Raw genomic sequence first — 103,262 nt, forward strand, 5'->3', positions numbered from 1 at the left:
CTCAGCCTCGTGTGGGGAGTTAAGAAATTTAACCATTACCTGCAAGGCCAAAGGTTTACGCTGCTGACAGATCACCAGCCGTTGGTTTCCATCTTTAACCCTAAGAAGGGTGTTCCGGTTATGACGGCGCAGAGGCTTCAGAGATGGTCCCTTTTCCTAGGGGCACATCAATATGATATCGAATTCAAAGGTACAAAGCAACATGGTAATGCTGATGGGCTGTCGCGCCTGCCACTACCTACAGCGGAAGAGGCACCGGCAGTTGACCCTGTCAAGATATTTCACTCGACCATCATCGAATGCTTACCAGTCACCAATGCGAGTATTGAGAGAGAGACCAGAAACGACCCGACACTGTCTCGGGTCTACGATTTGACAGTGAAGGGATGGCCAACACATGGCGAACCACTGTTACCGGCATTCTCAGCCAGACGAGAGCAGCTGTCCGTCTGTCAAGGAACATTGATGTATGGAACAAGGGTGATTATTCCTCCTAAATTAAGGGAGAGAGTTCTGAAGGAACTGCATGAAGGTCATCTGGGGGGAGTCAAGATGAAAGGCCTTGCTAGGGCTTATGTGTGGTGGCCAGGTATCGACAAATAGAGGATCTGACTAAAAGCTGCTCAGGGTGCCAAAAAGTTCAAAATGCACCTCCAATTGCACCGCTGCATCCGTGGGAATGGCCTTCAACCCCATGGCAACGTGTGCATATCGACTTTGCAGGTCCATTCATGGATTCCATGTTTTTGATAGCGGTAGACGCACATTCTAAATGGCCAGAAGTGATTAAGATGTCGACCACTACCTCTGAAAAGACGATCGCAGTTCTAAGAACCATATTTGCAAGGAATGGGCTGCCGGAACAAATATGTTCAGACAACGGACCACAGTTCGTGTCAGAAGAATTCCAGAAATTCATGAAGAAGAATGGGGTGAAACACTATACATCTGCCCCATATCATCCGGCTACAAATGGGTTGGCCGAGAGATTTGTACAAACGTTCAAAAAGGCGACAAAGGCCATGAGCGAAGACCATATTCCACTACAACACACGGTGGACAATTTCCTGATGGCATATCGAAACGCCACGCATGCAGTGACAAATCAAAGCCCTGCCATAATGTTCTATAACAGGAGGTTGCGGTCCCGATTGGATTTGTTAAAACCCAATGTGTGTAGGGAAGTCGAAAACAAACAATTCCAGCACGTAAATAACAAGGGCACTCGGAGTTTCGAAATAGGACAACCAGTGTTGGCCAGGGACTATAGGAATGATAAATGGCAATCCGGAACAATTCGTGCCCGACAAGGACCCTTGATGTACACGGTAGACGTTGGTGAGAACATAATACGACGTCATGCTGACCAACTTGTGGAATCGAGAACAAGGGTCGACCCCATGTCTACGGCAGAGACACCAGTTGAAGAAGTTATTGAGCCTGTAGCATCTACCTCAGACTCGAACGTACATGATGATGTTCAATCCATAAGAGATCAAATGGATGAGTCACCCCAGCAACGAGAACCAGAGACCCCTGAAAGGCGTTATCCGGCCCGGATCAGGAGGCCTCCTCAGAGACTGAATCTTTGAACAGTTTTGTATGAAAGTATATATGTTATCCATGTTATGTTTAAATTGGGGTGTACACTGTTAAGCTAAAAGGGGAGGAATTGTAGTGTATGTAACCTGTACCACCTTAAGAGACTACCTTAAGGTGATGAACTACTTTCTGATGGCTCCTGTATATTGTAGTACCGGTGGTGACCACACCGGTATATAAACCCTGTGGAGCAGTTTGTATTTCAGTTCAGCCCTGACCCTCAATTACTAAAGACCTGTTTAAGTATTCTGTTGTCTGTGTCCAGTTATTCAGCATAACTACATTTGGAAAACACAGACTCAACAGCCTCCACTCCTGCCTTAGCACCATCTGCAGCTGAAACCTTCCTTCATGCCTTTGTCACCTCCAGACTCAACTATTCCAATGATCGCTTGACTGGTCTCTTGTCTTCCACCGCAACTCATTCGAAACTCTGCTGTCCATATCATATACTGCACCAAGTCTCACTCATCCATCACCCATCTTCACTGACCTACTTTAGCACCAATTTTAAATTTTAAAACTTGTGCTACATCCCTTCATGTCCTCGCCCCTCCCTATCTCTGTAAACACCCCTCACCCCACCTCCAAAACTCTCTGTTCCTCTGATTCTGGCTTCTTGTGCACCCCCCACAAATGGGCAGGCTGGTGATGCAGAAGCAGACAACCCAGGCCTACAATTACATTTTATATTGAGTAATAATCATTGCAATGATCCATCTTTTCTTCCTTCCAACAGACTGCTCCATTATTATCTCTTTTCAAACATTATAAATAGTTTAATCCAAACATACATTTACTCAATTCATCATTATATTTTTCTTATCCATAATGTTCACTGTATGCTGGCGATCATTCTCAGTCCTTTTGCACAGCCATGAAATGGGACATTTAATTGGAGTAGAGCCTGCTAAATATATTCTTGTATCTAAATATATAGTAGCATAGTTCAATTTATTTTTGGACCAAAACTAACGCTGTAAACATCAGAAGCAATTCCTGCTAAATATAACTTAAACTAACATTCCAAATTGCAACCTTATGAACAAAATGAAAATCTATCTCTCTAATGCTAAAACGGTGCTTGTGATCAATTAGGAGCACCCAGTCCAATTGACAGAAGACACTCTCGATGAGTGGGTAGGTGACATTGTTTATCCCTGTATTCCCAGGAAGTAGGAGGGCTGTTTCCCTCAACTTCTTTCATGCTCAGGGATTTGCTAGTAGACCTGTAAACTAAACCAGCTACTTCCTTCGCAAGAGTATTCCTCAGCAGATAACCCCCTGTTGTGTATTCAAGAATACTGTCTCAAGTGGATAGCCTACTGCGAGATGATGAGTTATTGATTATACTTGGTCATTGTGCAAAACAGTAAGGATAATTAGCTTATTAACACATCAGTCCACTCTCTCTTTTAGCACAATCCCCACTTTCTTTTAGCAGCTATAAGAAAGGAGGGGGGGTTCGCAATATTGATTAAAGAAACAATTACAGCTGTGAGGAGGGATGATCCTTCGAACGATATGTTAGAAGGATCATCCAATGAGTCCATATGGGTTGAACTGAAAAACAAAAAAGGGGCAATCACATTGCTGAGAGTGTACTATAGACCCCCAAACAGTCCGAGGGAGGTAGAAGAGCAAATTTGTAGGCACATTTCTGACAAGTGCAAAAACAATAGGGCAGTAATAGTGGGGATTTCAATTACCCCAATATTAACTGGGATATTACCAGTGTAAAAGGTATAGAGGGAGCAGAATTCTTAAAATGCATTCAGGAGAATTTTTCTAGCCAGTACGTAGCAAGCCCAACAAGAGAGAGGGCGGTTCTGGACCTAGTTTTAGGGAATGAAGCTGGGCAGGTGAAAAGGGTATCAGTGGGAGAGCATATTGGTGGTAGTGATCATAATTCAGTTAGATTTAGGGTAGTTATGGAAAAGGACAAGGATCGACCAGGAATAAAAGTTCTCACTTGGGGGAAAAGCTAATTTTACTAAGCTGAGATCTGATTTAGCCAAAGTGGATTGGAGACAGAAACTTGAAGGTAAATCAGTGGGAGGCATTCAAGGAGGAGATAGTGAGGGTTCAGAGCAAGTATGTTCCCTTAAAGGAAAAGGGTGGGACCAACAAATCTAGAGCTCCGTGGATATCAAGGGGCATACAGGGTAGGATAAAGAAAAAAAGGGAAGCTTATAACAGATCCCGAGGGCTCAATACAGCAGAAACCCTAGAAGAGTATAGGAAGTGCAGGGGTGAAATTAAAAAGGAAATTAGGAAAACAAAGAGAGGGCATGAAAAAATATTGGCAAGTAAAATCAAGGAAAACCCAAAGATGTTTTATAAATACATTAAGAGCAAGAGGATAGCTAAAGTAAGAATAGGGCCTATTAGGGTCCATAAAGGTAACCTATGTGTGGAGGTGGAAGACATGGGTATGGTTCTTAATGAATACTTTGGTCTGTTTTCACAAAAGAGAGGGACAATGCAGACATTGCAATCAGAGAGGAGGTGTGTGAAATATTAGATGAAATAAACATAGTGAAAGAGGAAATATAAAAAGGTTTAGCATCTTTGAAAGTGGATAAATCCCCAGGCCTGGATGAAATGTATCCCAGACAGTTAAGAGAAGTAAGAGAGGAAATAGCAGAGGCTCTGACCATCATTTTCCAATCCTCTCTGGCTACAGGTGTGGTGCCAGAGGACTGGAGGACTGCTAACGTGGTACCGTTGTTTAAAAAGGGAGAAAGGGATAGACCGAGTAATTACAGGCCAGTCAGCCTAACCTCGGTGGTGGGAAAATTATTGGAAAAAATTCTGAGGGACAGGATAAATCTTCATTTAGAAAGACACGGATTAATCAGGGACAGAGAGCATGGATTTGTTAAGGGAAGGTCGTGTCTGACTAACTTGATTGAATTTTTTGAGGAGGTTCGATGAGGGTAGTGCATTTGATGTAGTCTATATGGATTTTAGCAAGGCTTTTCATAAGGTTCCACATGGCAGACTGGTCAGGGATCCAAGGCAAAGTGGCAAGTTGGATCCAAAATTAGCTCACTGGCAGGAAACAAAGGGTAATGGTTAAAGGGTGTTTTTGTGACTGGAAGGCTGTTTCCAGTGGGGTTCCGCAGGGCTCAGTACTGGGTCCTTTGCTTTTTGTGGTATATATCAATGATTTGGACTTGAATGTAGGAAGTACGATTAAGAAGTTTGCAGATGATACAAAAATTGTCCGTGTGGTTGATAATGAAGAAGGAAGCTGTAGACTGCAGGAAGATATCAATGGACTGCTCAGGTGGGCAGAGCAGTGGCAAATGGAATGCAATCCAGAGAAGTGTGAGGTAATGCATTTGGGGAGGGCTAACAAGGCAAGGGAATACACAACAAATGGTAAGACACTGAGAAGTGCAGAGGATCAGATTGATCTTGGAGTGCATGTCCACAGATCCCTGAAGGTAGCAGGACAGGTAGATAAGGTGGTTAAGGTGGCATACAGGATACATGACTTTATTAGCCAAGGCATAGAATATAAGAGCAGGAAGGTTATGCTTGAACTGTATAAAACACTAGTTAGGCCGCAGCTAGAGTACTGCATGCAGTTTTGGTCACCACATTACAGGAAGGATGTGATTGCACTAGAGAGGGTGCAGAGGAGATTTACGAGGATGTTGCCTGCGCTGGGGAATTTTAGCTATGAGGAAAGATTGGATAAGCTGGGGTTGTTTTCTTTGGAACAGAGGAGGCTGAGGGGAGACCTAATTGAGGTGTATAAAATTATGAGGGGCTTAGATAGAGTGGAAAGGAAGGACCTATTTCTCTTAGCAGACGGGTCAATAACCAGGGGGCATAGATTTAAAGTAATTGGTAGGAGGTTTAGAGGGGAGTTGAGGAGGCATTTTTTCACCCAGAGGGTGGTGGGGGTCTGGAACTCACTGCCTGAAAGGGTGGTCCAGGCAGAGATTCTCATCACATTTAAAAAGTACTTGGATAGGCACTTGAAGTGCCGTAACCTACAAGGCTACAGACCAAGTGCTGGAAAGTGGGATTAGGCTAGATAGCTCTTTGTCGGCCGGCACGGACAAGATGGGCCGAATGGCCTCCTTCTGTGCTGTAAATTTCTATGATTCTATGATTTTAAACCTGTGTAAATTTACTTAATTTTAAAACACATTTAAATATCACATTCCCAGATCATTTCTGTCAAATAATGATCAAAAATTCCTGAAACTTGACTGTAGCATAGCATAAGGCCATGGTCAAGGCAAGCTTCAAGGATGACACCAGGCAGCTTGCAGAGGTCCATGTCACTGGTTGCTACTGCTGCATTTTCAGGGCAAAGGGCCCTCAGTGTAGATATCTTCAAACAGAGAATGCTGAAACATTCCATAGGCACAAAAAAAAATCACAGAAATTCGGCGGAATTTGTTATGCAGGAGTGTATGACCAAGATAGGGATCAATAAAGGACAACTGAAGTAAGCGGTTCCAGGTGAAGCAGGGTGATGAGATGTAGGGCCTTAGATAGAATGTGCACTTAAGAATCATAATAAATTAGATTTTGTCATTTGCACTGGATCTGTTGATCAATGAGTTTATTAGGTTTTGAGAGGTCTGGTTGGGGTGAAATGGCATGGTTGTTTTGAGAGACCCAAACACAGATTTTACACATGGAAATATTAACAACAACAACTTGTATTTATATTAATGTAGCTATGAAGGCTGGGTGCTGGATGTGCAGTCAGTAGGGTGCTGTTAATCCAGAAAATGTTTTACAAATAATCTGCCTAGATATTTCTCTGGCAGCCAGGACAGGAACGTCCTCTGATTCAAGATCACTCTAATGTTGGATTTTGGGTGGCTCCACCTCCACAGCAGCTGGTCTTTCCTCCTCCAAAGATTAAAGTTCCAATCCTTTTAACATTACGAAGTAGTGTTAAGCATGGCAAGCAATCACGATGCAAGACACATGCTTGGGAGCATTCTGCCACTCCCTCCTGATCTATCAAGACACTGGAACCTTCCCTTTAGTATCCCAATAGTTCTTTCAGTGGCTGCTATAGTTGGTGAATGTGCCTTAATGTATCAATGTACAGTTGGTGAGTTTAGCACTCGAAGTGGTGTCGTGAGTCATTGAAGCAAGGGGTGCGTCTTGTTGCCTAGGATCTTAACACTCTTCTCTCAGTAGAACTAGGATGCTGGACTGCCTCATAACAAAAGTATCGTGACACTCCCTGCCAATTTGATAATGACATGGAGAACTTGATGCTGGTCACAAACAATTTGAGCATTCAGAAAGTGTAATCCCTTTCTATTCAGGAAATTCAATGGGTTCACAGTAGATATCTAAAATACAATGCAATTCCTATCTATTGCCTTTGAACTTTGGGAAATCCAGCAACATTATAGAACTGAATGGCTCTTTCAAGCAACTGTCTGTGTGTCATTCCAAAATGATTTATACTCCAGCTTTCTGAAAAATGGCATTGATGACCTGGTAAATTCAGGACCAGTCAACAGCTTGTGTCATGTTACAGAGATCCCCCATTGCAGCCGCGAATGAGCCAGAGGCATAAAAGTTAAGATCTGTACTCAATTTGACTACCATTGGCAGAGCTGTTTAGGCAGTTGATCTGGAATTCAGTTCTGGATGTAGAAACTGGTACAGGTCATTAAGGGATTCTATAGTGAATCCAAGTCTGCAAGGACACAATTCTTCAGTTAGGCCCTCGTAGGAGGTCCTGGGCCTATAAACATGTACAGGGGGAAGTTTAGTGGTGGATTGACCTTCTCCAATTCTTCTCCAATGCTGTCACACTCAGTCTTCTCCTCTTTCATCAATACTGCATACAGAAGAATTTCCAAAGGGAAACCTACGCTGTTCAGTATTATCCTTTACTGTGGCTAGAAGCCAAAAAGTTGAAAGTGACCAGAGTCCCTCACTCTGGCAGTTTGAGATCCACATCAGGAACTCGTTAAGGAAAATAAAATCAAAAAATATGTAGGCAAATCAAAGATACGGGCAAAAGTTTTCCAACCTGTGAGAACACATTTGCACACATTAGGAAAGGACTTGCATTTATAGATGTCCCAAAGTGCTTTAAAGCCAATCAAGTACTTTTGAAGTGTAGTCACTGATGTAATGTAGGGAAATGCAGCCGCCAATTTGTGCACAGCAAGGTCCCACAAACAGCAATGAGATAAATGATTTGATAACGTGTTTTTTTTTAGTGATGTTGCATGAGGGATAAACATTGGCCAGGACACCTGAGGGGGCAGATGGGGCCTCGGTTTAACATCTCATTCAAAAGACGTCACCTCTGATAATGCAGCATTCCCTCAGTCGGTTCATTACATTGATTTTCTTTACATTGATTTTGAAGGGATTTGCAAAATTTCATATGTTCCCCCCCTGAAGATTAATTGGAGTTATTAAAGAAACCTTGGAGTGACTGTGTTTTAAAAATCCAGGGCCTCTCAAAATGGCTGCGGTCAGACACATGGCCAAAGGGCCTGCGGCATCCACATGGATTTTCTGATAGCTTCACAGACTGCATGTTTAATTTGAACAATGCAGTGAGGCAAGCTCAGTTGTATTCACGCCCTGAGGCAGGTTATCAATTGTTTGCCTACACAATCTAAGTTCAGGCGGAGATAGTCCCAGTTGCTTGAGGAACATTCAGAACAATTGAGGAACATTCAGAACAATTAAGGACATTCAGAAAACAATGGAAAGGCAGTTGCAGTGCTGATCGGTGCCATCAACGTAAATGGGCCAAAATCAAGGTCCTCTTGTCTTACATTTTTGAGTCCAAATCGGACAATGGAACGGACTGATGAGGCGCGATAATGACCCATTGCCGAGAGGATATAACTGGGGCGGCCCAGCACCTCTCTCTCTCTCTTCGCCTCGGCCCAGTGTCCTGTTTGTCTGCTAGCAACCAAGAAGGAAAACCATCTAGAAAGTATCGCAAGCACATTTTGACGGCAGCAGCGGGGCACAAGGGCCAGGCCTTTTCATCTGTTTCACCGGTGAGCATTATCTTTCTGGCCGTCACAAGACAACCTAGCTAGGTGTAAGGGTGGGAGTTAAAGGGGTATTACAAAATTGTGATTTTAGAATTTTTCCCTCGTTGTGTCCGTTTCTTCTCCCGTTAAGTGTAAAACTGTATTGCATCCATAGCGATTTCTTTTATCTTCTGTATAATACTGTTTTTCTTGTAGTGTTAGCTTTTCTAATTAATAAACATTGGTTTTCCTTGCACCAATCCACTGGTCTGTTCGTTTGTCCTTGTTACCACTCGATAAGTCCTGAGCTCAGAATCAGGAAGGGGAAAGCGATTCGCAACCGCACAGCGGGCAGGGCAGCTCAGGAAAACATAACTGGCTGACCTACAATAAGCCCCTGGAACAAAACCCCCTACAATTTCAATGCAATGAGAATTGAATGGGTTCTATAATGATGGGCAATCCACTCCGCCAGATTATTGTCCATGTGAAGACAACAAAATTTTACCCCTTTACATTATATCCTCAAAATTAAAAAAAATAATTTATCTGTTCCGTGAGTCATTGCATATCAGGAGTAATGAGCTTGTAAAGCTCAAGAGTCCAAAATGAAATAGTCTACCAACAAAGAACCATAGGTTTCAATATAGCAGCAGATTTTATGAAATGCCACTTGTGTAAATGGAATGCTTATCAGAATTCAGATATGGAGGTCAGCATGCCCTGCACAATTTTCAATGTATTTCTCTTTCCCCACCTCTCTTAGTCTTCTCTTTTTCCATACCTCTTTGTCTTTTTCATTTATTCTTCTCTTCTATCTCCCATTTCATGTCTATCAGTTTCTACTCAGTACATGATACTCACTTCAAGTTTGGAAGATATGACTAACTTGTTTTTTTGAATCATCACTCTTCAGAATGGGGGTTGGGTTCCAGCCTGAGCTGGTTAAGAAGAAGCTTACTACCCATGTGTCTTCCATTCCTCAGTACTGTCATTTATTATCAATCAAGGTCTGTGCTTTGTGCACCCAGCTACATACGATTGTGAGGACCTGTTAAGGAAGCTCCCCTGGTTCATTGAACAACTTAATGTCACAGATGTCAAAGTGAACCAGGCTCTCCAACTCCCCCTGGCTTGTGTTCTTCTACAGAGTCCAGTAGATGCTGAAGAGTTGTGCTTGTGGCAGTGTCGCTTTCTATTTGGTCCTTTGCTGGGTTCTGGATGGGATTGAGTGCATTGGCAGGTACAGAGAAACAAAGAGAAATTATTCAGCATGAAACACAAAAGAGAATGAGAAAAACATGAGATAGGAGTATATTTGATAAATATTTTGATGGTGATAAGCCACAAGAAAACAACAGCATGCAGTATGCTCACAGATAACTATTTCAACACAAGCTTCTATTTTTAAAAGCAAAAAGTAGAATGGTTTTATTGCTGACGTGAGCTAATACAATGCTTCTGTCTACATTGGATTTCCAATGAGCACTTCTCAAGAGAATTAGACAACTTTTATGAGATTGAGCACATTAAGTGCATTATTAGCAGCCTAATAAGTGGCTTTGCTTCATTACTGTAGGTGCATTGGCTCCTCAATTGTCCATTAGTTGTAGCACATCCATCCTCAGAGAAAGTGCACTGATTAAAGTTGCATGGACCTGCCAGTGCATTAAAAAAGGGAATAAAAATTAATTTACACTTAATGGACTATTAGGCCTGGATTTTCCTTATTAGCAGGATTCCTGCCAGAAATGGAACAGGGAAGGAGCGGACCTGAGCGGGAAGCGGAGCAAGAGCTGAGCGGGGATAAAGGGTGCAGCGAGAGCAGAGCAACTCAACACAGGCAGAATTTGAAAGAGTGACGTCAGAGTAAAAAACCTAAAGTGACATCAGCACAAGGGAAGGAGCTGATTGGTGAGTAGCTGATGAGTGTTTTTTTTAAGTTTTAAGTTTATTTCTGCTAAGTTCTGTTAAAGAGCGTGGTCAGAGAGGGGCTCTTCAAGTTAGAGCCCGGGGTTAAATAGCTGGTTGGGGATAAAGCAGGAGCTTGGAGATTAGTACCTGTTAATCTATATCTATATATATATAAATCGGTACTTCTGTCCTTCTGTCCGTCATCGCGTGTGCGTCTGGCGGGCTATGCGCTTGTAAGTTACAGGGCGTACCTACGCGCGCGTTACCTCCAAAGAAAGCTTACGCTTCCGAGACGGTTTTAAGCGTATTTACGTTTCGGCCGGGCTAAAATCGCGCCCGCGGTATCCCAAAAACCTTCAACATTCCGCTCATTAGCATCTCATTATCCGCTCATTAGCGACAGAGTGACCTCGAGCTCGACCAATCGTACGCCGGGTTGCTGGCGTGTGCCGCCGGGCCAATCGGTGCGTGTGTGGGTGGGCCTTATCGTTCTGAGCCGAGGTGAGTAGCCGCCATCTTGCTTCCATTCTTTTTCCTGCTTTCTGCGTCTTTCTTTTCAAATATACATTTCCAGCAAAAAAAAAGTTGCTTTTAAAACACAAATTGTTTTTAAATAAAGTTAATTAATTTGTAAATCTTTTGTCTAACCTCTATAATTCTCCTACCTTTCACCGTTTTTCCAGGCCCGGGGCCTAGGTTTCTCCAACTGCCAGCAGTGCAACTCTAGACCCAGGCTCCCGGCCTACACAGAGACAAACAATGGCAGAGGGCAGAGGGTGTGCTGCCTTAGCTCCATTCCCGGGGTCAGTAGGTGGGGAGGCTTCATAAGCAACTGGGGTAAGGTTGCAAGCCCCAAATAATAATCTGAAGATCCTGTGTTTGCAGCTGAGGAAATTTCTTCTGCAGACAGCCCCCGGTTAACGGCAGCCATGTTTGTCAAGGAGGGCAAAAAGTTTCAGTGCGACGCCATTTTGATTCAGTGTGTAACAGAGTGCATGCGTGGCCATCTTAGTACAGGAACATAGAGTGGGTGGGGCTTCTGTGCTCCAAATCTGTGTCTGTGACAGACAATCGACTGTGTAGCTGTGCAAGGTCTGTAGCTACAGCAACAGCTTTAGCTACAGAGCTGCAGGGCCACACCTGAGTGTTTAGAAGCTGTTGCTAAGCAACAGTGTTTGTTGTTAAATACAGAGATAAGAATCTCTGTATCTCTCAACATTAACTCTGAAGAGTGGGTGTCGGATAGCACAAAGTTTCCTGTACTTTAAGTTTATCTCCCCCCTCCCTTTCCACCCCCACGCCCCCTCACACCCCCTTCCCCCCAACACCCCTTCCCCCCCCACACCCACTTCCACCCCCACACCCCCTTCCCCCCCACACCCCCTTCCCACACCCACTTCCCTCCAGCCCCCACCCCCCTACCCCCTCCACACCCCCCAGCCACCTCCCCCCCACACCCACTTCCTCCCCAGCCCCCACCCTCCTCCCACACCCCCTTCCCCCCACACCCCCCCTTCCACCCCCCCTCCCCTCCCCCCCGCCCCTTCCCCCCTCCCCCCCGCTCCCCTCCCCCCCGCACCCCCTTCCCCTTCCCCCCCGCCCTCCCTTCCCCCCCCGCCCTCCCTTCCCCTCCCCCCCCGCCCTCCCTTCCCTTCTCCCCCCGCCTTCCCCTCCCCCCGCCCTCCCTTCCCCTCCCCCCCCGCCCTCCCTTCCCCCCAGTCGCTCTCTCTCTTCCCCCCGTCGCTCTCTCTCTTCCCCCCCAGTCGCGCTCTCTCTCTCTCTCTCTTCCCCCCCCACCCCCCCAGTCGCTCTCTCTGTCTCTCTTCCAACAACAACATGCCGTCGAAAAAGCCTCGGCACCGCCGGGCACTTCAGCTAGTCTATATATATAAATCAGTACATCTGTCTGTCTGTCTGTCATTCTGTCTGTCTGTCATCGCGTGTGCGTCTGTCGGGTATGCGCTTGAAAGTTACAGGGCGTACCTACGCGCGCGTTACCTCCAAAGAAAGCTTACGCTTCCGAGACGGTTTTAAGCATATTTACGTTTTGGCCGGGCTAAAATCGCGCCCGCGGTATCCCAAAAACCTTAACATTCCGCTCATTAGCATCTCATTATCCGCTCATTAGCGACAGAGTGACCTCGAGCTCGACCAATCGTACGCCGGGTTGCTGGCGTGTGCCGCCGGGCCAATCGGTGTGTGTGTGGCCGGGCCTTATCCTTCTGAACCGAGGTGAGTCGCCGCCATCTTGATTCCAAACTTTTCCTTTCTTTTTCCCGCTTTCTGCGTCTTAAAAAAAAACGTTGTTTTTAAAACACATATTGTTTTAAAAAAAAAATGATTTAGAAAGTAATTAACTTATCTAATCTCATTAATTTTCCTATCTTTCCCCGTTTTTCCAGGTAGGCCTAGAAGCCTCGGCGTCTCCTCTGCACCCACGCCCGAGCTAGGCACCTCCCAGCCCCACTCGAAGGCTGGAGGGCCGAGCCTCAGCCCAGCGCCGCTAGGGTGCGCGCGCAGCAGGAGCTGAGATGCGGCGTCTCTCTCTGGCTCGGCCGGGGGGCGGGGCTTGCTGGGCGTCCAGCGTTACCCTGGCAACCCCGGCCGGCCGTCTCGCACAGCCGCAATCAGCGGTCTTCACCTCGGGGGGGGCCGCAACACTCGGGGGGGGGGGGGCCGCAACCCTCGGGGGGGGGGCCGCGACCCTCGGGGGGGGGGCCGCGACCCTCGGGGGGGGGCCGCGACCCTCGGGGGGGGGGCCGCGACACTCGGGGGGGGGCCGCGACACTCGGGGGGGGCCGCGCGCGCAGCAGGAGCAGCTGAGACGCGGCGTCTCTCTCTCTGGCTCGGGCGGGGCTTGGTCAGCGTCACGGTTACCGTGGCAAACCGGGCCCGCCGGCCGAGCCAGAGCGAGACGCCGCGTCTCAGCTCCTGCTGCGCGCGCAATCGGCGGTCTTCACCTCGGGGGGGGGGCGCGACCCTCGGGGGGGGCCCCCCGCCCTCCCTTCCCCCCCCGCCCCCCCCGCCACCCCTCCCCCCGCCCCCCCCCGCCACCCCTCCCCCCGCCCTCCCTTCCCCCCCTTTTTCCCCCCCTCCCCTCCGCCCTCCCTTCCCCGCCCTCCCCTCCCCCCTCGCCCTCCCTTCCCCTCGCCCTCCCTTCCCCCCCCGCCCTCCCCCCTCCCCTCTTCCCCCCCTCCCCTCGCCCTCCCTTCCCCCCCCCGCCCTCCCCTCCCTCTCTTCCCCCCAGTCGCTCTCTCTCTTCCCCCCCCAGTCGCTCTCTCTCTTCCCCCCCAGTCGCTCTCTCTCTTCCCCCCAGTCGCTCTCTCTCTCTTCCAACAACAACATTCCCTCGAAAAAGCCTCGGCACCGCCGGGCACTTCAGCAAGTACTATATTAAATTAGTAACTGTTAATACTATATTAAATTAGTAACTGTTAATACTATATTAAATTAGTAACTGTTAATCTTATCTATATAAAGCGATGCTTCTGTCTGTCTGTCCTTCTGTCTGTCTGTCATCACGTGTGTGTCTGTCTGGTATGCGCTCGAAAGTTATAGAGCGTACCTACGCGTGCGTTACGTCGAAAGAAAGCTTACCTTTCCAAAACGGTCTTAAGCGTATTTACGTTTCGGCCGGGCAAAAATCGCGCCCGCGGTATCCGAAAAACCTTCAACATTCCGCTCATTAGCATCTCATTATCCGCTCATTAGCGACAGAGTGACCTCGAGGTCTTATCGTTCTGAACCGAGGTGAGTAGCCGCCATCTTGCTTCCATTCTTTTTCCTGCTTTCTGCGTCTTTCTTTTCAAATATACATTTCCAGCAAAATAAAATTGAATTTATTAAATTGTTTTAAAAAAAACTTCATTCATTTGTAAATATTTTCTCTAACCTGAAGATTCTTTTTCCTACCTTTCCCCGTTTTTGTTAGGCCTGAAAGCCTGGGTGTTTCTTGCCCAGCCAGGCCCGACCTAGGTAATTCTCCCACGGCTTCTGCTAAGCTCCTCACCCCGCCGCCCGCCCCCCCCGTGTCACGTTACCCGGGGCAACGGCGTCAGCCACGAGGGTCAGGGTGCGCGCGCAGCAGGAGCAGCTGAGACGCGGCGTCCCTCTCTGTTCTGCGCTCGGCTCGGGCGGGGGGGGGCGGGGCTCTCGGGAGTGCGGATCTCGGCCGGGGCTTGGTGAGCGGGAAGGGTTACCCCAGCAACCGGGCCCGCCGGCCGTCTCTCACAGACGCAATCGGCGGACTTCAAGCCGGCTCGGCCGGGGGGGCGGGGCTCGGAGAGCGGGGCTCTCGGGAGTGCAGGGCGGGGTGGGCGGGGCTCTCGGGAGTATGGGGCGGGGTGGGGCTCGGAGAGCGGGGCTCTCGGGAGTGGAGTGCGGGGCGGGGCGGCGCGGCCGGTGCTCGGGAGGACGGGGGCTTGGAAGGGGGGGAAGGGTTACCCCGGCAACCGGGCGTGGCCGTCTCTCAGCCTCAAGCCGGCTCACGCCTGTTCTCGGGGCTTGGCTCCATTTGCGGCCGCGGGCCACTCGCCCTCTCTCTCTCCTTCCCTCTGTCTCTCTCCCCCCCCTCCTCACCCCCCCTCCTCTCCCCCCTCCTCACCCCCCTCCTCTCCTCCCTGCCCCCCCTCCCTCCCCCCCGGCCCTCCCCCCCTCCCTCCCCTCCCCCTCCCCTCCTGCCCCCCTCCCCCCTCTCCCTCCCCCCTCCCCACCCTCTCCCTCCCCCCCTCCCCGCCCTCTCCGCCCTCTCTTCCCCCCAGTCGCTCTCTCTCTTCCCCCCAGTCGCTCGCTCTCTTCCCCCCAGTCGCTCTCTCTCTCCCCAGTCTCTCTCTCTCTTCCAACAACAACATGCCCTCAAAAAAGCCTCGGCACCGCCGGGCACTCCAGCTAGTACTATATTAAATTAGTAACAGTCAATACTATATTAAATTAATAACTGTTAATATATTATATTAACAACAACAACAACTTGTATTTATATAGCACCTTTAATGTAGTAAAACATCCCAAGGCACTTCACAGGAGTGTTATAAGACAAAAATTGACACCAAGCCACATAAGAAATTATGGCAGATGACCAAAAGCTTGTTCAAACAGTGGTTTTAAGGAGCATCTTAAACATTTGGCAGAAGGAGTATAATGTGGGAAAGTGCGAGGTTATCCACTTTGGCAGGAAAAATAAAAAAGCAAATTATTATTTAAATGGAGGGAGATTACAAAATGCTACAGTTCAGAGGGACCTGGGGGTCCTTGTGCATGAAACACAAAAAGTTAGCATGCAGGTACAGCAAGTAATCAAAAAGGCAAATGGAATGTTGGCCTTTATTTCAAGGGGGTTGGAGTATAAAAGCAGGGCAGTCCTGCTACAACTGTACAGGGTATTGGTGAGACCACACCTTGAGTACTGTGTACAGTTTTGGTCTCCTTACTTAAGGATATACTTGCATTGGAGGCAGTTCAGAGACGATTCACTAGGTTAATTCCAGAGATGAGGGGGTTGACTTATGAGGAAAGGTTGAGCAGGTTGGGCCCATACTCATTGGAATTTAGAAGAATGAGAGGTGATCTTACTGAAACATATAAGATACTTAGGGGGCTCGACAAGGTAGATGCAGAGAGGATGTTTCCCCTTGTAGGAAAACTAGAACTCGGGGGCATAGTTTCAGAATAAAGGATCGCCCATTTAGAATTGAGATGAGGAGGAATTTCTTCTCTCGGAGGGTTGTAAATCTGTGGCATTCTCTGCCCCAGAGAGCCGTGGAGGCTGGGTCATTAAATACATTTATGGTGGAGATAGACAGATTTTTGCAAAAGAGGGGAGTGAAAGGTTATGGGGAGCGGGGAAAGAAGTGGCTTTGAGCCTAAGATCAGCCATGATCTTATTGAATGGCGGAGCAGGCTCAAGGGGCCAAGTGGCCTGTTCCTGCTCCTATTTCTTATGTTATGTTCTTAAAGGAGGATAGGGAGGCGGAGAAGTTTAGAGAGGGAGTTACAGAGCATAGGGCCTAGGCAGCTGAGCAGCAGCTGGCGTCACTGCGGTGCATCCGCGAGGCTGAGAGCTACGTGGATAGCAGGTTTAAAGAGGTGGTCACCCCACAGCTAAGGAGTGTGCAGGCAGAGAGGGAATGGGTGACCGCCAGACAGAAGAGCAGGACCAGGCAGGTAGTGCAGGAGTTTCCTGAGTGCATCTCGCTCTCCAACCAGTATACTATTAGGAGTACTGGCGAGGGAAATGGTTCCTCTGGGGAGTACAGACAAAGCCAAGTCCACGGCACCACAGGTGGCTCAGCTGTACAGTTGGGGAGGGAGGAGGAAGATAGGGAAAGCAACAGTGGTAGGGGATTCGATAGTTAGGGGAGCAGACAGGTTTTTCTGCAGCCACAAATGTGACTCCAGGATGGTATGTTGCCTTCCTGGTGCCAGGGTTAAGGATGTCACCGAGCAGCTGCAGAACATTCTGACGGGGGAGGGTGAACAGCCAGAGGTCGTGGTCCAAATCGGTACAAACAACATAGGTTGATGGTACCGATAGCCCGCTTGATTGGCACCCCATCCACCACCTTAAACATTCACTCCCTCCACCACGTGGCTGCAGTGTGTACCATCTACAAGATGCACTGCAGCAACTCGCCAAGGCTTCTTCGGCAGCACCTACAAACCCGCGACCTCTTTCACCTAGAAGGACAAGGGCAGCAGGCGCATGGGAACACCACCACCTCCAAGATCCCCTTCAAATCATACACCATCCTGACTTAGAAATATATCGCCGATCCTTCATCGTCGCTGGGTCAAAATCCTGAAATTCCCTACCTAACAGCACTGTGGGAGTATCTTCACCACATGGACTGCAGCAGTTCAAGGCGGTAGCTCACCACCACCTTCTCAAGGGCAATTAGGGATGGGCAATTAATGCTGGCCTTGCCAGCGACTTCCACATCCCATAAAACAAATTAAAAGAAATAAAAAGTCATTGCCTGGCATTTGGGTGGCGCAAATGGTACCTGCCACTTATCAGCCCGAGCCTGAACGGCATCCAGGTCTTGTTGCATGCGGGCATGGACTGCTTCAATACCTGAGGAGTTGTGAATGGCACTGAACACTGTGCAGTCATCAGCGAACATCCCTATTTCTCACCTTATGTTGGAGGGAAGATCATTGATGAAGCAGCTGAAGACGGTCGGGCCTAGGACACTGCCCTGAGGAGCTCCTGCAGGGATGTCCTGGGGCTGCGATGATTGACCTCCAACCACCACAACCATCTTCCTTTGTGCTAGGTATAACTCCAGCCACTGGAGAGTTTTCCCCCCCGATTCTCATTGACTTCAGTTTTACTAAGTCTCCTTGATGCCACACTCGGTCAAATCTTCTTCTTCTTAGGCAGTCCCTCGGAACCGAGGATGAATTGCTTCTGTAGCAGTCGGCGCAGATTTTCACACTTATTAAAAACTGGACAGGTTGTTTGGGGGGGGGAAACAGTGAAAAACCACTCAAGCTGGAGATGACTCATTCGTATGGAAATTGTAGTGTATGTGCCTTTAAGAGCCCCCTGTGTACTGTAATGCCGGTAATGGCCACTCGGGCTATATAAGCCTGTATATTGTGTTGTATCAGTTAGTTCCCCTCCAGACTTTGTTCAGTAAACACCTGTGAAACCAACTCCTGTCTTCAGTGTCTCTATTAACACACGGATACAACAGTGGCGACGAGGATGGGAACGGACTTACCTGCAATTCGGCAGCACCTCAAGGACATCGATTCCTCTGGCGTCCAAAGTCGAAGAAAATCAAGAAAAAGAAAAAGCTGTGGTTTCACCAGCTAGCCGAGCTGGTGGCAGGTACTGCAATAATCCTTCCTGGGCGTCGGGCTGGGGCTCCAGCGGCTGGCTCTGCAGCTAGGCCAAGCAGCGAAGGCGGAGGCAAGCAGTAACAGACGGGGAGGGAGCACTCGGGAGATGGCCGGCGCTGCAAGCAGGTCGGCGTTCAGACCTAGCAGAGAGAGTCCGGCGGGAACGAGTCTCCACCTGTAAATAAATAAATAAAAAGGGAAACCCGCGGGAAACAGCGTTGTCATCGGCAGCAGCGGCGGGGAAGCGCCATATCTTTTCTGCAGAAAAGAAAGAAAAGCGCGGGAAGCGCCATTTTTTTTCTAGGATGCCTAAGTCTGGCAATATTGATGCTTTTGATAACGAGATAGAGGATTGGACCACATATGTGGAAAGAGTGGAGGTATATTGCACCGCAAATGGAATAGAAAATGAAAAAAAGCGTCAGTACTTCTAAATCTAATGGGCGCAAAGACATACGGGCTGTTACAAAACTTAATCACTCCAGCCAAACCAAAGGAGAAGAATTTTAAAGAAATTGTTGATACCCTACAGGAGCACTTAAACCCAACACCGCTGCTGATAGCGGAACGATTCAAATTCTTCAAGAGGAATCAACACAAGAATGAAAGTAACGCTGATTACCTCACCGAATTAAGAAAGCTATCAAAGCACTGCCAATTCGGGGCAGGACTAGCAGATTATCTTCGAGACAAATTCGTCTGCGGTCTCCTAAGTGAAGGAACACAGAAAAGGCTGCTTTCTGAGAAAGATTTAACACTGGACAAGGCTTTCAGTATGACTGTATCATACGAAGCAGCCGCAAGAGGAGCTGCAGAGATACAAAAAAAGACACAGGACTTCGGCACCCATGAAATGACACAGGGTTTTGAGAGATGTTATCGCTGCGGCAGATCCACCCATTACCAGAGGGACTGCTGGTTCAAGGACAAAGCATGCAGGCAATGCGGAAAGATTGGACACATTGCACGGGTATGCCGATCTGGAAAAAAAAATCCTCGGACAGGAAAAAAAAAATCAATAAAGAAAAGTACAAAAAGGTACAAATAATGATGGACAGTAGCTCCGAAGACCAGAAGAGCGATAGCGACTCCGAAAACAAGAGACTAAGCTGTCTCAAATTACATAATGTAATTGCCAAAGAAGATTACCAGACCATTTGGGTTACCCTCACAATAGCAGGGTCCCCAGTTAAAATGGAGCTAGATACAGGATCAGCTCTGACCGTCATAAATCGACGGGATTACGAGCGGCTATTTCCGCATATACCTTTAAAAGACACATCCATTATCTTGAAAACATATACGGGGCAGAAAGTATACCCCAATGGAAAAATAAGGGTGCCTGTTGTATACAATGGCAAGGAAATACAAAAGTTGTATTTATACGTTCTACAAGATGGTGGTCCACCGCTGTTGGGACGTGAATGGATCAGGAAAATACGTTTAGACTGCCACTCCATTCAGGCACTGACGGTAACCAGTAAGGAAAAAAACGATGATGATGTCATACCTGGACGATTAAAAGACATCTTGGCCAACGCCAAGGAAGTGTTTCAAGAGAAACTAGGGACCTTGAAAGGCATTACCGCCTCAATAAAAGTGGAAGATGCGGCAATTCCCAAGTTTTTTAAGGCAAGACCGGTGCCATACGCAATTCGTCCAGCAGTCGAGGCAGAGCTGGAGAATTTGGAAAAGGCAGGCGTATTATCCAAAATAGATTGGAGCGAGTGGGCAACACCCATCGTCCCAGTCATGAAGAAAGCGTTGAATAATGATAAATCTGAAGAACAGTGAAAAATTCGCATCTGTGCAGACTTCAAGGTGACTGTAAACCCGGTCCTTCACTCGGTACAGTATCCTCTTCCGAGGATAGAAGATATTTTCGCCTCACTATCCGGAGGGAAACGTTTCACCAAAATTGACTTGGCACAGGCATATCTACAGATGGAGGTTGAAGAGGCCTCTAAAAAATCTCTCACGATAAATACACACAAAGGTCTGTACCAGTACAATCGACTGGTTTTCGGAGTAGCATCTGCTCCAGCTATCTGGCAAAGAGCTATGGAGCAAGTCCTCCAAGGGATTCCGGGGACTCAATGCTACCTAGACGACATCCTTGTAACAGGAGAAAACGACAACGAGCACCGTGCCAATTTGGAGCAGGTGCTCACTAGGCTGAGAGAACGGGGCCTACGAGCAAATCGCCCCAAGTGCGAATTTTTCCAGAATCAAATATCATATTGTGGCCACATAATTAATAAGGAAGGGTTGCATAAGTCACCTGAAAAAATTGAAGCGGTCATAAAAGCCCCAGCACCTGAAAATGTTTCACAATTAAGGTCGTTCCTGGGATTAATAAATTACTATCATAAATTTTTACTGAACTTATCAACTCTTCTGCACCCTCTTAATGAACTGCTACAAACAGGAGTAATTTGGAAATGGAGCGAAGACTGTAAACGTGCCTTCCATAAATGCAAAGACTTAATCACGTCCAAAGAAGTTTTGGCTCATTACAATCCATCACTGCCAATCAGACTGGCGTGCGATGCATCCCCTTACGGCGTAGGAGCAGTATTATCGCATAAATTCCCTGATGGCTCGGAACGGCCGATAGCTTTTGCGTCACGCTCATTGAACTCAGCTGAGCGTAACTATGCCCAAATCGACAGGGAAGCACTCAGCCTGGTATGGGGAGTGAAGAAATTCAACCGTTACCTACAGACAAAAATTTACCTTGTTGACTGACCATCAACCCCTCATCTCCATATTCAACCCTAAAAAGGGTGTTCCCATTATGACAGCGCAAAGGCTACAGAGGTGGTCACTTTTTCTAGGGGCACACCAATATAACATAGAATACAAAGGATCAAAACAGCATGGGAATGCTGACGGTTTATCGCGCCTACCGTTGCCAACGGTAGAAGAAGCACCTACCGTAGACCCAGTGGAGATTTTCCACTCTACCATAGTCGAATGTCTACCAGTAACAAATTCTGCCATTGAAAGGGAAACTAGAAATGACCCGACTCTCTCACGAGTCTACGATTTAACAGTGAAGGGATGGCCAGCACATGGCGAACCACTGTTGCCAGCATTCTCGCAAAGAACAGAACAGCTGTCAGTGTGCCGAGGAACCTTGATGTGTGGATCCAGAGTGGTGATTCCACCCAAACTCCAGGATAAAGTGCGAAAGGAGCTTCACGAGGGGCATCTGGGTGGAGTGAAAATGAAGAACCTAGCCAGGGCATTTGTATGGTGGCCAGGTATCGATGGAGACATCGAAGAAATGACCAAGAGCTGCCTAGGATGCCAGAAGGTCCAAAACGCTCCACCACAAGCCCCTCTACATCCATGGGAGTGGCCCTCATCTCCCTGGCAAAGGGTACACATCGACTTTGCTGGTCCATTTATGGACTCAATGTTCTTAATCACGGTTGATGCACACTCCAAGTGGCCGGAGGTAATAAAGATGTCCTCCACCACCACGGAAAAAACCATCACAGTATTAAGGACCATATTTGCCAGGAATGGGCTGCCTGAACAGATCTGTTCTGGTAATGGACCGCAATTTGTGTCCGAAGAATTCAGGAAGTTCTTAAAAAACAATGGGGTTAAGCACTACACGTCCGCCCCATACCATCCCGCCACCAATGGATTGGCTGAAAGGTTTGTCCAGACCTTCAAGAAGGCCATAAAGGCCATGGGTAATGAAGACATAAAACTTCAGCACAAGGTGGATAACTTCTTGTTTGCATACAGGAATGCAACACATATGGTTACAAACCAAACTCCCGCCATGATGTTCTTCAATAGAAGCCTAAGATGCCGGCTGGATTTGATCAAGCCAAACATCAGAAGGGATGTGGAGAACCGGCAATTTCAAGGCATGAATGAAAGGCCAACTAGAACCTTCCAGATAGGTCAACAAGTTTTGGCCCGGGACTACCGTACCGAGAAATGGCAGCCTGGAACTATCTGCACACGACTAGGACCGCTGATGTATACCGTGGACATCGGAGAAAGCATAATAAGGCGCCATGCTGACCAAATCATAGAGTCATCCGAAAAGGGACAACCTACACCACAACTCTATATGCCTAATGATTAAGTAGAGATACCCATAGCTACCTCCGATCCGGTGATACTGGAACCCGATGAACCCGACACTGGCATTCAAGCCGAATCAGCCTTGCCAAAAGAACCTACTACACCACCAGAAACTACTACACCACCGAGGCGTTATCCGGACCGAGTCAGGAAGCCTCCAGAGAGACTGACTTATAATTAATTAACTGCAGCAATGTGTAGATTATTTTTCTTGTAACATGTAATTAATGATTACTTAAAATATTATGTACTGGTTGGCTAAAAGGGGAGGAATTGTAGTGTATGTGCCTTTAAGAGCCCCCTGTGTACTGTAATGCCGGTAATGGCCACTCGGGCTATATAAGCCTGTATATTGTGTTGTATCAGTTAGTTCCCCTCCAGACTTTGTTCAGTAAACACCTGTGAAACCAACTCCTGTCTTCAGTGTCTCCATTAACACACGGATACAACAGAAATGAACTGTACTTGGGAACAATGGCCCGAGAGGCCAACTCCCAAGTCTTGATTAACAAGGCTGATGACTCATTGTTCTAGTCAAGATGAACTTGTTAAGTTAATCGGCAGGCAAACCATTCAAGCCATCGAAAACCATCCCCGCAGGCCATGTGTCCATTAATACCACAGGCTGCGGTCTGTGTTTTGCAGGGGTATAAAAGAGAGCAGTTGGATAGCTCTCTCTCTCTCTCCTGCCCTCCACATAATGGAACATCAAGGGGAGCAGAGCCTTGCTCTTCCAACCGAGACGGACTTCGACTAAGGCTGGATCTCGCATGCCGCAAGGCCGGTACGGAACCAGGTAGCCGAGTTGTATGGGAGAAAGCTGCAAGCAAGATCAAAAGGGCAATCTCGGTGAGCATTGCCAAGCCTACACACCCACAAGATCACTTAGCTGTGTGAGGGGCTGCTTGTATGTTCCTACCAAACCAGAAGGGGTTTAGCGTTGGAAGGGTCCTGTGATAGTTTAGTTCACGGGAGGGTGTTTTTAGGCCGTGGTAAGTCGGCACGGCAGGGGCTTGTTGGACAAGTCTGGGTTGTACTGTTTTAAACTGTACTGTTGTGTTCACACTGCTCGTTATGTATGCGAGTGGAGTGGTTTTTGTTAACCTTAATAAACACTGTACGGGTGAGCCCGAAAACGCTATCCGTGTTCAAATCTGTCCTCAGTAATCCCGATCGTCCAGAACTTGTAGTAAAGGGGTTTGTGTGTTCGCTACGGGCAGGGGCGAAACCACTTACAATAATTGGCGATTGCGGCAGGGGCCATAGGAAATTGGCCACCGCAAAAACCGGTTACACTTCCACGCTAAAAATGAATTCACAGGTGACTGATGAGTCCAATGCGGGACCTACAGTCTCTGTCACAGGTAGGGCAGACGGTGGTTGAAGGGGCGGGTGGGTGGGGTGCTTGGGTTGACATGCGCTCCTTGCGCTTGCTCCCGGCGAAGAGACTCGAGGTGTTCGGCACCTTCCACTTTGTGCGGTTTTGGGCCAGGGATTCCCAGGTGTCGGTGGGGATGTTACACGTTTTGAAGGAGGCTTTGAGGGTGTCCTTGAAGCGTTTCCTCTGCCCAACTGGGGCTCTCTTGCCGTGTCGGAGCTCCGAGTAGAGCGCTTGCTTTGGGAGTCTCGTATTGGACATGCGGACGATGTGGCTCGTCCATCAGAGCTGATCGAGCGTGGTCAAAGCTTCCATGCTTGGGATGTTGGCCTGAGCGAGAACACTGACATTGGTGCGCCTATCCTGCCAATGGATTTGCAGGATCTTGCAGAGGCAGCGTTGGTGGTACCTCTCCAGTGTTTTGAGGTGCCTGCTGTACATGGTCCATGTCTCGGAAGCATACAGGAGGGCGGGTATCACTACTGCTCTGTAAACCATGAGCTTGGTGCTGGTTTTGAGCTCCTGGTCTTCAAACACTCTCTTCCTCAGGCGACCGAAGGCTGCACTGGCACACTGAAGGTGGTGTTGGGCTTAGTCATCGACGTCTGCCCTTGTTGACGGTAGGCACCCGAGGTATGGAAAGTGGTCCACGTTGTCCAAGGCCTCGTCATGGATTTTGATAATCGGGGAGCAGCACTGTGTGGCAGGGGCAGGTTGGTAGAGGACCTTTGTCTTACGGATGTTTAGTGTAAGGCCCATGCTCTCGTACGCTTCAGTGAAGGCGTTGACGATGGTTTGGACTTCGACCTCCGAATGACTGCAGACGCAAGCGTCGTCTGCATACTGTAATTTGATGACAGAGGATGGGATGATCTTGGATCTGGACTGGAGGCGACGGAGGTTGAACAGTTTCCCGTTTGTTCTGTAGATTAGCTCCACTCCAGCGGGGAGCTTACTGAGGGTGAGATGGAGCATTGCAGCCAGGAAGATCAAGAAGAGCGTTGGTACGATGACACAGCCTTGCTTGACCCCGGTCCGTATGTGAATTGGGTCTGTGGTGGATCTGTTGGTCAGGATCATGGCTTGCATGTCATCGTGAAGCAGGCAGAGGATGGTGACAAACCTTTGAGGGCTTCCGAATTTGAGGAGGACACTCCATAATCCCTCACGGTTGACGGTGTCGAAGGCCTTTGTGAGGTCAAAGAAGGCCATGTACAGCGGTTGGTACTGTTCTCTGCATTTTTCTTGCAGCTGACGTGTGGTGAAGATCATGTCCATTGTGCCCCTTAGTGGGCGGAATCCACATTGTGACTCTGGGAGGAGCTCTTCAGCCACTGGGAGAAGGCAACTGAGGAGGATTCTTGCGATGACTTTCCCTGTGGCACACAGCAGGGAGACTCCTCTGTAATTACCACAATCGGACTTGTCACCTTTCTTGAAGAAAATACTACCTTGATGTCAAAGGCAGACACTCTCATCTCACCTCTGGAATTCAGCTCCTTTGTCCATGTTTGGGCAGGAGCCGAGTGGTCTTGGCAGAACCCAAACTGGGCATCAGTGAGCAAGTTATTGATGAGTAAGTGCCGCTTGATAGCACTGTCGACGACACCTTCCATCACTTCGCTGATGATTGAGAGTAGACTGATGGGGCGGTAATTGGCCGGATTGGATTGGTCTTGTTTTTTGTGGACAGGACATACCTGGGCAGTTTTCCACATTGTTGGATAGATGCCAGTGTTGTAGCTGTACTGGAACAGCTTGGCTAGAGGCGCAGCTAGCTCTGGAGCACAAGTCTTCAGCACGACAGCTGGGACCCATAGCCTTTGCTGTATCCAGTGCACTCAGCCGTTTCATGATATCACTTGGAGTGAATTGAATTGGCTGAAGACTGGCTTCTGTGATGGTGGGGACCTCAGGAGGAGGCCGATATGGATCATCCACTCGGTACTTCTGGCTGAAGATGGTTGCAAATGCGTCAGCTTTCTCTTCTGCACACACGTGTTGGGCTCCACCATCATTGAGGATGGTGATATCCTTGGAGCCTCCTCCTCCCACAAGTTGTTTAATGGTCCACCACCATTCATGACTGGATGTGGCAGGACTGCAGAGCTTTGATCTGAGCCATTGATTGTGGGATCTCTTAGCCCTGTCTATAGCATGCTGCTTCTGCTTTTTAGCATGCATGTAGTCCTGTGTTGCAGCTTCCCCAGGTTGGCACCTCATTATACGCCTGGTGCTGCTCGTGGCATGCTCTTCTACACTCTTTATTGAGCCAGGGTTGGTCCCCTGGCTTGATGGTAATGGTAGAGTGAGGGATATGCCGGGCCATGAGGTTACAGATTATGGAAATTAGGAGAGTGAAGAGGGGGCATGAAAAAACACTGGTGGGCAAAATAAGGGAAAATCCCAAGGTGTTTTATAAGTATACTAGCTGGAGGAGCCCGGCGTTGCAAGGGCTGTTTTGGGCCGGGCGGTTTAAATCGAGTCCCAGGCTTTTGGGCCTGTCTGTCTGTCCCTCTGTGAATGTGCTGCCGGGCAACATTTCTACCTTTTAATACCTTGAAAGATGAAAGTGAAAGTACTTATAAAACGGTTTTGGTAAATCTTATGTTATTTTTAAAAGAGATACTAACTTTTTAGAAGCTGGATTAGCAGATTTTGAGCTGGAAGTAGTTGAAGCAATGGCTGCCAGATCCCTGAGATGAAAACGATTAGTCCCGCCCACACACACACCGATTGGCCAACCATCAGGTGACTGAACTGTAGGATTGGTCAATCATGACGGCATAGGATTGGGCGACCTTGACGTCAGTCAATCAATGGTAATTAGCAGATAATTAGTTTAATTTTGAAGGTTTTTTGTATAACGCGCGAACAATTTTTGTCCGACCGAAAAGTAAACACGCTTACGACCGTCCTGGAATGGTAAGCTTTCTTTGGACGGAACGCACGTGTAGGTACGCTCTATAACTTTCGAGTGTATAGCCGGACAGACACACCGAAGGACAGACAGACAGACAGATAGACAGACAGACAGATCAATCCTTTTATATATATATACCAGCTGGAGTGCCCGGCGGTGCCGAGGCTTTTTCGAGGGCATGTGATTGTTGGAAGAGAGAGAGCGACTGGGGGGGGAAGAGAGAGAGCAACTGGGGGGGGGGGAAAGAGAGAGAGCGACTGGGGGGGAAGAGAGAGAGCGACTGGGGGGGAAGAGAGAGAGCGCGACTGGGGGGGAAGAGAGAGAGCGACTGGGGGGGGAAGAGAGAGAGCGACTGGGGGGGAAGAGAGAGAGCGACTGGGGGGGAAGAGAGAGAGCGACTGGGGGGGAAGAGAGAGAGCGACTGGGGGGGGAAGAGAGAGAGCGACTGGGGGGGAAGAGAGAGAGCGACTGGGGGGGGAAGAGAGAGAGCGACTGGGGGGGAAGAGAGAGAGCGACTGGGGGGGAAGAGAGAGAGCGACTGGGGGGGAAGAGAGAGAGCGACTGGGGGGGAAGAGAGAGAGCGACTGGGGGGGAAGAGAGAGAGCGACTGGGGGGGGAAGAGAGAGAGCGACTGGGGGGGAAGAGAGAGAGCGACTGGGGGGGAAGAGAGAGAGCGACTGGGGGGGAAGAGAGAGAGCGACTGGGGGGGAAGAGAGAGAGCGACTGGGGGGGAAGAGAGAGAGCGACTGGGGGGGAAGAGAGAGAGCGACTGGGGGGGAAGAGAGAGAGCGACTGGGGGGAAGAGAGAGAGCGACTGGGGGGGAAGAGAGAGAGCGACTGGGGGGGAGAGAGAGAGCGACTGGGGGGGAGAGAGAGAGCGACTGGGGGGGAGAGAGAGAGCGACTGGGGGGGGAGAGAGAGAGCGACTGGGGGGGAAGAGAGAGAGCGACTGGGGGGGAAGAGAGAGAGCGACTGGGGGGGAAGAGAGAGAGCGACTGGGGGGGAAGAGAGAGAGCGACTGGGGGGGAAGAGAGAGAGCGACTGGGGGGGAAGAGAGAGAGCGACTGGGGGGGAAGAGAAGAGAGCGACTGGGGGGGAAGAGAGAGAGCGACTGGGGGGGAAGAGAGAGAGCGACTGGGGGGGAAGAGAGAGAGCGACTGGGGGGGAAGAGAGAGAGCGACTGGGGGGGAAGAGAGAGAGCGACTGGGGGGGAAGAGAGAGAGCGACTGGGGGGAAGAGAGAGAGCGACTGGGGGGGAAGAGAGAGAGCGACTGGGGGGGGAAGAGAGAGTGCGACTGGGGGGGAAGAGAGAGAGCGACTGGGGGGGAAGAGAGAGAGCGACTGGGGGGAAGAGAGAGAGCGACTGGGGGGGAAGAGAGAGAGCGACTGGGGGGGAAGAGAGAGAGCGACTGGGGGGGAAGAGAGAGAGCGACTGGGGGGGAAGAGAGAGAGCGACTGGGGGGGAAGAGAGAGAGCGACTGGGGGGAAGAGAGAGAGCGACTGGGGGGGAAGAGAGAGAGCGACTGGGGGGGAAGAGAGAGAGCGACTGGGGGGGAAGAGAGAGAGCGACTGGGGGGGAAGAGAGAGAGCGACTGGGGGGGAAGAGAGAGAGCGACTGGGGGGAAGAGAGAGAGCGACTGGGGGGGAAGAGAGAGAGCGACTGGGGGGGAAGAGAGAGAGCGACTGGGGGGAAGAGAGAGAGCGACTGGGGGGAAGAGAGAGAGCGACTGGGGGGGAAGAGAGAGAGCGACTGGGGGGAAGAGAGAGAGCGACTGGGGGGCAAGAGAGAGAGCGACTGGGGGGAAGAGAGAGAGCGACTGGGGGGGAAGAGAGAGAGCGACTGGGGGGAAGAGAGAGAGCGACTGGGGGGGAAGAGAGAGAGCGACTGGGGGGAAGAGAGAGAGCGACTGGGGGGGGAAGAGAGAGAGCGACTGGGGGGGAAGAGAGAGAGCGACTGGGGGGGAAAGAGAGAGAGCGACTGGGGGGAAGAGAGAGAGCGACTGGGGGGAAGAGAGAGAGCGACTGGGGGGGAAGAGAGAGAGCGACTGGGGGGGAAGAGAGAGAGCGACTGGGGGGGAAGAGAGAGAGCGACTGGGGGGGAAGAGAGAGAGCGACTGGGGGGGGAAGAGAGAGAGCGACTGGGGGGGGAAGAGAGAGAGCGACTGGGGGGGGAAGAGAGAGAGCGACTGGGGGTGGGAAGAGAGAGCGCGACTGGGGGGGAAGAGAGAGCGCGACTGGGGGGAAGGGGGGGAGGGGGGAAAGGGGGGAGAGAGAGCGCGACGGGGGGGAGTGGGGAGGGGGGGAGGAGGGGGATGGGGAGGAAGGGGAGGGGGAGGAAGGGGAGGGGGGGAGGAAGGGGAAGGGGGAGGAAGGGGAGGGGAGGAGAGGGGAGGGGGGGAGAAAGGGGAGGGGTGGGGAGAAAGGGAGGGGGGAGCCAGCAGACCCTCTCCCCTCTGCCGGCGATGGCTCCGCTGAGCTCCGTGCCGCCCCACGCACCGACATGCCGAGCGCAGCGCCCCGGTGAGCCCGAGCCCCGCCCTCCCGAGGCCGGGCCTGAGACAGCCGATTGCGGCTGGCCGGGCCCGGTTGCCTTGGTAACCCTCCTCCCCTCTCCGCCTCCCGATCTCCGGGACCGGGCCTGGGCCTGAGCGGCTTGAGACGGCCGATTGCGGCTGGCGAGCCCGGTTGCCGGGGTAACCCTCTCCGCTCCCCCTCCCCTCCCGAGCCCCGCCCCCCCGAATGAAGCGCGAGGAGTTTGCAGTGAGCCCAGCCAGCCTTTACCAAGATAGCTGGCCGCTGGTTCGGAATCGGGCCCAGCGGGGTGGGGGGGCGGTTGTGGGGGGTGAGGGGTGGGAGGAGCTTGCCACAAAACAATTGCCTAGGGTCCAGCATGGCTGGCAACAGACACCCAGGCTTCGAGGCCTACCTGTAAAAACGGGGAAAGGTAGGAAAATTAATGAGATTAGATAAAAGATTTAGAAAGTAATTAACTTTTTAAAAAAACAATATGGCCTATAAATTCAGTTGCTTGCACCAGCCGGTAGCGCCTTAGGAGGAGGAGATGTTGGGCGCTAGGCGGCTAGCGGCCGGGCGCAGCGCAATCTGCGCCTCTCCCCAACTTCACTAGAGATTTAGCGTCGGCGCAAAGTCTTTGCGCGCGCTCAGCTGCGCGCGCAGATCCTGACGTCATTTCATCGTGCAACGCCCTTTGTGCGCCCCAAACCGGAACTTCAGTGGCGCCGCCCTTCTTTGCGCCTGGCGCCCCCAGCGACTGGTAGAGGGGAACGGTTCCCAGTCGCTGCGGGGTGCGGGGGGCGCTATTTAAAGGGGGCTCCTCCTGCATTATAAGTGACAGCCATTTTGTGCCAATCCTTCTGTGTGAGAGACAAAGGCAGAGAGCTTCTGCTTTGACTCAGCGCTCGCACAGGTACTTCTGGCTTCAGGCCAGAGCTTTGCACTGGATTTCACTTTCAGTGCCATAGCCTTGAGTCGCCACATATACTGTAATGGGGGCTACAATGGGTGGAAACGTTGGCTTTCTGCATTGCATTCAAAGGGATCAGAGACGCCGTGAGAGAGTGCCAGTCATGGCCAGACGGAGAAGGGCCAACAGGTGTCGGCACAGGAGGCCTTATCCACCCAGGGTATACCGCCAGCAGTTCTCATATCTGAACATGTCTGAGGAGCAGTGTGTTCGGAGGCTGCGATTCAGAAGGGAGGTGGTCACTGAGATCTGCCACCTGCTTCGCAGAGATCTGCAGCCACAGCTGAGGAGCAGGACGTCTCTGTCGGTGGCAGTGAAGGTGACGGTGGCTCTCAACTTCTATGCCACCGGCTCCTTCCAATCCGCTACTGGGGACATTGCCAACATCTCCCAGTTCGCGGTACATTGCTGCATCCGACAGGTGAACAATGCCCTTTTCAGAAGGAGACGTCAGTACATCTCCTTCCCCATGACCCTGGACAAGCAGCAAGAGCGTACAATGGGATTTGGAAAAATAGCGGGCTTCACCATGGTCCAGGGCGTAGAACTGATGAACCAGCATTGGTCAGGCCTTGCTTCAGGGCTGCAGTGCGCAGGGCATGGCAGCCAGACAAGTCCACCCTCCCCCTTTAAGAGCCGACCGGCGCCAGAGTGTCTGCCGTCAATCAGCAACTCGCCGCACCTGCGCTGCGCCCGCCCTCGGGGGTATCGCCCCAGACCGCCGGCTTAGCGCCTAATGATAGTCGTGCATCGCCTGTTTTAGCGCAGCAGCAACCTCTTGGGGCGATGCGACTGAATATCGGCGAAGGTGGCGCGAACTTGCGCCGGGCGCAAACTTTAGCGGCCGCCCGACTGTAGCGCCCCGAACGTGGCTATACTGAATTTCTAGGCCTATGTGTTTTAAAAGCAACTTTTTTTTTTTTAAAGACGCAGAAAGCGGGAAAAAGAAATGAAAAGTTTGGAATCAAGATGGCGGCGACTCACCTCGGTTCAGAACGATAAGGCCCGCCCACACACGCACCAATTGGTCAATCGTCCTGTCAACGAAGCGTAGGATTGGTCAATCGTCCTGTCACTCGATTCTAGGAGGGCCCGCCCCCGCCACGCAGCGATTGGTCGACCGTCGGGTCGCTCGACCGTACGGTTGGTCGACCTCGACGTCACTTGATGCTAATAAGCGGAATTTTGAACGTTTTTTGGATACAGTGGGCGCAATTTTTGTCTCGCCGAAACGTACATACGCTTACGACCGTTGTAAGCTTTCTTTTGATGTAACGCACGTGTAGGTACGCTCTATAACCTTAGAGTGTATAGCCGGAAAGACACACTGAAGGAAGGAAGGACGGACGGATCCTTTTATATATATATATATAAAATAAATAATATAGATAGAGCGACTGGGGGGGAAGAGAGAGAGCGACTGGGGGGGAAGAGAGAGAGCAACTGGGGGGGAGAGCGCGACTGGGGGGGGAAGAGAGAGCGCGACTAGGGGGAAGAGAGAGCACGACTGGGGGGGAAGAGAGAGTGCGACTGGGGGGAAGGGGGCGGAAGAAGGTGGGGGGAAAGGGGAAGGGGAAGGGGGGGAGAGTGCGACTGGGGGAAGGGAGGGGGCGGAGAGGGAGGGGGAGGAGGAGGAGGGGGGAGGGAGGGGGGAGGAAGGGGAGGGGGGAGGTTGGAAGGGGAGGGGGAAGGGGAGGGGGGAAGGGAGTGGGAGGGGGAGAGGGGAGTGGGAGAGGGGAGTGGGAGAGGAGGGGAGGGGGAGTGGAGGGGAGGTGTGGAGGAGGGAGGGGGGGAGAAAGGGAGTGGGGGAGCCAGCAGACCCTCTCCCCTCTGCCGGCGATGGCTCCGCTGAGCTCCGTGCCGCCCCACGCACTGACATGCCGAGCGCAGCGCCCCAGTGAGCCTGAGCCCCGCCCTCCCGAGGCTGGGCCTGAGACGGCCGATTGCGGCTGGCCGGGCCCTGTTGCCTTGGTAACCCTCCTCCCCTCTCCGCCTCCCGATCTCCGGGACCGGGCCTGAGCGGCTTGAGACGGCCGATTGCGGCTGGCGAGCCCGGTTGCCGGGGTAACCCTCTCCGCTCCCACTCCCCTCCCGAGCCCCCCCCCAACGTGCTCGCTTCCCTCTGGCCGCGCTCTGTGTGGAGGTGCGCGTGCGCCATGCAGCGCGAGCGCGAGGAGCTTGCAGTGAGCCCAGCCAGCCTTTACCAAGATGGCTGGCCGCTGGTTCGGAATCGGGCCCAGCGGGATGGCCGGTGCGTAGCTCGGGCGTGGCTGGGCAACAGACGCCCAGGCTTCGAGGCCTGCCTGGAAAAACGGTGAAAGGTAGGGAAATTATAGAGGTTAGAAAAAAGATTTACAAATGAATTAACTTTTTAAAAAACAATTTGTGTTTTAAAAGCAACTTTATTTTTGGTGGAAATGTAGATTTGAAAAGAAACACGCAGAAAGCGGGAAAAAGAAATGAAAAGTTTGGAATCAAGATGGCGGCGACTCACCTCGGTTCAGAACGATAAGGCCCGCCCACACACGCACCGATTGGTCGACCGTCAGGTCACCGACGCGTAGGATTGGTCAATCGTCCCGTCACTCGACTCTAGGAGGGCCCGCCTGAACGCGCCAGGAACCCGCCCCCGCCACGCAGCGATTGGTCGACCGTCGGGTCGCTCGACCGTACGATTGGTCGACCTCGACGTCACTCGATGCTAATGAGCAGATAATAAGCGGAATTTTGAAGGTTTTTTGGATACCGCGGGCACAATATTTGTCCGGCCGAAACGTAAATACGCTTATGACCGTTCTGGAATCGTAAGCTTTCTTTTGATGTAACGCACGTGTAGGTACGCTTTATAACTTTAGAGTGAAAAGCCGGACAGACACACTGAAGGACAGACAGACAGACAGATCTATCCTTTTTTTTATATATATATAAAATACTAGCTGAAGTGCCCGGCGGTGCCGAGGGTCTTTTGAGTGCATGTTGTTGTTGGAAGAGAGAGAGAGAGCGACTGGGGGGGGGGGGGAAAGAGAGAGTGCGACTAGGGGGGGGGGAGAAGAGAGAGAGCGACTGGGGGGGAAGAGAGAGAGCGACTGGGGGGAAGAGAGAGCGCGACTGGGGGGGAAGAGAGAGAGCGACTGGGGGGGAAGAGAGAGAGCGACTGGGGGGAAGAGAGAGAGCGACTGGGGGGAAGAGAGAGAGCGACTGGGGGGGAAGAGAGAGAGCGACTGGGGGGGAAGAGAGAGAGCGACTGGGGGGGAAGAGAGAGAGCGACTGGGGGGGAAGAGAGAGAGCGACTGGGGGAAGAGAGAGAGCGACTGGGGGGGAAGAGAGAGCGCGACTGGGGGGGAGGGGGGCTGAGTGGAGGGGGGAGGGGGAGGGGGGAGGAGTGGGGGGAGTGGGGAAAGGGGAAGTGGGGGAAGGGGAAGGGGGAGGAGTGGGGGAAGAGGGAGGAGTGGGGGAAGGGGGATGGAGGGGGAGGGAGGAGGGGGAGGGTGGGGGGGAAGGAGAGGGAGGAGGGGAGGGGGAGGGGAGTGGAGGGGGGAGGGGAGGGGAAGGGAGAGGAGGGGGAAGGGGGAGGGAAGGGGAGGGGAGGGAGGGGGAAGAGGAGGGGGGAAGGAGGAGGGGGAAGGGGGAGGGGAGGGGGGAAGGGGGTTTGGGGAGGGGAGGGGGAGGGGAGGGGGGGAGGGGTGGGGGGAAGGGGGGTGTGGGGGGAGGGGAAGGGGGGTAGGGGTGGGTGGAGAGGGGAAGGGGGTGGGAGGGGGAGGAGGGGGGGAAGGGGGTGACCAGGAGGGGTGGAAGGGGGGGTGGGGGGGGGGGAAGTGGGTGTGGGGGGAAGTGGGTGTGGGGGGAGGGGGTGGGGGCTGGGGAAGGGGGGTTGGGGCTGGGGAAGGGGGGTTGGGGGGAAGGGGGGGTGGGGGGGAGATAAACTTAAAGTACAGGAAACTTTGTGCTATCCGGCACCCACTTTTCAGAGTTAATGTTGAGAGATACGGAGATTCTTATCTCTGTATTTAACAAAAAACACTGTTGCTTAGCAACAGCTTCTAAACACTCAGGTGTGGCCCTGAAGCTCTGTAGCTAAAGCTGTTGCTATAGCGACAGACCTTGCACAGCTACACAGTCGACTGTCTGTCACAGACACAGATTTGGAGCACAGAAGCCCCACCCACTCTATGTTCCTGTACTAAGATGGCCGCGCATGCACTCTGTTACACACTGAATCAAAATGGCGTCGCACTGAAACTTTTCGCCCTCCTTGACAAAGATGGCTGCCGTTAACCTGGGCTGTCTGCAGAAGAAATTTCCTCAGCTGCAAACACAGGATCTTCAGATTAATATTCGGGGCTTGCAACCTACCCCAGTTGCTTATGAAGCCTCCCCACCTACTGACCCCGGGAATGGAGCTGAGGCAGCACACCCTCTGCCCTCTGCCAGTGTTTGTCTCTATCTAGGCCGGGAGCCTGGGTCTAGAGTTGCACTGCTGGCAGTTGGAGAAGCCTAGGCCCCGGGCCTGGAAAAACGGTGAAAGGTAGGAGAATTATAGAGGTTAGAGAAAAGATTTACAAATTAATTAACTTTTTTTAAAAACAATTTGTGTTTTAAAAGCAACTTTTCTTTTGCTGGAAATGTAGATTTGAAAAGAAACACACAGAAAGCGGGAAAAAGAAATGAAAAGTTTAGAATCAAGATGGCGGTGACTCACCTCGGTTCAGAACGATAAGGCCCGCCCACACACGCACCGATTGGTCGACCGTCAGGTGACCGAAGCGTAGGATTGGTCAATCGTCCCGTCACTCGACCGTAGGAGGGCCCAGCCGCACGCGCCAGCAACCCGGCGTATGATTGGTCGACCTCGAGGTCACTATCGCTAATGAGCGGATAATGAGATGCTAATGAGCGGAATGTTGAAGGTTTTTCGGATACCGCGGGCGCAATTTTTGTCCGGCCGAAACGTAAATACGCTTACCATCGTTTTGGAACGGTGAGCTTTCTTTCGACGTAACGCACGCGTAGGTGCGCTCTGTAACTTTCGAGCGCATAGCCAGACAGACGCACACCCGAGGACAGACAGAAGGACAGACAGAAGGAGACAGATAGACAGACAGAATGATCTGTTTATATATATAGATACAGACGCACACCCGAGGACAGACAGAAGGACAGACAGATAGACAGACAGATAGACAGACAGATAGACAGACAGACAGAACGATCCGTTTATATATATAGATATAAGAGAAGATTAAGGGCAAGAGGATAACCAGGGAAAGAGTAGGGCCCATTAGGGACCAGTGGCAATCTGTGTGTAGAGCCGGAAGATGTAGGTGAGGTTTTAAATGAATATTTTGCATCTGTGTTCACTATGGAGAAGGGTGATGTAGGCATAGAAATCAGGCAGGGGCGTTGTGATATACTTGAACAAATTAGTATTAAGAGGGAGGAGGTACTAGCGGTTTTAGCAGGCTTAAAAGTGGATAAATTCCCAGGCCCTGACGGGATGTATCCCAGGTTGCTGTGTGAGGCAAGGGAGGAGATTGCAGGGGCTCTGACACAAATTTTCAGAACCTCTCTGGCCACAGGGTAAGTGCCAGAGGACTGGAGGACAGCTAACGTAGTACCATTGTTCAAGAAGGGTAGTAGGGATAAACCAGGGAATTACAGGCCAATGAGCCTGTGGTAAACCACTGTTGTTAGTATTGTTGTACTTGTCTGTGCATGCCTCAGCTGACTCCGCCCCTGGCTCCACCCTCATGGCTGGGTATAAAGGTCGCTGCTCAGAAGCCTCCGGCCCTTTTGGATACCAGGCAACCCCAAGAGGCATGCTCTGTTCTTTGGTAATAAAAGCCTGTTTATTACTTACTCAATCTCCAGTCTTTTGTAGCAATTGATAGTGCATCAATTTTATTACCAAAGTTAAATGTTGGCTGCGGATGCTGATCAACCGATGGCGCAAAACGCTGAGCAGCAGGCGCTGCTGCGAGCCCTCAGACCAACATGCCTGGACCTAGACCCCCAAGAAGCGGGTTCGTCGACTAAATTCGCACAATGGCTGCGTTGCTTTGAGGCGTATCTGGAAGCCTCGACCGTGACTCTTGATGAAAATAAACTGAAAATCCTGGCCTCGAAGGTGAGCCACCAAGTCTATACTTTAATCCAAGATGCGACGACCTACGCGGCGGCTATCGACCTACTGAAAGGGCAGTATGCACGCCCGGTTAACACGGTCTATGCCAGGCACCTTTTAAGATCTCGCAGACAGCAGCCCGGGGAATCGGTGGAAGCCTTCCTACGGGCACTGCGGGTACTCGGACGCGGCTGCGACTGCAAGGAAGTATCGGCCGCGGCACATGCGGAGGGACTGATACGAGACGCTTTCGTTGCGGGTCTAAGGTCCGACTACTCCCGGCAGAGGCTGCTGGAGAAGGGTGAAATAGACCTGACAAAGGCAGTGTCCCTCGCGCTCTCGCTCGACGCGGCCCACAGAAATATGGACGCTTTCTCCCCTCATCACCCCGCGCCGTGGACGCCGCAATCTTGGGCCATGGGACCGCCACCTCCAACTGCTGCAGCGATGTCCAAGGCACAAAAATGCTATTTTTGTGGCCAAGCTAAACACCCTAGAGCACGCTGCCCCGCGAAGAATGCTACCTGCTCCGGCTGCGGGAAGAAAGGTCACTACGTTAGCGCCTGCAAAGGGAAGACCGCTAACGCCAGCAGCGCTGCGTGCGAACCGTGGGCGCAGCCATCTTGTCCGCCATCTTGGGCTCCCCCAGCCGCGTGGGGACCGTGGGCGCCGCCATTTTGTCCGCCATCTTGGACGCCTCCGACTTTGGTTACGGGGGACCCGGACTCCACCACCGCCTCATCGGACGACCGCATCGACACGCTTGAACATACGCTGGCTTCCGTGACGCTGGATCAATCTCTCCCGCATCAACTGTCCAGGTCCATGATGGACATTACGGTAAACGGCTGCGCCACTACCTGCCTTTTTGACAGCGGGAGCACGGAGAGTTTTATACACCCCGACACGGTGCGCAGTTACTCTCTCCCGGTCCTGCCGACGCGTCATCGCATCTCTATGGCTTCCAAAGCCCAGTCAGCGGACGTCGGTGGCTACTGTATGGTGACTCTTTCAGTGCGGGGTACTGAATACAAAAATTTTAAACTTCTGGTCCTGCCCCATCTCTGCGCTGCCGTCCTACTGGGGTTGGATTTTCAGTGCCACCTTAAGAGTGTCACTTTAGCGTATGGTGGACCCCTCCCCCCTCTCACAGTCTGCAGCCAGCAGTTTTTAAATCGCCCGCCGCGCGCCATTTGCAGCCTCTCCACCCTTAAAGTCTCCCCCCCCTCCTTGTTCGCTAACCTCACCCGCGACTGTAAGCCCATCGCTACCAAAAGTAGGCGTTACAGTGCCGGGGATAGGGGTTTCATTAAATCCGAGGTAGCGAGACTCCTGAAGGAAGGGATTATCGAGAGCAGCAATAGCCCATGGCAAGCACAAGTGGTGGTGGTGAAGGCTGGCGGCAAACAGCGCCTAGTTATTGACTACAGCCAGACGATCAACCGCTACACCCAGCTGGATGCATATCCACTCCCCCGCATATCTGACATGGTCAATCAGATAGCACAATACCGGGTGTTCTCGACGATTGATCTGAAGTCGGCATACCACCAGCTCCCCATCAGGGCTGAGGACCGCCAGTACACAGCTTTTGAAGCTGACGGTCGGCTCTATCACTTTCTCAGAGTTTCCCTTCGGCGTCACCAACGGAGTTTCTGTCTTCCAACGGGAGATGGACCGGATGGTTGACCAGAACGCGCTCCAGGCCACTTTCCATATCTAGACAACGTCACCATCTGCGGCCACGACCAGCAGGACCACGACGTTAATCTAGAGAAATTCCTCCGGACGGCCCAGCGGCTGAATCTCACATACAACAAAGACAAATGTATGTTTCGTACTACGCGCCTTGCTATTCTTGGCTGCGTAGTGGAGAACGGAGTCATCGGCCCAGACCCCGATAGAATGCGCCCCCTTATGGAGCTCCCCCTCCCCCACTGCCAGAAAGCACTGAAGAGATGCCTGGGGTTTTTCTCTTACTATGCGCAGTGGGTGCCCAACTATGCGGATAAAGCCCGACCCCTCATCAAGTCCGCCTCCTTCCCCCTGACAGCAGAGGCCTGTGCAGCCTTCACTCTCATAAAAGGAGACATTGCGAAGGCCACAATGCACGCTGTGGATGAGTCCCTTCCTTTTCAAGTGGAGAGCGACGCATCCGACTTTGCCCTAGCTGCAACCCTTAACCAGGCGGGGAGACCCGTGGCCTTTTCTCAAGGACCCTCCAGGGCCCCGAGATTCGACACTCCTCTGTCGAAAAGGAGGCCCAGGCCATTGTGGAAGCCGTGCGACATTGGCGGCATTACCTGGCCGGAAAACGATTTACCCTGCTCACTGACCAGCGTTCAGTGGCTTTTATGTTTCATAATAAGCAGCGGGGCAAAATCAAGAATGACAAGATCTTAAGGTGGAGAATCGAACTCTCCACCTACAATTACGATATCTTGTACCGGCCCGGGAAACTCAATGAGCCCCCAGATGCCCTATCACGTGGTACGTGCGCCAACGCGCAGGTTGATAGGCTACAGACCCTCCACAATGACCTCTGCCACCCGGGGTCACCAGGTTCTTCCATTTTATCAAATCCCGTAACCTGCCCTACTCCATCGAGGAGGTCAGGACCATGACCAGAACTGCCAGATCTGTGCCGAGTGCAAGCCGCATTTTTATAGGCCAGACAGAGCGAGCCTGATCAAAGCCACGCGCCCCTTCGAGCGGCTGAGCATCGATTTTAAAGGGCCCCTCCCCTCCTCTGACCGCAATGTGTACTTCCTCAATATAATTGATGAGTACTCCCGTTTCCCGTTTGCCATCCCTTGCTCGGACATGACCAGTACCACGGTCATTAAATGTCTGAATGACCTCTTCGCCTTGTTCGGTTTCCCTAGCTATATCCATAGCGACAGGGGCTCATCTTTTATGAGCGACGAACTTCGGCAGTACCTGCTCGCGAGAGGCATTGCTACAAGCAGGACCACCAGCTACAACCCCCGGGGTAACGGCCAGGTGGAAAGGGAGAATGCGACAGTCTGGAAGGCAGTCCTTTTAAACTTAAAATCTAAGGGCCTTCCGACCTCCCGCTGGCAGGAGGTCCTCCCTGCGGCGCTCCATTCCATTCGGTCGCTGCTCTGTACACCCACCAATGCCACTCCTCACGAGAGAATGTTCTCCTTCCCCAGGAAGTCCACGTCGGGGATTTCGCTACCAACATGGCTGACTTCTCCAGGTCCCGTCCTACTGCGGAAGCACGTGAGGACCCATAAGGCGGACCCCCTGGTCGAGAGGGTGAGCCTCCTCCACGCTAACCCGCAGTATGCTTACGTGGTGTACCCGGACGGGCGGGAGGACACAGTCTCCATTCGAGACCTCGCACCTGCAGGTGCTCCTGAAACACCCTCTTCGCCACCCACCGCTACTCCTGCCTACCCCCAGGACACAGTCCCCGCACGAGACCTCGCACCTTCGGGTGCCTCTGAGAGACCACCATCGCTACCTCCCATTACCCATGCTCTGACCCCTGTAGACGGCATGCAGCAGCCCCAGGGTCCGCCACCTGCTACACCTCCTCTGAACGAGACACCGGGTTCACCGTTGGATGCTGCACCATCACCGCCGCTGCTGCGACGCTCAGGACGGCTTACAAGGCCTCCTGATAGACTTCAGTACACAAATTTTTAGTGCACTTCACCCCGCCGGACTCAATTCTAAACAAGGGGTGAATGTGGTAAACCACTGTTGTTAGTATTGTTGTACTTGTCTGTGCATGCCTCAGCTGACTCCGCCCCTGGCTCCACCCTCATGGCTGGGTATAAAGGTCGCTGCTCAGAAGCCTCCGGCCCTTTTGGATACCAGGCAACCCCAAGAGGCATGCTCTGTTCTTTGGTAATAAAAGCCTGTTTATTACTTACTCAATCTCCAGTCTTTTGTAGCAATTGATAGTGCATCAGAGCCTAACATCAGTGGTAGGGAAATTATTGGAAAAAATTCTGAGCGACAGAATTAGTCTCCACTTGGAGAGGCAGGGATTAATCAGGGTTAGTCAGCATGGCTTTGTCAGGGGGAGATCATGTCTGACCAATTTGATTGAATTTTGAGAGGGGGTGACTAGGTGTGTGGATGAGGGTAGTGCAGTTGATGTAGTCTATATGGACTTCAGTAAGGTTTTTGACAAAGTCCCACATGGGAGACTGGTCAAGAAGGCAAGAGCCCATGGGATCCAGGGCAATTTGGCACACTCGATCCAAAATTGGCTTAGTGGCAGGAGGCAGAGGGTGATGGTCGAAGGTTGTTTTTGTGACTGGAAGCCTGTGTCCAGTGGTGTACCGCAGGGATCGGTGCTGGGTCCTTTGCTGTTTGTAGTGTACATTAATGATTTAGATATGAATGGAGGAGGTATGATCAGTAAGTTTGCAGATGACACGAAAATTGTTGGAGTGGTAAATAGTGAGGAGGGAAGCCTCAGGCTACAGGACGATGTAGACGGGATGGTTAGATGCGCAGAACAGTGGCAAATGGAATTTAACCCTGAAAAGTGTGAGGTGATGCATTTTGGGAGGACAAACAAGGCAAGGGAATACAAAATGAATGGTAGGATCCTAGGAAGGTCAGAGGATCAGAGGGACCTTGGTGAGCATGTACCAGACTGATACCTGAGATGGCAGGAATGATGTATGAGGAGAGAGTGGGTCGATTGGGCTTATACTCGCTGGAGTTTAGAAGAATGAGAGGGGATCCCTGAAGGCAGCAGGACAGGTAGATAAGGTGGTTAAAAAGGCATATGGGATACTTGCCTTCATTAGCCGAGGCATAGAATATAAGAGCAGGGAGGTTATGATGGAGCTGTACAAAGCACTAGTTAGGCCACAGCTGGAATACTGTGTGCAGTTCTGGTCGCCGCACGATAGGAAGGCTGTGATTGCATTGGAGAGGGTGCAGAGGAGATTCACCAGGATGTTACCTGGGCTGCAGCGCTTCAGCTATGAAGAGAGACTGGACAGGCTGGGGTTGTTTTCCTCAAGAGCAGAGAAGGCTGAGGGGGGACCTGATTGAGGTGTACAAAATAATATGGGGCATAGATAGGGTAGATAGACAGGAAACATAGAAACATAGAAGATAGGAGCAGGAGTAGGCCATTTGGTCCCTCGAGGCTGCTCCGCCATTCAATGAAATCATGGCTGATCGTCCAAATTCAGTACCCTGTCCCTGCCTTCTCCCCATACCCCTTGATCCCTTTAGCCTTAAGAAATATATCTAACTCCTTCTTGAATATATTTAATGAATTGGCCTCAACTGCCTTCTGTGGTAGAGAATTCCACAGGTTCACCACTCTTTGGGTGAAGAAATTCCTCCTCATCTCTGTCCTAAATGGCTTACCCCTTATCCTTAGACTGTGACCCCTGGTTCTGGACTCCCCGGCCATCGGGAACATCCTTCCTGCATCAAGTCTGTCTAGTCCTGTTAGAATTTTATAAGTTTCAATGAGATCCCCTCTCATTCATCTAAACTCCAGCGAGTATAAGCCCAATTGACACAATCTCTCCTTATACATCATTCCTGCTATCCCAGGTATCAGCCTGGTGAATCTTGCTGCACTCCCTCCATGGGAAGAACATCCTTCCTCAGATAAGGCGACCAAAACTGCACACAATACTAAAGATGTGGTCTCACCAAGGCCCTGTACAACTGCAGCAAGACATCCTTGTTCCTGTACTCGAACCCTCTCGCTACGAAGGCCAACATACCATTTGCCTCCTTAACCGCCTGCTACACCTGCATGCTTACCTTCAGCGACTGGTGCACCGAGGTCTCGTTGCACTTCCCCTTCTCCCAATCTATTGCCGTTCAGATAATAATCTGCCTTCCTGTTTTTGCCACCAAAGTGGATAACCTCGCATTTATCCACATTATACTGCATCTGCCATGCATCTGCCCAATCACCCAACCTGTCCAAATCATCCTGGAGTTTCTCGGCATCCTCCTCACAGCACACACACCCACCCAGCTTTGTGTTGTCTGCAAACTTGGAGACATTACATCTAGTTCCCTCGTCTAGATCATTAATATATATTGTGAATAGCTGGGGTCCTAGGACCGATCCCTGCGGTACCCCACTAGTCACTGCCCGCCACTCGGAAAAAGACCCATTTATTCCAACTCTTTGCTTCCTGTCTGCCAACCAGTTCTCTATCCAAGTCAGTACCTTGCCCCCAATCCCATGTGCCTTAACTTTACATGCTAATCTCTTATGCAGGAACTTATCAAAAGCCTTCTGAAAGTCCAAATACACCACATCCACTGGTTCTCCATTATCTATTTTACCAGTTACATCCTCAAAAAATTCCAGTAGATTAGTCAAGCACGATTTACCTTTTGTAAATCCATGTTGACTTTGTCCGATCCTGTCACTGCTTTCCAAGTGCTCTGCTATTACATCTTTTATAATGGACTCTAGCATTTTCCCCACTACTGATGTCAGGCTTACTGGTCTATAATTCCCCGTTTTCTCTCTACCACCTTTATTGAATAGTGGGGTAACATTAGCTACCCTCCAATCCATGGGAACTGTTCCAGAGCCTATAGAATTTTGGATGATCAGCAATGCATCTACTATTTCTGGGGCCACTTCCTTAAGTACCCTAGGATGTAGATTATCAGGCCCTGGGGATTTATCGGCCTTCAATCCCGTCAATTTCCCTAACACCATTTCCCTACAAATACTGATTTCTTTCAGTTCCTTCCTCTCATTAGACCCTATGTTCCCCGACATCTCTGGGAGGTTATTTGTGTCCTCCTTTGTGAAGACAGAACCAAAGTATGTATTTAATTGGTTTGCCATTTCTTTGTTCCCCATTATAAATTCCCCTGATTCTGACTGCAAGGGACCTACGCTTGACTTCACCAATCTTTTTCTCTTCACATATCTATAGAAGGTTTTACAGTCAGTTTTTATGTTCCCTACAAGCTTACTCTCATACTCTATTTTCCCCCTCTTAATTAATCCCTTTGTCCGCCTTTGTTGAATCCTAAACTGCTCCCAATCCTCAGGTTTGCTGCTTTTTCTGGCCAATTTATATGTCCTCTCCTTGGATCTTATGCTATCCCTAATTTCCCTTGTTAGCCACGGTTGATTCACCTTTTTTGTTTTATTTTTATGCCAAACAGGGATGAACAAATTCTGTAGTTCATCCATGCGATCTTTAAATGTTTGCCATTGCCTATCCACCGTCAACCCTTTGAGTAACATTCCCCAATCAATCCTTCCCAACTCGCGCCTCATACCATTGTAGTTTCCTTTATTTAAATTCAGGACCCTAGTCTCAGAGTCAAATACTTCACTCTCCATCTTAATGAAGAATTCTATCATATTATGATCGTTCCGCCCCAAGGGGCCTCGCACAAGATTGCTAATTATTCCTTTCTCATTACATAATATCCAGTCTAAGATGGCCTGATCTCTAGTTGGTTCCTCGACATATTGGTCCAGGAAACCATCCCGTATACACTCCAGGAATTCCTCCTCCACAGTATTGTTACTAATTTGGTTAGCGCAATCTATATGTAGATTAAAGTCACCCATGATAACTGCTATGCCCTTATTGCACGCGTCTCTAATTTCCCATTTAATGCCATCCCCAACCTCCGCATTACTGTTTGGGGGTCTGTATACAACTCCCACTAACGTTTTCTGTCCCTTGGTATTTCTCAGCTCTACCCATACAGATTCTACATCATCAGAGCTAATAACCTTCCTTACAATTGTGTTAATCTCCTCTTTAACCAGCAATGCTACCCCACCTCCTTTTCCTTTTTGCCTGTCTTTCCCCTTAGTAGAGGGGTCAATAACCAAGGGCCATAGTTTCAAGGTAAGGGGCAGGAGGTTTAGAGGGGATTTGAGGAAAAACTTTTTCACCCAGAGGGTGGTTGGAATCTGGAACTCACTGCCTGAAAGGGTGGTGGAGGCAGGAACCCTCAACATTCAAGAAGCATTTCGATGAGCACTTGAAACGCCATAGCATACAAGGCTACGGACCAAGTGCTGGAAAAAATGGGATTAGAATAGACAGGGATTGATGGCCGGCGCAGACACAATGGGCCTCTTTCTGTGCTGTATAACTATGACTCTATAATTCTGCTGCTGCTGATGGCCCACAGCGCCTCATGGATGCCCAGGTTTGAGCTGCTAGATCTGTCCCATTTAGCATGGTGATTGTGCCACACAACACGATGGAGGGTGTCCTCAGTGTGAAGACGGGACTTAGTCTCCACAATGACTTTGCTGTGGTCACTGCTACCAATACTGTCATGGACAGATGCATCTGCGACAGGTAGATTGGTGAGGACGAGGTCAAGTAGGTTTTCCCACTTGTGTTGGTTCTCTCACCACCTGTCGCAGGCCCAGACTGGCAGCTATGTCCTTCAGGACTCGGCCAGCTCGGTCAGTAGTGGTGCTACCGAGCCACTCTTGGTGATGGACATTGAAGTCCCCCACCCAGAGTACATTCTGTGCCCTTGCTACTCTCAGTGCTTCTTCCAAGTGGTGTTCAACATGGAGGAGTACTGATTCATCAGCTGAGGGAGGGCGGTAGGTGGTAATCAGCAGGAGGTTTCCTTGTCCTTGACCTGAAGCCATGAGACTTCATGGGGTCCGGAGTCAATGTTGAGGACTCCCAGGGCCACTCCTTCCCAACTGTATACTACTGTGCCGCCACCCCTGGTGGGTCTGTCCTGCCGATGGGACAGGACATACCCAGGGATGGTGATGGAGGAGTTTGGGACATTAGCTGAAAGGTATGATTCTGTGAGTATGACTATGTCAGGCTGTTGCTTGACTAGCCTGTGGGACAGCTCTCCCAATGTTGGCGAGGAGGACTTTGCAGGGTCGACTGGGTTGGGTGTGCCGTTGTCTTGTCCAGAGCCGGTGTCGAGTGGTCCGGTTTTATTCTTATTATTGTGTTTTGTAGCGGTTTGTTACAACTGAGTGGCTTGCTAGGCCATTTCAGAGGGCAGTTAAGAGTCAACCACATTGCTGTGGGTCTGGACAGCAGATTTCATTCCCTAAAGGACATTAGTGAACCGGATGGGTTTTTATGACAATCCGATAATGTCGTAGTCACCATTACTGATACTAGCTTTTTATTCCAGATTTATTTAAATAACTGAATTTAAATTCCACAGCTGCCGTGGTGGGATTTGAACTCACGTCTCTGGATCATTAGTCCAGGCCTCTGGATTACTAGTCCAGTAATATAACCACTATGCTACCGTTCCCATTATTACTCCCGCGCGAGTGAGTATAGAAATAGGAGGATAGAGCAGATGAATGCGTGGCTGGAGAGATGGTATAGGAGGGAGGGCTTCAGATACCTGGGGCATTGGAGCCGGTTCTGGGGGAGGTGGGACCTGTACAGGCCGGATGGGTTGCACCTCAACAGAGCCGGTACCAATATCCTCGCGGGGAGGTTTGCTAGTGCTGTTGGGGAGGGTTTAATCCAAGTTGGCAGGGGGATGGGCACCAGGATGTCGCATTAGAAAGGGGAAATAAAGTGCTCAAAGGATTGGGAGAGATGGATAGCACTAAAGTAAGAAATAGTAAGGTATTAGGTGGGGTCAGACTAAGAGAGAACACAGAATGGTCTAAGATAGATTTACAGTGTATGTATGTGAACGCACAAAGCATAGTAAACAAGGTTGGTGATCTGTAGGCGCAAATAGCCACATGGGAATATGATGTCGTGGCAATAACAGAGACCTGGCTCAAAAAAGGGCAGGATTGGGTATTAAATATTCCTGGATATAAGGTGTTCAGGAAAGAATGGGAAAAAAAGATAGGAGGTGGTGTGGCAGTATTGGTTAAGGAGAATGTTACAGTGCTGGAGAGAGAGGATGTCCTGGAGGGGTCAAGGACAGAATCTATATGGTTAGAGTTAAGAAATAATAGAGGTGCCATTACACTACTGGGTGTATTCTATAGGCCACTAACTAGTGGGAAAAATATGGAGGTGCAAATTTGCAGAGAGATTACAGAGAGATGCAAGAACTATAGAGTAGCGATAATGGGGGACTTGAACTATCCTAATATAGACTGGGATAGTAATAGTGTAAAGGGCAGAGAAGGGGAAGAATTTGTGAAGTGTGTTCAGGAGAACTTTCTTGATCAGTATGTTTCCAGCCCAACGAGGAAGGAGGCATTGCTGGATCTGGTTCTGGGGAATGAGGTATGTCAAGTGAAGCAAGTGTCAGTAGGTAAACATTTAGGGAACAGTGATCATAGTATCATAAGGTTTAGATTAGCTATGGAAAAGGACAGGGAGCAATCTAAAGTAAAAATACCAAAAATTGGAGGAAGGCCAATTTCAGTGGGATGAGAACGGATCTGGCCCAGGTAAATAGGAATCAAAGATTGGCAGGCAAAACTGTAATAGAGCAATGGGTTGCCTTTAAAGAGGAAATAGTTCGGGTACAGTTGAGGTACATTCCCACTAGGGGGAAAGGTAGGGCAACTAATGTCAGAGCTCCCTAGATGACGAAAGAGATAGCGAGAGTAAGATGAAGCAGAAAAAGAGCGCATATGACAGATGTCAGGTCAAGAATACATCTGAGAATCAGGCTAAATATAGAAAGTTCAGAGGGGAAGTGAAAAAGAAAATAAGAGGGGCAAAGCGAGGGTATGAGAATAGAATGGCAGCTAACATAAAAGGTAATCCAAAAGTCTTCTATAGGCATATAAATAGTAAAAAGGTAGTAAGAGGAGGGGTGAGGCCATTTAGGGGCCAAAATGGAGACCTACATATGGAGGTAGAGGGTATGGCTGAGGTGCTAAATTAGTAGTTTGCATTTGTCTTCACCGAGGAAGAAAATGCTGCCATAGACATAGTGAAGGAGGAGGTAAAGGAGATACTGGGTGGGATAGAAATTGATAAAGAGGAGGTACTAGATAGGATGGCTGTACTTAAAGTAGATAAGTTACCAGGACCAGATGGGGTGCATCCTAGGACATTGAGGGAAGTGAAGGAAGAAATCGCGGAGGTACTGGCCATAATCTTCCAATCCTTCTTAGAAATGGGGGTGGTGCCAGAGGACTGGAGAATTGCAAATGTTACACCCTTGTTCAAAAAAGGGTGTAAAGATAAACCCAGAAACTACAGGCCAGTCAGTTTAACCTCGGTTAGTGGAAGCTTTTAGAAACAATAATCAGGGATAAAATTAACAGTCACTTGGGCAAGTGTGGATTAATTAAGGAAAGTCAGCAAGGATTTGTTAAAGGCAAATCGTGTTTAACCAACTTGATTGAGTTTTTTGATGAGGTAGCAGAGAAGGTTGATGAGGGCAATGCGGTTGATGTGGTGTACATGGATTTCCAAAAGGCGTTCGACAAAGTGCCACATAATAGGCTTGCCAGCAAAGTTGAAGCCCATGGAATAAAAGGGACAGTGGCAGCATGGAAACAAAATTGGCTAAGTGACAGGAAACAGAGTAGTGGTGAACGGTTGTTTTTCAGACTGGAGGAAGGTATACAGTGGTGTTCTCCACAACTCGAGGGAAAGAAGGCAGATTTACAGACAGCTGAAGGCCGAGGTCCAACAAAAAACGCGTGACCTAAAGAACAGATGGTAGTTGGAAAGAGCGCAGGAGATCCAGCAACTAGCCGACAACCATGACATGCGTGGATTCTTTAGCGCAGTCAAGACCATCTACGGCCCAAGGACCTATCCCGCTGAGAGCTAAGAATGGTGAGGTGCTCATCAAGGACAGAGACGCAGTCAGTGCCCGCTGGAAGGAGCACTTCGAAGATCTCCTCATCCAAGACTCCGTCTTCGATGTGAGTGTCCTTGACTACATCCCACAGCATGCTATCCGCCACTACCTCAGCATAATCCCAACCTGGCATGAGGTTGAAAAGGCCATCTGACAGCTGAAAAACAACAAGGCTTCCGTAGCAGATGAAATCCCCACCGAAGTACTAAAGCATGGTGGAGAAGTAGTCTTGGCGCGAATCCATGACCTTATCTCCCTTATCTGAAAGGAGGAGAGCATGCCAGGGGATTTCAGAGATGCCGTAATTACGTTCATCTTCAAGAAAGGAGACAAGTCTGATTGCGGTAATTACAGAGGAGTTTCCCTGTTGTCTGCCACAGGGAAAGTCATTGCAAGAATCCTCCCAGTGGCTGAAGAGCTCCTCCCAGAGTCACAATGCGGATTCCACCCACTAAGAGGCACAATGGACATGATTTTCACTGTGCGACAAATCCAAGAAAAATGTATGGAGCAGCATCAACCACTGTACATGGCCTTTTTTGATCTCACAAAGGCCTTTGACTGTCAACCGAGAAGGATTATGGAGTGTCCTTCTCAAGTTTGGCTATCCTCAAAAATTCGTTACTATCCTCCGTTTGCTCCACGATGACATGCAAGCCGTGATCCTTACTAACGGATCCATCACAGACCCAATACAAGTGAAGACCGGGGTCAAGCAAGGCTGTGTCATTGCACCAATGCTCTTCTCAATCTTTCTCACTGCAATACTTCATCTCACCTCTAACAAGCTTCACGCCGGAGTTGAGCTAATTTACAGGACGAACGGGAAATTGTTCAATCTCCGTCACCTTCAGTCCAGAACCAAGATTGTCCCAACCCCTGTTACTGAATTACAGTATGCAGACGGCGTTTGCGTTTGTGCACACTCAGAGGCTGAACTCCAAACCACCATTAACTCCTTCACTGAAGCGTACGAGAGACTGGGCCTTACAATAAACAAAGGTTCTTTACCAACCTGCCCCCGCTGCACAACACTGCCCTCCGACTATCAAAATCCACGACGAGATCTTGGACAGTGTGAACCACTTTCCATACCTTGGGAGCCTTCTGTCAGTGAGGGCGGACATCGATGACGAAATTCATCACCGCCTTCAGTGTGCCAGTGCAGCCTTCGTCCGCCTGAGGAAAAGAGTGTTTGAAGATCAAGACCTCAAACCTGGCACCAGGCTCATGGCCTACAGAGCAGCAGTGATACCCGCCCTCCTGTATGCTTCAGAGACATGGACAAAGTACAGTAAGCACCTCAAAGCACTAGAGAAGTATCACCAATGCTGCCTCCACAAAATCCTGCAAATCCATTGACAGGATAGGTGTACAAATGTCAGTGTTCTCTCTCAGGCCAACATCCCCAGCATTGAGGCATGGATCATGCTCAATCAGCATTGTCTGCATGCCTGTTACAAGACTCCCGAAACAAGCACTCCAATCCGAGCTCCGTCACAGCAAGCGATTTCCAGGAGGGCAGAGAAAACGCTTCAAGGACGTCCTCAAAGCCTCCTTGAAAAAATGCAACATCCTCATCAACTCTTGGGAATCTCTGGCCCAAGACTGCTCAAATTGGAGGAGAAGCATTCAAGAAGGCGGAGAACACTTTGGCCTGTATTTTCCGATCGGAGGCTTCCTGAGTGCGGAGGCCTTCGATCTGTAAAAAATCTACGCCCTTACCTGAGGTCTGGACATTTCCGCTCCTGGGCCCCTCCACGACAATATGCGCAGGGCTCACGTATCCCAGGGGCGCATGCAGTTCGCAAGTGTCCCTGGGATCACGTGGGCCATGGGGAACCACTGAAAGAAAGGAATCCCCCTTCATACTTTTGACAGCTTAGACCTGTCAAAAGTATAGCTGTCAAAAGTATGAATGGGGATCACTCAAAAAACACTTCAAAACATTAAATACATTTTTTTTTAAATCAAGTTTTTAAAATGAGTTAAAATTACATTAAATTAAATATTTTAAACAAAAATTTAATTTTTTGAAAAAAAAATTCAAGTTTTTTATGGGGCTAAAAGTAAACTCAACTTTTTTTTTTAAAAAGTATTTTAAAATTATAAATGAGTGAATTTAAAAAAAAACTTTTTAAAAACTCTTATGCTGGTAAAAGCAGGCCTGATGCCTGAGGATTCTTGACAGATCGGAAATGCCGGTTTTCAGCGCATGCGCTTCGTATGCCTGAAACCGGCATTTCCGATGTCCCTACGGGTGTGAACACAGCTTGTACACACCCGTAGACATCGGAAAATATGGGCCTTTGAATTTCTTCATCGGGAGCACGCGGAGGCCAAGTACAAACAATGGAAGGAGTGAATGACAAACCAAGCACTCCACCCACTTGTCCCTTCAACCACTACCTGCCCCACCTGTGGCAGAGTCTGTAGATCCCGTATAGGACTCATTAGTTATCTTAGAACCCACAATATTGGGGGGAAAAATTTGGTTGATTTGCGCCTCCCGTTAGCGCCCCGGCTACGATCATCGGTAGCGCCCCCTGACTTACTGCCAGATGCTATGTCCGATGGGGTCAGGGGGGCCTACCTGCAGCTGGGGTGGCATAAATTCAAGGAAAGGTGCCGGGCGGCCATTCTTGTTGCTGGCCGCCTGCCAGCACTTCTGAGCAGTCCCCCCCCCCCGCCCCCGGTGGAGTGCCGGCTGTGCTCCGTGAGCCTGCTCTTTGCCGGCACTCCGATCCCTGGTGGCCAAGCTGGGCCCCGGGTTGCACTGCGCAAGGCCCCTCCCCTTTAATAAGGGGAGGAAAGCCTGCAGTACAGCGGCGCCGTGATATTCACTCGCAGCGCTCCAAGAGGGAGGCAGGGCACTTCCAGTAGCGCCCCGCCTCCCTCTTGGGGCGCTACCGGTGAATTTTGGGTGTGGGGGCGCTAACTTTTTCGGGGCGCTACTGCGAAGTCAGCGCCCCAAAGGGGGCGTGACCCAATTTTTCCCCAGTGGAGTGGAAGCAAGTCATCCTCGACTCCGGGGGACTGCGTAAGAAGAAGGCAGGGCACAATTCAACATTTGCAGCTCACACAGAAGTATAGTGAATAGTGAGGAGGATAGTGATAGACGTCAAGAGGACATAGACAGGTTGGTGGAATGGGCGGACACGTGGCAGATAAAATTTAACGCAGTAAAGTGCGAAGTGATACATTTTGGTAGAGAAGAAATATAAACTAAAGGGTACAATCCTAAAGAGTGTGCATGAACAGAGAGACCCAGGGGTATATGTGCACAAATTGTTGAAGGTGGCAGGGCAGGTTGAGAAAGCAGTTAAAAAAGCTTACGGGATCCTGGGGATCATGAATAGAGGTATAGAGTACAAAAGCCTGGAAATTATGAAGAATCTTTATAAAACACTGGTTCGGCCTCAACTGGAGTAGTGTGTCCAATTCTGGGCACCGCACTTTAGGAAGGATCTGAAGACCTCAGAGAGGGTGCAGAAAAGATTTACGAGAATGATTCCAGGAATGAGGGACTTCAGTTACATGGATAGACTGGAGAAGCTGGGGTTGTTCTCCTTAGAGCAGAGAAGATTGATAGGAGATTTGATAGAGATGTTCAAAATCATGAGGGGTCTGGACAGAGTAGATAGAGGGAAACTGTTCCCATTGGCAGAAGGGTCGAGAACCAGAGGACACAATTTAAGGTGATTGGCAAAAGAAAAAACTTGTTTATGCAGCGAGTGTTTAAGATCTTGAATGTACTGCCTGAAAGCGTGGTGGGGGCAGACTCAATCACAGCTTTCAAAAGGGAGTTGGAGAAGTACCTGAAGGAAAAAAAATTGCAGGGCTACGGGGAGAGGGCGGGGGAGTGGGACTAGTTGAAGTGCTCTTGCAGAGAGCAGATATGGGCTCGACGGGCCAAATGGCTTTCTTCCTTGCTGTAACCATTCTATGGGCAGGACTTCCAGCCACCAGACGACCTCACTGTGACCCAATCCCATTTTCCTGGGTGGGGTCCAATTATATATGCAGGGTGGGCTCCCAGCATTATCTATGCTCTCCATTGGGAGTCCGCCACTGTGGGGAGGAAAATAAAATGTTGCTGCAGCATTTCACTCACCTCAGCAACCGAAAGATGCAGGTCAATGACTTCATCAAACAGAGAAGCCTCAAAATCAAAATAACACTGCTTCCAATAATTATTCTGGCGAGGGGAGGGAAGAAACAGAACTGAATAGCCAATAAAGGATATTTTAGAAAGAAACCTGGTGGCCTTCACTATACATACCACCTGGCTTGCACCAACAAACAACTCCGAACACCTCTTCAAGATTGTTTCTAGCAGGTGAAGCTGCGGCAAACATAGAGGAAAATTAGATGTAGAGCCAAGCCCTGCCCACTCACCATCATTTACAGGTGGTGAGACGGACAATTAGTGTGTGGTGAGATATGCCCCTAAGGGGTTGCAGAGATAAATTCCAACAGCTACTTCTAGGGGCAGGATTCAGCGGAGACCCTGCTTGCCCGTTTTCATCCATTATCTGTGCTGGAATATCCCCAAAACAGGCAGTAATCAAGAGGTAAATCCAGGACTCGGTGTTCTAGGAGGAAATTTACCCCCGGGATGAGTATTCAGTAGCCTGAAATGTAAATTGAAATCTTAAACAATCTAAATCAGTAATAGTCTATTCTAATGTCAGATGGTAAGTTAAACCTTCCTCCTCCACCATTGTCCAGCTGGCTGGGACTGCACGGCTGGTTTCCACTCTTAGTTGTCCAGTCGTAGCCAGAGAATCACCTGCAATGGCTTCTCTTCCCGCTCCTGCACTGTTATCTCTGGTGTTCCCCAAGGATCTATCCTTGGCCCCCTCCTATTTCTCAACTACATGCTGCCCCTCGGCGACAACATCCGAAAACACAGCATCAGTTTCCACATGTACACCGACAACTCTACCTCACCACCACCTCTCTCAACCCCTCCACTGTCTTTAAATTATCAGACTGTTTATCTGACATTCCCATACTGGATGAGCAGAAATTTCCACCAACTAAATATTGGGAAGACGGAAGCCATTGTCTTCGGTCCCCGCCACAACCTCCGTTCCCTAACCACCAACTCTATTCCTTTCCCTGGCAACTGACTGAGGCTGAACCAGACTGTTTGCAACTTTGGTGTCGTATTTGCCCCGAGATGAGCTTCCGAACACATACGCACGCCATCACTAAGACCGCCTATTTCCACCTCTAACATCGCCCGACTCCGCCCCTGCCTCAGCTCATCTGTTGCTGAAACCCTCATCGATGCCTGTGCTACCTCTAGACTTGACTATTCCAACACACTGCTGGCCGGCCTCCCATCTTCCACCCTCCATAAATCTATGCTCATCCAAAACTCTGCTGCTCAAGTCCAATAGTCTTTCGTACAGAATCCAACAACACTTAACACGGGTGTACTGGGACATATAGAACATAAGGAATAATACAGGAGTAGGCCATATGGCCCCGCAAACCTGCTCCGTCATTCAATAAGATCCTGGCTGAACTTCTACATCAACTCCACTTTCCTGCCCTATCCCCATAGCCCTTGATGCCCAAAAATCTTTCTATCTCCGTCTTGAATATACTCATCGACTGAGCTCACTCACAGCTCTCAGGGTAGCAAATTCCAAAGAGAATTTCTGAGTGAAGAAATTTCTCCTCATCTCATGCCTAAATGGCCGACCCCTTATCCTGACTCTATAACTCCTAGTTCTAGCCAGGGGAAACAGCCTCTCAGCATCTACCCTGTCAAACCCTCTAAGAATTTTATATGCTTCAATGAGATCACCTCTCATTCTTCTAAACTCCAGAGAATATAGGCCCATCCTACTCAATCTCTCCTCATAGGACAACCGTCTCATCCTAGGAATCAATCTAGTGAACCTTCATTGCACCCCCTCTAAGGCAAGTATATCCTTCCTTAGGTAAGGAGACCAAAACTGTACACAGTACTCCAGGTGTGGTCTCACCAAAACCCTATATAAATTCAGCAAGGCTTCCTGGGGGAGAAATTCATGTTTGCCAGTAAAGTTGCCATTGTCACTGGCAACTGGAGTTAACAGCCGCTGAAAATTACCATAACGCTAACGGGGCAAAATTCATCTGGGGGGCTAGGGATTGGTGGCGCAGTGCTTACCTTCCATGCAACGCCGTCCTGGAGGTGTTGGTGGAGGCATCCAAGATGAAGTTTGTGTCCAGGTGCGGCATTCGTGCTTCGCACAGCCTCTGGATGCAAGGCTGTGGAACTTGCAAGGAATTGTGGGCAATGAAAAGGCCTGTGAATTAAAGGGGCCATGCACTCAGAAGTAATAAAAATTAAAATCCGGTGAAACAATGCAGTTTTAAGCCCTTTCCGCCTTTTCAAAAAAAAACATTAACATTAAAAAGAAGTCCCAAATGTGAATATTCAGCTCTTCAATTTGAATTCCCTTCCTAACCTCAAAAAATGGGAAAACTGCTTCAGCACCAACATAAATGGCTCAGCAAGCCAGGGAAGGGGCACCCAGGGTCTCACATGCAGCACTCCAGTTTTGTACAGGGGGTCAACACTGTAAGAGAGGTCCTCTACCCACAGGGGCCAGGAGTCCCTCCAGAAAGAACAACGTGGGAGTACATCACCGAGGCCGTCACTGCCAGCAGTGTCACCCCACCACCTGGCTCCAGTGCCCAAAGAAGCTTCATGACTTCAGACCACTGGTTAAAGTCAGTGAATGCATCTTCAAAAGTCGTCTCCTACCAACTGCACCACTAGCCTCACAAACTGCTCAATGTACGACCCCCAATCACTCACCTACCAACAATCTGCACCAATCACGAGGCACATCTCCCATTCATAAGAAACATAAGACGTAGGAGCAGGAGTAGGTCATTTGGTCCCTCGAGCCTGCTCCGCCATTCAATAAGATCATAGCTGATCTGATCTTGGCCTCAACTGCACTTCCCTGCCCGCTCACCATGACCCTTGACTCCCTTACCTTTCAAAAATCTGTCTATCTCCGCCTTAAATATATTCAATGACCCAGTCTCCACAGCTCTCTGGGGAAGAGAATTCCAAAGATTCACGACCCTCAGAAGAAATTCCTCCTCATTTCCAATTTAAAAGGGTGCCCCCTTATTCTGAAATGATGCCCCCTAGTTCTAGATTCCCCCACGAGGGGAAACATCCTCTCTGCATTTACCCTGTCAAGCCCCTTCAGAATTGTATATGTTTCAATAAGATCCCCTCTCATTCTTCTAAACTCCAATGAGTATAGGCCCAACCTGTTCAATCTTTCTTCATAAGACAACCCCTTCATCTCCGGAATCAACCTTGTGAACCTTCTCTGAACTGCCTCCAATGCAAGTATATCCTTCCTTAAATAAGGAGACCAAAACTGTACGCAGTACTGCAGGTCTGGTCTCACCAACGCCCTGTACAGTTGTAACAGGACTTCCCTACTTTTATACTCCATTCCCTTTGCAAAAAAGGCCAACATTCCATTTGCCTTCCTAATTACTTGCTGTACCTGCATGCTAACTTTTTGTGATTCATGTACAAGGACCCCCAGATCCCTCTGTACCTCAGCATTTTGTAATCTCTCCCCATTTAAATAATAATTTGCTTTTTTATTTTTCCTACCAAAGTGGATAACCTCACATTTTCCCACATTAAACTCCATCTGCCAGATTTTTGCCCACTCACTGAGCCTATCTATATCCCTTTGGAGATTCTTTGCATCCTCCACACAATTTGCTTTCCCACCTATCTTTGTATCATTAGCTACATTACACTCAGTCCCTTCATCCTAGCCTCAGCTCACCCCCTTGGAGGAGACGGTGCATGCCATTCTTGGCAGGGACATGGCTGAGCCCTTGGCCAGCGGCTGGGCTGAAAGGATACAAGATGCTGGTCGTCCCATATGTTAGCCTCCTTCTGGCATGTACCTCATGCTTTCCCGCCCTCCCATCACCACAACTCTACCCTTGTGCCTTCCTCATTTCACACACCCAAGAAATGCAGCCTGCCCAGACACTGGTGACCAAGAAGAGGGAGAGGAGAATGAAGAAGAACAAGAAGGTTGATTTGACACTCCCAAGCTCCTCAAGGTCAACCAACAAGGCCATTTGCAGTGTCCCCCACTGAAAGTCAGCAGCCTTTCACCAGCCATGCTGCAGCCACTGGGATGACACAGTGACATCAGTAGGATAGGCAAAGGCACGCACAAGACAGTCACTAAGAGAATGCATACAGGTGATGAGTTGATTTCTTGATGTCACATTGGATGGATAGATGTATATACAGTAAACTTTCGTATCCGGCACCTACGGGACCAGGATGGTGCCAGTTGATGAAAAATTCTGGCTAACAGAGCGGTATACCTACCGAGGCAATTTTTAACACAAACAAAAATAAAAAATCAAGAAATGTACTGTATACAGTAATTGGGTACTCACCTACAGAATGTTCCGTTAAATGGATGGTAGAAGATGCTTGATGAAGTACAGTACTGCCAGTTGAGGGTAATCCATTACTCTTAAATTACTTAACACTAAAACTAAACTTATAAACTACTGTATACTGTAGTTCACTGTACACTTATTCCAAGTCAGCTGGTTCATTAGGAATATCCATGCCAGCTGGGTCATCAGGATCATGCACTTGCACCTCAACAGATTCATCAGGCACTTCCACGGCTTCAACTCTTTTGGAAGCTTTCTTAAACATGTCCCGGATGTCTGCTTGCTTAGTGGACTCTTGCCTTTTTTGTAGAAAGGTGGAATGCAAAATATGGAGTTGCATAACTTCTTGGGCAGAGTAGCAAGGCTGCCTTTCAGCAAATTGGAGGATTAAAGCAAATCCATCTGCAGCTTTAGCTCAAGAAATCTTCTTCTCTTCATAAATCTCATTTTCCTTTTCTTTCTTTGGATGCAAAACAGTCTCAATTATTTCATCATCACTTAGCATATGCACAACAGCAACTTCTCTATCTGCATCAACCCACTGCTCAATATCATTTTCACTGAGGTTACGTAGAGGGTTTGCTGGGCCTACATTTTTCACCATGCCAACCATTTCCATTATTGTACTCTTCTTGGGACGAACATTAAATCCATGAAATTCCTCCTCTGAAGAAGAACCTTCGGCAAACATTACAGAAGGCCACAATTTGCACCAGCCTTGCCTCAAAGTGTGACCTTTCACCAAGTTCCAGGAACATGCAACATTAAAGATGGCATCTTTAAGATAGTATTCCTTCTGAAATGCTTGAATTTTGTCATCTTGGTTTATCAGTTTACGTAGGAAGTCTTTCTTGTAATGACACTTGAGATTTTGGAGAATGCCCTGGTCCATGGGTTGTATGATAGAAGTTACGTTTGCTGGCAAATAAATGGTGAAAATATTTCCTGAAACCAACTCGGATTCATGCGGATGGGCTCTACAATTATCAAGCAATAAAATGTATTTGCTAGCTTCAGGTTTCCTTATTTTACAGAAATGTTCCCTCACAGATGGAACAAAAATATAATGGAACCAATACAAAAATATTTCCTTATCAATCCAAGCATTTCTTTGAGCTTTATACTCAACAGGTAAGTGCCTCACATTTTTAAATGCACGGGGATTTTTATACTTCCCAATAACAAGAAGTTTAACCCGGTGTGATCCAGCAGCATTCGCACATGTTAGCACAGTTACACGATCTTTATTTTTCTTGTAACCTGAAGCACTAGCCTCACTGGCCCCAGCAAGTGTTGATTCTGGCAAAAACCTCCAAAATAAGCCAGTTTCATTGGCATTGTATATCTGTTCTGGCGACAAATCATGTTGCTGCACAATCCGATTGAAATAATCACAGTATTCTTCTGCGGCGTCGTGATCAGCTGATTTCTTCTCCCCGGAAACATCAAGTCGTCGTATCCCGTGCTGTAACTTGAAGCACGTTAGCCATCCCTCAGAGAAAGCACACTTGTCAGTGAGCTCCATCTTTGCGTAGAAATCCTTTGCTTTCTCAATTAGCATGGGTCCGGAAAGCGGAACACCCTCTGAACGCTTAAGAGAAAACCACTCATAAAGCACGGTATCCAGCTCTTCAAGCTTAGGCTTACGAAGCATACGCCGTTTCTCTACACTCTTAGATGTCTCCGAGCTTGAATAAAACGTGAGCTGCTTATCCTTCTGCGATTTGATGTCATAGATTGTTGACGAACCGATTTTGAATTCATTCATAATGTTCATACGCTTCTCTCCCTTTTCTAGTCTTTGGCATATCTCGATTTTCTGTTTTAAAGTTAACACCACGCTCTTCCTTTTGCTTTGACCAACTTTTTGGAATTCATAATGCAAGATGGGGGAGATAATCTACGAGAAAGATGGAGAGACACAATGTAAACACACAGAAAAATGGCGGATCGGAAGAGACTACCGGCAGCGCCAAGATGCCGAGTACTGGCGAGTTGGAAAACTACCCCCACGGTGCTGCTTTTCCACTTACCATCACCACTGACTAACTCAGCCACCGCGGGAGACTCAGACTTGGTTACTGAAGTGTTGTTTTCTGTATATCTATTTTGCTGGTTGTTAAAGTATTCCAGATGATTAAGTGCCGTTTAAACAAGAGTTTACTGTAGTTGGATTGGAAAGTTTGCTTTGTGGTGGCTTTTTTTTCAGCATCGTGGTCAAGAGGACGTTGTGATGGTCAGGTGGAGGACAAATGTTGAAAGAGGAATTGGGGTTGTGGTCACTGGGATCGCAGGCGGATGATTCCATCCCAGATATCCCTGCCACAAAGGGGCTGTCTGGGATGCATCCTTCCATCTGCTTCCTCCTCTTCGGCTTCCTCCTCTTCTGTGTCTTCCTCTTCCCTCTGCGAGCGCATGCTGTAAATGTGAAATGACAGCATAAAATGCTGGAAATACTCAGCAGTCAGGCAGCATCTCGACCTGAGACATGAACTCTGATTTTCTCTCCACGGATGTTGCCTGTCCTGCTGAGTATTTGCAGCATTTTCTCTCTTCTCAAAGGCTTTCATTTACCATCTGAGCCCTTGCAAGCATCCAGCAGCACTCCCTACACACTTAAAAAACTTTTCACATCTATTGTAGCAAACCACTACTTCAATAAAAAAAAAAGTCCAAAACTTAAATACAAATTTAGCTGAAAGATGTGCATGTCCCTTTAAGAGGAGCTGACCTTGCTGCTGTCAGCCTGCTTGCACGGCAGGTTAACCTGGCGTGCTTAGGACCCAGCGCTGAATTCAGCGCTAGGGTCGAAGTTCATGTTTGTGATGCTAAGTCGGCGTTGCACGCCGATTAATGTCACAATGCTGCCATTTTGTTCCAGATGGTGCTACCAGTTACGGGCAGTGCAAATGTAAGGACCAAAATGGCAGCCACCGCAGGACCCACCAGCAGCTGGCGAAAGAGCGGCAGCCGGTGTTTTAGTGACATTTAATGAGGCGGGATAGGCCCTTAAGGCCCTTAACAAGCACTAAATTGCCTCTATTATTCCATTTTGAAAGGCCTTGGTGATTTTAACCCTTTTCCGACGTGAAGCACACCTGCTCTGAAACACGACGGTGAAACCTGGCGGGAGCACAATTGTATTGCTGACTATTAGCTGCAGCTCCAGCATTAAATAGAAGATTTGATCAGCCATCATTTGCAGGTGGCAGGACTTTGTTTTCTCAGGTCTGGGGAAACTTTTAGAAGGCATAACCACAGCTGTGGAAGTTTGGAGCCTGACACCCATCTCCAGTGTGACCTCCTGGGAAACCCCTCTCGCCACCTTCACTGAGTGCTTCCTCAACTGAGGCATATACCAAGTAATCCTAAGCCCTCAATGTGGAAGTCCCATTAGCGAAATGACACACGCCACAACTGCAGCAGTAGCCATCAGATTTTTTATTTACAGTAACCATCTGATGGCTTTTTAATATTAAACATCAAATTTCACCCAAGTGACTACCCTTGTGACTATTTGTGCAGTATCTTTCTCTTACGTGTGCTCCTACGTGGTGCTTCCCCTGTGGCTTCAGCAGATGTGGAGGCCCCTTGCTCAGTTTCTTGCTGCTCCTGTCTCAACACCTTTGGCGGTAGCCCTCTGGGGTTGCGAACCTGTGAGGGCTTGCCAACAGTCTGCTGCTCCTGCGGCTGTGCAGGGGTTGAGACGCCGATCTCAGTTGGGTATGGGCTCTGGTGGGGCTCTGACCGAGGGCTCTGCAGTGGCACGGAAGTGTGAGTGCTTGAAGAAGAGCCCCCACTTCCTTGATGTCTGCCACCAACTTCCCTCTCATGGGTCAGGACCCCTCAGTGCTTACAAGTGGCTTGAGAGCACCTTGCTGCACATCAGGGGGGCCATGGGGACCCATATCTGCACTGGCAGTCCTACTCAGAAAGACATCCATGAAGGTCTGGTTTCTCTGTTCAATAGATGACCATCGCTCCTCCAGAGATGTCATTCTATTCAGAACACTCACCATGTTTTCTGCACTCTGGCGACTTATCACCTCCATGGAGGTTGCCATCCTTTCCATGGTGATGCGTTCATGCACCAATGACTCCACAAATGCTCTGCTCATGTTCGCAATGGACTCCTCCATTCGCTCCACACTCGCAGCGACCCTGGAGACAAAACCTGCCAGAGACTCCTGCATCTGTTCCTAGAGTTCCAGCACTGCTGATCTTGTGAATGCACCCAGAGGCAGAGGGTCGACATGCAGCTGAGCCGAGCTGGCAGAGTCCTGTGCCCTCCAACGAGGACTCTCCACTGCTGTCCCTGTCTCCACCATCTGCTGATGCTCATTTATGAGCTGTGATACACCAGGTGACAACACTACTCTATCTTGCAAAGGTCCCACCGAGGTGTGAGTGTCTGCGCTGGTGCTGGGTGCGCTGAATTCTGCTGACGCTGCTCACTCAGAGGTTGCAGCTTCCTCTGAGGAGTCTGGATGCTCAGGCTCTTCCTCCTGGCTAGTGGGGACGGGTGGGGGAGTAAAGGAAAGAGTCAGAGATGTGATGCCAAGGTTACATGCACATTGCATATTGCAGATGATCATAAGTCCATCTGTTAGAGCTTCAGAATCATTATCAGCGACTCATGCAATGTCAATGAGAGAGATGAAAAACTATTCTGTCACCAGCTTGCTGTGATGCACCTGTCTGTCCGTTCCCCACTTGCGCATCGTACTCCACTCCCACGATCTCCAGGACCGCCTCCTCGCAGGTGGTGAGCTGGGTTACTGAGGGTGGCCCTCCTCCTGTCCTCGCTCTTTCCCTCTTATTGTGAGCTCTCTTTTCCTGCAATGAGGGAGACAAGTGGAGTTTGAGTGAGAATGAAGGAGTGACCAATCCTCAATCCATGCTAATATATTACCCCAATCCCATGAGCCCTATCTGATGCCTCAACAGATGTTGAAATTCTGCTACAAACAGGATGGACTGTATCTATTGGTTGGTCATTTAAAAGTCATCACAAGGCTGGAGTGGTTGAAGGTAGTTAGGATTGTATTTTTATAGTTTGCTTAAAAATTCAAAATAAAATTAAAGTTTTCTAACATTTCTGCAAATGGGGCCAAGTTAAGACCTGCTTTAATGCTTATAACTGGTTTCCACAGCCTTATCAAGAGACCTCTACAAACACTTGCAGACCCACAATCAAAATAATGTGCAATGGACCATTTTTAGGTGAAGTAAATTGCCCTTTCATGTGCACAGAATATTCAGAAGTGACAGTTGCCCAGCGATGTTATCAAATAGACATTTCATTTTCAAATACATCTGTGCACACAGAGTTGGGAGGATAAGAACATAAGAAATAGGAGCGGGGTAGGCCATTCGGTCCTTCAAGCCTGCTCTGCCATTCAATGAGATCATGGCTGATCTTTTGCCTCAACTCCATTCACTGGCCCCATCGCCATATCCCTTGATGCCTATACTAGTCAGAAATCTATCGACTTCTGTTTTAAATATACCCAATGGCTGAGCCTCCACAGCCCTCGGGGTAGAGAATTCCAAAGATTCACCACCCGCTGTGTGAAGAAGTTTCTTCTCATCTCAGTCCTGAATGGCCTACCCTTTATCTTGAGGCTGTGGCCCCCGGTTCAAGACTCCCCAGCCAAGGGAAACATTCTCCCAGCATCCACCCTATCAAGCCCTGTAATAACTTTGTATGCTTCAATGAGATCCCCTCTCATTCTTCTGAATTCAAGAGAATACAGGCCTAGTTTACTTGATCTCTTCTCATACGACAGTCCCACCATCCCAGGAATCAATCTCGTGAACCTTCGTTGCACTCCCTCTATGGCAAGTATATCCTTCCTTAGGTAAGGAGACCAAAATTGTACACAGTACTCCAGGTGTGGTCTCACCAAGGCCCTATATAATTGGAGTAAGACTTCTTTACTCCTGTACTCAAATCTTCTTGTAATGAATGCCAGCATACCATTTGCCTTCCTAATGGCTTGCTGCACCTGTACATTCACTTTCAGTGACTCATGTACAAGGACACCCAGGTCCCTTTGAGTATCTGCATTCCCCAATCTTTCACCATTTAGGAAATATTCAGCCTTTCTGTTTTTTCTACCAAAGTGGATAACTTCACATTTATCCACATTATTATATTCCATCTGCCATGTTCTCGCCCACTCACTGAGCCTGTCGAGATCCCCTTGAAGCCTCTTCACATCCTCTTCACAACTGCCACTGCCACCTAGCTTTGTATCATCAGCAAGAAAACTACTAGGCACTTGGTCTGAGTATTAAACAAGGCTTTAATCAACTTTTTCAACATGGAGATCTAGTTGTGTCCTTCACTAGTTCCTGTTAAAGAATGTCCGGAGCAAGCTGGGCCCATGCCCGAGTATTTATACTCTCCCTGGACAGCGCCACCAGCAGGCCACCCAGTATTATTTCATAAGTCATTTCCACACGAATGACAAGATTCATGTCAGCCACCTCTTTCAAAACCCTAGGATGTAGGTCATCCAGTCCTTGGGATTTATCGACTTTAGTCCCATTAATTTTGCTAGTACTATTTTTTTTACTGATAATAATTTCTTTAAGTTCCTCATTCTCGCCACACCCTTGGTTTTCTCGTATTTCTGGGAGGTTTTTGTGTCTTCCTCCGCGAAGACAGAAACAAAGCATTTATTTAATTTCCACGCTCATTTCTTCATTCCCCATTATAAATTCTCCCATCTCTGACTGTAAAGGACCTACATTTACCTTTGCCAGTCTTTTCCTTTTCACATACCTATAGAAGCTTTTACAATCCGTTTTTATATTTTTTGCTAGTTTGTGCTCATATTCCATTTTCCCTTTCTTTATCAATTTCTTGGTCCCCCTTTGCTGATTTCTAAAACGATCCCAATCCTCAGGCTGACCGCTTTTTCTGGCAACTTTATAAGCTTCCTCCTTTGACTTAATACTAGCTTTAATTTCTTTTGTTAGCCATGGTTGGATCACTTTTCCTTTTGGGTTTTTATGCCTTAGAGGAATATATGTCTGCTAAATGGAATGGCTTGCTAAACAGAATGGCAACGGGAATTTGGTGAGAGTGGAAATTTGGTGCAGAGGGGGAAGGAGGTGCTAAGTGCGTTAAGCCAAGGGGGCAACAGTAAATATATAAATAATCAGAGTAATTCATTAGCTCTAAAGGGGTAAAAATTGAAATCAACTAAGTAGAGGATACCAACATTAAAGGCATCCAAATTGCATTAAATAAAAATCTGGTACACATAAATAATAAATAGGAGTAGGGGGATATGTATAACATAAGTAGATAGACTTTTAAGCCAAATGATGGGACAACTGAAACCCGTTGCCTGCAATTCCTGTGCCATGTGGGAACTCCAGGATGCTTCCTGTGTCCTGGATAACCATATGTGCATGAAGTGCCTCCAGTTGCTCAAACTCAAGCTCAGGCTTTCAGAGGAGCAGCTGGAGTCACTGCAGGGCCTATGGGAGGCTGAAAACTTCCTGGAGCGCAAGTTCTAGGAGATGGTCACCTGCAGCTACAGAGAGTTCAGAAGAATAGTAAGTGGATGGCCATTCGGCAGGGTAGGAAGTGGCAGGTAAAGCAGGAATCCTCCAGAAGTGTGGCACTCTTTAACCAGTTTTCATTGCTGAATACCGGTGAGGGTGACGACACTTCGGGGGAGTGCAGTCTAGAGCATATCCACGGCACTGTGGGGAAAATGGCTGCACGGGGGGGGGGGCACAACAAAGTGTAGAAATGCAGTGATCAGAGTATTCGATAGTCAGGGAGATGGACAGGCATTTCTGCAACCGCTGACGTGAGTCCCGCATGGTGTGTTGCCTCCCTGGTGCCCGGGTAAAGGACATTACTGAGAGGATGCAGAATATTTTGAGGAGGGAAGAGGAGCAGCCAGAAATCATGGTCCATGTTGGAACCAATGACGTAGGTAGGAAAAGGGTTGACATCCTGCAGTCACAGTTTCAAGAACTTAGGAGGAAATTAAAGAGCAGGACCTCAAAGGTAGTAATATCTGGATTACACCCAGTCCCACGTGCTAGTGAGTATAGGAATAGTAGGATAAGACATGTTAATGCTTGGCTGGAGAAATGGTCCAGGAGGGAGGACTTCAGATTCCTAGGACATTAGCACCTGTTCAAGGTGGACGGGTTGCACCTCAACAGAGCTGGCACCAATGTCCTTGCAGGACGGTTAAGTGGTGCTGTGGGGGAAGGGCTTAAACTAATTTAGCTGGGGGATAGGCACTAGGTTGAAACATTAGAGAGAAGAAACAAAGTGCACAGAGGATTGGGAGAGACAAATAGCACCAGAATAAAGAATAGTTCAGAATTAGGAGGGATCAGACAAGGGAAAATGCAAGGCAGTCTAAGGTGGGTTTGGAGTGAATGTGCATAAATGCATGTAGCGTGGTAAATAAGGTTGCTGAGCTGCAGGCACAAGTCTCCACATGGGATTATGATATAGTGGCAATAACAAAGACCTGGCTCAAAGAAGGGGAGGATTGGTAACTTAATATTCCTGGCTACAAGGTATTTAGGAAAGATAGGGAAAGAAAAAAAGGAGGGGGTGGCAATATTGATCAAAGAAACTATTATATCACTGGAGAGGGATGATGGAGTTGAGGGGTCAAAGACAGAATCTATTTGGTTAGAATTAAGGAACAATAGAGGAGCTATTATGTTACTGGATGTATTCTATAGGCCACCAAATAGTGGGAAGGAGATAGAGGAGCAAATTTGCAGGAAAATTACAGAAAGATGCAAGAACTACATAGGAGTGATAATGGGGGACTTCAATGATCCTAATATAGACCGGGATAGTAACAGTGTAAAGGGCAAAAAGGGGGAGGAATTCCTGAAATGTGTATCAAGAGAGCTTTCTTGATCAGTGTGTTTCCAGCACAACGAGGAAAGAAGCAGTGCTAGATCTAGTTCATTGGAATGAAGTGCGGCAAGTGGAGCATGTTTCAGTGGGAGAGCATTTCGGGAACAGTGATCATAATATCATCAAGTTTAGAATAGTTACAGAAAAGGACAACAACAACAATTTATATAGCAACTTTAATGTAATATACAATGTCTCAAGGCACTTCACAGGAGCGTTATCAAAAAAATTGACACCGAACCATATAAGGAGATATTAGGGTAGATGATCAAAAGAGGTAGGTTTTAAGGAGCCTCTTAAAGGAGGAAAGAATCGCGGAAAGGCGGAGAGATTTAGGGAATAATCAAGCCTAAAAATACTTAACTGAAGGAGGGCTAACTTCAGTGAGTTGAAAAGGGATCTGGTGACTTGGAATCAAAAATTGGCCTTCACAGAGGAAATAGTAACATAGTAACATAGAGATAGGAACAGGAGTAGGCCATTCGGCCCTTCGAGCCTGCTCCGCCATTCAATGAGATCATGGCTGATCCTCGTCTGAGATCATAGCTGATCTTATCAGTTCAGTACCCCGTCCCCGCCTTTTCTCCGTAACCCTTAATCCCCTTAGCCTTCAGAAATATATCCAATTCTCTCTTGAAAATATTTATTGAATTAGCCTTCACAGCCCTCTGTGGCAGGGAATTCCACAGGCTCACCACTCTTTGAGTGAAGAAATTCTTCCTCATCTCTGTTTTAAATGATTTGCCCGCTATTTTTAGACTGTGGCCCCTGGTTCTGTGCTCCCTGGCCATTGGAAACATTCTCTCTGAATTCAGCCTGTCCAGGCCTGCCATAATTTTATATGTTTCGATGAGATCCCCTCTCAATCTTCTAAACTCCAGTGAGTACAAGCCCAAACTATTTAATCTCTCTTCGTAGGTCATTCCCGCCATTCCAGGTATCAGCCTGGTGAATCGCCGTTGCACTCTTTCCATGGCAAGAACATCCTTCCGCAGATGGGGCGACCAAAACTGTACACAATACTCCAGATGCGGTCTCACCAGCACCTTGTACAGCTGTAGTAAGGTATCCCTATTCCTATACTCGAACCCCCTTGATATGAAGGCCAACATACCATTTGCCTTCTTAATCGCCTGTTGCACCTGCATGCTCTCCTTCAGTGACTGGTGCACAAGAACACCCAGGTCCCTCTGCACTTCCCCATCTCCCAATCTATTGCCATTTAGATAATAATCTACCCTCCTGTTTTTACCCCCAAAGTGGATAACCTCGCATTTATCCACATTATAGTGCATCTGCCACGTATCCGCCCATTCCCCCAACCTGTCCAAATCGCACTGTAGCCTCCTGACATCCTCATCAGAGCCCACCCCTCCTCCTAGTTTAGTGTCGTCAGCGAATTTGGAAATATTGCATCCAATTCCCTGATCCAGATCATTTATATATATTGTGAACAGCTGGGGTCCCAGGACAGATCCTTGCGGCACCCCGCTGGTCACTGCCTGCCACTCTGAAAACGAGCCGTTTATTCCAACTCTCTGTTTTCTATCCGCCAGCCAGTTCTCTATCCACGTTAATACTTTGCCCCCAATCCCATGAGCCTTAATTTTGCATGACAATCTTTTGTGTGGAACCTTATCGAAGGCTTTCTGGAAGTCAAGGTACACCACATCCACTGGCTCTCCCCCATCTATTTTACCAGTTACTTCCTCAAAAAATTCCAGCAGATTAGTCAAACACGATTTACCCTTTGTAAATCCATGTTGACTCTGTCCGATCCTTTCCCCATTTGTCAAGTGCTCCGCTATTTTATCCTTAATAATGGACTCTAGCATTTTGCCCACAACCGATGTAAGGCTTACTGGTCTATAATTCCCTGCTTTCTCTCTACCCCCCTTTTTAAATATTGGGGTAACATTAGCTACCCTCCAATCCACGGGTACTGTTCCCGAGTCAATGGAGTTCCGGAAGATGATCCTTAGAGCATCTGCTATCTCCAGGGCCACCTCCTTAAGTACCCTAGGATGTAGTTTATCAGGCCCCGGGGATTTGTCGGCCTTCAGTCCCCTCAACTTACCCAACACCATATCCCTAGAGATACTAATTTCTGTCAGCTCCTCCCTCTCATTAGTCCCTATGTTTGCCGATATTCCTGGGAGGTTATTTGTGTCCTCCTTTGTGAATACAGAACCAAAGTATGAGTTTAATTGGTCTGCCATTTCCTTATTCTCCATTATATATTCTCCCGAATCGGACTGCAGGGGACCGACTTGGGATTTTACCAGTCTTTTCCTCCTGATATACCGATAAAAGCTTTTGCAGTCTGTCTTTATTTTTGCTGCAAGTTTACTTTCGTATTCTATTTTCCCCTTCCTGATTAATCCCTTTGTCCTCTTCTGCTGTATCCTGTACTGCCCCCAATCTTCCGGTCTGGTGCTTTTTTTTGCCAGTTGATATGCCCTTTTTTTTGATTTTATGCTGTCCCTAATTTCCCTCGTTATCCACGGTTGAGTCACCTTTTTAGGTTTATTTTTATGCCAAACCGGTATAAACATGTTCTGGAATTCTTCCATTCTATCTTTGAATGCTTGCCATTGTCTATCCACTGTCAATCCCCCCAGAAACACCACCCAATCAATCTTACCCAATTCCCGTCTCATACCCTCGTAATTCCCTTTATTTAAGTTCTGGACCTTAGTCTCTGATTCAATTTCCTCACTCTCCATCTCGACTGAGAGCTCGATCATATTATGATCGCTCTGACCCAAGGGGCCTCGTACAAGAAGATTGGTGATAAGTCCCTTCTCATTGCACAATACCCAGTCTAAAATGGCCTGATCTCGAGTCGGCTCCTCGACATATTGGTCCAGATAACCGTCCCGAAAACATTCCAGGAATTCCTCCTCCTCAGAATTTTTACTAATTTGGGTAGTCCAATCAATATGTAAATTAAAGTCACCCATGATGACAGCTGTGCTCTTATCGCACGCTTCTCTAATTTCCCTTTTTATGCCTTCCCTCACCTCCATATTACTATTTGGAGGCCTATATATCACACCCACTAACGTTTTTCTCCCCTTGCTATTTCTCATTTCTACCCATACAGATTCCGTTTCATCCGAGTTAATATCCTTCCTTTCCATTGCATTAATCCCCTCCTTTACCAGCAATGCTACCCCACCTCCCCTACCTTTTTGCCGATCCTTCCTAAATATTGTATATCCCTGGATGTTAAGTTCCCAGCCTTGCCCACCCTGCAGCCACGTTTCTGTAATCCCAATCAAATCATACTTGTTTACCTCTATTTCCACAACTAATTCATCCACCTTGTTCCTAATGCTTCTAGCATTAAGATACAAAGCCTTCAGGCTTGCTTTTTTCACACTCTCATTATGAATTAGTTTGGCCCTTTGTGTTTCTCTCCTTTGCTTATTGCTTCTCACCTTTCTACCATCTATTTCTGACTTCATATGACTTCCCTCTTTTCCACTACCTAGGTTCCCATCCCCCTGCCAAATTAGTTTAAATCCTCCCGAACCGTCCTAGAAAATATTACCCCGAGGACATCGGCTCCCTCACAGTTCAGGTGTAGAGAGTACAGAGTAGACACCTCCGTTCAGTCCGTAAGGATGACCCCGAGCTTCCGGTCACCTGTCATTTTAATTCACCGCCCCATTCCCACTCAGACCTCACTGTACTCGGGCTCTTGCATTGTTCCACGGAAGCTCAGCGTAAGCTCAAGGAACAGCACCTCATCTTCCGATTAGGCACTTTACAGCCTTCCGGACTCAATATCGAGTTCAACAATTTCAGATCATAACCTCGGCCCCCATTACATTTTTACTTATTTTTTTATCCACATCTTTGTTTTGGCCCTTTTCTCCCCCCCCACTTTTTTTCTCTCCCACATGGCAGCTGTCTCCCATTCTGCCAGCGCATTTCGCACCTAATCTAGAGCCGTCTTTTGTCTCCACTAGTCCTATCACCATCTCGTCTCGTTTTGAATACCTCTTAATGTCTCTTCACTTCTCTTTTGTTCTCTCCCAGCTTGGCCTCTTAATCTATTTCATTTCCTGTGCTTTTCTAGTCTTGACAAAGGGTTTGACCCGAAACGTTGACTCTATTTTCTCTCCACGGATGTTGCCTGGCCTGCTGAGTTTTTCCAGCATTTTCTGTTGTTATCCCTTTAACTATCACTGGTGGGGTTCCTTGCTGCTGCTGAATGCACGTTCAGCTGTGCGAGGTTAAGAGAGGGCATTAGCTCCAGCGATGATGACGAAAATGGCTGCGCTAGTGTCAAGTCAGCGTTGCACGCTGATTGACATCACAATCTGTCTACTTGCTATACCTCCAACGCACGCTCCTAACAGCCGCCCTACTGACCTCACCAAGGTGGCATCCAGTGCGGCCCACACCAGATGTGTACGCGCACTGCTCAGACGCCATTTCAGTCCCAATTCGGCACCCGTAACACCCAAACAACGGGCACTACGCAACCAAATTTCTAGGCCATGAACTCTAAATTACACTGCTAATGATGTGATTTAAATATATTTGATTTCTTCAATTTGAAAGTGAATTTCTGATTGTCAGTACGATTGACTCAGCAGACTCATCAGCCCTGAAATTCCTTTCCTCCTTAGGTTGGAATTCTGGTAGGTTAGAGGCAGAACCTGATCGACTGGGTTTACTCCCTATTCACAAAGCAAAGACACATTCAATTCAAGGTGGGATGATGATGCATGTTCATTCACTGACACTCAGGTTGGCCTGCAGGTAGGGCACCTGTTATCCCCATGCTCTTTCAAGTTGTGGGGGAGAAATTGGCTAACACCTGAAAATGGGCCTGGGGATCGCGGTACGCGATTAACCTGTGCACGTTCTTTGCGTTGCAAGCAGCATGTTAAATTGGTGTTGCCTGCTCGTCTACATGTTTTCTGCATGCAGCCAGTGCTACTTGCGCTGGTTCATTGGCTGCATGCATCAGCAAGGGGCCCAACATCGCAAGTGGCTAGTGCTGCTTAAAGGCAGCCTGCACCTCTTAAAGAGGAGATGCATTGTGGCTACAAGAAGTGGTGGGAATTTTTTCAAAAGGCAATCTGGGCTCTGATACTTTGAGCAATGGCTGAACATGCGGGGGAGCGAGCACCAAGGTTTCCAGACAATGCACTGGAGGTCTTGGTGGAAGAGGTGGAAAGAAGAATCCGCAGGGGACAGGAGGCCCTCCAGACATATGCTCAGGAGGCAGTGGGAACAAGTAGTGGTGGTAGTCAATGCCAAGAGTGTTGCTCCAAAAACATGGATGCAATGCAGGAAGAAGTTTAATGATCTGACATGAATTGTCAAGGTGAGTGAGTTCATCTTCAAATGGCATATCCTACCAACTGCACCACTAGCCTCATCCACTGCTCAATTCACTACACCCCAATCACCCACTAACCAACAATCTCTATCAATCAGTACTAAACCCTAGAATTCATATGCTTTACCTCACCCTCACACACTACAGTAGTGTACTGGAGGAGGACAAGCGCGCCTGCATATTTTAACCCCCATGGAAGAGGCAGTGCTCCCCATCATGGGAAGGGGCATCACTGAGGGCGTTGACACTGGCGAGGCTGATCGATGACTAGGTTATCTGCTTACCTAATCCTCCTTCTCTCATCCCACTTCGCCCTCATTCCGCAATCTCTTCTGACTTAGAAGCTGCAGCAGATGGTGTAAGCAAGCACTTCTTACTTTCTCCTCTCCCCTCACCACAACCCAACCCTTGTCCCTTCTTCATTTCAGATACCAAGAACTGGAGCCTTCCCAGTCAGTGGAGGAAGAGGAAGAAGACAGTGAAGATGAAGAGACACTGTCATTCAATCTTACACTTGCAGCCACCAGCTCAGACACTGACACTGCACGTATTTTAGAGGTAGGATAGAGGATGGCTATGCACGTGGTGAGACACCGGGCACAAGTGCGCAGGAACCAGCTTGGGGGAAAAGGATAGCGCAGGTGCCAGCTTGCCAGAGGGCAAGGTCGCACACTAGTTCTGCTGCAGAGGAGTCAGATGAGGATTTTGATTGGCCAAGCTACAGAAGAAGGCTGATGGGTGTACATAAACAGATGCTTGATATACTGGAATGTCTGCAGAAAGCCTGTGCTCAATGTCAAGGAGCATGGAGGAGTCCAGCACCAACTTAGCACAGGAATTTGCGCATAGCTTGGAGCCCATCCTTTCCAACATGTCACCTCCATCAGCACATCTGTTGAACCCACCGCCATGATGCGGCGTCTGATGGCCGATGTCATAGCTTCCATTGCACCACAAACAGCTTCCATCAAAGGTCTGAGTGCTGCAGTGGAAGTCTTGCAAACTCAGACTGCTGTCATCATGGCTCTGGATACCACTGTTCAAAGGGACTTCCAGGCAGTCACAGCAGCCCATCAATCTGTTCTCCAACAGATCAGTAGGATTACTGAGGTGCTGCCCCGGGAGAGTAGCAGTGGCTGAATGGACCACGAACCTGCTGTCCTCTCTCAGGTTGACAACATTCCTGCTCCCACCCCTTGCCACTCCACCAGTGCCCTTGCTGTTGGCCGTCAGCCAGCCAGCCCAGACTGCTGCAGACCAGGCCGAGATGGTGCAGTCTGAAGCCGGGCCTTCTAGGCCCAGAGCTGCTCTATGTCACCCTCCAAGGCCACCTGCAGTCTCTCCAATTGAAGGTCAGCAGCCTTCAACCACCCATGTTGCAGCCATTGGGGAAGCTCCAGGAGCACTAGGAGAGGCAAAGGCACACAGAAGACAGGCACTATAGGAATGCACAAGGGTGTTAGTTTATTTTTGTATGCATTATGTCATGATTGAATTTATAAATTTGGATTGCAAAGTACCTTTTCTGGTGGTTTTTATTTTTGTGTTATTGGAAAGAGGACGATGTGATGGTCAGTGATAGAGGAAAGGTAAGGAGCATGGGACTATTGGTGAATGGGGAGGTATGGTTGAAGTTACTAGTATCACTCATTAACTATTTCATCATGTACAGTCCAGGCAGAAAGGGGCTGTCTCTACATTGTAGCCTCCCTTCTTCTTCCTGTTCCTCCACTTCCTCCTCTGCCTCTTCCTTGTGCTCCTGCTCCTCGCCTGATAGGTGGTGGCAAGGACTGTTCCCTCGTAATGGCGAGGTTGCGCAGCATGCAGCATACTACCACAAATCTTGATACTCGGTCAGCTGAGTACTGCAGGGCTCCACCAGAGTGGTTCAGGCAGCGGAAGCATTGCTTGAGGTCGCCGATGGTGTGCTCTAGAATGTTCCTTGCAGTAGCATGGCTCCTATTGTATGCCTGCTGTGCACGTGTGCGTGGGTTCCAGACCGGAGTCATGAGCCATGTCACGAATGGATAACCCTTGTCGCCCAGTAGCCAGCCTTTGACTTACCATGGTGGGTCAAATACAGGTGGCACAGAGGACTGCTGCAAAATGAAGGAATTGTGACTACTGCCAGAATAACGGGAATTCACCTGCATGATGTGCTGCCTGTGGTTGCACACCAGCTGCACATTGAGGGAGTAGAATCCCTTTTGGTTCATGAAAATGGCTGAGTTCAGATGAGGCACAAGCAAGGCAATGTGCACACAATCATTGGCATCCTGCACCATGGGGAAGCCTGCAATCCATGCAAACCCTTGTGCTTGCTCGTCTTTGGCAAGAGGGAATGAGATGAAGCTGACTCTGTGTATGCAACAGCTCTCTCCCTTATGCAGCAGTGTACTGCAAACTGTGAGATGTTGCTTATATCTCCAGCAGCAGCCTGGAAGGAGCCAGATGCATAAATGTTAAGACCCACGGTCACCTTGACAGCTACAGGCATTGCTGTCCTTGCCCTGCTTTGAAGTTGCAGTTGTGGCTGCAGGAGTTGCCAGATTTCAGTCACGACCCCTTTAGTGAAGTGAATACATCTCAAGCATTGGTCCTCACTGAAGTTGAGGTAAGAGAATTGCTCCCTACAGGCGCTCGGTGGATATGGCCTTCTGCTGAGAACCCTTCTCCCCCTCCTCCCTCTTCTAGCTGCATGGCTTCTCTTCATTCTCCCAGTCATGCTCAATTCCAAGAGGAAGGCCTACCAGGCCACCCATGTCTGGAAGCAACTTGTTTCAGCACAAGCTTTTAAATAAACAAAAAAGTACTTAAGCTCCAGCCAGACCACTCCCTGTAGACTATTCAAACTTTAGGCAAGTATTCTTCTTCTTCTTAGGCAGTCCCTCAGAACCGAGGATGACTTGCTTCCACACCAAAAATTAGTTCTCAGGTGACTGATTAGTCCAATGCGGAACCTACAGTCTCTGTCACAGGTGGGGCAGACGGTGGTTGAAGGGGTGGGTGGGGTGCTTGGGTTGACGTGCGCTCCTTCCGTTGTTTGCGCTTGGCTTCTGCTTGCTCCCGGCGAAGAGACTCAAGGTGTTCGGCGCCTTCCTGGATGCTTCTCCTCCACTTTGTGCGGTCTTGGGCCAGGGATTCCCAGGTGTCGGTAGGGATGTAGCACTTTTTCCAAGGAGGCTTTGAAGGTGTCCTTGAAGCGCTTCCACTGCCCACCTGGGGCTCTCTTGCCGCATCGGAGCTCCGAGTAGAGCGCTTGTTTTGGGAGTCTCGTATTGGGCATGCGGACAATGTAGCCCATCCATCGGAGCTGATCGAGCGTGATCAAAGTTTCGATGCTGGGGATGTTGGCCTGAGCGAGAACACGGACGTTGGTGTGCCTATCCTGCCAATGGATTTGCAGGCTCTTGCGGAGGCAGTGTTGGTGGTACAGGTAGACTACCCTTTATCCGGACTTCCGAAAACCGAAACCCTCTAAAAACCGAAGGTTTTTTCGTTCAGCATAAGTCGTGCGTACGACTTACGCTGAACGAAAAAACCTTCGGTTTTTAGAGGGTTCCGGTTGCGGAAGTTCGGATAAAGGGTAAGTCGTGCGCACGACCCCCCGCGGACCCCGCCAGCCGCCGACCCCGCCAGCACCGACAACCGCCGACCCCGCCAGCCCCGACAACCGCCGACCCCGACAACCGCCGACCCCCCCGCGGACCCCGCCGGCCCCGACAACCGCCGACCCCCCCGCGGACCCCGCCGGCCCCGACAACCGCCGACCCCGCCAGCCCCGACAACCGCCGACCCCCCCCCCGCGTACCCCGCCGGCCCCGACCCCCGCCGACCCCGACTGACTTACGCTGAGCATCAGCGTAAGTCGTGCGCACGACCCCCCGCGGACCCCCGCCGACCCACCTTCCGAAATCCGAAATTCTCCTTTATCCGAAACTCGGCTGGTCCCGAGGTTTTCGGATAAAGGATAGTCTACCTGTACCTCTCAAGTACAGGAAAGCTTCAAAAACGTGCAATTGCACCAGTAGCCAGAAGAAATAATCCAGCAACTAATCTGTAAATAGTTCATGATCCCTTTAAGTAGCGCTGGTGAGGGCTCCTTCATGCCGTTTAACTTTGTGTTCAGCTGTGCAAGATTAAGACAGGACGTAGGCTGGAACATGACATTCAAAAGTGGCCGTGCTGGCATCAAATTAGCGTTGCACACTGACGTCATAATCTGCCTCATCTGCATGCTGCCGGTGGTCGTTAGGTGCACGTGTACGTACCCCTTTACCAAGATAGCGTCTGGCACACTTCCCGTCAGAATCTCGAACGATATTTTCCACTGTTAGGAGGCCGCATAGCGCCTAAGAAATGGGCGCTACAGAGTCCAATTTCTCCCCCACCGAATTTGCTTGTATGACTAGATGGCACAAAAGCACCAATTCTACAGTTGGGGCAAAATTTGGCTTATTCTCACCGTGCTGATCTGCACACATAGGTCAAGATTTTCTTCATTGACGAGGTTACCACCGAAATAAAATTGTAATTGTCTTTCTGCCAGCGTTATACCACTGGCAACCAGACCAATTTTCCTCAGTGCACCTTCATTAAATATTCACGGTGGACTCCTGGCACGATTAGTGCCCGATATAGGGAGTGTGACTTAGGGGGAGAGGTGGTGGAAAGAAAACCTGATCCTGCAATAGCCAAAGGACAGTTTGGCTCACTCCAATGTCTGAAGCTGGTGGTTCTTCAGGGCACCAAGCCCCAAATTTAAGGACACTTAGCTGAGGTGTCACTGTAAAGGAGGACCCAGTTACTTGGCCCTGACGGAAGGAGGAACACAAAGGGCATGATTCAGGCCCAGTGGAAGGAAGTGGCTTTGGCAGTGATCACTATCTCCAGCTGCCCCCATGCAGCTATTCAATGCTAGCAGAAGTTAATTGACCTTTCCAAAGTAGTGAAGGTAACAGGGGGCAGTCAGACATTGCAACAGTGCACTGCAATAAACAGGTTTCCCAGTTATAGCCACCTTACCCTCACTGTGTTAAACAGCATCAATACTCCTGATATCCCTTGCTTCTCCTGCAAGAGTTCCTTTGTTTCTTCTTTCCATCACATCTTCTCACCGCCCATTGAGGAATGCTTTCTGATTCCTGGGTTGTATTTCAAAAGATGGCACACAGAGTGTCTTTACACTTTCTACTTTCTTCTTGAAGGGGGAACAACAGGCGATGCCAACTCAACCCCCACCCTCCCTCCCTCCCCACTCCTCCTGCTGGAGAGCATCAGTCTATCACCTCAAAAGTAGGAGGTTAAAACTGAAAGCGCATACAGCGGTAGGCACTAAAGGGTTTTGTGCCTTTTCACTATGATCATAAGCAGTAGGAAGGTAAGACGTTAGTTTTCATTAAAATGTTTTGGTCACAGACAGGATATGTGCGGAATGAGTTGGGCCAAGGTTGGGAACACCTGTGAGGAGAAAGAACAGAATGTTTTACAAATGGGAGTCTTGGTAGTTATGGAGGAGAGCTACTTGTCAGCAAGAGAATGAGTTTGTTGCCAAAGGAGGAACATTATGCCAAGACTCATTTGCCAGTGGGCTTAGATTTTACTTAGCTGAAGGTCTCCCTTATAAGCTCTGCTCACAGCTGGCGGGCAACTAGCATAACTTGGTTTTAAACTTGTGAGGGAAGCATAGCCTTCTGAAGCATTTTCGAGCAGTGAAACTGAAGTACTCTTGCATATGTATGTAGACATGGAGGCATCGGTACTGGGGGGAATTGAGCCAAAGGACATTTATGGTGCCTGAATAATCTGGCATCTCTGCAGTGGTTGTGCCGATCATCCATGAGTGAAGTAATACCTCCAGCAAATCGTGCCTCCTGCTGTCATTTGCATGCGGAGGAAATTGTGCTAACAGTTCTTGGGGTGGCAATTCAGCAAAAGGCCTCCCTGGCTTTTTATCCTCCATTAGCCATCTGGGACTGCCCAAAAACTGGCAAAATTGTGGAGGAAAGTCCTCCAATACACAGTAAGCATGGCGGGACATAACCAATAATATAAATGTGGTTCCCCCAATGCAAATCAGAATTTTTAAAATCTGGACTGAGGAAGAGTGCCAAGATAGAGAACACTAATGAATGTCAACTCAAAGCAAGAGGGTGCCTGTACTATGTATGCAGCCAAACACTCAGCCTACAGTATCTTTAGGGTTGCTGTTTCAACTAAAATTCCAGTTAATAACATAAGAAATAGGAGCAGGAGTAGGCCATACAGTCCGTCGAGCCTGCTCCACCATTCAATGTATTATGGCTGAACTTCTACATGAACTCCACTTTCCCGCCCTAGCCCCATATCCCTTGATTCCCTTAGTGCCCAAAAATCTATCGATCTCAGTCTTGATATATTCATCGATTCAGCATACACAGCCCTCTGGGGTAGAGAATTCCAAAGAAGTGAAGAAATTTCTCCTCATCTCAGTCCTAAATGGCCGACCCCTTATCCTGAGACTGTGACCCCTACTCCTATTGTTATAAAACTGCATACCCACTGACTTGCCATGATGGATTCACTAGTATATAAAAACCCACAGGACCTACTGCAATGAGAAGTGCACTGGTGTCACCTTTCTCAAAATAGCACAATCAGGTCATTTGCATTATTAGAATATGCTCCGACTCCAGGGGCTTGAGCACAAAAGCTAGGCTGACACTCCAGTGCAACACTGAGGGAGTGCTGCACTGTCGGAGGTGCTGTCTTTCGGATGAGACGTAAAACCGAGACTCCGTCTACCCTCTCAGGTGGACGTAAAAGATCCCATGGTACTATTTCGAATAAGAACAGAGGAGTTCTCCCGATTATCCTGGCCAATATTTATCCCTCGTCTAACGCCTAAAAGCAAATTATCTGGTCATTATCACAATGCTGTTTATGGGACCTTGCTGTGTGTAAATTGGCTGCCGCGTTTCCAACATTACAACAGTGACTACATTTCAAATATACTTCATTGGCTGTAAAGCACTTTGGGTCATCCTGAGGTCGTGAAAGGCATTATATAGATGCAAGTCTTTCTAATGTGCAAATTAGGCCAGGTGAAGCGAACATATTGGAGTGAGGTAAGAGGGTAAAAATAGTCCAACTTTCAGAAAAGCTGAATATAGTTATTAAATATTTGTCAGCATTTCCAAAGGGCATATTGGGGCATGGAGAGGTGGGAAAAAAATGGCAGGCAAAAAGCCAGGGAAAGTGAACCCAATGTTGAGGCACAAAATGGGGGTAAGTGGCAGAACATTGCAGTTCTGACTTCCTGTTTGATGGTTGATGAAGTGTACATGTTGCTGCATGAGCAGGATCCTGTTTGGCACTCTAGAGCACCCTTTCCATAAAACAGCAGTGTGTAATGCCTGGCAAGAGGTGATAGCCAGGCTACATACAGTATCTGAGACCCATAGAAAGAAATGCAGGATAATATGGCAAGGTAATACTACCCAACATTAATGTGCTAGGTTGATGGCCCAAGATTGTGCACCTCAAAATGTTGTCTGTCACTTTATTGCATATCTACTGATCACCCATGCCATGCCATGCCCATACACCTTACAGCTCTTTCATTGCATCTCAGCAAGCCACATATTCAAACTGCAACTTAGAATTGTTGAAAGCCTTGTCATGCTCATATCTTCCAAGGAATTCACACGTCAAATGATTGTAACACAATCATGGAAACTTACTGAAACCCTCAGGATGGGCTTGGGTTGGGCATATGGCAGCCATCTGCAATTCCTTGTATTCTGGAAAATGCAGCAGTGCAGTGACATTGGGAACCATTTAAGGCTATGCAATAAAAAAGATGGAAGTGTGAGCCATGGTGACTAATGCATCACACACCTGTTTGATTTATATGTGAGCAGTACATTAGCTGTTACAGCAGTGCTGGCCAGGAATGAGCCACAGGCATAACACAAAGGGGCATTACTCACCTTGCCAATCACACGGTGCTAACTGTATATTGCAACTTGGCTGAATGGTGTACTGGCTGCAGATGGCAAAGCTCTGCAAATGACTTCCTATTGACCCTGAGCAAGCTAAGCCACTTGTTGTTGATAATTGGCAGGGAAGTATGTTACGGTCTACAGATATAGTCTGGTGCCTGTAGATTTCTCTGGCACGTCTCCTTTCATCTTGTAACATCTCAACCATGAAATACTGTATTTTAGGCAAAACAGATTTACCCGGAGTAAAAATGAATTGGCTCCCCAAATTTTTCATACAATATAATAAAAATGTCAAAAATATGGTAAAATATCTAATAAAAACACTACTAAAAAACTACTGGAAATAAGGTTTGTAACGTAATGAAGACATTTCAAACTTTTTTTTTTACAGTGATTAAACGTACCAACACAAAGCCATTTTGTTTTTTTTTCCTGTTACTTCTTCCCCCACCCAACATATAACCTTTGGAATGGCTGAGAAATATTTAAAACTATTTTCAGCCTTTCAGGGGGATGGATGATTTTTCACCTCCCCAATCCCACCGCCTCCACCTGGTTCCCTACACCTGGGCCAATGTGTGCAGAGTGCATATTCTAATAATATAAATGGCCTGACTTTGCAAACTTGAACAAGGAGGTCAGTGCATTTTATGTGAAGAGTAGCATGCCTGCAACAATGTTTTTCATTAAAGCCTTGTGTCTGTTCGCTAAAGATACTGGGGGTGAAATGCCACACCGCTGAAAAACAGGCGTTGGCATATCAAGGAGCGCAGACAGCACGTCAACTTCGTGCTGCCTGCTAATTATAATGATTTGCAGAGTACAGCCTAGCGCTGAATGAGCTGCTGTGCGCTCAGTAAGGGGCCGAAGTTCCCAAGGTTCGAGTGAAGCTAGCTTTACATGTCTTAAAGGCAGTCTGCACTTCTTAAAGGTGAGCTGCCTACTGCTGATGAAACATGGTAGAAGTGCCTCAGCACTAACCCAAATGGCTAAACAGGCCAGGGAAAGGGTACCTTGGGTCTTGGACGCAGCACTCGAGCTTTGTGCAGGGAGTGAAGAGAGGAAAAGAGGTCCTCTACCCACAGGGGCCAGCAGACCCTCCAGAAAGAAGGATGTAGGACCAGATTGACGAGGTGGTCACTACCAGCAGCATTGCGCCTGGGATGTGGCTCCAGAGCCCAAAGAAGTTTCATAACCTCAGAGGCGTGGTCAAGATCAGTGAATGCATCTTCAAAAGCTGTCTCCTACCAACTGCACCACTAGCTTCACACACTGCTCAATGTACGACCTCAACACACCACACCCCCCATTACTCGCTTACCAATAATCTCTTCCAAACACGAGGAACACTTCACACGCTTGGAGGAGACAATGCTGGCCATTCTTGGCAAGGGCACGGCTGTGCCCTTGGCCAGCGGTGGAGCTGAAAGAATACAAGATGCCTGTATCCTCATACGTTATCCTCCTTCTCACATCCCACTTCCCCCTCATCCCATAATATCTTTTGATTTACAATCTGCACATTGTGTCAGCATGCACCTCTTGCTTTACCCGCCTCCCCTCATCACAACCCTACCATTGTGCCTTCCTCATTTCAGACACCCAAGAAATCAAGCCTGCCCAGCCAGTGGGTCAACAAGAGGGAGAGGAGAGTGAAGAAGAAGAAGAAACACCGTCACTTGATTTCACACTCCCAGAAATCAGCTCCTCAAAGTCCTTCTGCAAGGTCACCTGCAGTCTCCACCACTGAAACTCAGTAGCTTTCCACCAGCCATGCTGCAGCCACTGGGGTAGCACTGCGTAAGTGCACTAGGATAGGAAAATGTACATGCAAGACACTTACTAAGGGAATACATAAGGGTGATTAGTTGATTTTTTTAATGTAATATTGGTTGCATATATGGATAAAGTTGGATTGGAAAGTTTGCTTTGTGGTGGCTTTTATTTCAGCATTGTGGCCAAGAGGATGCTGTGTAAGGTGTGGGACAAATGTTGAAAAGGGAATTGGGGTTGTGTTCACTGGTACCACAGGCAGATGATGCGATCCTGGATATCCCGACCAGAAAGGGGCCGTCTGGGTTATCTGCTCCTCCTCCTCCACCTTTTCTTCCTCCTCCTCCGCTATATCCTCCTCCTCCTCCCTCTGTGAGCAGCTTGTCCCCTTTGCTGCATCTGTTCCATCTCCATGTCATGCTGCAGCCCAAGGGGGACTGGAACTAGAGCCCCCAGGACTTGGAGCAAGTGGTATTCTGAGGCCTTCCTTTAAGAGCCAAAGCCTTGCAAATGTCCAGCAGCACTCCCTGCACACTTTAACTTTTTAAATGTATTACACCAAGCCACTACAATAAAATGTAAAGAAACCAGTACAAAAGCAAAAATCTAAACTTACCTGAAAGTTGCGAGTGTCCCTTTAAGAAGCGCTGGTAGGGGGGTCCATTGTACAGCTGCACGTATGTTCTGCTATGCGTGCTGTGGAGAGGGCGTTAAAAGGAGCGGCGACTTCCAAAATACCAGATCGTGCATCAATTCAGTGTTGCACGCTGATTGACGTCACAATCTGCCTTATTTCCATATCTAGAGCGAGTGCAGGCAACGGCAGCACTGCCGACCTGCCCAAAATGGCGGCTGCCATGTTCCACGCTGGAAGTGAGCAGAAGCGAGGCGGCCACCACTTTTTCATCCAAACCAGCCTTATTGGCCAGCGCAAAGAGGCCGAATTTTACGGCCACTCACTCTAACATGCAACTTTTATAAAGTTTTACGATTGACAGCAAGAATAAAAATGCTAGGAAACTATTCTTAGGAGTAATATAATTTTTCTGTACAACACCAGTACAACCTAAAAGTAGGCAAACCTAAAAGTAGAAGATGAGGCGAAAGAGGAAGGAGAAATGGCACCAGCTGATGTATGGCCAAGTAAACTGGTACAGCAAGGACTGATTATTTTTTTAAGAAGGTGAGAGACTAGTACAGGAAACTTTTGTTTAACCGGCACCTAAATATCCAGAATTCTCTAATAACCGGCACAATTCTCACTCCGAAAACTACAGTATACAGTCGTTTATAAGTTTTGTTTTACTGTTAAGTAATTAAAGAGTTATGGATTACCCTCAACTGGCATTACTGTACTTAATCAAGCATCTTCCACCATCCATTTAACACAACATTCTGTAGGTGAGTACCCAATTATACTGCACATTTCTTGATTTTTTTATTTTTGTTTGTTAAAAATAGCCTCGGTAGATAACCCTCTCCGTTATCCAGAATTTTTTTATCAACCGGCAATACGCCGGTCCCGTCGATGCCGGATACCAAAGAGTTTCCTGTAAATGTTAGCATTCAGAGGGATTTGGGGGTCCTTGTACACGAATCACAGAAAGTTAACATGCAGGTACAGCAAGCAATTAGGAAGGCAAATGGTATATTGGTCTTTATTGCAAGGGGTTTGAAGTATAAGAGTAAGGAAATTTTGCTAAAATTGCACAGGGCTTTGGTGACACCACACCTGGAGTACTGTGTACATTTTCACAACTTGTTCTTTCAATTCCTTCCTCCCCTCCTAAACCCACCCCCCCCCCCTGTCTCTGCACCTGCTTAATATCTGTTTCATTTCCAGCTTTTTCCAGTTCTGATGAAGGGTCCCAGACCTGAAACATTAACTGTTTCTCTCTCCACGGATGCTGCCTGGCCTGCTGAGTATTTCCAGCATTTTCTGTTGTTATTACAGTTTTGGTCTTGTTACCTAAGGAAGGATATACTTGCCTTAGTGGGGGCGCAATGAAGGTTCACTAGATTGATTCCCGAGATGAAAGGGCTGTCCTATGAGGAGAGATTGAGTAGAATAGGCCTATATTCTCTGGAGTTTAGAAGAATGGGAGGTGATCTAATTGAAGTGTATAAAATTCTTAGATAGCTTGACAGGGTGGATGCTGAGAAGCTGTTTCCCCAGGCCATTTAGGACTGAGATGAGGACTAATTTCTTCACTCAGAGGGTTGCGAATCTTTGAAATTCTCTATCCCAGAGGGCTGTCGATGCTCAGTCGATGAGTATATTCAAGACGGAGATCAATAGATTTTTAGGCACTAAGGGATTCAATGGATATGGAGATCGAGCAGGAAAGTGGAGTTGATGTAGAAGTTCAGCCATGATCTTATTGAATGGCGGAGCAGGCTCGAGGGGCTGTATGGTTTACTCCTGCTCCTATTTCTTATGTTATGTCTATTAAAATTAATGGACAGAAAATCACAGGCTGGGATGTGTAATTTCCTGATTTTCACTCTCCCCATGTGCACAAGTGCTGAAGCATGAAATCCTGAAACAAGTTTTTATCTTTTTTCCTTTTTATACCCCAGAATACACAGCAAGAAGTTGGCAAGATCTACCAAGTTGTGGATAGATAGCTGTGTTGAATTTTTTTGAGAAATGATAGGGCATTCAAACACCAGGTACTGCCCTCAATTTTCTGCCCATTGAAATCAGTACTGAGAGAACCCAGGGTATGGCAGCAATGTGGGAGGGGGTCTCAATGCTGGTCAGCAGAAGGACAGAGTCATAGGGCTGGATTGTGCCAGGCCTGAGGAGGCGGGAATGGAGGCGTGTGGGGTGTTAAAATTGCAAAAAGTGGCGGGCGGGCCTGACCCCGCCTCCAAGCAATTTTCCCAAATGCGTGGTTTCTGATCCCGTCTCGATAGGCCCTTAACAACCACTAAATTGCCTCTATAATCCCATTTTGAGAGGCCTTTCCAATTTTAACACGTTTCCCACGTGATTCAGGTCTCCTCTGAAACACGGTGGTGAAACCTGTCGGGAGCACAATTGGTTTGCTGACTATCAGCTGCAGCTCCACCATTAAAGAGGAGATTTGATCAGCCATCATTTGCAGGTGGCAGGGCTTTATTTTCTCAGGTCTGGGGGAACTTTTAGCAGGCATAACCATAGCTGTGGAAGTTTGGAGCCTGACACCCATCTCCAGTGTGACCTCCTGGGAAACCCCTCTCGCCACCTTCACTGAGTGCTTCCTCAACTGAGGCATCTACCAGAAGCATGGGAACCATTTATTTCCTTTCCTCCTGGACATCAGATTCAGACGAAGACCAGCCGCGGCAACAGCAGAACCATGAACAACAGCAGCACCAACAGCAGTGGCAACAACAGGAGCGCCAAGCTGCTGCTCACCCACCTGAAGCTGCACAGGCCAGGAGGCGCCAGCCCATGGAAGCCCGTCAGCGCAGGAGCTACCCCCCAAACAGGGTCGACAGACAGAGGATCAGCTACCTCAACATGAGTGAGCAGCAGTGCCAAAGGCGGCTCCGACTTTCGCGAGAGGTAGTGGGTGACATCTGCGCAATGGTGCAGCAAGACCTGGAGCCCAGAGGAGCACGTGGACACCCATTACCAGTGGCCGTCAAAGTCACCACTGCACTCAACTTTTTTTGCCTCAGGCTCATTCCAGGGATCAGCAGCAGACATCAGCGGCATCTCCTAGGCGGCCGCACACACTTGCATCACGCAGGTAACCGATGCCTTCTTTGCCATCGTGCACAATCACATCCATTTCTCCAAGGATCAAGCAAGTGTCACGGCGCGTGCGGTTGGATTAGTTAATCTGGCAGGCTTTCCAAGGGTGCAGGGCGTCGTTGACTGCACACATGTGGCCCTTAAGGCACCCCATCATAATCCAGGTATTTTTGTCAACCGCAAGGCCTTCCACTCCCTCAACGTGCAGCTGCTGTGTGACCACAAGAAGGAAATTTTGCATGTTTGTGCCAAGTACCCTGGCAGTTGCCATGACTCTTTCATACTGCGCCAGTCTAGTGTGCCTCCGCTCTTCAGTCCGCCAGACCAACTTAACGGATGGCTACTTGGAGACAAGGGCTATCCCCTGAAGAAGTGGCTAATGACGCCGTTGAGTATTTTATAATGGGGAACAAAGAAATGGCAGACCAATTAAATACATACTTTGGTTCTGTCTTCAAAAAGGAGGACACAAATAACCTCCCAAAGATGTCGGGGAACATAGGGTCTAATGACAGGGAGGAACTGATAGAAATCAGTATTTGTAGGGAAATTAATGGGATTGAGGGCTGATAAATCCCCAGGGCATGATAATCTACATCCTAGGGTATTTAAGGAAGTGGCCCTAGAAATAGTAGATGCATTGCGGGTCATCTTCCAAAGTTCGGTAATACTCTGGAACAGTACCCATGGATTGGCGGATAGCTAATGTTACCCCACTGTTCAAAAAGGGTGGTAGAGAGAAAACGGGGAATTACAGACCGGTAAGCCTGACGTCGGTAGTGGGGAAAATGCTAGAGTCCATTATAAAGGATGTAATAGCAGAGCACTTGGCAAAAAGTGACCGGATCGGACAAAGTCAACATGGATTTACAAAAGATAAATCATGCTTGACTAATCTACTGGAATTTTTTGAGGATGTAACTGGTAAAATAGATAAGGGAGAACCAGTGGATGTGGTGTACTTGGATTTTCAAAAGGCTTTCGATAAGGTCCCGCATAAGAGATTAGCGTGTAAAATTAAGGCACATGGGATTGGGGGCAAGGTATTGACTTGGATAGAGAACTGGTTGGCAGACAGAAAGCAAAGAGTTGGAATAAACGGCTCTTTTTCTGAGTGGCAGGCAGTGACTAGTGGGGTACCGCAGGGATCGGTCCTTGGACCCCAGCTATTCACAATATACATTAATGATCTGGATGAGGGAACTAGATGTAATATCTCCAAGTTTGCAGACGACACAAAGCTGAGTGGGCGTGTGTGCTGTGAGGAGGATACCGAGAAACTCCAATATGATTTGGACAGGTTGGGTGATTGGGCAGAAGCATGGCAGCTGCAATATAACGTGGATAAATGTGAGGTTGTAGGAATAGGCGTATTCCTAACCAAATCACTGAGGTCGACTCAGAAGAAACAATCCAACAGGTCTTTAATGAAGGATTTGGCGAAGTACAGAAAACAACAAGGATCGATGCAGGAGAGCCTTGGAACAGGTCTTACCCGAACGGGGACGCCACGAGGACTGACTCGGCAGTCCCGTGGATTGCGTCGTGACGTCATCGCATTTTCCCGCGCTTGGGGCGGTCACGTGATGTGCAACGTGACGTCATCGCGTTTGCCCGCGCTTAGGGCGGTCACGTGCTGTGCAATGTGACATCATCGCGTTAGGTCACGTTCTTAAAGGGCAACACCCCGTACACGTTCTTAAAGGGGCAACGCCCCGTACATGCATACTCTATACAAACATAGTTAAAGGGAATTATGCACAGTAAGTAAGAGACACTCGGTGGTACTGCTACAAGGTTATCCACTTTGGTGTCAAAAACAGGAAGGCAGATTATTATCTGAATGGCAATAGATTGGGAGAAGGGGAAGTGCAATGAGACCTGGGTGTCCTTGTGCACCAGTCGCTGAAAGTAAGCATGCAGGTGCAGCAGGCAGTTAAGGCGGCAAATGGTATGTTGGCCTTCGTAGCGAGAGGGTTTGAGTACAGGAACAAGGATGTCTTGCTGCAGTTGTACAGGGCCTTGGTGAGACCACATCTGGAGTATTGTGTGCCGTTTTGGTCGCCTTATCTGAGGAAGGATGTTCTTGCCATGGAGGGAGCGCAGCGAAGATTCACCAGGCTGATACCTGGGATGGCAGGAATGACATATGAGGAGAGATTGGGTTGATTGGGCTTGTACTCGCTGGAGTTTAGAAGAATGAGAGGGGAGCTCATCGAAACTTATAAAATTCTAACAGGACTAGACAGACTAGATGCTGGAAGGATGTTCCCGATGGTCGTGGAGTCCAGAACCAGGGGTCACAGTCTAAGGATAAGGGGTAAGCCATTTAGGACAGAGATGAGGAGGCATTTCTTCACCCAGAGAGTGGTGAACCTGTGGAATTCTCTACCAAAGAAGGCAGTAGAGGCCAATTCATTAAATATATTCAAGAAGGAGTTGGATATATTTCTTAAGGCTAAAGGGATCAAGGGATATGGAGAGAAGGCAGGAACAGGGTACTGAATTTGGACGATCAGCCATGATCTCATTGAATGGCGGAGCAGGCTCGAGGGGCCGAATGGCCTACTCCTGCTCCTATCTTCTATGTTTCTATGTTTCTATGAGCCCATCCAACGAAGCTGAGGTGAGCTACAACTACAGCCACATTTCCACCAGATCCATAATTGAGCAAACCATCGGCATGCTGAAGATGCACTTCAGATGCCTGGATAGATCAGGTGGACCTTTAATGTGTGTACCTTTAAGGGGGGGAACTACTTTTTACAGCTCATGTATACTGTAGTACCGGCAGTGACCACACCTGTATATAATGCTGAGTAGTAATCTGTACAGATCAGTTGCAGTCTGAGCCACGTTGAGTAAACACCTATTATACCGTTCTCCGCAGTCTGTGTCTTCTTATACACGGGCGTAACATTGGCGACGAGGCAGGTTCGAACCTACCTGCAACTCTGCATCACCTCCCGGGGATTCGTTCCTGGAGATCAGTGGATTGGAGGTCAAGGCCAGAGACTCGGGCGTCGACCACGGGCAACCGCCCAGTCATCCAGCAGAGACTCGAGAATTGCGGGGGAGGCTGTCAAGAACCAGGCTTGGCTTTCCAGTCGAGGTGGTCCAGCGAAACGGGCTGGCAACAGGTAGTGCGCAGACTCTTCCCGGACAGCGGCGTGCAAGAGCCCGACCGAGCGGCACAGCAAAGGGCCGAGCAGCGTCGACGGGGGGAGAGAGAGAGAGAGGGCAGAGCGCACCCGGTGTTCAGGGGCCGAGCAGCGTCGGAGAGAGGGAGAGAGAGAAGCGCGCAAAACCTACAGGGTGCCGCCATTGCCGCGAGAACCTCTGGGAGCGGCGTCGGCAGCAGCGGGGGAGGAAGGAAAGCGCGGGAGACGCCATTTTAAGCCATTGGGAGACGCCATTTTAAACCACACCCAAAATGCCGAAGAGTGGCAGTATCACCGCATTTGACAATGAAGTCGAAGATTGGACTACATGTGTCGAACGAATAGAGGTGTCAGATGACAAGAAAGCGTTGGTACAGGTAGACTACCCTTTATCTGGACTTCCGAAAACCGAAACCCTCTAAAAACCGAAGGTTTTTTCGTTCAGCGTAAGTCGTGCGTACGACTTACGCTGAACGAAAAAACCTTCGGTTTTTAGAGGGTTCCAGTTGCGGAAGTTCGGATAAAGGGTAAGTCGTGCGCACGACCCCCCGGCCGACCCCGCCAGCCCCGACAACCGCCGACCCCGCCAGCCCCGACAACCGCCAGCCCCGACAACCGCCGACCCCCCCGCGGACCCCGCCGGCCGCGACAACCGTCGACCCCGCCAGCCCCGACAACCGCCGACCCCCCCGCGGACCCCGCCAGCCCCGACAACCCCGCCAGCCGCGACAACCGCCGACCCCCCCGCGGACCCCTCCAGCCCAGACAACCGCCAACCCCCCCCGCCGGTCCCGACCCCCGCCGACCCCGACTGACTTACGCTGAGCGTCAGCGTAAGTCGTGCGCACGACCCCCCGCCGACCCCCCCCCGCGGACCCCCGCCGACCCACCTTCCGAAATCCGAAATTCTCCTTTATCCGAAACTCGGCTGGTCCCGAGGTTTTCGGATAAAGGATAGTCTACCTGTATTGTTAAATTTAATGGGTGCAAAGACATATGGTTTATTACGAAATCTAGTAACCCCAGGGAAGCCAATGGAAAAGAGTTTTGAAGACATAGTAACGATACTAAAGGAACATTTAAACCCCACACCGCTGCTGATAGCAGAAAGATTCAAGTTTCACAAACGGAACCAGCATAAGGATGAAAGCAATGCTGATTATTTAACAGAACTGCGCAAACTATCGAAACACTGCCAGTTTGGAGCGGGACTGACAGATGCCTTAAGGGACAAGTTTGTGTGTGGGCTTCAAAGTGAAGGAACCCAGAAACGGCTTTTATCTGAAAAGGACCTTACGCTAGAAAAGGCTTTCAGCATTGCGGTATCATATGAAGCAGCAGCACGGGGCGCTGCAGAGATACAACAGAGACCGCAAGAATATGGCACAAATGAAATGTCATATGGAACAGAGAAGTGCTATCGCTGCGGCAGAACAACACACAACCAGAATGATTGCTGGTTCAAAGGCAAAGTGTGCAGACAGTGTGGAGAAGTAGGACACATAGCACGAGTCTGCAGGTCGGGAAAGAAAACCAGCAATAAGAAACCTACCAAAGGAAAGTACCAAAAAGGTACTTAAGATGACGGAGAGTAGTTCAGACGAACAAAAGAGTGATAACGACTCCGAAAGCAGGGAACTGAGTTGTCTGAAACTACATAATGTGATCACAACGGAGGATCACCGAACCATTTGGGTCACTCTCAAGATAGCAGGAGTCCAGGTAAAGATGGAATTGGACACAGGATCAGCCCTAACAGTCATAAACCGACGGGACTACGAGCGGCTATTCTCACACATACCCTTGAGAGACACAAAATTTATTTTGAAGACGTACACGGGGCAAAAAGTCTACCCCAAAGGAAAAATAAGGGTGACCGTTATATATAACGGTAAGGAAACACCAAAACTAGACCTGTATGTATTGCAAGATGGAGGACCACCATTACTGGGACGTGAATGGATCCGGAAAATACAATTGGATTGGCATTCCATACAGGCACTGACTGTGGCTGACAAAAAGGATGATGACGTCACACCTGGGCGACTGTCAAAGATCCTAACTGACGCGAAAGAAGTGTTCCAGCAAGGACTCGGAACACTAAAAGACATGACAGCGACGATTAAAATTGAAGAAAACGCAAGCCCAAAATTTTTAAAGGCCAGACCGGTACCTTATGCGATCCGCCCAGCCGTCGAAGCAGGAGAGTCTGGAACATTCAGGTGTACTGTCCAAGGTAGACTGGAGCGGGTGGGCTACACCCATCGTCCCTGTGATGAAAAAGTCGTTGAGCAGCACGCCTGGGGAACCAAAGAAGGTTCGCATCTGTGGGGACTTTAAGGTAACAGTGAACCCGGTCCTTCACTCCATACAATATCCACTTCCGCGGATTGAAGATATTTTCGCCTCGCTATCTGGAGGGAAACACTTCACTAAGATTGATCTAGCCCAGGCGTATCTGCAAATGGAGGTAGAAGCAGCATCAAAAAAATACCTCACAATCAACACCCATAAAGGTCTCTACCAATACAACCGGCTGGTATTCGGGGTAGCATCAGCTCCGGCTATTTGGCAGAGGGCAATGGAACAAGTCCTGCAAGGGATCCCAGGGACCCAGTGTTATTTGGACGACATCCTGGTCACGGGCGAAAATGACAGTGATCACCTTGCCAACCTGGAGCAGGTGCTCACTAGATTGCAGGAATATGGGCTCCGAGCTAACCGCCCCACATGCGAGTTTTTTAGAAAACAGATCTCGTATTGTGGCCACGTTATCGATAAAGAGGGGTTACATAAGTCCCCAGAGAAGATTGAGGCAGTAGTCAAGGCTCCAGCACCGGAAAATGTGTCACAACTGAGGTCGTTCCTCGGGCTGGTAAACTACTACCATAAGTTCTTGCCAAATTTGTCTACAATACTACACCCACTGAACACCCTACTGCAAACTGGGGTGCCATGGAAGTGGAGTGACGAATGTAGACAAGCTTTCCAGAAGAGCAAAACATTAATCACATCGAAAGAGGTATTGGCCCATTACAACCCGGCATTACCAATTCGGTTGGCATGTGATGCATCACCCTAAGGCATTGGAGCGGTGCTGTTGCACAAATTCTCAGACGGCTCAGAGAGGCCAATAGCCTTTGCGTCACGATCACTAACCTCAGCCGAGCGTAACTACGCCCAGATTGACAGGGAGGCCCTCAGCCTAGTGTGGGGAGTGAAAAAGTTCAATCACTATCTGCACGGGCAGAAATTCACCTTGCTGACTGATCACCAGCCTCTTGTCTCCATTTTTAATCCAAAGAAGGGCGTTCCGGTGATGACTGCGCAACGACTACAAAGATGGTCACTTTTTCTAGGGGCGCACCACTATGACATTGAATATAAGGGCACGAAACAGCATGGAAATGCTGATGGGCTATCACGCCTGCCATTGCCTACTGCGGAGGAAGCACCAGCAGTGGATCCTGTCGAAATATTTCATTCGACTATAGTTGAATACCTACCGGTAACTAACGCTTGTATCGAAAAGGAAACCCGAAATGACCCGACACTGTCTCGGGTATATAATTTGACGGTGAAGGGATGGCCAGCACATGGCGACTCACTGTTGCCAGCATTCTCGACAAGGAGAGAACAGCTGTCAGTGTGCCGGGGGACCTTGATGTGTGGATCCCGAGTGGTAATTCCACCCAAGTTAAGGGATAGAGTGCTCAATGAGCTTTAGGAGGGTCATCTGGGAGGGGTAAAAATGAAAAGCCTAGCCAGGGCTTATGTGTGGTGGCCGGGAATCGATAAACAAATCGAGGACCTGACCAAGAGCTGCTCAGGATGCCAGAAAGTCCAAAATGCACCACCACAGGCCCCTCTACACCTATGGGAGTGGCCCTCATCTCCATGGCAACGGGTGCATATTGATTTTGCTGGTCCATTCATGGACTCAATGTTTTTAATAGCTGTGGATGCGCACTCGAAATGGCCTGAGGTCATCAAAATGTCCTCCACCACCACGGAGAAAACTATTGCAGTCCTACGGACCATTTTTGCCAGGAATGGCTTGCCAGAACAGATTTGCTCCGACAACGGACCACAGTTTGTGTCCGAAGAGTTCCGGAGGTTCTTGAAAAAGAATGTGGTAAGGCATTACACATCCGCCCCGTATCATCCAGCCACAAATGGATTGGCTGAGAGGTTCGTACAAACCTTTAAGAAGGCAATAAAGGCTATGTACAATGACAACATTCCGCTGCAGCACAAGATGGACAATTTCCTGTTCGCCTACTGGAATGCGGCACATGCAGTCACCAACCAGGCCCCAGCCATGATGTTCTTTAACCGAAGGTTAAGATCTCGCCTGGATTTGCTCAGACCAAACGTACGAAGAGATGTTGAGAGCAAGCAATTCCAGCACATCCATGAGAAGCCAACAAGGAGCTTCAATGTAGGGCAACCAGTCTTGGCCCGCGACTACCGAACAGAAAAATGGCAGCCAGGAACGATATGCACATGGCAAGGCCCACTAATGTACACAGTGGGCATTGGGGAGAGCATCGTGAGACGCCATGCTGACCAGATCCTAGTCACAGGAACAAGTCAACCCCATGCCTCGCCCATACGTACCTGGTGATGAACCCGACGTACAGGTAGCATCTACCCCAGAAACAGTAGCATCGGAAGCTGATGAACCAACCGACGACAGGGGGCCAGAATCGCCTCCGCACCAAGAGCAAGACACTCGGGAAAGACGCTATCCAGAAAGGATCAGGAAGCCTCCCCAAAGACTGAATTTATAAATAGACTATTTTCAGCTAATGTTGCATGTTAAAAGTGTTAATTGTAATTAGTTTGATATTTAATTGTTAAATGAGTGTTATGGTACTGTTAATCTAAAAGGGGAGGAATTGTAATGTATGTACCTTTAAGGGGGGAACTACTTTTTACAGCTCATGTATACTGTAGTACCGGCAGTGACCACAGCTGTATATAATGCTGAGTAGTAATCTGTACAGATCAGTTGCAGTCTGAGCCACATTGAGTAAACACCTATTATACCGTTCTCCGCAGTCTGTGTCTTCTTATACACGGACGCAACAGAGCCCTGCAGTACTCAGCAGCCAGGGTCTCCAGAATCGTCGTGGTTTGCTGTGCACTTCACAACGTCGTGGCTTGTAGATTCCTGAGGACCAAGTGGCTCCTCACATATCCTCCTCAGATGAGGAGGAGGAGGAAGAGGAGGAGGAGAGCGAAAATGAACTTCTTGCAGAGGCCCATCAACCAGCGGCAGCAGTACGTGAGAACATTGCTGCCCGGGATGCAAGGAACGCACTCATCTTGGCCAGAGTTGCTTAGCCTAGCCAATCAAGCACTTTTGCCTTGAAGCTTCTTACCAGAGCATTGGCAATGGCCAAGAACCAGCGGATTCCTAGCACTCTGACCGCCATACTGACAACTACAAGTAATCCTAAGCCCTCAATGTGGAAGTCCCATTTACGAAATGACACACGTCACAACTGCAACAGTTGCCATAAGAATTTTTATTTACAATAACCAACTGATGGCATTTTAAAAATAAACATAACATTTCACCCAAGTGACTACCCTTATGACTATTTGTGCAGTATCTTTCTCTTACACGTGCTCCTACATGGTGCTTCCCCTGTGGCTTCAGCAGATGTGGAGGCCCCTTGCTCACTTTCTTGCTGTTCCTGTCTCGACACCTTTGGCAGGCGTCCTCTGGGGTTGCGAACCTGTGAGGGCTGACCAACAGTCTGCTGCTCCTGCGGCTGTGCAGGGGTTGAGACGCCGATCTCAGTTGGGTGGGGACTCTGGTGGAGCTCTGATCGAGGACTTGGCAGTGGCATGGAAGTGTGAGCGCTTGCAGAGGAGCCCCCACTTCCTTGTTCTCTGCCACCAACATCCCTCTCATGGGTCAGGTCCATCTCAGCGCTTGCAAGTGGCTTGAGAGCACCTTGCTGCACATCAGGGGGGCCATGGGGACCCGTATCTGCACTGGCAGTCCTACTCAGAAGGACTTCCATGAAGGTCTGGTTTCTATGTTCAATAGCTGACCATCACTCCTCCAGAGATGTCAGTCTATTCTGAACACTCACCATGTTTTCTACACTCTGGCAACTTAGCTCCTCCATGGCCATAGCCATCCTCTCGTCTACTGTAGCCATCCTTTCCACAGAGGTTGCCATCCTTTCTGTGGTGCTGCGTTCATGCGCCAATGACTCCACAAAGGCTCTGCTCATGTTCGCGCTGGACTCCTCCATTCGCTCCACACTCGCAGCGACCCTGGAGACAAACCTGCCAGAGACTGCTGCACCTGTTCCTGGAATTCCAGCACCACTGTTCTTCTGGATGGACCCAGAGGCAGAGGGTCGGGTCGACATGCAGCTGAGCCGAGCTGGGAGAGTCCTGCGCCCTCCGACTAGGTCTGTCCACTGCTGTCCCTGTCTCCACAATCTGCTGATGCTCACTTGTGAGCTGTGATACACCAGGTGACAACACTACTCTATCTCGCGATGGTCCAACTGAGGTGTGATTGTCTGCGCTGGTGCTGGGTTGGCTGAATTCTGCTGACGCTGCACCCTCAGAGGTTGCAGCTTCCTCTGAGGAGCCTGGAGGCTCAGGCTGTTCCTCCTGGATAGTGGGGACGGGTGCTTGCGATGGTCCTGTGGGGGAGTAAAGGAAAGAGTCAGAGATGTGAGGCCAAGGTTACATGCACGTTGCATATTGCAGATGATCATAAGGACATCTGTTAGAGCTTCAGAATCATTATCAGCGACTCATGCAATGTCAATGAGAGAGATGAAAAACTATTATGTCGCCAGCTTTCTCTGATGCACCCGTCTATCCATCCCCCACTTGCGCATCGTCCTCAAGTCCCACGATCTCCAGGACCGCCTCCTCCCAAGGGGTGAGGTAGGCCACTGAGGGTGGCCCTCCTCCTGTCCTCGCTCTTTCCCTCTTATTGTGAGCTCTCTTTTCCTGCAATGAAGGAGACAAGTGGAGTTTGAGTGAGAATGAAGGAGTGAGTGTAGAGAATCCATAGCATAGATGCTTAGAAGGAGACAAAGATGGAGTGAGTTGGCAAGACCAAGGGCCCTCCCTGTGTTTTGTAAGTTGTTTTCATAGCATCACAGTGATAGGGAGTGTGAGGGCTGCATAGTCGAATAGTTAGGTGAATGTGACCATAGAGAGGGAATGGGTAAGGGTGCAGGGATGTCAGTGTCAAGTGGGATGTGGAGGAAGAGGTTGCTAAAGCTGAGTGCTGGTGAGGAGAGGCAATGGGGATCAGATTGAGGGTGATGGGAAAGTCATACTCACTTTTCCAGTGCGCAGAAGGTCATGAAACCTCTTCCTGCACTGAAGCCAGGTTCTGCGGATCATCGACAACGAGTTGACCTCCTGGGCCACCTGGATCCACACAGCCTTCATCTGCTGGGGAGGCTTCTTCCTCCCTGAAGAAGGGAAAAGCACCTCCTTACTAGCTCTTGCTCCCTCCACCAAAGCTGGCAGGGCGACGTCATCAAATCTGGGAGCAGACTTAGGTCTCCCGCTGCTCATTCTGCCTCCAGGTCCCTCTCACTGCAAAGGCCAAAAGGTTGGCAGTCTGCAGAAGAAGCAAGGCTTCTTGCAGACCTTAAATGCAGCAGCAATGATGACATCATCGGAGGCGAGTTTCAGACTGAAAAAACAAATTGGGCCAATGGATTCCCACACGCTGGAACTCAATTGCCCAATTATGTGAAAATCGCATCAATATCCCACATCGATTTGGAATCAGGTGGATAACACAAAAAGCGGATGACACAACCCCAACCCACCCCATGACAAAATCCAGCGCATAGGGTCTGGCAGCACTGTGGCTGGTCCTGAGCTATGGCAGCACTAGGTGGGAGGTCCTGAGGTAGGGCTGCATTGGGTTGGCAGTTTTCCGGCAACATTAAGACCTAAGTTTGCAGATGATACTAAGATGGGAGGGAAAGTAGTGAGTGAGGAGGACATAAAAAACCTGCAAGGGGACATAGACAGGCTAAGTAAGTGGGCAGAGATTTGGCAGATGGAATACAATACTGGAAAGTGTGAGGTTATGCACTTTGGCAGGAAAAATCATAGAGCAAGTTATTATCTTAATGGCAAGAAACTGGAAAGTACTGAAGTACAAAGGGATCTGGGGGTCCTGGTGCACGAAACTCAAAAGGTTAGTATGCAGGTGCAGCAAGTGATTAAGAAGGCCAATGGAATGTTGGCTTTCATTGCTAGGGGGATAGAATATAAAAATAGGGAGGTATTGCTTCAGTTGTACAAGGTATTGGTGAGACTGCACCTGGAATGCTGCGTACAGTTTTGGTGTCCATACTTAAGAAAGGACATACTTGCTCTCGAGTCAGTACAAAGAAGGTTCACTCAGTTAATCCCGGGGATGAGGGGATGGACATATGAGGAGAGGTTGAGTAGATTGGGACTCTACTCATTGGAGTTCAGAAGAATGAGAGGCGATCTTATTGAAACATATAAGATTGTGAAGGGGTTGGATCGGGTGGATGCGGGGAGGATGTTCCCGATGATGGGTGAAACTAGAACTAGGGGGCATAGTCTTAGAATAAGGGGCTGCTCTTTCAAAACTGAGATGAGGAGGAACTACTTCACTCAGAGGGTGGTAGGTCCATGGAATATGCTGCCCCAAAAAGCTGTAGAAGCTACATCATTACATAAATTTAAAACAGAAATAGACAGTTTCCTAGAAGTAAAGGGAATTAAGGGCTATGGGGAGCAGGCAGGAATTTGGACATGAGTCTAGGTTCGGATCGGTCATGGCCCTATGGGTAGTGGAGCGGGCCCAGGGGCCGTGTAGCCTGATCCTGCTCCTATTTCGTGTGTCTAATTCTGTTAGATTCAGGAGATGGTTCTGTGATAGTGGATTGGCAGTTGGGATCAGATCAGCCATGATCTTATTGAATGGCGGAGCAGGCTCGAGGGGCCGATTGGCCTACTCCTGCTCCTATTTCTTATGTTCTTATGTAAGGTAAGGGGTCAGAGCAATGGTGAGTGAGTCCTGGGGTCTGGCAACACTGGGTGGCTGTCCTTGGCCCTAAGCATTTGATAATAACTTACCTCTTGAAACTTTACCTCAAAATGTTTTTAACGTTCATCTTCTAACTTATTTTTAAATTATTTGGAGAAATAAACAATCCTATAAATAATGTTATAGTCTAAGGAAAGGCACTCAGAAAAATAAGTTAACCTTGCTATAAACAATTTTTTTGTATCTCCAATATAAACAAAAGAAAACAGGGATACTCAAATCACCTGGTGTCTCTGAATGTCTGTCCCTCTCTGCAAATAATTTAATTCCATCATTATTAATTCAGACACCCTCCCCCCCTACACACACACATTTAGAACATTTTTTGGAACATGATGTAAAAGCCGTTATTACCACTGCTATAATTCCTATATTAAAACCTGTATGATCTGGAGAGACAAAGTCCATACCACGTGCAAAGCTGTTTGTTCATTGATTGTAAGACCAGACTGAACACCACAAAGAGGAAAAATCTGAACAGCCGGTAAAAATACGTTGGAAACCCAAACGAGACAGTGTAGAATTGTCTGCATTTTATTCTGTTCTTGTCAAAATAATTGCATCGCAATATTTTGATCTCGGCCAACAACAGTAATTAAACATGCTTTGATGTAACAAAAAATATCCGCCTTGCATTAATCTCTAATGGAGAAAAGGTAGTGACTGTTGAGCTAAGCATATAATGAAGCGTGCAGCAAATACAAACACAATTTCGGTTTTAAAATTCATTTGGCTACCCACAATTCAGTTGGCTTATTGCACTTTATTTAAACGGTTTAGACATTATTTGAACAGAAACTTATATTTCCTTTCACTTCACTGTTGGGTAATCTAACATGAGGTTTCAGTTCTGACGAAAGGTCATCGACCTGAAACGTTAACTCCGTTTCTCTCTCTCCAAAGATGCATTTTGACCTGCTGAGTATTTCCAGCATTTTCAGCTTATATTTCCGATTTCCAGCATCCGCAGTTTTGATTTTGTTGTAACATGAGGTTTTCATGGCAGCTCAATCCCAGTGAAGGGATACCTGCCTGGACGCTGGACTATCTGCATAGTCTCAAAGGACAGAGTCTTGATCTAAAAGATGTATGGCTAGTATAATTAAAACACCGGGTGGTTAAAAAAAACCGTCAACAAAATTCAGGATGCGCGGTACTTGTGCCTGCATTGCAAGTGTCGATTACATCATAACAACCCCAGCCTCTAACCGTTTACGGAAACAGTAACCATTTGGTAGGATTAAAGGGATTTGTGTCAATTTATTAGTCAACGCGGATTTCAGGAATTCTTGTTTAGTTTGGAAAACAATATTAGATTAAATTTTATAAGTACCTTGCAACTTCAATGCTAATATGTACCACATAACCAAAAGTATGCCATCTTCCGGATCATTTTAGCAGGGCATGTCAATCGTTCTTTTATACCCAAAAAAAGGAAGCATTAATGGGGTACTGCATTTAGATTTATGTTCTTAATGTAAAGTGTAGGATATGGTAATCTTTCACAGTAAATATTGTAGTGTATGTACCTTTAAGGGGAGAACTACTTTTTACAGCTCCTGTACACTGTAGTACCGGCAGTGACCACACCTGTAATATAAACCCTGAGTTGGGATCTGTACTATTAGTTTTAGAGTAACCCTCATCCAGTAAACACCTGTTGATTGTTCCTCTGCAGTCTCTGTCTATTTCTTGAAGGACACCATACATCAAGATTCACGGATTTAACATTGGCGACGAGGCGATTCGAACCTACCTGCAACTCTGCAGAGGAAGGCCGATTCCAGAGACACGGGCGTCGACCATCCGGCAGAGACTCCAGCGAGGCGCAGACCCTTCCCGCACAGCGGCGGCTAGAGCCGACCGACGGCACAGGAAAAGGCCAAGCAGCGTCGACGGGAGCAGAGAGAGAGGGTAAAGCGCACAGGGCGCAGCCGGGGTTCAGGACCGAGCGGCGTCAACGAGAGAGGCGCGCAGGAAAACGCGCAGAACGTGGCCGGTGTTCAAGGGCTGAGCAGCGTCCGCGGGGGAAGAAAGGAAAGCGCGGGAGACGCCATTTGAGCCGCAGCAGAGAAGAAGGGAGAGCGCGGGAGACGCCATTTTTGAGCCGCAGCGGAGAAGAAGGGAGAACGCGGGAGACGCCATTTTGAGCCACAGCGGAGAAGAAGGGACAGCGCGGGAGACGCCATTTTTAGCCAGTCTAACCACACCCAGGGATGCCGAAGAGTGGCAGTGTCACAGCGTTCGACAATGAAGTCGAAGATTGGGTGACATATGTAGAACGCATAGAAGTGTACTGCAAGGCGAATGAAGTGCCAGATGCCAGGAAAGCACTGGTATTGTTGAATTCCATGGGTGCAAAAACATATGGCTTACTGCGAAACCTAGTAACCCCAGAGAAGCCAGTGGAAAAGCATTTTGAAAGCATAGTGGCAATCCTACAGGACCACTTAAACCCCACACCGCCGCTGATAGCAGAAAGATTTAAGTTTCACAAAAGGAACCAGCATAAAGACGAAAGTAATGCTGAGTATTTAACGGAACTGCGCAAGCTATCGAAACACTGCCAGTTTGGAACGGGACTAGCAGATACTTTAAGGGACAAGTTTGTGTGTGGGCTTCAAAGTGAAGGAACCCAGAAACGGCTTCTATCAGAAAAGGATCTTACGCTGGACAAGGCTTTCAGCATGGCAGTATCACACGAAGCAGCCGCACGGGGCGCTGCAGAGATACAACGGAGACCGCAAGAATATGGCACAAATGAAATGTCATATGGAGCAGTGAAGTGTTACCGCTGCGGCAGAACAACACACGACCATAAGGATTGTTGGTTCAAGGACCAAGTGTGCAGACAGTGTGGAAAAGTAGGACACATAGCAAGAGTCTGCAGGTCGGGAAAGGAAACCAGCAGCAAGAAATCTCCACAGGAGAAGTACAAAAAGGTACATAAGGTGACGGAGAGTAGTTCAGACGAACAGAAAAGTGATACAGACTCCGGAAGCAAGGAGCTGGGTTGTCTGAAACTACATAATGTAATCAAAATGGAGGATCACCAAACTATCTGGGTCACGCTCAAGATAGACGGAGTCCAAGTGAAAATGGAATTGGACACAGGATCAGCCCTAACAGTCATAAACCGAAGGGACTACAAGCGGCTATTCTCACATATACCCTTGAGAGATAGAGATTGTCTTGAAGACGTACACGGGGCAAAAAGTCTACCCCAAAGGAAAAATAAGGGTGAACGTTATATATAACGGCAAGGAAACACCAAAAATGGACCTATATGTATTGCCAGATGGAGGACCACCACTACTAGGACGTGAATGGATCCGGAAGATACAGCTAGATTGGCATTCCATACAAGCACTGACTGTAGATGCCAAAAAGGATGACGACGTCACACCTGGACGACTGTCAAAAATGCTAACTGACGCACAAGAAGTGTTCCAGGAGGGACTCGGAACACTAAAAGGCATAACAGCGATGATCAAAATAGAGGAAAATTCAAGCCCAAAGTTTTTTTTAAGGCCAGACCGGTGCCTTATGCGATCCGCCCAGCCGTCGAAGCAAAGCTGGAAGGTTTGGAACGTTCTGGAGTGCTGTCCAAAGTGGACTGGAGCGAGTGGGCTACACCCATCGTTCCTGTAATGAAGAGGTCGTTGAATAATACGCCTGGGGAACCAAAGAAGGTTCGCATCTGTGGGGACTTTAAGGTGACAGTGAACCCAGTCCTTCACACGGTACAATATCCACTTCCGCGGATTGAGGATATTTTCGCCTCGCTATCTGGAGGAAAACGCTTCACTAAGATTGCTCTGGCCCAGGCGTACCTGCAAATGGAGGTAGAAGAAGCCTCGAAATAGTACCTCACGATCAACACTCATAAAGGTCTCTACCAATACAACCGGCTGGTGTTCGGGGTAGCATCAGCTCCGGCTATTTGGCAAAGGGCAATGGATCAAGTCCTGCAAGGGATTCCAGGGACCCAGTGTTATTTGGACGACATCCTGGTCACGGGCGAAAATGACAGTGATCACCTCGCCAACCTGGAGCAGGTGCTCACTAGATTGAAGGAATATGGGCTCCGAGCTAATCGCCACAAATGCGAGTTTTTCCAGAAGCAGATCTCGTATTGTGGCCACGTTATTGATGAAAAGGGGTTACATAAGTCCCCTGAAAAGATTGAGGCAGTAGTCAAGGCTCCAGCACCGGAAAATGTGTCACAACTGAGGTCGTTCCTCGGGCTGGTGAACTACTACCATAAGTTCTTGCCGAATTTGTCTACAGTACTACACCCACTGAACACCCTACTGCAAACGGGGGTACCATGGAAGTGGAATGACGAATGTAAACGAGCTTTCCAGAAGTGCAAAGAATTGATCACATCAAAAGAGGTGTTGGCTCATTTCAACCCAGCACTACCAATTCGGTTGGCGTGTGATGCATCACCCTATGGTATTGGAGCGGTGCTGTCACACAAATTCCCAGACAGCTCGGAGAGGCCAGTAGCCTTTGCGTCTTGGTCACTAACCTCAGCCGAGCGTAACTACGCCCAGATTGACAGGGAGGCCCTCAGCCTAGTGTGGGGAGTGAAAAAGTTCAACCACTATCTGCACGGGCAGAAGTTCACCTTGCTGACTGACCACCAACCACTTGTCTCCATCTTTAATCCAAAGAAAGGCGTTCCGGTGATGACTGCGCAACAGCTACAAAGATGGTCCCTTTTTCTAAGGGCGAACCAATATGAAATAGAGTATAAGGGCACGAAACAGCATGGAAACGCTGATGGGCTATCACGCCTGCCACTGCCTACGGCGGAGCAAGCACCAGCAATGGACCCTGTCGAAATATTTTATTTGACTATAATTGAACGCTTGCCAGTAACTAACGCGGATATAGAGGAGACCCGAAATGACCCGACACTGTCTGTTATATGACTTGACGGTGAAGGGAAGGCCAACACATGGCGACTCACTGTTGCCAGCATTCTCATCCAGAAGAGAACAGCTGTCAGTATGCCAGGGGACCTTGATGTGTGGATCCCGAGTGGTAATTCCACCCAAGTTAAGGGAGAGAGTGATCAATGAGCTTCACAAAGGCCATCTGGGAGGGGTGAAAATGAAAAGCCTTGCTAGGGCTTATGTGTGGTGGCCGGGGATCGATCAGCAAATCGAGGACCTGACAAAGAGCTGCTCAGGATGCCAGAAGGTCCAAAATGCACCACCACATGCCCCTCTACACCCATGGGAGTGGCCCTCCTCTCCATGGCAACGGGTGCATATTGATTTTGCTGGTCCATTCATGGACTCAATGTTTTTAATAGCCGTGGATGCGCACTCGAAATGGCCTGAGGTGATCAAAATGTCCTCCACCACCACGGAGAAAACGATTGCAGTCCTACGGACCATATTTGCCAGGAACGGCTTGCCAGAGCAGATTTGCTCTGATAACGGACCACAGTTTGTGTCCGAAGAGTTTCGGAAATTTATGAGAAGGAATGGGGTAAGGCATTACACATCCGCCCCGTATCATCCAGCCACAAATGGATTGGCTGAGAGGTTTGTACAAATCTTTAAAAAGGCAGTAAGGGCCATGTGCGATGACGACACTCCACTGCAGCATAAGGTGGACAATTTCCTGTTAGCCTACAGAAATGCGACACATGCAGTCACCAACCAGACCCCGGCCATGATGTTCTTTAACCGAAGGTTGAGATCTCGTCTGGATTTGCTCAGACCAAATGTACGAAGAGATGTTGAGAATAAGCAATTCCAGCACATCAATGAGAAGCCGACAAGGAGCTTCAATGTAGGGCAACCACTCTTGGCCCGCGACTACCGAACAGAGAAATGGCAACCAGAAACGATATGCACACGACAGGGGCCACTAATGTACACAGTGGATGTTGGGGAGAACATTGTGAGACACCATGTCGACCAGATCCTAGAGTCACAGGAACGAGTCAACCCCATGTCTCGCGTACCTGGTGATGAACCCGATATACAGGTAGCATCTACCCCAGAAACAGTAGCATCGGAAGCTGATGAACCAACCGACGACAGGGGGCCAGAATCGCCTCCGCACCAAGAGCAAGACACTCAGGAAAGGCGCTATCCAGGAAGGATCAGGAAGCCGCCCCAAAGACTGAATTTATAAATAGACTGTTTTCAGTTAATGTTGCATGTTAAAAGTGTTAATTGTTAAATGAATGTTACGGTACTGTCAATCTAAAAGGGGAGGAATTGTAGTGTATGTACCTTTAAGGGGAGAACTACTTTTTACAGCTCCTGTATACTGTAGTACCGGCAGTGACCACACCTGTATATAAACCCTGAGTAGGGATCTGTACTGTTAGTTTTAGAGTAACCCTCATCCAGTAAACACCTGTTGATTGTTCCTCTGCAGTCTCTGTCTATTTCTTGAAGGACACCATACATCAAGATTCACGGATTTAACACATAATACTTTGCAAAAGCTCTTAGAAGTAATCTGTGCAATCTTCCAGGCATAATTGCTGGGAGCTCACTGGATTTTTGAACATAAATAACATAGTTTCCAGTTTCCTGGCCCCAACCGCCTCCTTTTCACCATGGACGTACAATCCCTCTACACCTCCATCCC

At 48.8% G+C, this 103,262-nt stretch overlaps 1 long non-coding RNA gene across 1 annotated transcript; it reads right to left on the bottom strand.

The window, feature by feature from the left end:
* Nucleotides 1–8,818: 8,818 nt before the first annotated feature.
* LOC147124454 (uncharacterized) lies at nucleotides 8,819–54,444 on the bottom strand. The gene is made up of 3 exons (XR_015079923.1): nucleotides 54,299–54,444; nucleotides 49,145–49,308; nucleotides 8,819–9,820 (listed from the first exon to the last, which is right to left on the bottom strand). It is a non-coding gene; the product is annotated as an uncharacterized LOC147124454 (long non-coding RNA).
* Between the last annotated feature and the right edge of the window lie 48,818 nt (nucleotides 54,445–103,262).

Source organism: Somniosus microcephalus, chromosome 1, assembly GCF_052327205.1.
Source record: "Somniosus microcephalus isolate GS21.2 chromosome 1, FLI_Smic_1.0, whole genome shotgun sequence".
Taxonomy (NCBI): domain Eukaryota; kingdom Metazoa; phylum Chordata; class Chondrichthyes; order Squaliformes; family Somniosidae; genus Somniosus; species Somniosus microcephalus.